At 43.8% G+C, this 140,522-nt stretch overlaps 8 protein-coding genes across 14 annotated transcripts in view; 3 read left to right on the plus strand and 5 right to left on the minus strand.

Annotated features, from left to right (window-relative positions):
- Window positions 1-1,243: 1,243 nt before the first annotated feature.
- UBE2A (ubiquitin conjugating enzyme E2 A) lies at window positions 1,244-10,026 on the minus strand. Its single transcript, XM_054289611.1, has 6 exons — window positions 9,765-10,026; window positions 9,327-9,407; window positions 9,192-9,217; window positions 4,126-4,215; window positions 3,065-3,153; window positions 1,244-2,682 (listed from the first exon to the last, which is right to left on the minus strand). Exons 1-6 carry the CDS (start codon window positions 9,806-9,808, stop codon window positions 2,554-2,556), a joined length of 459 nt encoding a protein of 152 aa, XP_054145586.1. The 5' UTR covers window positions 9,809-10,026; the 3' UTR covers window positions 1,244-2,553.
- A 997-nt stretch (window positions 10,027-11,023) lies between these two features.
- Window positions 11,024-13,746, plus strand: STEEP1 (STING1 ER exit protein 1). The gene is made up of 7 exons (XM_054289607.1): window positions 11,024-11,181; window positions 11,463-11,580; window positions 11,723-11,764; window positions 11,876-12,014; window positions 12,534-12,623; window positions 12,733-12,825; window positions 13,534-13,746. Exons 1-7 carry the CDS (start codon window positions 11,058-11,060, stop codon window positions 13,594-13,596), a joined length of 669 nt encoding a protein of 222 aa, XP_054145582.1. The 5' UTR covers window positions 11,024-11,057; the 3' UTR covers window positions 13,597-13,746.
- A 5,903-nt stretch (window positions 13,747-19,649) lies between these two features.
- On the minus strand, window positions 19,650-21,672 carry SLC25A5 (solute carrier family 25 member 5). The gene is made up of 4 exons (XM_054289606.1): window positions 21,485-21,672; window positions 20,886-21,372; window positions 20,630-20,770; window positions 19,650-20,045 (listed from the first exon to the last, which is right to left on the minus strand). The coding sequence occupies exons 1-4, from the start codon at window positions 21,593-21,595 to the stop codon at window positions 19,888-19,890; spliced, it is 897 nt and encodes a 298-aa protein (XP_054145581.1). The 5' UTR covers window positions 21,596-21,672; the 3' UTR covers window positions 19,650-19,887.
- A 2,902-nt stretch (window positions 21,673-24,574) lies between these two features.
- Window positions 24,575-39,492, minus strand: SLC25A43 (solute carrier family 25 member 43). The gene is made up of 5 exons (XM_054289601.1): window positions 39,221-39,492; window positions 36,528-36,769; window positions 35,440-35,612; window positions 25,903-26,037; window positions 24,575-24,853 (listed from the first exon to the last, which is right to left on the minus strand). The coding sequence occupies exons 1-5, from the start codon at window positions 39,490-39,492 to the stop codon at window positions 24,650-24,652; spliced, it is 1,026 nt and encodes a 341-aa protein (XP_054145576.1). The 3' UTR covers window positions 24,575-24,649.
- A 2,074-nt stretch (window positions 39,493-41,566) lies between these two features.
- Window positions 41,567-52,465, plus strand: LOC128945744 (A-kinase anchor protein 17B-like). Of its 7 annotated transcripts, none has more exons than XM_054289596.1 (5): window positions 41,576-41,631; window positions 45,535-45,771; window positions 46,591-47,579; window positions 47,915-48,079; window positions 48,577-52,465. In XM_054289596.1, exons 2-4 carry the CDS (start codon window positions 45,682-45,684, stop codon window positions 47,967-47,969), a joined length of 1,134 nt encoding a protein of 377 aa, XP_054145571.1. In that variant the 5' UTR covers window positions 41,576-41,631; window positions 45,535-45,681; the 3' UTR covers window positions 47,970-48,079; window positions 48,577-52,465. The 7 variants fall into 7 exon arrangements, 6 of the variants coding, with proteins under 6 accessions (XP_054145571.1, XP_054145566.1, XP_054145568.1 ...); XM_054289593.1 differs by adding an exon at window positions 42,952-43,042 and having other exon boundaries at window positions 41,577-41,631; window positions 46,591-48,079; XM_054289592.1 differs by lacking the exon at window positions 41,576-41,631 and adding exons at window positions 42,163-42,389; window positions 42,952-43,042 and having other exon boundaries at window positions 46,591-48,079.
- Window positions 52,466-52,564: 99 nt separating this feature from the next.
- Window positions 52,565-58,091, minus strand: PGRMC1 (progesterone receptor membrane component 1). The gene is made up of 3 exons (XM_054289609.1): window positions 57,709-58,091; window positions 55,785-55,940; window positions 52,565-54,516 (listed from the first exon to the last, which is right to left on the minus strand). Exons 1-3 carry the CDS (start codon window positions 58,025-58,027, stop codon window positions 54,416-54,418), a joined length of 576 nt encoding a protein of 191 aa, XP_054145584.1. The 5' UTR covers window positions 58,028-58,091; the 3' UTR covers window positions 52,565-54,415.
- Window positions 58,092-91,653: 33,562 nt separating this feature from the next.
- KIAA1210 (KIAA1210 ortholog) lies at window positions 91,654-114,196 on the plus strand. The gene is made up of 11 exons (XM_054289914.1): window positions 91,654-91,708; window positions 96,519-96,687; window positions 99,431-99,560; window positions 101,997-102,155; window positions 102,706-102,771; window positions 104,641-104,853; window positions 105,333-105,450; window positions 106,196-107,782; window positions 108,544-108,692; window positions 109,178-109,277; window positions 112,060-114,196. The coding sequence occupies exons 1-11, from the start codon at window positions 91,654-91,656 to the stop codon at window positions 112,230-112,232; spliced, it is 2,919 nt and encodes a 972-aa protein (XP_054145889.1). The 3' UTR covers window positions 112,233-114,196.
- Window positions 114,197-129,861: 15,665 nt separating this feature from the next.
- Window positions 129,862-140,522, minus strand: part of LONRF3 (LON peptidase N-terminal domain and ring finger 3) — a 20,173-nt gene continuing 9,512 nt past the window's right edge. The window contains exons 7-12 of the mRNA XM_054289587.1: window positions 139,499-139,613; window positions 138,971-139,092; window positions 138,121-138,279; window positions 136,926-137,088; window positions 136,003-136,152; window positions 129,862-134,899 (exon numbers count right to left, since the gene is read on the minus strand). Coding sequence (XP_054145562.1) covers window positions 134,741-134,899; window positions 136,003-136,152; window positions 136,926-137,088; window positions 138,121-138,279; window positions 138,971-139,092; window positions 139,499-139,613 — 868 coding nt within the window. The 3' untranslated portion in view covers window positions 129,862-134,740. The remainder of the gene's footprint in view (window positions 134,900-136,002; window positions 136,153-136,925; window positions 137,089-138,120; window positions 138,280-138,970; window positions 139,093-139,498; window positions 139,614-140,522) is intronic.

Here is a 140,522-nt window from a genome sequence, read left to right on the forward strand (position 1 = left end):
ATGCTCTCAGGGCTGAGGTGAGGATGCCTAACCTCTGAATGTCCTGGTGGTGAGCAGTTAGAGGGATTTTCATCCCTGCAGGGTGATGAGGAAGAGGAGAGACTGCCCTGGCAGGTGAGACTCAGGAAGCAGAGAGCAAGAGTCCTCTCCTCTCTGCCTGGCTGCAGCACAGCTTCTGCCTGCTCGGTCTGCTGGGTAACAACTTCCTGCTGCTGTGAAAAAATAATATGGCAGTAAATTCTGAAAGAAGTTTTTTTTTTTTCCCCTTTTGTATGTGGTTGGTTTTTGTGTTCTTCTCCCTGTCTGAATTCTGCTCTCATGAACACTGGACTGTAGCAGATGGTGCTGTAGGAGTGGAAGAAGCCTGGTACTTTCTAGGGAAAGAAATGAAGCTCCTCCTCCCTAGCTTGGGTCTGCACCAGGTGCTCGGAGCTTGGTGCTGCCAAGGAAGGCAGTGAGAGTTCCATTGCTATTCATGATGCAAAATGCCTCTTTTGGGAGAGCTGGGGCCTCACTGTAGTCAGGGTAGCTCAGCAGGGGCAGCTGCCCAGGCAGGCTCTGCAGGATGGTCCTGTCCTGTCCTGGCTGTGACCCCTGTGCCACACACGGGGCCCATGCAGGACCTGCTGGGGGCTCTGCAGCCGCTGTGCCCGGGGGCTGCAGAGCCTCAGCCTCGAGGAGCGGCACCACGGGGCCAGGGTGGAGCCTTGGATAAAGGCCTTGCCTGAGCAAGCCTGAAGGGGGGATTGATTTCCTTTGGCTGCTCTGTGCCGCTCACTTCTGGCTGCAGTAAGAGTCCACTCTGTTGTTTTGGGGTTTTTTTTAACTAGTGAAACAAAGAATGGTGGGAATGCTGCAAGGGCCTCTGTGGCTTTAGAGGGACTTGGCTCCTTCAGAAGGGGTTATGGCATTGCAGCTGCTCCAGGTAAGGCACAAGGCTGTTCCAGGGTACAAACTGTCACTGCAGGCACAGATCTGCATTAAGTTTTTTTTTCTTGTACAGAAACCAGCTTTTGTTATCTGCCACTCATCATAAATGCTGTTCTCCACCTGCTAAGACAGGAGGAAAGGCAATTCAATTCCTGTAATAACCGAGCCAGCCCTGTCTCCCCCTCACTGCCCCTCCCCTGCACTACCCCAGGCACGCCTCTGCCCACAGGAGGAAATATCTCAGTGCTAGAGCTTCCCCCCACACCAGCTGCTGGCAGCCCAGTTAAATAAGCACAGTTATACACTTCTTGCCTATTTATACAATAAGCACTAAGGTTACACTTTATTTACAACTTTTGAAAAATGTACAGTTTCTTACATGGGTTACTTGTGCAAAGTTATACTTTTCAACTAACAGACCAATGTGCACACAAAAGACACTGGAACAGTGGACAACACAATTGCAGGTTCCATCCCACACTGCTGCTTAAGGTTCTGTATCCAAAGGTACAAACTTGCCTTACAAAAAAAGTGACTGGACTTACAAATGTTTTTTTTCAGAATTGAAAAAATACTTCCATAAAACTGAAGGGAACGAACTCAAGCATGCAGCAGTAGCTCACACAAACCACGCCGTCATCTACGAAGAGCAGAAACTGCAGAGACTCGAGTGCCTACCCTGGACTTAATTCAAACTTCCCACAAAACAAAGTTAGATCCCAAACAACTTATCTTTCTCAGCTAAAGATAAGGGACAGGAGAAGGACACTGAAGGAGAGTAATTCCATCACTGGAACAGGTCAGGTTTTACCTCTTCCTTAATGTGGAAGGCCTTTTGCTGAGTACCACAGCTCTGCCTGGTTTTGTCCAGTAATGCCTCGGTGACAGGACTATAGAAACCTACTGACAGTTTCTGTAGGCATGTCCTTTAAAATAGTAATAAAAAAAAAAGGGCTTGTTTCTCACCCTCAGCAAAGATCCAAGTACCACAGCCGTAGTGATTTATGTAGATCTGTACATAAATCTTGCATGTGAAGTGCAGAAGTAACAAGCATTCCAGGGGCTTACTAAATCTTTGAATTGGAATCAATCGAAGTGTTGATTTTTTTAACATGAGTAAAGGAGTTGATAAACCAATACAAAAGGGAAACAAAAGATGATTTCTTCACCCAGTACTTAGAAACGCAGTGGGGTCTAAACCAATAGTAGAGGTGAGTGACCAGCCTGGACACATCAGCACTTTAGTTAATATCAGTTAAAAAATGTGTATGTACATAAACATCCCTTTTATCAAGCTACACATAAGCATCACTGTGTATAACACAATTACAATTAAAAGCTTAGTGTACACTACAGAAATGCACAATACTGCCCTAAGACTGGAGAGGGACCACAGAAAATGAATTCAGCATCAGTAACTCTTTTGCAAGTAACCCAAGTACAGAACGTTTGACTTCAAAGTGGGTGCGTTCTGATGTCCAAGGAGAAGAAGCTTCAGCAAGGGAGGGTGGCAACAGCACAACAGCTATTTTGCTTGCAAAGTAAATGCTAGGAGGAAAAAGATGACTCGGACACTTTGTTTATTTTCCTCATCAACAGAGTGTTCATTTGCATCATCCTGGGTCAACAGTCACGCCAGCTCTGTTCTACTATTGCAGAAACCCGTTTTTCATATTCCCGCTTATTCTCTTGGTATAGCTGAGCTGCCTGGCTGTTTGCTGGGCTGTTCGGATTGGGCTCATCCAATAGGGACTGTGCAAAGAGAAAAACATCCTTAGGCACTGCCAAGAACAGCTCCCCAACACACCCTCTGAACTGCCCACGCTGCTCAGATCAGGGCTGTTAGTCCAGGTGCAGCCCTGCATCCCTGCAGCTGGAAGGCTCTGGAGGCTTTGGCCACCAGTGTCACCCCTGCACAGTGCAGGTGACTTGCTGTGACAGCCAAGCATTGCTGGGGGCCCTGCAGTGACCACCTGAGTCACTGCCTGGCCAGCTTACACCTGGGAGGGATTCACACTTTGCCAATATTGTAGCTGCTACACTGGCTCTTAGGAGAGGGGAGGAAAAGTTTCCTGAGCTGTTTTTGTCAAAGCACCCTAATGTAATTCTGTCTCTTCATGCAGAGTTCTTTTACCTGTATGGATGTTAAGATGGAGGAGACATCATAAGTGGGGCTCCAGCGATTCTGAAGGATATCCAGACATATACTACCGTCTGCATAGACTGGAAAGGGTCAAAAACACAGCTTAAAACACGACTTGTACAGCCACTGGCTTTTCTCCCTAGTACTGCCCACTCCTGAAAACCTATGTACAGACACACTGCAACAGCCCATACTGCAAACAGGCCTCTAGGTAGGAAGCACTGAAGCTCCTCACCAAGAGAAACCTGAAGTATTTAAATTCAACCCCTAGTTATTATCTCACAAACTTCTCTGTGTCATTGCTGCTGTGGAAAATCATGAACAGATTTTAAGGCAAAAAAAAAATTTCAGGTGCCCAGAAGCGAACCAAACAAAGAACACCCACAAATGGTTGTTCACACTCAAGGTTTCCCCATGAAGTCTCTGCAACAGAGTCCAGTCACCTTACTCACAGCAGCTACATGAGAACCTTCCCTCCCTGCACTGTACCCACACTTGCCATGGTGGAAGGTTTCTGGTATTTCTGCACAAAGGCAAGGAACAGCTCTCCAGCCTTTAGCTACCAAGGAAGGGGTTTAATTAAACAATCTTACTGTCACTGGCTATAGCTGGACCCTAACACTACATTTCATGGTGTATCACTCTTACAGGCATTTAGGGGAAGATGACAGCTGCATTCACCGGTGCCACTATGCTATGTCTACAATCCATGCAGACAGAAGTCCAAAGCACTGCTATTTAAGTACAAAACATTCTTCTGTAAGGCTTAACAGGCAGTTCAGTGTCTCACCAGTACTGTGCTGTAACACCTGAAAGGTAAGAGGCTCCTTTTATTGCCCCTTTCTTTTCAAGCCTGAGCACTGCTCACATATCCATCCTCACCAAAACTACACAACCACTGGAACTGTGCTGCCTCATTAGTGGAAACTTTTATTATAAACAGACCTTTTGTACAGCAAGCTATAACAAAAAACATCCCAGCCCTCTCTTCCCCCCCACCAAACCTCCAAGAGAACAGCAAAACTGAACCCAAGCACTGTCTAAGTACTTACCATTTGGATGAAACATTTTAGAGACAAATCTGACAGTAGGTGGCTTATTTGGGTATTCTTCTGTGAATTCTATTGTAAGTTTGAAAGTTCCTGGAGTTGAAAGAGAAATAAAGCAAGCTTTATTCAGCATGAATTTACACAAGGGATGAGTAAGTAGCAGTTCCCCCACAATACACACTGCTCACACAGGCATGATGGACATGGAACACACATTGTGCAATTCCTTCACTCTCGTGGAGTTAATCATTAACACTCCAGTCCCAAACAGCACTGGTACAAGAGTATTTCTTGGGACTGACTTTTATTAAGCCAGTCAAAAGGTTTATGTAGGGAAATAAATCTGCCCTTGGGGTTTTCTTCCAGAGAGCCTAATCCCAGTACACTGTACAAACAACAGCAGTGGGTGTAGAACCATCTGTGTACATAACGTCACTGGGTGAGTCCTATCTATGGAATACACTGTCATAGCAAGGACCTTGTCATTTATTTCCTCTAAATTAAAAAAAGGCACATTCCTCAACAAATGTAAGGTAATCAGGTCCTGCAGAAAAGTAGTATTGAATGCAGCATCCAAATCTGACACTTTCAAATACAAACCTGACCCTTTACTTCACGCTAACTGGTCATCCTTAGTGAGAGGCTGATTGAGCAGAACCAGAAAACTGCAGCTGAGTCTCAATCCAACCATTTCAACAGCCTGCACCAAGGTAAGTTATTTTAGCCCTTCTCCTCAGGCTATGACAATCTGAGAATAAGAAGTCTGTCAAGTAAGCTGCACATATGGATTCAGGGGATCAAGGCCTACTCCTGATTCAGCTCAGTAACCAAGGAACTCTCCCTGCTCCACTGCAGACCACGGGAGCTGCTCCCAGCCACGCTCCCAGCAGGAGCAGCTGCCCCAGAGGCAGCCTGGGATGTTCCTGGTGTGCCCAGAGCTGGAGCAGCTCCACACAAACACACAGCCCTCCTGCAGAAGGACTGCACCTGACACTAAAGCTGGAACAAGCTGCTGCTGGGGTATGTTGCCTTTTTTGAAAGGGCATCTTTATGTATCAGTGATGGATGAATCAGGCTCCCCACATCCCCCCACGCTCAGTGTCCCTCAGTGTTTCCTGTTGGGAGAGAGTTTTCCAGCCCCAATAGAATGAAGTTATTCCTTTGGCTAGCAAACACGTGCCAGTAACTGGTAAGCCAGAGAACAGATTTTGGTTTTTGTTCTTTTTTTTTTTTTCTTTTTCCAGATCAGCAAGGACCTGCAAGATTTCCCAGGGACTCCTTTCTTTATAAGGAGATAAACTGTAACACTGAGTTGCAAGAAATGAAGGTCATTGCTTTGACGTTCCAGTTTGCAAATGAAGACACAGCACAGATGCTTTAGCACTTTCTCTACAGCAGTGGGAAGTCTCAACACCCTAAAAATAAGTTTATGCATGTTTGGTTTTTTTATTAGCAGCCTAACAATGTAACAGCAGAGAGCCAACACTATGCTATCTCACTGTGAAACAAACGAGCCAGAACAGCAGAGTTAGGATTGCTCAAATTGCTGGAAGTCTGCAGTGGGGTTTTCAAGTAGACTCCAGCTTAGTCCAGTGGCACAGAGCCAGCTCTGAGATCAGCCTGAAACACAGGAGTGAGGAACAACTTCTGCCAGCTGCAAACATCAGCCCCTTAGAACCAAATGCTTAGAGATTTGACTCAAGATATTCTCAGCTCTCCCTGCCCCAGTTTGGTTCTCAGGAGCCTCCCCCTGAAGGAGGAGTGACTAAGCAAGCAGTAGGCTGAAAACCAAGCACAAACCACCACACAGGCTCGACAGCAACAGGAGCAGTTTGGTCTCAGAATCTATTTAAAACCACTGAAAGAAAGGGAAGTTATTGTCCCCCAGAGACAGGACAGTGCCACTTTAACACAGATCTGAGCTCACCTGCAGCAATACCCAGCTGGAGTATCTATCTACCTGCTGGGATTTCCAAGGCAGGGCCCAGAGTGGCAATGGCTCTTTGGAAATGCTCCACAGCATGCAAACCCTCACTACTGAGCTTTACTAAAGGGCAAATCCAGAGATGTGATGCACCAAAGTCCAGGGGTCACCCACACTGAAAGCCCACAAAGGCATCACAACACAGTGCTGAGGCCTCCAGGGTCCAGTCCCTTCTGTCACTAACTTTAATGCTTTCAACTGATATTTCTCACAACTTACCCATGACAGACATTTTAAAACCATGAATTATCATATTTACTGTCATTGTTGATTTTGGGATCACCACTAATCTTAGGCAAACATTCTCTTTTCTGCCCTGTACTCACCTTGTTGATCACTCCTGCCTCAGGATTTGAGACCCTGCCACAGCCAGGAGAGGTTTCTGCCCAGCCCCAGCTACTCCAGAGAGCAGAGCCCGTGTCCCTGCAGGGCCCCTCACTGCCACCCCTCCATTCCACTGCCCTAAAAGCAGGGACAGGCTCTGTCACTCCTGCATGAGGATACAGGATCCACATTCCATGAGCAAGGCATAAACCACACACAAGACAGATGCCTTGTATTCTCTGCTCAGCCTCCTGCACAATCCCAGCAAGGAAGGGTACAATGGCTGAGCTACTTAAATCTCTCTGAGCCAGGAATCCTCACTAACCACAGCATCATCATCCAGCCTCAGAGGAACAGCACTGGGACAGCCTGGCTTCCATGGCTGTGCCAGCATCACCACTTCAGATGCCACACACAAAAATTCTTAGAAATATGGTGGAGGGAGGATAAATATCCCCAGGGTCCCACTGCAGACACCTGCAATCGAATCCTCTTGAACCAGAAGATGGAAGTTGTGCTGCTGGTCTAAATTAGTGGTTGCTCCTAAGCTGAGGCAGGCTGCACACCGAGTTGTGAAAACACCCTCCAAGTCTGGGGGTGGAGAAGGAGGGGTATCAGCTGCAGAATGCTGCACAGCAAGTAAACAAATGTGCTTCAACTTCAGGTTTGCAGCCCAGACAAACTACACCACCTCAGAAGCTGCAGGCAGAGAAGGGCCTCACCAGAAGGAGGATAAAGAACAGTAACTCTCACAATGCTGGCAACATTATACCTCTAGAATAACAAACCCCCCAAATTTCACAGGCTACTTTTACAAGAACTAAGTTATCTGAAATTTTACAGTATCACCACAGAGTGAAAGAGCCTAAAAATGAAAAAGAACACCGCCCTGCAAAGACTTACAGAGTTTCAGTGTATCTTTGAGTGACAAGGGCCTGTGCAGCTGCAAAGCCAGTCCCAACTAACATGCTGTAAAAGTAGAATTTCCTTACTCTTACCTGCATGAAGCTGAACTGCATCTGGACTGCACTGCCATGATCTGAACTGTGCTGCTTCACCCACTGAGCGGGAAAGCACAGCTGAGGCACCAGCAAGCCCTATCTGCAGGCTCCACTCAGTGCTTTGTTATCTAGCAAAGTGAGATCCATCCAGGGGGAGCAGATAAGCAGATATCCTGCTGCACAAGCCACATCTGTTTTCCTGAGCACACAGTGGGAAAACACAGCCTGTGCTAAGAAAAGAGCAATCCATCACACCTTGGGGCACACCAGCCCAAGCTGCAGGACAGCAGCAGCAGCCCCGAGCATCTGTCTGAGCCTCAGACTGCTGGGAGTGCAACACGGCCTCAGCATCCAAGATAAAGACTCACTGCTGCCTCAGGAAGCACAGAGGAAATCAATATGTCAGGGCTCTCAAAAGCAGTCCTCAACCTTCTGCAACTAAATGGAAATACATGGAAAAAAAGCCCTCGGAGCATCTGTTAACCACATGCTGAGCTGGAAGAGCCTGAGCATGGCAGGAACCTGCATTCAGCACACTGCAAGGAGACAGCTCTCTGCTCCAAACAGTGAATCACTCTATCAGCAGCACTGCTCCAAGAGCCTGAAGCAGCTCCAGCAACCCCCACAGAAGTTTCAGTGAGCCCTTCTTTAAGGGTTACCACATGAGACAGCAAAACACATTTAGTCTAGCTGCTCTATTATGCAATGCTTTAAGTCCAGGTTCTAAACATCAGCCTGCTGAAGCAGCTACTCCAGCAAATTTCTTAACTAATGAAATACATTAAAAAAAAGTGAGTCTTCAGAGTTTTCTTAGGCCTGAAATATTTGAGGTCTTCAAAACAGTCACAGAGAAATACAGTCTGCAATTCAGAGGCACATCCACAGGTGCCACCTCCACAGATAAACAAAGACAAGGGAGTGAGCCAAGAACAACATAAGAGTTAAGGAATTTTTCCTATGCTTTTGTCATGAGTCATGGAGATCTAAGATTAATTATAGCCTACACTGAAAGTACCTTCAAAAATGCATCACAGATTTCAGTTAGACAGTATTTCATGTCTAACAGGTTTTCACAAGATGCTGAAGTACTCACACAGCATCAGTAAACCTTTCAAAGTCAGTAAGGCCAGAGGGAAACTACAGGTATGTCACCAAGACCTACTCAGTCAGCTTTTAAACTTAAAAAGTCTTTTCAATCCTAAGCCCTGAATGATACCAATTGTAGCATAGCAAAAATAAATGACAAGAAAAAGCCACTCTTCTGAACTTCCTCAGTCATTCAGCCCATTTCCTACTTCAGCTGACTCACATTGGAACTTGCTCACAAAACACTTCCAGCATCAGAAAAACACAGAACTCAAACAAAAGACAACAGTTTTTTGCCAAGTTATTGATGGCTACCCAAACATGAATGTCCCTAAAAACATGATCCAAAGTTCAACAGAAAAGTTTAGGGACCTTTAAAATGACTTATAATAGATATAGGGACTACATACAAGACTGTACAAGCTAAGGGCATGTTTTTTTAAGTGAACACAGCAATCTAAATCTACAACACTTTATGAGAGTAGGATTAGAAAACTAATATTTACAAGAACCAGGCACACACGTGTGTGGTCAGGTGAACATGCACCCACATCCCCCCTCCACCCTCTCCAGGCTCACACCTGTTGCAGAGTCTACGGCAGTGACACCAAGGCCGTGTCAAACCGCAGCATTCACCCCGAAAAGCCAAACACAGCCCCGCACGCCGCACTTACCGTCCTCGAAAGGAGTCCCCTCGGGCCTGGAGAAGGGAAAGCAAAGCACAGCGTTACCCCGCTGGCAGCCCGGCTCCGACCCCCCGGCGGCGGAGCGGCCCCCGCGGCCCGCCGCCCCCTTCCCCGCCGACTCACCCGAAGATGACGGCGTTCCACACCATGATGTTGTTCTCAGAGGGGGCCCCGCTCACCCCGGCCGGGGGATCCTCCTGCAGCCTGCGGGGCACAGGGACGGTGAGCGCGGCTGCGCCCCCGCGCTGCGCAAACGGCGTAACCCGGCCCGGCAGCGGCCACTGCGCAAACGGCGTAACCCGGCCCTGGAGCCGCCGCTGCGCAAATGGCGTAACCCGGCCCTGGAGCCGCCGCTGCGCAAACGGCGTAACCCGGCCCTGGAGCCGCCGCTGCGCAAACGGCGTAACCCGCGGCAGGCAGCGCCGCCCGCGCTACGCAATCAGCGGAGCGCGCCTTGCCCCGCCGCCATGTTGTGCTGCCCCCTCCTCCCCCGGTAGCGCTCGGCCCTTCGTCCTCCTCCTGCCCGCCCGCCCCTTTCCCCTCGGCCCGCGGCCTCGGTACCTCTTGAAGTCCCGCATGAGGCGCCTACGGGCCGGAGTGGACATGGCGGGCTGAGGGTTATAGCTCAGGCATACACTGCCGGAGGGAGCGCCGGGTGCGGCTGAGGTTCGAGCTCCGACTGAGGCGGCGGCGGCGCTGACGGACAGGAGCGATCGCGGCCTCTACCACTACGGCGGGCGCGGGGGGGGAGCCTGGGCTGCACCGACTCCTGCGCCGGCAGCCCGACGGTCCCGGGATGTACCAACGGCGCGGGGAGAGGGGGGCGGAGCCGGATGTGGCTGAGCCCCCGGCCCAGCCTCTACCACCACGGCGGGGGGCGGGGCCTGGGGCGGCACCAACGGCGGCGGAGGGCGGAGTGTGACGCCAGCAGTGGCGTCACGGGGAGGCGGTGGCGCTGCGGGATCAAAACAGTTCAGTGGGGAAAGCGAAGGCCGGGCCCAGGAGCGAGCTGGAGCAGGGAGAGCATTCCCAAATCCCCGGGGCACGCAGGGCTCCCTCACACCTAACGGTGACTGGGGAAGACAAACACCATCACTACAAACATGCCCTCCCTTCCTCCTTCTGCCGCAGATTTCTGTGCTGAGGATGAGGTCCCATGGTCTGGGACATCCCTGGGCTCAGTTGGGCTCAGCTGTCCTGGCTGTGTCCCCTCCCAGCTCCTTGTGCACCCCCAGCCTCTCGCTGCTGGGTGGGCTGAGGAGCAGAGGAGGCTCAGCTCAGGGTAAACCCTGCTCAGCAGTAACAAAAACATCTCTGAGTTATCAGCGCAAATCCAAACCACAGCCCCACACCAGCTACTGCGAAGAAAAGTAACTCCATTGCTGTCAAAACCAGCACAACACTGCATTCTCTGCTTCCCCAGAGAGTGTTTTCAAGGGAAAAATAAGCTTTTTTCTACGTTTCTTTAACAGCTTTTGGAAATAAAGAATCGCTCAGCTGTTGCGTAAAGCTGGCTGAGCTGTGTTTCTCGAGTTTATCCTCACTTGCAATTTCATATAACCCAGCTGTGTGGGGAGGCGGCTGAAGAAAGAGACACGGCAGAAAACGCAGTGACAGAAAGTTAACATTGTTATCAGGCCGCACAGGACCTTCCCCGCTGCACCGGCCTGTGCGGTCAGAACCGTGTGAGCTCTGGCTCCTGGTCAAGAAGCGCTCAGTCCAGTTTTGCCCGGCCTTTAGAGGGGCAGGAGCTCCGGCAGCCGCCGGGCTCTGCGCTCCCCGGAGCCGCCCCGGCGGGCGGGGCCGGGCGCGGGGGCCGGGCCAGGCGGCTCCGGGCCCGCCGCCGCCGCCGCCATGCCCAAGGTGGTGTCGCGCTCCGTGGTGTGCTCCGACACCCGCGACCGCGAGGAGTACGACGATGGGGAGAAGCCGCTGCACGTCTACTACTGCCTGTGCGGGCAGATGGTGCTGGTGCTCGGTGAGCCGGGGACGGGCAGGGGCAGGCCGGGGGGGGCAGGCCGCGGCCCGGCGGCGCGGAGGGCCCGGGAAGGCGGCGGCGGGGTGCGGGTCCGGGGTGTGGGATACGGGTGTGGGTTTGGGATGCGGGTGCAGGTTCGGGATGTGAGGTACCGGGTGTGAGTTGGCGATGCGGGTCCGGGATGTGGGATACGGGTGTGGGTCCGGGATGCGGGGTGGGGATTGCGGTTCCCGTGCGGGTGCCCGCCGGCCCCGCCGCCAGCCCGGCCCTCGCTCCCGCAGATTGCCAGCTGGAGAAGCTGCCGATGCGGCCCCGGGACCGCGCCCGCGTGATGGACGCGGCCAAGCACGCCCACAAGTTCTGCAACGCCGAGGAGGAGGAGAGCGTGTTCCTGCGCAGGTGGGCCCGGCCTCTGCACCCCCGTCCCTCTGAGCCCGGCCCGGGAAGGCGCTGTCCCCCCGCCCGGCCGGGAGCCGCCAGCCCGGCACAGACAGACCCTGTACGGTGTCCGTGTGCTCAAGCGCTGCCTCTCTTCCCCCAGACCCGAAGGCATAGAGCGGCAGTTCAGGAAGAAGTGTGGCAAGTGAGTGACCTTTTTTAGTCTTTTGAGTGATTTTTATAATCTTTTTTATAAGGAAATCATAGGAACCCAGAATCTGGGTTTGCTCTCAGCTGTGCATATTTCTGTTTCCAGGTGTGGACTGCTGCTCTTTTATCAACACCAACAGAAGAATGCTCCTGTGACGTTCATTGTTGATGGTGCTGTGGTCAAATTTGGCCAGGGTTTTGGGAAAACAAACATATATACTCAGAAACAAGAACCTCCTAAAAAGGTGATTTGCTTTAGAGAACAAGGATATCTTTGCTTTTCTAAAGTGACAATAGTTGTGTATAAAATAACTTAATGGTGAGGGGAGAGAAAAGAAAAAGGACCTCTGAACAATAACTCAATTTGGTGTCTTGTCCATGTCTCCCTTAAGTTTCCCTTGACAGTGGTCACTGCTGCTTGAAGTCCTAGCACTAAAGGAGAGCAAAATCAACTCTAATATCTAGACTGTGCCTGATGTTTAGGCTCAGTTAACAGAAAGTTTCCAGTTGTAAGTAGATCAGCTTGGTAGTTTGCACAGTGATTCTCAAATTCTGGCTGACCTACTGTATATCAGTGAGCTTGCTTCTGGTAATGACACCTTTAAGCCCAGAAATCACTGAGCATAATTCCCCTTTACCACCCACAGAGTTCAGGTAATCTTGATGGCTTGCATAAGAAGCCTTAAAACCTTTGGAAGGAGGAAGCAATCCCTACTGGCACAGCTGTCGCCAAGGTTTAACAAAATATTCTTGTTTTTCACCAGGTGATGATGACCAAACGGACCAAAGACATGGGCAAGTTCAGCTCTGTCACAGTGTCCACAATTGATGAAGAGGAGGAGGAGATTGAAGCGGTGAGTTTTGGATGCCCTTAGTGGGCAGAGGCAGCAGTGGTGTCACTGTTTGGATGAGATGTTGTTGCTCTGGGGTTTGCTGGTGCAAGGTGACGTGTGTCTGTTTCAGAGGGAGATTGCAGACTCATATGCACAGAATGCAAAAGTGATTGAGAAGCAGCTGGAACGCAAAGGCATGAGCAAGAAAAGGCTACAAGAGTTGGTGAGTTTTTCTTTGGTGCTGAACACAAAGCTCTGAGAGGTGTTGGCTTTGTACACAAAAGCTGTCTTGCAGATCAGACTGCAAGTGTGGAGAGGTCCTGGTATAGTCACAGGCAGCTTGCAGCTTTGTGGGGATGAGATTTCCTTTACAGGTTTTATAAAGATGTTCTTGTCCCCCTGAATTTAAAATTGCATGCCACTGCCTGGAGAGCTAACTGAAGAGCAGCCAGCAGAGTGCCTGCAGGGAGGCTTCCTGTGACCTGCTGGATAAGGACCAAGGGAAGGGGACATCAGGCCATGGCTTTGCCAGCCTGTGCTCCCATGCCTGCTTGGCAGAGCAGGTCATTGCCATGAGGCTCCTGGGCAGGATCTGCACTCAGCTGCTGCTGCAAGGGGCACTCAGAGAATGAATGGCAAGGACATCACAACTGATCTTAGCTCCTGTGATAGGAGGGGAGTAGATGGAAAGGGGGAGGAAATGTGCAGCTTCCACCTGAGGATAGAAAGTATGAAATTGCCTCTTGGGCTTTTTACAATTTTAAAGATGGCCCTTGTTTTGAACACATCTGCAAAACACTTGAGCTACTCTTGCTCCTGGTTTTAGAACTGAAAAATTTGCTTGGTCAGACAAGAAGAGCAGACTTGATTGGAGCACTGAAGGGAAAATTATCCAGACATGATTTAATTCTACCTTAATTTTCCTGTTCAGGCTGAGTTGGAAGCCAAGAAAGCCAAGATGAAGGGAACCCTGATTGATAACCAGTTCAAATGAAATGCTGTGTATCTGCTGGGTGTTTGGAGACAGGAGAAAACTGCCAAGAGCTATCACAGTTCTGTCAACAAAGCAGAAGTAACAGACAACGTTCAAGAGTTGCACTGTGCTGCAGCCAGCTTGGAGGATGGGAATCTCTCTGGATCCTCTGTGTACCAGTCTTAACTCCAATGGCACTGGAGGCTTTCAAATGTGTTTCCTTGAATACATTAGGACAACAGGTACAACAAAGAAATCCTTACAAAAGGAAGCTCTATGCCTGTTGTTCATTTTAAACATATCCAAAAGGTGCAGCAGCCTGTGCCATGCCACTCCAGCATGGTCTGGAACAACAGGGATGCAAAGCTTGGGCCTGGTGCTGCTGCTCACCCTGAGCTGCCAGCACAGACTGGGCTGCTGCACTGCAGTCTCAGCTCCTGCTGAACATCACAAGGCTGCAGTTGTACAGACACACACCAGAGTGGAAAATCCAAGCCTGTTTTAAACTCTTGTAAATAAAAACTGCTACTAATGAGTTCAAATATATGTTTGGAAGTTACTGATACAGCCAGTGATCATTAAAGAATACATCTGCACATCTGAAGTAGCCCATTGGGCAAAACAGTATCAGTATTTGGAGTTGTGAAATGTGAAGGAAAAATTGTTTTGAATGTACTGACCACTAAGGCCTTGTATGGACAACATTACACACCAGTTTTTAAAGTACCTTGTTTGGGTAATGGTACTTTGTGCCTCTTGCATGATGTAATGACAGTGCTCTCTAGCCCATGTCTTCATTGCTCTACTTTGAATTAAATATCATTACAGATATATTAAATATATTACAGATTTGAACTAAAAATATCTCTCCTGAGATATTCTTGCTCTACCAAGTAAATGCACCATAAAATGCAAGCAATGAACAAGATGCTTCCATCTTCCACAATTATTATGGAAAACTTCCTATAATAACTATAATTCCTAAAGATTTTCCATCTGGCTTTATAGCCCTGACTGGCAAAACTCCAATCTGTGTACCTAAGATCTATCCTCTCTTTCTCAGGAAAACAAGGAGTAAAAGAAGGAGTGAACTCTGCCCAGAGCTAGCAGAGATGGGTTGGTAGATCCTGGGACAATTTAATGCCAGCATGGTAAGCAGGTGTTCACATTCACTCACCCAGTGCTGATCTTGTTCCCTGCTCATCACCTGCTGATCTGGAGCCTATTTCCAGAAGCCGTGGTGGTGTGCAGTACTCGGGAAGGGCAGGAGCTGTGTGGGTACACAAAGCCCTTCCCCAGTGTGGTAGCACAGTCCAGCCAGGTGAGGGCCTCAGGCTTCCTCTGGGAGCGATCCAAGCCTGGGGGAACTGCAGGTCACTCTCTCTAACAATTCACACTTTTTTTCCCAAGCAAGAGTAAAAGACTGACATCTGGAAATAGGTTTTGAACCATGTGAGAGGTGCTGGGATGCAGATGCTGAGTTTCCAGTTGTCCAAGGATGAAGTGTGGTCTTGCTTCAAGTAACACCAGAACAACAAGCTGGCTTGGGGATGGTGGCATTTATTGTCAGGGTTAAGGCTGGGAGGGACAAAAGCTGAGGATGGGCTGTGAAGGGGCTGCCAGGTGGGGATAAGACCATCTCTGAAATTTGCTGAGGCACAAAGAAAATCTGGTGAGTGCCCCAGCTCAGCACAAGTTGTCCAAAGTAGCTGTTACCAACTGCCATCAACTCCCTCAGCTGCCTCCTGCAGCCTTGTGACAGCACAGGCTTCTGGAAGGACAGTCCATGTTCAATCAGTGTTTGTCATTCTTGTCATTGGAAATCTGCCAAGTTTGGCTTAGGACTGGTGCATGGACCCAGTCAGAAATGGGAGTACCTTGCATCTTCTGAGGTGCTCTTGATACACTCTAGTTATTCAGGCCATGACTGAGACAGCTACAACACAGAGAATCTGATCTAATACATTATTATGTATTTCTTCAACTGGAGCTAGTTCACAACAGTGTAAATCAAGTTGGGTTTTTCATTTCTAGATTTAAATGAATTAAAATATATTAGCTGACTGTAGCAACAGGAAGCAGGGTCACCAAGTTGCAACAATTGATGAAGTGTCCTGTTAAAATAGATAAAACCAGCTGTCCTGCAGGGTTTCCCACAGCCTGGTAGCAAATGGCAATCTGTAGCAGAGTTCAGACCAAAGAAAAGTCAGATTTCATGTTACAGTCAGATATGTAAGTCAACATTTGTTTTTATAAGTCTGTAGATACAGGTAAGTGATAGATTTGTTTAACTGAGCATCATATTGTATGTAAGAACTTTTCTAGATGCAGAGATATCACAAAATGTGAAATAAAAGTGAAGGAGGGATTCTGTTCCAAAAGTAATGGCACACATGGACAGACTTACCTTACAGTATTTCATGACTTACTTCAGACCAGTTTCCAAGCACCTTCACAAAACTCTGGTCTGATTTACGGTGTCAGAAGAGTTCTGGATGTAACAATGCTGCCTGGCTCCCAATAACCTGTACAAAACCTCCACACAATTTGTAAACACTCAAGAGAAGTGGTAACAGTGAATCCAACCTCCTCCCTGTTATCACAGCTGTGCCTGGGGAGCAGCATTGGAGTGAGGGGAAGTTTTAGCCTCAACCCTTACAGCTCTCCCTGTGCTCCATGTTTGTGCCATTTCACTCAGTGCAGGTGGCTTGCTCTGACTCCCTGGGCTGTTGTATTGATAAATGCACATTGATAAATACACACAATGTGTATGACAAAGTGATCAGCCTGGCAGCAGCACTAACTGATCAGCCTGAATCTCAGTCTCAGCTTTTGCTGGTGCTATTATCCTAAAGAGGCCATGGGGCTTTGCCACATCCAGGCATTTTAAAAGTACAAATTTATGGGCTTGTTATAAAGGCTCCATGGCTGGGCTCCAAGGATGGAATGGAAGCCTTGTAACTCCCTGCTGAGGAATCCTTATGACCCTGGCTGGCCACAGCAGCCTGGGGTTTTGGGTAGATTTCAAGGAACAAGTGGCCAATCTCTCTTTTGTTGTCAGCCAGAAAAACTCCATCCCCACGGCAGCAGCCAGGGCTGTAACTCCTGTCAATCCCAGCAGGATCAGAAAGCAACAACCAGCAAAGCACTGGAGGGATGACACCTCCCAGAACCTCCCTGGTGCTGCCAGTCTTGCTGTGGGGTCTTGGCAGGTCCTGAGGACTCCTTGTTCCCAAAACCACCCCCAGCAGCTGGGTATGGCTGTAGGGTGTGCAGAGCTGGGGCTGTGTCCTTGCAGGCATGTGACACAGCTCTGTCCCCACAGCCAGGCCCCCATGCAGTGCTTTGGGCAGCTGATGGGGCCACCCTGCATGGCTGGGCACTGGCAGGACAATCCCACTGGGAACTGTGATTTTACCCTGCAGGACAAAGCCTCTTGCCCTGCCCCTCTGCACCAGACCCTGCCAGCCATGCAGGCAGCACATGAAGGATGCTGGGGCAAGGGTGACAAGGGTGACAATGACACAGAGGCAGGGGCACTCCTGGCTCCATCCAAAGCCCAGAGACACAGCCTGGAGTGACCCAACAATTGCTGAAGGGGACAGTGGAGTGGGTGAGCTGGCACTCTGGTCTTTTACAAGTCAAGTCCTCGGGGTGGGATGTTCTTCACTGCAAGACTCAGCACACAGGCAGGCACAGCCCAGCTGGGACAGGCTGGTGCACACTGAACCATCCCAGCCATCCCACACCAGTCACCAGCTGCCCCAGGCACTGACAAGTGTGTCACACGATCCCCTGCACAGCTCTGCTGCGTCAACACCTCCTAAGCCTGGATTTATGGCTGCTGGGCCAGGGCTGAGGCAGAGGCAGCACTACAGGCATTCACCATCCCTGTTCACCTGCAAAGGAGTTGCTGCACCAGGCTGGACACAGCTGCTGTGCAGGAAATCACAAGGTGTGGGATTGTTCAGCCCTTCCCACAGGAGAATCACACTAAAAAGGAAAATCCACCCCATCCATGTCATTCTTGGGGCAGCACAGCCCAGAGGACAAAATGCAGGGTTGGAGGGACTGCACTCAGCTTGCTGCCTTGCCACTGGTGGGCCCCAGTCCTTTTCTCATGCCTCAGTTTCCCCACAAGAACAAAGCCCTTAATCCCTGCACACTGTGCTCCTGTGGCAGGCAACAGCAGCAGCTGAACTCCCAGCCTGGTCCCCAGGAGGGGCAGTTCAAGCCCCAGAAGGCCTACCAGGCTGTAGTACCCAACAGTGGAGTGCAGGAAAACCCCTTGTGGGCTCTGCCCTGCATCTCCCACCTGCCAGAGCTAAAAAAGCTGTGAAACACATTCTTGTTTCCTGAATCCCCAAAGCACTCAATAGGGCAGGTAGCTAAAACCCATTTCACTCAGTGCCAGCCCTGCACCCCAAGTCCAGTGCACAGTCTGTAGGTCTTAGGGATGGCCCAGCTCAGCTCCTTTGCAGCCTGGCACAAGAGCCCAGCTCAGTGCCTCAGTCACCCACCACTGTGTGCAGGAAGAAATGATGCACTTACCTTACTGTGCCAATGGCCTGGCCATGCAACCCCTGTGGAGGAAAGGACAGGAAAGGATGCCCCATGCTCAGCATTTCAGAACAGCCCTCGAAATCCAGGAGAGCTTAGCAGCAGGAGGCTGAGAGCCCTTACTTAACAAGCTGGCACTTGTACAACAGGAGAGGGCTCCCTGTAAAGCTGCCCCGTGGCACGGTCCCCTGGCAGGCTGCTGCCTGTGCCCAGCACTGCCCACTGCTGTGGCATTGCTCACATCTCACCTGTACAGCCTGTTTCATTTCCACAGCAGGCACTGGGGGATCTCACTCTGCAGCAACAGGGGCAGTTGAAACCATCGGCAAGGACAGTGGCCCAGCTGTGAGGCACAGGACTGGCTCCCATCAGGAAAGCCCCTGCCCACTCACAGGGACCCTGGCAAGCCAAGCCCACCTGCAGCAGGAAGGTGCTGTGCTCTCATGCCTGGCTGCCCTGCTCAGATTCCAACAATAAAACCAACTCTCACCCTTTGCAACACAAGGTCTTGTTTAGCTGCCTTGGGCAGTGGCTGAGATTGGTTTCAGTGATTGAAATCAACTGCTTTGAGCAGGCCTGGGCAGCCAGAAAGGACCAAAGGCATGGTGGAAGTGCCTCACTTGCTGATCTGAAGGGCAGAAGACCAGGAGAGCCTCCCCTGACCACTCCAGATCCCCAGGCAGAAACCAGGCAGCTTTGCTGGAGTGACCCACAGACCTACAGAGACATCTGGGTAAAGGTCACACCACACACCTTCCCCCAACTTGCAGTTTTCCCCACACTGTCCCAGCAGCATAAAGGAATTTTCCCCTTCCCCTGGAATTTTGAGCCTTAAGTTCCAGGGGTAGGGAATGAGCTGGGAATGCACCTCCCTGCCTAGCAAGCACAGCTGGTACAGAAGCTGTCTCTGCTCAGCTGCTGCACCCCCACAGCACAGCACAGCACCCTCTGGGAGAGCAAGGCTAGCCAGGGAAGCTGCAGCAATTACCTGCCCTTGTGTCCTCTGGCTACCTCCATGCCCAGTTAGGGAGCTCAGCTCCTAAGGCAAAGAACATGATGCTCTGCTCCTCCAGGGAGCAGGAAACACCCCCTGAGACATTCCTCCAGCCTCCCAGGCATTCAGTGCCATAGGGAGTGCTGTGCTTTACAGACAGTTTAGGCACTTGGCACCATCAAAATCAGGTTTCACGAGCTCCAAGGAGCAGACAGGCCAGAGGCAGGACTGTGGCACACACTCAGTCCATCAGCTCTGGTTTGTGGAGGCTCAGGGAGGTCAGCTGGGTGAGCCCTTCAGAGCTGCCAGTCCCATTCCAGCCTGCACCACTGGCTTCCCCTGGGGAGGAAACACTACCCAGCTCCCTTGGCAGCCTGCACTGTGTTTACCTGCCAGCACTTAGCAGGTACCAAGGCTTGCAGGATGAAGGTGGCTCATCTTACTCCTTCTCTACAACTGCTGAGCCTCCCAACCCCCTCATACTTCAACTGCTGTAAGAACAAACATGAGATGAGGAAAATTGGTTTCAGATTTTTATTTCTCTGTACTTTTTAAGCAGGAGTGACTGAAATAGAAACCATCATGAGTCCCATCAGGGGGAATAGTTTGATAAAGACAGGGCAAGCAGTCACCCCTGCCCCATGCCAACCTGTACAAACATCAGCTGCCACTGTTTAGTAACTAGATGGTTTTCAAACAAGTCCATGAACAGTCATAGACTACATAGAACAACATGCCAGTTCACAACAGGAAACAACTTATGTATACTTCTTGATTTCATCATACAGGACTAAGACAAAAGCACCACCCATTCCTCGGAGAACGTTTGACCATGCACCTTTGAAAAAGGCCTTGGAGCCCTCATCCCGGGCAATCTTCCGCCAGCAGTCAACAGTGCCAGAGTACATTATGTCAGCTGCAGGAGACAGACAGCTTCAGGAACTGGGTGCCCACAACCCCCAACATCCAAGTCAGAAACAGCCTCGTGTATCTACTGGCTTTACAACCTTAAGTGCATCCCATTTCTTGGGTGACTTTCTCCAATAGCACATCAGAGAACGAGACTGCCCAGGAGAGATGGTGCTGCTGCTGCATTGTCTCTGGGAGACACTGCAAGGACCAGTTCAAGCAGAACACAGCAACTCCTTGCTTTGACAGCAACACTTCCAAACCCAAAAGCTATTGCACAGTTGGCCAGGCTGTGCCTGCTATGGAGGCTGTCTTTTCTTGTCCCAGAGACACTGGCTTGCAACATCCAAAGGTGAGTTCTGCTGTTCCTACCTACTGGCATATACCTGACTTGTGCATGCCACCTTACAGGTGTGCTGTATGACCCATTCATGCCCCTTCCTGTCACCTCCTTCTGCAGCCCTGCTTACCAGAGATGAGGATATCTACACAGGCTGATGTACGCCAAGCCATTCTGCCTTCCCTTCAGCTCCACCACCAGCTATGGACTCAGGGATGCCCAGTAACTCTTACACAGGAGGAGAAACTCACCTCCTTTCCGGCCAGACTGCATCATCATGCGACGACGAACCGTGTCAAACGGGTAGGAGACCAAACCGGCCACAGCGGTGACGGTCTGAGCAATCATCCAGCTGACAACAATGTGGGTGTTTTTTGGGTCTGGAAGCATGCCTGCAGGAGAGAGGCTTTGATGAGAACGGCAGGTAAGCCACCAGCACTACAGAAATGCACTTCAGGCCTGCCGCAGCCCAGCATCTCCGTTTTTGTGCCGTTTGGGTCAACCTACCCTTGGCGGTGTCGTAGATGCCGAAGTAGGCGGCTCTGTAGATGATGATGCCCTGGACAGAGACACTGAAGCCCTGGTACAGGCCCCGAAGGCCATCTGAGCGGAAGATTTTGACCAGGCAGTCACCGAGCCCACTGAACTCCCGGTCGGCCCCGGCTTTACCCACATCCGCTGCCAGGCGGGTTCGGGCAAAGTCAAGGGGGTACACGAAGCACAGGGAGGTGGCGCCGGCGGCACCCCCGGATGCCAGGTTACCGGCGAAGTACCGCCAGAACTGGGTTCGCTTGTCCACGCCGCCCAGGAAAATCTCCTTGTACTTATCCTTGAAAGCGAAGTTGAGGGCCTGGGTGGGGAAGTACCGGATCACATTGGCCAGGTTGCCGCGCCAAAAGGAGAGGATGCCCTGCTCGCGCGGGATGCGCACCACGCAGTCGATGATGCCCTTGTACTGCTTGTCGGCGGCGATCTGCTTGCTGGCGTGCTGCACCTGCAGGGGCCGAGACGCCGCCGTCAGCGCCGCTCCCCGCGAGCCCCCGGCCCACCGCCGCCCCCCCTCTCCTTGCGGCGACCTCGGCACGGCCCCGGCCGCCGGCGCTCACCTGCAGCAGCAGCTTGACCCTCTCGATGGGGGCGACGGCGGTCTTGGAGATGGCGGCCGCCACCCCGCCGGCGAGGAAATCCTTGGCGAAGGACACGGCCGCATCGGTCATGGCGGGAGCGGCGGGAGCGGGAGGCGATGCCGGGCGAAGGAGGCGGGAGGCGGCGCTGAGGGGGCGCCGCAATGGCCGTTAATATAGGGGCTGGGCGCGAGCGTGGGCGGGGCGCGCGTCCCGCTCGCCCATTGGCTGCGCCAGGGGGCGTGGCCGCCGCAGGGGGACGGGGCTGCCGTTGGAACTGGTCGGGGGCACATGGCCGCGGTGAGGGGAGCGGGAGCACGGGGAGCCCGGCATGGGGCACACCGGGACGGGGCACACCGGGACGGGACATCCCGGGACGGGACATCCCGGGACGGGACATCACGGGATGGAGCACGCCGCGACAGGACATCCCGGGATGGAGCACACCGGGACGAAACAGCCCGGGATGGAGCACACTGGGACGGGACATCCCCGGATGGGGCACACCGGGACGGGACATCCCGGGATGGAGGATGCCGGGATAAAGCACGCCGGGACGCGGCATCACGGCATGGAGGATCCCACCAGCACCGCGGGCAGGACACGGATGCGGCCCCGGCCCGGTCACACCGCCTGTCCCTATCCCTACCCCGGGCACAGCACAGAGCGGTGACGGGGCCATCCCAGTGCCATGGCGAGAGCAGCCGGGCTCAGCACAGCTGGAGCGGGGCGGGCTCTGGGGCTGCCTCATCCATGGACACGCTGAGGCCCCGCTGTCAGCCCTCGGGATGCTGCCACCCGCACACAGGGTGACAGTGACCGAGCTCCCTGTGCAGCCCTAGCGCCGAACTCAGCTGAGATGCTCGGCACAGCCCGGCGGTACCACCCGCCCCCAGCACACAGCGGCAGCCAAACCTCACTCCAGCACAACTTCACCTGTCCCAGAGTTTATCCCTGCTGTTGACTGGTTCTTCACGGTTATACACCATTGCACATGCTAGTGATCCACTGATGAAGGTGACAGTGACATCTTAAATGTTTTAGTGCTGCCTTTTGGGGATTTGTCACGTGTATTTGTGATTACAAAGGACAGGCTTGGCTGATAAAAGGTTAGTTAGTGCCTGATAGGTCGTAGGAGTGCACTACAATACAAAGGTGGTAGCAGCACATCAGAAACAAGTTAGAGATAACTTTTTGACTCACTTGACTCTTACAAGGTTTGAAGGGTTGATCAGACATTCATATGTACCCATTCAATATTTAAAATCTATTTAGAAATACAGTGTTAGTAAAAAACATACAGGTATGCTTGGACAAGGCAAGAAATCCTTTCCTCCCCAACATGCTTACAATTCCCACCTCCACATGCATACATGTCCAGTAAGTCTCAGTATTATTACCTGTACTGTGCCCACGGGAAAAGTGAGGCACAGGGAAATAAACATCATCACTAGGCAGGTTGATCAGAACCAAAAGCACTTACAGCCTCAGTGTGATGCATGAGCCACCAGATCTGCTCTCCACCATCCTAATGTTTTGCTTTCTATGCCTGCATTTCTTTGCTGAGAAAAAAAATCAGTATGAAGCACCAGTGCAGCAGAACAGACAAAGCCCATTAAGAGAGGCACTGCAAGACTTCAGCTGTAAGATACATCAACAATCAGTTCTAGGTGCAAGTCAGGCCTTAAGTTATCCCAAATCTTTCTGCAAGTTTCTCTCCACAGTTACAGACTGTTCCTGCATGGATTTGCCAATGCCTCATCCTGCTGTGACATGTTCTAACCAAGCACTTTCTGAGATTTATTTATTTTCACCCATCAGGGATTACAAACAGTGCAAAAACACAGCTGAGGAGCTGTGTAAAGCAGCAAAGGCTGTGCTGAGCCCAGGCTCAGTATGCACATACCTTTGGAGCTGCTGTGATTCCTGTGCTGCCAGGGGCACAGCCAGCTTCCCACATGGACACGGGGTTTGGGGTTTCTATCAGAAGGCACTGGGATGGGGCTGCTCCATAGCTGAACTTCTACACAGGAACTGGAGCAACACCATGGCTCCTCAGGTATCACACTAACATCAAAGGTGATCTTTAGTTGTCCAAAAGCTCCCAAGAGGCCCATCTGTGGCAGTGGCACTGGCAGTACCCTGGTGCTCTTGCAGAGGTTCCTAGCACAGGACCTGTGTGCAGCCCCTGGAGCACAGGGTTCAGGGGATCAGTCACAGCTGGTGTGCATGGTGCTATTCTCTGTGCAAGTTCAGGGCAGCATAGCAGGCTTAGGTCTGTGCACTGGAACTCAAAAGTGGTTTAATAAAAAAATAGAGCTTTAAAAGTAGATAAACAACATGACAGAGTTTGTGGCTCTGAAATATCTAACACATTTAAGAACTGCATTTTCAAGAAAATATTTCAGTTAGAGGACTTCAGGAAATTATTTTTCAAAGTGTGAAGTAATTCACATACATGCAGTAACAATGCACGAGAAAGGGAAGAATATTTTTGAGTATGCACTTGAGTTTGCAGGATTGTCATTCCAGTGTATTACAGTCCATTTTGCACATTACAGTTCTGTCTTAGCAAAAGCACAGTTGCAGCAGCATCTTTATGCTGGAGATTCAGACAAAAATATTATTCTCAAGTACATCTCAAAAACTAAGGAGTGGATTTGGGAGTGTGACTGAACTAATTCTGACTCTCTAGAATGCCATGTCCACACAGTATCACTAAGAAACATGGAGATTTCAGTAGAAATTCTTGCATGTTGCATGTATTTTATTCTGTTTTGTTATTTTTGGCTGACTTGGTATCTCAGATTGCTTTAAGAAAATCCATTTTCTCAATGCTTTTGGAGATAATTTATACTCCCATGTCTATTCTCTTGCCTTTCTGCACCTGGTTTAATCTCAAATGGCTATTCAGTTTTAAAAAGCACCTAAAACAATGCCATTTCAAGTTCAGTAGTACAGAGTTTTCAAACTAGTTGCATCTTTCCTCTTCAGTATGTGCTTGCCAGACATATTCTTTAAATCCATTCAGCAAATACAATACAGATTTATTTTTTCCTGTCATAGGTCCACTGAAATGTCAGTACCTGTAGCTCAGCATGTCTTTCTTGCAAAGGTGTTTCTGTATCTGCAGTGGACACTCTGATGTCAGTTTTCAAGTGCTGATTTCCTCGGCTCAAAATTTTCTCTTCGGAGGAGCTTTAATTCTCTCAGTTCTTGTGGGTGTAAGCTCTGGTCAACACCAGGTGTTAGCTTGTAATTTAAAGGAGATTGAATATAACCATTTCTGTAGAGACAAACCCGCTTGCAGAATTCAAAGGTGCTGAACATAACACCGAAGTATGGCACAATCTGAGAAAAAAACAATATAAGAAAAAAAATTAGACTCACTAGCAGCATCCATAGCTTAGATGTTTTAAAAAAAGGGAACTTCTAGTACTTCAGATCTGATCTAATAATAGACATTGTCCTCATTTATATAAAATCAGTCTCATCTCAAGCTATGCTGGCAGCTGCAATGTGCTAAAAGTAGGAGTTTATTGTTGTTACATAACTAATTATAGCAATATTGTGAGGAAGAAGGTCTATGCTACCCAAGAGATTACCAGAACTTGTCAAATATCCAAGTACATCCTAAACAATCTCAGCAAATCCTGGCAGGAAATGTGGACTTTATTCCACATACACTGGAGTGACTCCACAATTTTCTTCTTTTGCCCCATGCAGAACCAGCAGCTCCAGGGCCACTGGCTTTGTATCAGCCAAGGTAAGGCAGTCACAGGCAGGCTACCACAATCAATCCTACTGTCACTCAATTAGCACTCATTAGCTGACCTGTAGTACTCTATGTAGGTAATCCTCATCACAGCACTGTAAAACGTATTTATGTAAATTAAATTACCTACTGTTTAAGCTACCATGCTTTATTTCATGTTTTCAACTCAGCAAAGGCTGCAGTAACTGATACACATGCATTAAACAGCTGGCTGAAAGCACTGCTTTGGACTTCTGGCCAAGTGGCTTACACAAGCACACCTTTTTTACAGCTCACTACATGTCAATGACTGGAGCTCAGGTCAGAGGGAGACCTTGTTTAGCTGCCCTAAGTGGATTGCTTGCAATCCCCCATCCACTGCACACCTTGTGTGCTAGGAGCACCCCCTTCTTCAGAGATACTGAAATGAACTTTCAGGTGGTGACACCTAGAAGCCAAGCTTGGATTTGGGGAAATACAACCAAACCAAGTTCCAAAGCTGGTTTATAACCTGTCTTGTCACTGATTCTGTCATCTATAAGCTACTAAATACAAAGGTATGTCATAAGCTTTCTATCCCCAACTGCCCAAAACTGTCTTGATTCCCTCAGTATAGTATTTAACTGGGATGAAAGCAAAACCTCACCTTGAGCAGACTGGGTGTGAGTCCTCTCCAAAGTCCAAGCACACCTTTGTGCTTCACGGTCTGCCGGAAGCAGTCAGCCATGCCAGTGAAATGGACATCAACTCCTCCATAGTGGGGAAGCCAAGGGCTCTGGGCCTGTCAAGAGACACCAGAGGGGTTTAGAACAAGCAGAGAAAACCAAAGTAATTCATTATTTTCTCCATCCTGCTATATAAGGAAGAGTCAACACCAGGTTTCAACAGATAGATCTGGATTCGTCCCAAAAGTATCTAATTTGCATTAAAATTTAAATTAAAAAGGGAAAGAACTCACTCTATGATAGGTATGGAAGTGAATAGCAATTTCACACAGTGCCTCCTTTTGTACCATGTCACTACTGGAAATAAATCCCACCCTTTTGAGGACAAACCATCTGAACCAGAGGCACATATCCCATTGGCCCCATGCCAGCTGCTCAGGTCCAGGTAGAGACATTTCCCACTCCTGGCAGTGAAGCACCATGAGAGGGAAGGTTGGAGCCACACTGCCTTCCTGTAACTCAGATCAAACCAGCTGAGCTGTCTCTGGCTGCTGAGGCTGTTCTGCACTGTGACAAGCAGGAGCTACAGGCTGAGGAGCAGCAGCCCAGCAGAAATGGAATTTCTGGAGATTTCATCCAGGCTGTTTGGGCCCTCCAGGGGCTGCAGGGGAGCAGTTGGTGCCCCTGCTCCCACATCCATGTGCTCAGCTGATAAGGACTAGCTAAAGTTACCTGGGGAGAATCCCATGGGCTGGCAGCTGAACTTCCAACTGCAGTACAGTGTCTGTTCACATGGAACAAGTGTAGTTGGTCATTTTTAACAGCTAAATCCTTTCTTCATTAATCTCCTACTGCGTTAGCACAGACAGGATAACCTGACCTTGAATAATCCCATCCTCATCCATCTGTGCACATGCAGCCATGGATTTATTTTGCATTGACAAATCAGGGTTTCAATCAAGCACATGGCAAGTGACACTTAAGTGTCAGAGGCCCCAGGACACAGACTGATGCATTGCAAACTGATCATCCAAAGGTAGAAGTTTGATAAAACTGGGCTTGTACAGTTAATTGATGGATGGATATGGGCATCATGACCCCCACAATGATCTGAAACACCACATAGTGCAGGGATTTTTCACTCCTTCTCTAGACTAGCCTGTAGCTCCTAAGAGTTGCTAAGCCTATGACAAGCCTCATCAACTGACAAGTGATGGTGAGATTTTCTAGGTGCCTTAGCTATAGCATTTCAAGTACTTGGCAAGTGAGATGCTGGAAAGGCAAACAGATCAAAACTCACACTCTACACACATAAGAGAAATTGTTAATCAAATAGTTATGGTCAAATCTACTGTTAAAATTTAAAGGCTGAAAAAAACCCCTGATAATCCCCCCACAAAGGGCACGTCTTCTTTGTCTAAAAAAGCCACAGATTATAATTTTTTTCTCTTTTTTTTCCTGCCTGATTGAAATGCATGTGAAATACCTCTTATGGCAGGTAACAGGTAAAAACCTTCTGCACAAAGACTTTAATATCTGTACTGCAGAAGGTGCTGAGTGCTCAAACTGAGACTCCAGGAACCAGTTCCATAAGAATGGTGATATTAGCACCAGCAATGCTTAGAAGAAAACTGAAATGATTAAAGTACCCTAAAAATGCAACGGCAGTCATAGGAGAACTGGATTCAAAACCCTGTTCTGCTTTCTGGACTGTCAGTTTCCACAAGTTTTTTTTTTTTTTTTTTGTAAATGAAGTTATGAGCAGCCAAGCAGAAACGAAAGACAGGTTTCTAAAATGTTTCCAGAACACAAGAATGCCATTAACATGTGATTCTCTTCCTTTTTCAGTCCCTTTGTGGTAGGCAGGGCATGGCCTGCCAGAATTTAATTGTGTGAGTTTGACTTAATTCCCTTCATTACTGCAAAGGCACAGATCAAAGGGTTGATTACAGGACTCCTGCCGGCAACACCAAAAGAAGTGACAAGCACAGTGCAGGTTTCAGTAACAGTAAACACCTCCAGAAGGCAGTTTAAAAGAAACAGGTAAGTCAAGCCCCTAGATTTCCCATAGACACTGACCTTTTAAGAGATTTACTGAAATTATTTATAGTACCATTCCCCATAGATAAAGTTGTTTCTAAGATTTCAGTCTGTGGAGTAAAGTATGTGCTGCCAGCCTTTCTGCTTTACAGGAGCTGTATGCTTCTAGGACCCTACACACAGTAATTAAATAACAATTGTTCACAGAATCTCAGAATCACCTCCTGCAAGCGGAAAACTAAAAACTGTATCAGTGTTGTAGTTAAAATTTCAGTATTTTGGAACATAGCTAAATGAAGTTAAAATGCATTAATAAAAGAATAATGCGGCAAATGTGTTTCACTTGGCACTGTTGTTCATGAAAAAGAGTAGGTGAGGGTTTTGGTGGTTCATCTAAGCATGTCTGCCACACTGCAACCCTCACAGCCACCCTACGGCACCAGAGCCAGAAAGTGGAAGGAACAAAACAGACCAAACTGGTTTTTCCAACTCTTTTGCAGAAACCTAGCATGACATACAAATCAAACAGCTAATCTCATCCCCAAAAGGTCAGATTTGTGACAGAGAATTCAATGCACCTCAAAGCAGCTGGAATTCCTTGCTTTTGACACCCCTTGACACTAAGGTTTCCATACAGCAACCCATTCTCTTTTGAAGACTTCCTTCCTCCCAGCTGCAGCTGTCTCAAACTGCAGAGGGCTGGGACACAGCTCCCTGTGCTGGTAACAGGGAGCCAAGGGGTTACTCACAGTAGGAGCAGGGCTAAGTTGCTTCTCTTTTCACCTCTGATGGACAGTGGGCTCTCTAAATGATTAAATCACATCAAATGCAGAATTGCCTCCACCTGATCTCTCTCACAAACACAATATTTTTACATCCAGAGCCCACCAAGTTGATTATGTCACTGCGACACTTCCACTGTTCTACTGCAACAACCAAGAGAGACATGTACAAAACCCAAGAGAGACATGTACAAAAAATGCCCAATTACCTGCACACAATATTCTTTTAAAAGAAACAAAATATTTAAATAAGGGTGCAGTGTCATGACTGCAGGTGAATTGTTAGAGGTAATTGTTATCTGAAGACTCTTCAGACACCATCTCTCCCATTGTCTGCATTATGAGGTGACTGCCAGAATAACATAACTCCATTTTGGGAACTGATCTCACAGATCTTTTCAATGACCTCCCTCAGCCCCTCTCCAGTGCAGATAAAAACTTTTCACTTGCTTTTTGGGACATTTTGGTTTGCAATTATTTGTATTCACATGTATCAGAGTCTATGAATTCACATATTTGATTCATGTACTTCCCCCCTTTTCTTTGTTAATAAAGTTTGTTGGAATATATTTACCTTTACATATATTACTTTACATATATACATGTATTTTTATATATATATATATATATTACTATATATATATTAATATATATATATATATATACACACACCTTTACATATTTTACTTTACATATATTTGCTATTTATTTTTGAGTAGGCATTACTTTTGGCACAGAGCATGGAAGATAACTAACAGTGAATAGCTGTCATCAGTGGTGTGCTACCCTGATGGTGGATAGAGTACAACTGCTTGGTATTTACATATTTTCAGCAGATTCAGGTGTCCTACATTTCTGATTGCTTAAAAAAAGTACAGAAAGACAATTTACACACAGCTCAAGAGTTCACACTCTTAATCTGGAAGCTAAAAAAAGAAATCTTTGCAGTCTGGGTTAATAAGGGCACATGCAACAGGCAAGTGCAGCTGTAGTTCAAAGGAAACTGAAGGTCAAGGATTCAAGTTAATACCACTCCAGTCCACAGAAATTTCACTCAAGTGAAGACTGGATGCTTGAAATGTAGTGGATTTCATTCCACTACAATGAAAAAAAATAAAGTGTAAATATGTGTTAATATTTCAAGGGAAAAGGCATCCTCTTGGGCTTAATCAATTCTTCCTCCTAAAGGTCAGCCTTACTCAGCAGTCATTCCCTGTCAGTGCTTTAGTAATGCTGACTTACCCCTGCTTAAAGTCCACCCAAAGGTATTCAGGCACAGAGGAAGGTAAACCATGGCAAGCTATCAGGAAATCAGAACAGCAGAGCACAGCTGACCTCCAGTGTCCTGCACTCCAGGAACACCTTGTCCTTTCCTCTGTAACCTGAACTGGGAACAAAGCATGCCTTTCTGGGAAGAGTGGCACCCAGTCAGCAAAACAGCTTCATGCTTGCTCAAAAGCTTGACTCTTTGCTTTAACTATATATCACTAGGCCTGTTGTACCCTGAGGCTCCACAGTTTGTTGCAGAATTCCTCCTTTGCTGCTGAGCCTAAACTTCCTCTGCTTTAACACCTGCTGTGTGAAGAATTCTTTATACAGAATATATAAGTCTTGTTCCTCAAGGCAGTGCAAACCCCTTGCATGAGCAGCTTCCAAATGCCTCACGATGGTTCAGCTCAAGCCCTACAAATGGGTGCATCATTTTCATGCACATTAACACTGATTTATTTAATGGTGCAAACCCCTAGGCAGACTGGCTTGGTCCCACACTTCACACAGTGGATGGCAATGCTAGCTCCTGCATCTCCTGCTGCCCTAGGAACTGAGGAGAAAACTAATTTTTAACAGGACTGGGGCTTTTCATAGGTCATACTTTCATTTGCCTTATGTGGATGAAGTAAGGATTTACACAAAATCAAAACAAATCACCTATAAAAGAATCACAGAATGAACTAGGTTGGAAAAGACCTATTGAGATCATCAAGTCCGACCTATGATCAAACACCTCCTCATCAACTGAACCATGGCACCAAGTGCCAAGTCCAGTCTTTTTTTAAACATATCCAGGGACAGTGACTCCACCACCTCTCTGGGCAGATGATTCCATTGCCCAATCACTCTTTCAGTGATGAATTTTTTCTGACATCTAGCCTAAATTTCCCATGCAGAGGGGAAAGTTTAACTCAGTCTTAAGACTGTGTCCTGTCATTGTCAGTTGTTGCCTGTGGGAAGAGACCAACCCCCATCTGACTACAATCACTTTCAGGGAGTTGTAGAGACTGACAAGGTCACCTCAGAGTATCTTTTTTCCAGGCTGAACACCCCCAGCTCCCTTAGTTGTTCCTAATAGCTGTACCTCCAGAGACATCATTGCATTAAGGTTCTGTCTGCAATAGCTGTGTGTGAGCAGCAGCAAACCCAGCCTGTGTCAGGTCCCGTCTGCTGGGAGAGCTTATGGAGTTTCAAAAGGTGGGCTGAGTTAACCCATCTGATCTGCTCCAAGCAGATTAAAGAGCTCTCACTCACACCACACTGATGACAAAGCTGAGGCACTGTAAGGGGCTGGCAGACATGATCAGCTGGCACTATCAAACCTGTTTGGGGGCATGGTGGCCACTTTAGTGTCTGGGGAGACCATTTGGAGAGAATTGCATTCTGCCATCCCTCAGACTTCTGCACTTCAAACAGATGCAATGTGTTCTGCTTTTCTTCAGCGGGCCACTGTGCTGCAGTGCAAAGCTAATCTACCTCAAGGTATTACACAATTATCAGACCACAGCTTCTTGCATGGACAGGTTTAGTCAAGGCAGATCTCACAGTTAAAGCAGCCCAGTCCTGCTTCCAATTATTGATCTACAATTTCTTCCTCTTATCCAGTTTTCCTACTAACACTGTTCAGTGTTCCAACTTGACAGACAGTCAGTCCTCATGGTTTTCTCCTGTGGAAGTCTGGGGATCCAAGAAAAATACTTCTGAGATTCAGATTCATAAAAGCTGATCTAGGCTGTTCCAGAAGGCAAAGTCTACATTATGCTCCATAACCTTTTTCAGGCATTGTCTCAACCATTTGCCAGACCAAATACTTCCCTAAGCAGCAGAGCAGCATTCTGCAAAAACTTCAGAAAGTGGTATAAAATATCTTTGTAACAACATCAATGAAACAATTGCAGGTAGCTCAAAGTATTCAGATATAGTAAAAAAGGAAAGAAGGGATTTTGTAGAAATATTACCAGTGCTTTCTTAGACCCAGACTCATTCAAAATAAAATTTCCCTGCTAAAGGCAGAAAAAAACCCCTAAAAAACTGAAAAAGAAAAAAGTGTTCTTGTACGCAAGTCTGCAAGGTAAAAAGGGCAGTACTTGAATATGGCTTAGAAAATGGATTTAACAAATAACCCTATATTGTGAGGTAAGGAAGGAAAGCCAAGAATAACAGTCAGAATGATGTAAAGATCAGTTAGATTTTGTTCAGAAACTGAAACACCATAAAAGTAAGTCAGGAAAACACTTACTATAGAGCACAACCCTCTCTTTCATTAATCCCCTCCTACAGATGCACAACAAAAGCCACATTTCCATGCTGAAACATGCATACAGTACCTCTGAATTCTCTAACATGCCAATCAGGAGCAAAGTGAAAAAGGGAAGACAAAGGAATAAAATTAGGACAAGCACAATATAGAGGACTCAAATATTCAGTAAGACTCACTCATGTTAATTAACATTTCCTTTAAGAAAAACATTCAAGTATATATAGCAAACAGAGCATATTTTTTTAAAAAATAAACTCGATAACAGCAAAGGTGGAAGAAGCCATGGTTACAGAACAAACCTGACATCATAAAGCATCACCAAAACACAATTCCTCCTCAGAAGAGCTGAGGAAGCAGGAGCTGCTGTCAGCTCCTACTCCCACAGCTGCCAGTGACAGAAGCAGCCAACGTCAGAAGTGTAGGATTCAGATATGTAAAGTAAGAAAGGAGGAATCAAAATTATTACAATGGAGATCAAAAATAGCACTTTATCCTTATGAATTCTCCCATAGCAGAATTCATTTCCTGGTCTATGCAAACAAGTCAAGCATTGTCCAGATGAGGAGATGAATGGAGCTAACTCTCCTAAGACTGCCTAGCACATCAGGTAAAGATCTGAATGGGATGTCCTGGTCTCCTGCTTGTACTCTACCCCAGAATCAATGGAGAAAACCTTCTGTCCTAGTTTCTCAGTTTTTGAAGCTCCTGAGATTGTCTTACAACTCCCTGGCTCCCCATCACCAGCAGCTTCACTGGAAAAATCTTCTTTAGCAACATAGTCCCTCCATTTGTCAGAATGGTGGAACAAAAGGGAGGGAAAACGAATCTGACACTGACTTCCACAGTGTGCTGGGTTCCTCTTCGTACACCATAAACCCAGCATTCACTGCTTCAAAAGAAGCCCAGCACTCCTCCATGTGGACTGCAGAGTACACACAAGGCTCAGAGGTAGCTGAAGGCTTTGGCAGCCCCCTCTTCCTATCAGCCAGAAAGCTGAATCACTAAATAGAGGCTGCTCAGAATAAGATGTCTGAGAAAAACTGATCAGAAGTATCTGCTCCCCCATTTTCTACAGAACTCTGAAATGCCTTGATGTTTTTCCTTTTCTTTATTCTCTCCTTTTTAGGAGAGAATAAAAGGTCCATCCCTTTTCATGATACTTTTCCTGGTGCTGCACTAGGCATTTCTCTCTTCTGACCAGCACCCTGCAAACTGCACAGACAAGCAAGCACAAAGCAGAGCTGATCTCTGCAAAGCTGGGCCATACCCTGGTGCTAATTGGAAAACTCAAACTTCTTGGATAACCTTGCAGGAGCTCCAGTGCACTCTTGGTAACAACGTGGGTTGCAATTTCCAACAACAGGTCTCTTTTCTGGACAACCCTACATGAATTAAGTAATTTCCAGTACCCAAAAAATTACAGGATTTCACACCTAGGGAGCTTGCTCTTTTGAAATATCTTTGCCTTCTCCCATGCCTTCAGAATAAATCACAGGAGGTGTTTCTCCAAGCTCAGAAAATCACTATTCAGAGCTGCAATGTACTTATGAGGAAGAACCCTCTCTGTTGATGAGCGTTTTGTTTTCACACAAAGTATTTTTAACCTCTCCAAGTCCTACGTATTTAGGCAACAAATCCAGTTCCCCTACTGCTGGAAGTGCCGAGCAGATGATGAAGCTCCCCTCGGTGGAAGAGCACGGCCTGGTGGCAGGAAAATGAAACGCGGGCCTGTCCCACTTCTTCACATGCCTGTCACGACACAGCCCGACACAACACATTGCACCAGCTACAGCCAAAACCTACTTTTGAACTGATTACAAAAGCTGTTGCATCGACAGAAAATATTAAAAGGGAAACAGCACAGTAAATGCCTTTATTTTCTTTTATTCTTCAGGGCAACAATATTGCTGTGAGCCTAAGGATATAAAGTAAAAGAAGGCTTGTAAGGAGTATTTGCTTTTCTTAGATCCACTGGTATAGCTGGAAAAAACAAGCAAGTTTTCACGCTCAGAATATTTCTGAAATATTTTATAAGATACCTGATGAATGTGCTCAGTTTAAACTAGACTTCTGGACACATCAGCTATGAGCTGGTCTCATAAAAGCCTGCTACAGGATGGAGAGAGGGCAGTGAAGGTTTCTGTGACAGCATCTGCACCTTGAAAAGGGGAACTCGGGCAGCAGGAGAGGGAAATGCAGAGTTTCACTGACTTTTTGCTACCTTGTGACTTGCCAACCAGGCTACCACATGATGAAGGGGGCAAGCACCTACATAAGGCTGCCACAGTTAGTGACTGTTTTTCTAATAAGATCACAAAAGCCTCCCATAAATCTGCATTCCCAGGAATTAGGCTGAAAACCCAAACTTTTATGCCCCTGCCAGAGAATGACCATATGATGAAAGCTATTCACCGTCTCTCTACTGGTGAAGTTCTAATGAAAAGTCAACATCAGCAACTGAATTATATCAGTGAGATGGAAGCTGTGGGATAATGGTAGTTTTGTGGGGTTTTCTTATATCACTATTGTTAAAGTTCAGAAGAAAAGATCAGGAAGATATAGTAACTGTTGTTTTGCTGATGCTCCAGGAAAACAGCAGCACCTGCAGCCGGTAAGTCACTTGTTAACCAGAAGAGCCAGAAATAAGAACAAGGATAATGATCCTTCAGACTTTATACTGAGCAAGTTTGTTTTGTGGTGAGGCATAAATGGCAGACACACATGCTCTGAAAATCACATGGACCTCATTCATCCTGCCTACCACCAAGGGGACTGAATTTCTCCAGCTGGCAAACTTTCACCTTGTATTTCACTGAAGGTTTGCCAATTCTGAATTTTGAGAATTTGATGGAACTGCTATGGAAAAGGAAAGAAATAAAGCTACAGAGATGGAGTCTGAGAGCATACACATATCCCATGATAATACCTGAACTCCCATTAAAGGTATAACAGCCCATTTGTAGCAATGATTTCCAGAGCTTAAAAACAAAACAACAAACAAAAACTCACTAATGAGCAAAAAACCCAACAAAACCCAAACCAAAGTCTCTGTAGCCTACTGGTAAGGGAAATAAAGTGGCACCCATGATCACCTGGCTAGTCTTGTCCCAAGCTCTTGCACCAAGCACCTACAACAAAGAACTGGTAATGTGAATGTTCTGTACCTGCATCTTCCTCTTGACCGTTTCAAAGGGGAAAGAAAGTGTCTGTGCCACAGCAGCTGCCACACAGCCATTTACAAAGTTCTGAAGAGGAGTGAAACGAACTATGGGCTCTTGCCAGATTGTGTCCAGATTGATGTAAACAAAGAATGAGCCTGCAGAAAATGGAACAGCACCTAGGAAGCAAACCAGACAGGATTATATCAACACACTGTACACTAAGAGAGGAGAGCTGCCCATCACATAACTAGAAAGATGGGAGGAGCTGCTGCCAGTTTACAGCTCACATTCCACAAACCCAATCCAGATTTTGATGAACTTTACTCTTTAGTCCCTGGTTTACCACCAAACACCCATATTGTACCATCTCATGACAGGTCAGGTGTTTCTCCAGGTCCTCTCCTGTGACAAGCTCTTTTCCAGTCCAACCCAACCCTAGTATTTGCACAGGTAAACAGAGTTATGTCTTCAGTCAGGCTGATGAGGGATACTTCTGGCCTCTTTGGCTTGTTTCATGCTCTCATCAGTTTTATAGTGGGATTATACATTTATTATTATTGTTATTACACATTTTATATAATGTCGTATTGTGAAAACGAGGACTCAGTTAAATGGCATTTTTAAAGGCTATGCAGAGTAAATAGATAATTAAAAATTAATTTCAAGTAAAGAGAGAATATAATTAATCTTCATCATTCACACCTACTATACACTACAGCTCCCACTGGTTTCACTGAACAGCTCAGGAGACACTCTCACACTCAACAGGAATTACAAGCACTCTGTGTGTGTGTGTGCGTATAAAAGTGTTTTAAGAGTTTAATGGTGAAAATTGTGCATCCAAACACAATGAGATAACCTATAAAAGAAGGAAAAGAGTACTTTGCTGAGCACTTAGCCATATATAAAACGCTACACACTTGGTCCTAATTTGAAATAATAAAGCTGCTGCAAAGGTCATCAGTGTTGCAGTGCCTTGCAAATCTCCACATCTTCTAAAAGAAAACATTCCTATCTGCTTTTGAAATCAAGTGAGCAAGTGAACACACTGCACAGCTGCAGTGAGGTATTTCACCCCAGGGTTGTTTTACCTAATATTGCTGGTGAGACACCCCGGTAGAGTGCACGGAGCCCCTCCTGGTGATAGATCTGGTAGAAGGCGTGGAGAATCCCTTGGTAGGACGGCTCCAGGCGGTTCTGCACGATGAGCCGCGTTTTCACCACGTCGCTGGGGTGCGTCACGGTGGTGGCCACCATCCCAGCCAGGCTGCCTGCCATGATGGCTCTCCAGTGGGAAATGTGACCCAGCTCATCCATGGAAAGGGTAACAAGTCTAAAGCAAACACATAAAGGAAGTACTGTTAATGACACTATGAAGAAAACACATGAAAAATTAAGGCAGATGGTTCTTGATGCAAATGTTCCTCTGTCCACAAGCCACTTCAGCAGCAGGAATTGAAATTTTGGCCTGTGATTCATCCAAGATCTTATTACATGTAACACCACACAAGCATCCACCTACAGGCTGAAAATCTTTCATTTGTATTTCCACATACAGGATGAAAATTACCATGATTCAAAACACATCTGCAAGAAATTATCTGATCATCAGTTAAAGACATTGGTCCAACCTGTCAGTTAAGGTTATCATGTAAGAGGAAATACATAGATAATGACATCACAGGCCTTCTGAGAGCAACTGAACCTTCTTCTGTTACTTATCTTGGGACAGGGAGGTTCCCAGGGACACACCTCTAGAGAAGACTTTTGTCCAGGCACTATTATGCTCAGGAGTTTAAGTCTCAATTTGAAAATTTGAAATTGAAGCACAGTTTTAAAAGCTACATACAAGTCATACATTTGTGGTGCATTGAAGGACTTTTCTAGGACAGGAAACTCCTACATCAGGGAGTAATGTCCTGGAGGCAGCAAGAAGCAAGTAAAAACACTTCAGAGTTTTAGCTGGAGGTAAAGAAATGCATTATTCTATTTTGGTAGCATTAACTGAAACATCTAAACATCTACATTTAACCTGCATGGTGTAAAACAAAATAATGTACAAATATTTACAAGTCACTGCTCGCTCAGTCAATGTTTTTTCATTTGAATGTGCATTTTCTACTGCATGACAAATCCCTGCATCTACTTGTCTCGAGCCCTGGGAGTGCCCAGGGCAGAAAGCCCAGCCAAGCAGAAGTAAATGGGCATAAACCTTTCTTCCTGTGTGTCTTATGCAGTTCCTAAACCCACACGGCCTAATTTTCCTGCGTGTGGACAAACGCTTGGGGAAGGTGGTGGGGTGTCTCCAGGCACATTTTATATATGTATTTTATCACATACCTGATAACATTTACAACTGCCATGGAAAGACAAGAGTGTGTGCAGAGTAATTGCTGAGGGAGCTGGCTGTGCTCAGTCCTGCTCCTCCTGGGACTGTTCACCTAAGCTGCCCTCTAACATTTCTCTTTCTGTGTTACTTGCCTTTATGTACACCATTCTCCCAGTAGAAAAGACTTTCCCAAGCCCCCAAATGGTGTATCAAGGACTAAGCATAGGCACCTTGTATTTAATTTCCTGACAGCCTACTTCCACCCTTAATTCAGAACACCCTGTACAAACTAGACACAAACTTTAGCCTTGCTAAAGGAATACACTGTTTCAAGCTGAACAATGAAGTTATTTTGCTCAAAATCAACTGCTGTATGTTGGTGCAACACACTGCCTTTTCTGTGACCTTAAAATTACATTTAAATTACTGTTTGTACCTTCCCACTCATATTATCTTGCTCTTTGTTTGACCACTGCATCTATTATGGCACAAAAAAGCTGCCCAGTTTTAGGGTCACTTCATTTGTGGTCTCCTGAAGGGCTTAGGCAGTCATGGGCAGATGACTTGCTGGGACAGATGAGTGACAAACCCAGCAGGTTGGCAGCACCAGCTGGGCTGTGCTGCTGCCCAGAACAGAACAACTCAGCACCCAGCTGGGTGCAAATGTCATGTGCTACCATGAACAGCTGACTGCAATAAAAAAAAAAAAAATTAAAAAAAAAAAGAAGCCCAGCCCCCAGAGTGGCAAAACATTCTGGTGTGTGCAAACAGTCAGGCACTCCCTGCAAGGCTGAGAGATACTGGCAGTGGAAGAGAATCCTAGGAAACAGCACGGCTGGCACAACTCCATCAGCACTGCTCCATGTTCATCTGCTACAGTCCTATCAGCACTCAGTTTAATATCTGTGTATTATCAAAAACAAGGTCTTAAAGCAAACAATGTCACATATCAACGTCAAAACCAATCAAATTTGCTTAACAACTCCTGCGTGATAGGGTAAAAATATCTGACTTGTGATGTTGTTATTTTCTTTGATACAGACAACATAAATACTTGAGAGTGTACAAATTAATTAAACAAATTGGTTGCAAAGAACAGATGTGACAGCCACACCTGCAGGCTGCACTGTAACTTTATTTCTAAATGAACCGGAGCAAAAGAATTTTAAGAGACCATCAACCCTTCCTCATGTGAAGAATACCTATGATTATAGAGGCAATTGCTGGCATATCACCAGGCCCTAACAATCGCTAGGCGTTGAACAAATTAGATAAATAAAATTCCAAGCGAGGGTCCGGATCTTTGGGCAGAAGGGGCGCACACCCGGCAGAGGCACACATCAGACTAAACCCGGCACTCTCCATCCCTCCCTCCCCCGCTGTTCCGAAGTCCGGCGGGGAGCGCAGGTCCCGGAGCCCCCGGATCCCCGAGCCCCGCGCGGGCCGGTCGCTTACCGGCGGGAGGCGGCGAGCTGCAGGGCGCTGTAGGGGCAGAGGCGCAGGCAGGCCGTCAGATTCCCCTTCCAGAGGGCCCGCACGCCCTCGGTGCGGCACAGGCTGCGCCCGGCGTCGCGCAGCCCCCGCCGGCAGTGCCAGGTGCCCACCTGCGCCAGCACCGTCAGCAGCTCCAGCGGCGCCGTCAGGCTGAGGCTGAGCGCGCCCGCCAGCCCGGCGCAGCCCAGGCGCTGCAGGGCGGTGAGGCGGCCGTCCCGGCGCAGGGTGGCCATGGCCCCGCCGGAGCGGAGCCGAGCGGAGCCAAGCGGAGCGGAGCGCACGGAGCGGCCCGGCCCGGCCCGGCCCGGCGCGGCCCCAGCGGCCACAGCCACAGCGGGGCGGCGCCGCCCGCCTCCGCCGCCGGGGGGCGCTGTGGCGCGGGGCTCCGCGCGGCCCGGGCCGCGCTGCGGAGGCGGAGGGAAAACCCGGAGCGGAACGGAACGGCCGGAGCGGAGCGGCGCTGGCCGCGGGTGAGCCCGGACGGTGCCCCTGGCCCTGCTCGCACCTGAATTCAGGGATTATTACATTATTGACATTTATGTCGCTGGAAAAAAGCGCCCTCGCAACAGTGACCCAGCTACACTCAGGACACACCCCTTTCTCCTTACAATTATTGTTTCCACAGGGAGCGAATGCATACATTTCTCTTTACAATTAAATGTGTTTCCAAGGGAGCGAATGAGGCAACGGCACGACTACACAAAAACACCGAGTTCTCCTCCTGAAGCACTCTGTGTTGATGCTGGAACTGAGTGACTGAGTGATCATCATTAATAAGATTTACGAGGTCAATTAGTTCAGGTTTTCTTGACGTGTTGCCTGAGGAAAAAAAAGGTACAGGGAGGGGAGAGACCAAAGTGGAAAGGAGAAACAAGCTGAGACCAGAGTCTGTGGGGGAGGAGATAACAGCCAGGACAGAGGTGTAGCAGAGATTTGCTCTGAAACAGGATGTTCTGTTTCTTGTAGCAAAAATCCCCAAACAAACAAAACAAAATAAAAACCCTCCCTTCCCCCCCAAAAAACCCCAAAAAACCTCAAACCAACAAAAACAACCAACTGAAAAATTCCAGCCAAACTGAAAGCTATGTTCAGTATCTTCTTACAGTGCAGCCAACAGAACAGTGTCAGATGACTCAGTCTGCATTCTCTGGCAAGAATGCTCTGCTGCTGATCCAATGGACTATTCCTAGATCAATAAAAGAGCTAAAAGAGAGCTCTCTAGAATTGCATCTCTTTCCAGGAACTCAGCTACTTATGGTATTTTATTTTCTTGGTGAGAAGAAAGCATTTAACCATTAAGGAGGAGAAAATCAACAATAAATGGGTATAACTTCCTATACATGATTAGAGCTTGGAAACAGAAGATTTCAAACATTACTTCAAGACTTCAAAGAAAAGTGTGATATTTCTTCCAGGGTTTTTCTTTTGTTGCTCATCTGCACAAGACAAACCTCAACTTAAGATTCTTACTGAGCACCGGTATTTTCCATACAGTCTTCCCATTTCCATTACTCATTTTGGGGCAAGTTTTTCCATACTTGTTCTGGCTGCTAAAATGAGTCACCAGTTGACCTCAGCCTCCTGCAGCAATCCTTGGAGAAGGAGGTGATTGGTGTGAGTCTGTTGGGTTTTTTTCTCCTTAGTAAAGGGACCTGCCAAAATAAAACCAGTCATATACTAAAAAATTGGGTATGTTCAAGGTCAGGTTGGATAGATCCTGGCTGCTGTGGCGCTCTGGCCGGGGCTGGGTCCACACTTGCCCGGGGTCCAGAATGACCAAGGAAGCGGGGACGGTGCCATCAGCAGCACATTGGGAGCGCTGCACCATTGGGAGCCGATAGCCGCACCATGCAGAGACAGGACAGCGCTTTCCCACCGGGAAAACACCAACAAGCCAGTGTAAACCAGGGAAAGGCTGGCATAAACCCTCACAGATCTACTATTGGTGAGCAGTGGTGGATGAACTATCTTTGCTCCAGGACAAAGGAAAACACGGCGTCGCACCACAACCAAGCCTTTGCTCTGCCTGAGCGAGGCAGCTCCGAGGAGTAACTTCTGTTTGGCTTAATTTGAATACAATGCACACACACGATGCCCACAGGCCGAAGATGCCGGCAGCAGGCGGCTGCAGCCGGGGCCGGGAGGTCAGGGGCGAGGGGCCGGGCAGGAGAAGCAGCCCCTGGCACCTCCTGGGCCTCGCTTCGTGAAGATCACCCTGAAACCGCCCGGAGCGCCCGGCGGGCGGGCAGGGGCCGCGCTGCGGAGCGGGCGGAGCGGAGCGGAGGAGCCGCGCCCCGGGGCGGGCCCGTGGGCGAGCCGCGCTCCGCCCCGGGTGGCGGCCGCAGGGCTGGCGGTGCCGCGGCGGCCGGAGGGTAAGGGCGGCCGGCCCGGGGAGCGGGAGCGGGGCGCTGCCGGCGGAGGGCGCTCCGGGCCCGGGTGGGGCGAGCCGGGCCGCGGGGCTCGCTCCGCCAGGGAAAGTTGTCGCGGCTGCTGGGGCGGTTCCCGGCGGCTCCGCTGGGGCTGCCCGGAGCCCGCGGGCCTGCTGGGACGGGCGGGCCGAGCCCCGCTCCGCTCCGCTCCGCTCCGCTCCGGTGCTGGGGGGGAGGCGGCGAGCTGAGCCGGGAGAGCCCGGCCCGTGCGGAGGGCGCGGCGGGCCTGGGCCAGGGGGTTCCTGGGGCGGGGGCTGCACGGCCCGGCACAGCACGGCCCGGCACAGCACGGCCCGGCCCGGCCCGACTCGGCTGCTGCGGCGCTCGGGCAGCCCGAGCTGGCTCCGCACCTGCCCGGGGCTCGCAGCCGGGGCGGGGCAGCGGGACTCCCGGGCCGCGGCTGCCGCTGAAGCCGCCGAGGGCTGGGCCCTGCCCGCCGGGTGCTGTCGGCCGGCGCTGCCGGAGCTCGGGGACCGCGGCCTTCAGTGGCTCCATGCATTGGGCTGGGGGTTTGTGTTATCGTCGCCTCAGCGGCGCTGGGAGGGTTCGCTTCAAAACGCTCCTTTATTGCAATGTTCGTGAGAGCAGCGGCACTTCTGATCATCGCTCCTTTTCACTTAATTTTGCATAGAGCGGGCTGGATAAACTCATTTGTTAAAAATCAATTTCAAGCTCTTTAGACTTCTCCAAGAGAGTTTCTGGTAAGTGCTTGTCATAGAATCACTAGGGTTGGAAAAGCCCTCTAAGATCACAGAGTCTAACCAGTAACACTCACTGTGTTTACTGCTAAAGGATACCCCCAAGTGCCATAGCCGCAAGCCATTTGTAGGCTTCCAGGGATGGTGTTGACAGCCTCTTCCAGTGCCCGATCACCATTTCAGTGGAAAAGTTTTTCCTAATATCCAATCTAAACCTCCTCTGATGTAATGTGAGGCCATTTCCTCTCACATTACTTGAGAGAGGTGACCAACCCCCACCTGGATCCAGCCTCCTTTCAGGTGGTTGTACAGAGCCATAAGGTCCCCCTGAGCCTCTTTTTCTCCAGGCTAAACAACTCCAGCTTTTTTTCTCTGCATGATGAACTCTGCTGCTGGGGATCAATGTATACAGATGCTACATTGCATTAGCTTATAGTGCTCCTACATACTCACCTCTGCAGAATTAAAATATTACCTCTGCTGGTGAGACTGCTCAGGGCCTACACTGTCTGCGAGAACATGAAAAGTAACCTAGGAAAATATGATTTTTTTTTTTCTCTTTAAGATAACCCTTTATCCTGACCTGGTTGATGGTATGGTCTCTGTTGTGGTGGCCCAGGGCCTGGCATGAGTGACCAGCTGGGAAACTGGGGATGGTAAGAGCTGTTTGAGCTAGCAGTACAGTGAGCAAATGTGAGGGGTGTCTTTGGAACAATTATTCCCATTACTTGCATGTTGCTCATATGGACTACGTGAGTGTTTCAGGTTAGATATTGCCAGGTTGTTAATTTCTCCCAGAAGTGTAAGTTTGTTTTAAAGTATGAACTTAGATTACACAATTTAGGGTGTTGTAAGATAAGGACAGTTCAACCTTCAGTTATTGTAGTAAATCCTAGTGCAAGGGCAGATGTGTTCCAAAAGTTTTTACCATGGCAGAGTGGCCAAAGGGAAATAATAATCTGATAAAGGAGTTGAAAGTCAAAATCCTTGCGATTTATCAGTTGCAGCAGTTTAGGTAGTGGCTTATTGATATGTCAGGGTTGATTCCAAAAGGCCATTCTGCTGAACAGCAGTTCAGTGGATCAGCCAGTACATAATTCAGTGCCTTGTTCACAGTTATGTAGAGAGAAATTTCTGATGCTTGAAGAGCTCTTGGCTATGAGCACAAGTGAGGAAGAGCAGGGGTAATGGTGTGCACTAGCAAACCACTGTAGCTTACTCAGCTATATGAAGAGAGTTTAGTGCTTTTAGGTGATTTATTGCAGTATGGTTGCAGCTATGCTGGTGTAAGGATATAAGTGAAAGAAGACTTGCAAGGGCAGGATAATATATCAGGATAATATATTGCTTTAATAGAAGATCTGCTTGTAAAACAGAACAAGATTTTGTGTACACCTAGTGGTCTGCAGGCTTGACATTCACATCTCTGCAGGTTGTAACAACAGAGTCCTGGAGGTTTTAGCCTGCTGCTCCACAAATCTTAGTGGGGTGGCAGAAGTTTGGTTGGCACTAACTTGGTGGAAAGCTTTTTATCTTAGTGCACAGTGGGCAGAAGGGACTTTAGAGATCACTCACTGCTTCAGTTTTGTAGAAAGTGCTTTGTGTATCTGCTTTGCTTATATGAGACACTGGAGGTGTGTCTGTGTACATACACAGCTGTGTGCAGAGATTAATCCTGAGAGATTCAGCCTTGCCTGACAAACTTACAGTTAATTCTGAGTGCATTTGGCTGCAGTTCCCTAAGAGGAGTGATTCAGTGCTCAGTCTGTGCTGTATCTGCTGCTGCCAGAGATTCCTGGTTATTTTATGTTAATTTTAATTGCACTTGCTTTTTCTCCAGTACATATGTGGGTTTTTTCTTTGTCATTCTCAATAAAGTGTAGTCACTCTCTTTTATCAAACAGTTTCTGTGCTTGTCTTCCCTTGTACATTCCCATGCTGAAAGCAAACAGGCATTTTTCAAGTAATAACAGTAGAGTTTATAACCTGTGAAAGCCATCTACAAACTTTTTTGTTGTGTTTCTTCAGTGGAAGCTTTTATGTGGCACTCTTGTAGTTGTCTTTGTATATGTATCTTTTTTTTCTCCATTTGATTTAGCCTATATTTATGTTAAAATAGTGTCTACAAAATAAAGAAAAATACAGCATATGGACAGCATTGAAATACACTAAGCCTTACTTGTAACTAGGTGCTAAGCCTTTGTGGAAGAAACTGGCACGGATGGTGGTTTGCCAACTTCTGTTTCTTTTTCCTTGAATTTAGGCCTGAAAAGTCCTTGATAACCAGTGGAAGCCTCTCTGTAAGCTTTTTGTACAATTAACCATGTGAGGAGCAAAAAAACCTAGTGTGACTATTCTGTCTGTACTAGATGTGGGTATACTGATATGGAGCTCAGGTATCTGAACTTAACTGCTTTAATCAAAACCCAGCATTATACTGTTTAGATTTCCTGAAAAATTTCTCTGGTAAGCTAAAGGTTGTCAACATTTTCAGTGTAGTTGGTGCTGAAACTGGGAGATTACCTCAGGAGCTGATGAGAGTCTGAAAGATACTTAGTTTCTTATTGTTAAATAAAGGAGGTGTAGCAGCTGCCTGGTGATTACTGGATAGAAAAAGGTCAGTTGGGATCAGCTGTCCTGGCTGGGTCTCCTTCCATTTCCTTGCTCACCCTCAGCCTCCTCACTGGTGGGGTGGGTGAGGAGCAGAAAAGGCCTTGGCTCTGGGTAAGCCTTGCTCAGTGATAACCCCTGAATTACTGCTGTAATACCTCTTAAATGGGACCCTCCTGCTAATCTGTAGGGGAGATTTGTTAAATTATGAATTAGATCCAAATGATTAGTCTGTAGTTGTGTCCTTGGGGACAAACAATCATGTGATGCTGTTGTCTTGGTAGTGCTTATAAAGAAAACCCAAGAGTACAGACCATTTGAAGAGACAACTTTCTAACTGTGGGGAACAGTTGGGTGCGTGTAATTTATGGTTTTTTAAAACATGTTATTTAAGCAAAGGACATTCCCTGTTAGTCACATGTGATTCTTGATGACTGTTTGCTTATTATTAGCACTTCAAAAACTTCCATCCAATTCCCCAGGATGCACAATGTAAAACAAGTGTCATCTAAATTGTCCCATATTGATAATTACCTAGAAAAAGACGTGGTGATGAAAAGAAGTTCAAGAGAGAAAAAGGAAAGCTAAGCACGAGAGGAGAGAAGAGAGGCAGATAGATGGAGATGAGGAACACCCCCCAAAGCAGCAGAAGGAACCAGCTGAAGAACAGCACTGGCCAGAGAATATGCCTGAATGGGAAGAAAGGAAATCCCTGCTAGCTCAGAGAAGAGTGGAGTCTGTCAGACTGCTTACAGTGCTGTTAAATCGTGTGAAAGTAAGACTATTTTAAAACGTATTTTAAACTTTTAAGGATATCTATTCGAGCTTGAATAATTCACTAGACATTTGATATCTTGATGCTGTTCAGGAGACTGCTTTGGGGCTGACTGGACACTGAGAAGGCCTGAGGTCCATGTCTTGTGACAGTCTGCTCTCAGTCTTGCCCTGAGAGCAAGCATAGTGCATTTTCACCCAGAAACTTTGCCTTTGGTGCTTTTTCAAGACCTTGTCTTTACTGAGTAAAAAACAGGGCTGGAAAAGCTGTTTTGGCTCTATTAGACTTGACCCAGTGTTGCAAGCAAGGAATTTAGGAGTGGAGACATAAGTGATACTCTCTTTGCTTGTTTTGGTCTCAGGTCTACAAGTGACTGAACTAAATTGGCACAGATTATACCCTTTGGATTTCTAATAGCCTCTTCTTTTTTCTTGGCCAGCACTCATTACCAGGCTTATTTGATTCAGATAATGTCTTGAGAAAGTCAGCAGTGAAGTACTAAAAATTTGAGTGTTTTGCACACAGATTAATGTTTGCAAGTTTAATTTAGTGCTTTGGGTAGAAAAGGTTTCAAATGAAAACAGGGGGTTTAATTTCTAATATGGCTTTGTCTCCACTATTTGCAAAGAAAAAATTGCAGCTTTTAACAAGTGTGTAATATAAACGATTTCTAAAGGACTGTAATTTACTATGAGTTGAAGTCAGAGGCTACCCTTGCCGTTCTGTGTGTGAATTTTAGGGCCCCATTACATCTGACATTTGCCTTCTTAATTACGAATCTGATGTGTTAAATAAATTTCTATTTTCTTGGTTTCACAGTTGGCAAGTCAAAAAGTGGATCCTTCACTGGGTGTAAAGAAGGACAATTCATTTCCTGAAACAGCATTTAAAGACATACAGCAGGAGCTGATTCACTCCCTTTACCGTACGCACAAAGAGCTGAAACGTGTGGAGTTTAAGTGCCCGCTAACTCAAAGAGGTAGTGCTTTATGCTGTGAGGAAGGAGATGTGAGTACCTTCCATGCACCTGCTTGTCACATAGTCAGGACAATTTTAAATGATGCCTCTGCAGCCCCGAGCTCTGATGGACTGCCTGGCAGAGATGTGTGCAACTCCCTGCTGATCACGGTCACCCAGCATGGCAGGGTCATCCAGCCTCTCCCTGCAAGGCACCACCCTGCACTGGACGTAGGTCACACCCACACAGTGTCTGAGCAAGATGATTGCAGAAAGCAAAAGGTTTATGAGACTGATGAATTCATCCATTATTTACTGAACTACTATCAGACACCACACTATGCACGTGTTTGCTTAGAGCCAAAAACCACTGTGAACAAGTCCCAGTGGAAACGAGTGGTGTCTGATGATGGTGGTGGGTTTGACAGCAGCTTGAGTAACAAACATGGTCAGCACTTCAGAGAATTGAGTCCTGTACAAAACCTCCACAAGAGAAATTGTAGCAGTGATAGTAATTACAGGCTGGTGATCACTCTTGGAGAATTTGAGTCAGCAGACAAAGTGTTAGAAAGCAAGGTCCGTGGGGGCAAGCTTGCAAAAAAGCTGCAGGTGCAGAGGAATGACTCACTCACTGTTGATACTGTACCACATGCTGGACTGAATCATTCTTTGGAGTGCACTACTGTTACTCATAATGAGGAATTCAAACAAGAAGATGGTAAAGATGAAGGCACTGTACCATATGGAACACGTAGATCTGCTTGCAGATTAAAGGATTTGCTGGAAGAGATCAGTGATTCTGAGTGCTTTAGAGAGGCATGTGGCGGCTCAGTGAAGAGAGCAGAAAGAAGGTATGAAGAAATTTACAGCAGTTGTAATAAAGGGTGCTTGTCTGCAAGAGCTGGGGAAAGAGAATTACTGGTTTGCCATAAAAATGTAGCTCTAGAAGGTCAAGAGAAGGAAATCAGCCAATGTAACTCCTGTTCTAATTCTGTCCATGAGGGCTTGGCAAGGCAGTGTGAACGTAAACTTAAAAAGTCATGCAAGAGGTCTAGTAGTAAATTAAGATATGAAGGAAAGAAAAGTGAGAGACAATCCAGGGAAAAGGAGAAAAATGCTCATAAAATGAAGAAAAAGCGAAAAAAGCTTTCTTCTAATCTTTTATCTGATGAATGTGGCTTTTCAGAGACGGACAGTTGCATGCAGCTGGAGTCGCTCAGAAAGATACGGAGAAAATGTAAGAAAATGTTGCACAAAAAGGTGAAATTCAAGACACATCACACCTCTATGGCTGCACCAGATGTTACCCCTCATGATGGCTCAGCCCTTCAGGAGACCCTCCAGAGGAGAGGTGAGAGAGGGGACACCACAGCTAAGGGGACTCAATTTGACAGCTCTGTGGCAGGTGAGGTTGCCACAGTTCTTACAGTGATGAATGGTTTTTGGTTTTAAGAGGTATAAGCAAGGCATAGAAAAACAGTGCAACTTCCCTGCAATTAAGGGTTTGTTCAGTTTAGCTCTGAAAGACACAGCTGCAGCTCAAGAGTAATATTTGTCTAATTAACTTAGCACAGTATTTGTCCTGGGCATTAGCAGGTATTGGTTATTCTGGTAACAACATGCTTTAGACAACTAAAACAGTGATAGACAATTCAATGTGTGGCACAGCTGTGTAGGAAGTACTGTCTCAGGTGAGTAGATTTTTACACAGCTAAAATACATCTGATTTTCATACAGGATTGCTACTGGCTGTTCTTACAGCCTTTTTTACAATTTGCTGTGCTTCCAGTTGGTTGGTGGATACCCTTACAACCTGACAAACTCATTTCAACTTTTTCTTATCTACAGGAGATGAGAGGAAATTAATGTTGAGAAGAGAGATGGATGCAGATGTCAGAGGATGCCCTCTATTTCCTCTTGAGATAATTCAGACAAACCCCTTCTCAGATACTTTCTGTGGAGGAGAGCCCAGAAGAGGATGTTGAACAGCTACTGTATTATAGCTCTGAAGTTTTTATTAACAAGTGGGAGAAGAAAGCCCTTTGATCATTAAACGAAATATGAACTGCTGGGTTGGTTTTTGATTTTTTTTTTCTTACATCATTCCTTTGGTTAGAATATCTAACTGGTGTAGTGAGCCACAGAAGCAGAATTTGTGTTTGCCTTTTGGATAACTTCTGGACCAAAACTTTCCCCAGAGCCAGAACAAACTTTCATGGACTAGTGGCTAAAGAACTTGAAAGGACACAGACTGAGATCTTGGAGCATTACACTTTGATGGAATGCAGAGAATCATGTAAATTACAGTATTTATTAATAATGAGTCATTGGGAAAAAACCTAATTTTCAATCCTAGAGCAAGCATATGAAGTGCCTCCTCTATCAGATTGTTATATTGGTGGGACTGGAAGGTGTGGGGGACATTTATACTCAATTTTGAGAAGTAATAGATTTCCAAATGTGAAAAAGGTCCCATCTTCTGTAAAACCCACACTAGAAGAATCCTTGTTTTCTATTCACAATTCTAGAGGTGTTTCTGAAAACTTGCTGCCTTTTGGGAGGATTTCACTGAACTTATGCTCAGTGTAGTGCTCCCAGGAATCTGAATGGCTGTCTAAGCAAAGCTCTGGGTGTTAGATAATGAAATGGCAGTGCATCTCAGCCTGCTGACAGTCCCCATGTAAATGCAGTTGACAGTTCACAAGATTTTGAAGGCACATATAGTGAGGTAGCTGTTTAGTATGAGTTTGCCTACAAATGCTTTCCAGAGGAATTGTGAAATGTTGTCAGAGTTGTGCTGCATGTAGATAAAAATGGGAAAATGCAGTATAGGAGCTTGAATTATATCCATATTTATTCATCTGGCTATATCTAGAAGACAGCCACAATTGCTTTTGGACAAAGTCCCTTAGCAAGGTACAGAGTTTGAAGTTCAATACACTGATTATTACAGCTTTCTTTTTATTATGCTTTATTTATTACATGTCAGTAGATGAAGTTCATGTGAAAATGTTGCCTTCATTACGTAAGATCTTACCCATGTTTGTAAATTCTGCTCTAATAAATAGTAATAAAAATGAATAATTGTAATTGTTTGTGGTAGATAGGTTTTCTCCCAGTCTTCAATACTGGTGATTCCTACAGGCTTCTAAGCCAGGTTTTATCAGTCTTTCTGTTCATATGTTCAGATGTCGAGTGCCTTTTCAGGGTCATAAATGACAAATGGTTGCTACTCAAAGTACTGTTAATCTATTCCTTTTATCTAAAAGAATGTTATTTTCTTGACAGAAATATTTTCTATTTTGGAGAACCTTTATGCCCCTCTTAAGTCCCCCCCTTTAGTATTTTATACAGTTATAGTGAAGAGGGACTATTGTAACACGTTACAAGCGACCATGTAAAATGTTTTCAGTTGCACTGATGTGACATACCAAGGGTGTTTTTTCTCTATGCAATATTTGCAGATTAAAGATAACAAAACTTCCCCCCTGTCAATCTATAGACAGTTTTGTGTCCATGAGTACCCATTTCCCATAAGACAGGCTTTTGGTGACAGGTGAGAAAGTATTTCTTTTTGTTAATCTAGGGGAGAAGGAACTAAAGATTTCCTTCAGTGTAAATTTCTAGTGTTTTATCAACATGCTGTCACAATAACCAATAACAAATAAATACTCAATTCCTGTAATTGCTTCAGGGATTCACCTGTACTGACTGAAACTGACAGAGGATTTGCTTTGTCTCCCAAGTCCTCATTCCATGTAAAGCATTGTAAGTTAATAAAATATGCATGCACTTTAAAATGTGAGACATCATTGTAATCTTCATACCCAAAGAGAACTTCTGTGTTTCCTATTTGACATTTTTTAGAACCTGACTTCAGGTGTTTAAATAATAATTTAACTTTTCACAAAATCATAGAATGGTTTGGATCAGGACCTTAAAAACCATCTTGTTCCAACCCCCATGCCAAGGGCACGGGCACCTTCCACCTGCTCCAAGCAGTGTCCAGCCTAGTCTTGAACACTTCCAGGGATGGGGCACCCAGTTTCCTCTGGCAGCCTCTGCCACAGCCTCACCACACTCACAGGGAAGAATTTCTTTTTCCTGTCAGCACATTTAATATGAGCCCCACCTTTTCATACACTGGTCTGCTTAATATGATTTTATTATCCTGAAGGCTAATCTTTAAAGATATATGTAACAGCTTGCTTTAAAACTTTTAAAATGCATGGCTTTGTAGATTGGATTTTAGTTGTTATAAATGCCACATCCCACATATGAAAGTTACAGAATGTTTTGGCAATGAAAACAATTATTAGATGAAAAGATGCATTAAAAACAGCATTTATATAGTTCAGCAATGGAAATGTAGAACATTTCTGGTATACTTTCACATCTTTCTGTTTGAACCTGATGTGTGCTGTTGTGCCCAGCTGCTGTTTCAAGAGGCTGGATGCTTTTTATGGAAATGCTGTTTACTCTGACATGTATGAAGTTGGGCCTGAGACTGCAGATCTTGCCATCAAATCTAATTTTCTGTACAGACCTAGCGAAAATGCCTCTTCATAGAGCTGGTATGAAGAGAAGTGGGCTGAACACTGCTTTGTTACTGAAAGTTTGTGACCTGTGGGTTGTACCTTGTGCTGAATGCTGAAGCCAAAATCCTACATGCTGGTTTGAAAGCAGAATTACACAAGGCCCATTATTAAATCAGTCCATCTGCTTGAAATACAATACAGCAATTATGATATAAAGCTTTTTCTTGTTAATCCAGGGATTCCAGGCAATGCATAGAAATGCCTCACCTTTCATAAAACCCCTTACGTAATTTTCAACAGAAGCATTCAGTACTGAACTTCTTTTTGTTTAACTGAAACAGCAGGAAGTAAGAACTAATAAAGGTGAGTACAGGCAGGTGAAGCCCAGGTGAAAGAATATCTGAATTTTACAAAGCAGTTAAGAGTATGGTTGAAAATCAGATATGACTCAATTGTTTTGATTTGTGCTGGCAAAGATCTTTGTGACAGGTGTTGGACACGTCAGAGGAGGGAGATTAGTGATATTGTCTGCCTTGAATTGGTCATCCTGTCCTGCCTGGTTAATGTACAGCCTGATGAGCTGCCTGGCATGGCTCTTTTTGCATAGTCATTGCTGCCAGTCACTGTTGAAGGAAGGGTTCAAATTGTAATGAACAGACTAAAAAAGAAGTGAAACCCATCCATTTTCTTCAGCACTTTGGAAAGAAGTAAAACCTGTGCCTGCTGCTTTATGAGCAGCTTTTGTGACACACTTCTTCTCCTTTCACAAGAAATTCTCTGCTTTCCTTGAAAAAGTAACAATCCTACCATCGTTTCATACCTCCTCCCCAAGAAGTATTAACAATGAAAAGAATGAGCTTTTCTTGTGTTACTGCATGTTTTCTGCATCATTTTTGTTGCTATTTCTCTTTGTGATGCATAACGTTCTGATGTACAGATTAATCCTTAAAATAGTTTTTAGTTCCTCAGAAGATGTTACAGAGTAACTTTAGAGTCAGGTGGTTGGGTCCACTTAAGGGAGGTTACAGACTTCCAAAGCTCCAGCTTTTGCTCAGTATTAACAATTACGTGGGGGTTTTTTCTGCAATAGAGCACATTCTCTATTTAATATTCTGTCAAAATTTTACTAGCAAACAGCATTTACAAGCATTCCATTAGAACATATTTTACTCAATCTATGCATTGGATAATGTGACAGATCAGAGAAAGACAATATAATACTTGAAACGTTAGGGGAGTATTAAATATAATAATAAAATATAACATTTGGTTGCAGTAAATAAAAACAAACTCCACCATTATGCAAGAGTATTTTATTTTCTGCCTTAAACAAATAAAAGCACATTTCCAATTTGAGGTAAACCATTAGTAGTAGTTTGCAAAGAGTATAAATGTCTCTAAAAATAAAACAGCAACACAAAGGTCATGACAAGGCCTATGTGTGTCTCCAGACCTTTGTCAGGTAGTTCATACAGTACCACTTTAGACAACTCTGGCTCAAACAACCTTGCTCTTCATTGGAAGGCCCAGTGCAACCAAAAGAAAATCCCAGGACGGTGTTGGGACTGAGGGAGAGTCAGTTGTTCTCACCACAGATGGTCTCAGGCACTTTAACATGTTGTGTCAACTCGTTTGTGAAAGCTGCTGTTGTGCAACACACTCTACTTCTGAACACTTCTGCCTAGTTTGCACCTACACCCAGGACTCAGTTCCTCATTTTGGGCATGTTGCCAAATTGAAACAACCAGACAGTCGAGTCAGAGAAATGAAACAGAGGGAACTACACCAGACAGGCACCCTGGAGATTCTGCACTTGCAGAATCAGCAGGACAAGAAACAAGTTCACATGTGATCAGAAAATCATTAGTTATCTTGGAATTTATAAGTTTTATGGAAGTACTTTGGATGATGAACATTCACATTTTTCCTTGGTCATATCCATTTATCCAGCCCTCTCTGGTAGGAGGGAGGTAATTTAGAAAAAAACCTAACAATTAAGCATAGAGGTAAGCCAAGAGAGCAAATAAGTAAAAAGCAACTTAGAGGTCAGGTCCACAGGTATAGCACTGCTGGTTATGCATGAGATTGTGTCATTTCTTTGAATGGCAACATTCCAAACCAACAAAGGCCTCAATGCAGAAACAGCTTACACTGTTTTATTTTGTACAGGAAACTCATGTAAGTTACATTGACCAGTAATGTTTTTCTGCTAGGTAAAGGTGCATGTACAAGAACACTTGCTAATCATGCCATACCAGCAACTTCTTGTTTTTTAGGCCTAGGAATCAAGAGCAGCTGATCTTCCATGTTTAATATAATTCCATTAACATTCATAGGAGCACTTTTTGCTGAGAAGAAAATCAAATGAACAATAGTCAAGTCACACTCCATGGTGTACCTTTAGGGATGCCTAGTTCCACTCATTATCTAAACTTTTGTAACACTATAGATGTGCTTTAAAAGTGAACAGACAATATTAGTCTATGCAGAATTATGCATGTTGAATACATCAAGCATTCATCAGTCTTTATTAAATACTTAAAAGTGATTTAACCTCACAAAAATTCTTAATCTTTTTTAAAAGCAGTTAGTGTTTCATCTGTAAGTCACTAATGCAATGACTCAAAAGCCAAATTATCTCACATAATAATGAATTACACTGCACAACAAATGAGTATGATGCTTTGTGAACAAAATATAGTCCCTTTTCTAAAGGAATTACAACCCAGGTAAGATCTGCCAGATCCTGCAGAAGCTAACACAAAAGAAGATTTAGTGGTGTTTGTGTTGCATATGTGAAGTGAGTCATGTGCTTGTCTCCACAGTGATAGGTTGGTAATGAAAAACTTGATTCCAACCTCCTTTGCATTAAATGGTGATAGCAGGAAAACAGTCCTTTATTGCCAAAACTGCAGTTTACTTTTGCACAGACATTTGCCATGCATACTTATTATGTGGGTTTAAAGGAAGACAGATCATAGACCTTCAGAAGCTTCCCACTGAATTTGAAAAAGAAATCTTTGAAAAACCATTCACTGTACCTCTGGACCTTTTGTAAACCTTGCTGCTGCTGCACCTTGTGAAACAGAAGTGGAATGTTACAAATGATCCATTGTGGTTCAAAAACAGATTGTTCCACACTGCAGTATCTACTCTTTCTTTGCATCCTGGGCATCTTTCTCGTCTTCATCAGAGTACACGGTGGGTTCCTCCCCCTCCTTCAGCAGCTTACCAACATGATGGTACTTAACTGGGGAAAAAAAAATCCAAGTAATTTTCTGCCCTGAAGAGACACGTTTATAAACTCCTCCAACTGTTTCCTGAATGAACAGGATGACTATATTTCAATAAAACAGCTCTGAGCAACTTGTTCCAAACACTGGGGGAAAGGAGAAAAGCTAAAATCAACTACTACCTGAACTACTATTACTGCTGTCATAAGAATCACGTGAAGTAAATGTAACTCTCATTTTATTGCCTAAACCAAAGATGAATAAACATAAACTGAGGGAGTCACCTAGCCAAGGAAACAGAATCCTGGATTAGATTATTTCTCTTGCCAATGTTAAAACCAAAGGCATTGTTAGAATACTTACATTATTAAACATGCACATATGTATGTGCACACATATACACAACCTGGAAGGGGTTTTATTTTTTGTAATGTGTATTACAAATATTCAATAGGACAGAAGGGAGATAATTTCTCCCAAAGATAGAGATGGGTCTGTTATCCGATTATGTGATTAAGCCTCTGATTTATTTTATATCTCCTTTTGAGCATGTAAAAATGCCAAGACATGTAAGGACTGAGAGCTATATTATGTTGCCTGTCTGTCAACTTCAACAAAGCAAAAGAACCCCCTGATTTCAGGTATTTCAGACTAGCAACGTTGTTATAAATACTTAAAACAACTATTTGCCATATTTAATAGGAACACAGTAATAAAAAGAGTGGACTTCACTGTCAGTCCTGATGCTCAACACTTGTAAAGGTAGATTTTAACACTAGCTCAAGTCATATATTTGATAGCACAGTTCTGGTTTCTGCAACAAGCTTGTTAGCATAATAAACCAGCCATTCAGTGTGGTGTGATTAACAGTCTTAATTAAAACAGGAAGAAGGCCAAAATAGTAGGGGCACATCAGGTCAGGATGGAGATTTCTAATGACATCATGTGGAGAAAACTCCATTGCAGCTGGTTATAGTAAATCTTTCAACACTAGATTTAAAAGGAAAACACATTTTATTTACACTATACTGGTAACTGGTGGACTGGTGTATGCAATTTCCATCACACACATATATATATATATATATATATATATACATACATATATACACATATATTTTATATATATATTATATATATATGCATATATATACACATATATATTATATATATATATTATATATATGTATATATATGATGCTTCCAGCTGGTTACAGCCTTTTAACTATTGCTTCCCCTATTACCAGTTAATTCCTTCTTTGTAAATAGGTTTAAAATTGCTTACAAGTGAACTGTGACTCCCAGTCCCTCAAGGTCTCTTGCTGTGTAGCATTGAGGTCAGAGAGGTCATCATAGGTGTCCCTCAGTGCTTCCTTGTCCAGGCAGAAGGTGGCAAGGCCTCGGGATGCATCTCTTCCAGCAAAAATCCCATATGGGCCCTCTTTGAAATAAAAACATAAGCAGCATTATTGCAGAGGCAATGGAAGCTATGTTATCTTCATGGATCAGAGTCCCCAGACTAAAACAGATGATGAGCTTCTACCCTGAGCCATGCATCACGTGCCTCAAGCTTCTGAAATGCTTTAAGGTTTTATTCTAATTGGTAATAAGAGAAAACAGAGGAAGAGGACAAGAAACAAAATAACGGAGAAGGATACCACTGAGGTTTGCTGAAACATCAGGACAATGAACCACACAGTGGTGCACAGCACATATAAACAGGGTAAGGATAAGCATACAGACTGGGACACACATTCTTAGAATAAGGAACGGAGGAAGGATGTCTATGGGGTGAAATCAAAGTTTCTAATGGATACTCCTGACTGGAGATGAAAGGATGGCTTGACAGAAAATATAGTGGAGCTTCGAGAAATTACCAGGTTGGAGGAAACATCTATTAAAACAAAATGCAAGATGAACTCAAATGACCAAAACATTTAACTCACAGCAGATAAGAGAAATCAAGATAAACTCTTGCTAAACTTCATTAATGATTGACTTGCTTGCATGACAAGCCAAAAATTGAGATACTGCATGTTCAACTAGACATTCAAAGTTCTTCTAAAGGGAGCTTAAAGAAGTTAGATATGAACTCTGGTTATTGTAGAGCACATGCCAACTTCCAGAGTGTGCTTTTTCCTAAATTAATCAAAAGAATCTTACTTTTCCATTAAAATGAAAATCAAACTAGCCAGACATTATGGTGAGCCATTCAGCAATTACCAAATCAGATGCAACAGACAGCTTTTACTGTCATCAAAGAAGGCAGCATCTAAAGCTCGGACCTTACGTCAACTGGATTTTAGGTTGCACAAACACAGAACTGCACATCTAACTCACTGTGCATATCATCCTGACTGCTGCAGAATGCAAAGTTACAGCCTGGCATCATTCAGTGGCAGTCTCGTCTATGTTTGGCCCAAAAGCTGTAACTGATAACACTTCCAAAAACGTGGTGTCTCCTGCATTTTTTTCCTTGTCTCTTAAGTAGCACTGGCAGCTCACTACTGCAGCTACCAGGCTGTCTGGACAGCTCGAGAGTGGTTATGCCAGGCAGAACCTGGTACAAATCAGCAAGCCTCAGTGAGCAGTTTTAACAGGCAGCCTCTGATAAAAATAAAACCCCATGGCCTCGTGGAGGTGATAAAACTCCTTCATCTGGGTGCACGTAGTCCCACCCACCTCATCATTGGCTGCTCTACGAGCATAGGTTATTCAATCTTTGCACGTTTGAACTATGCTCCTGGTAGAAAGCTGGTTTAATCTAAATTGCCAACTATTTAGTACAAATATTATGCAATAGAGCGATACACACTAAAAGTTGGGAATGGAATGTCAACACCGAGAGAATACTTCACTTCTGCTGCCTGCATTTAGGCAAAGGCGACCCAGCCCCACAAAGCCACCCAACCTCTCATGGTACGTGTAGATCGCCATGGGAGAACACCGAGAATAATGAAACTACGTAAAGTAGCAAAGCCGGAGTTTCTACAACACCGGGCCCGACTGGACCCGGGCGGCAGCAGTCACCGTGCCCGCCAAACACCGGCCGAGCCTTCCCAAAGCTCTGCATGGAGACCGGGATGGGCTCAGCGCCGATCCCCGCCGAGGGAAGGCGCTCCCGGCCAGCACCGGCCCTGACCCGCCTGCGCTTCCCCGGAGCGTGCGGAGCGCCCGGGCCGGGCCCGTCCCGCAGCCCCCGCCCTCACCGGGCCCGTAGAACTTCCTGGCGCGGGTCACGTCGAAGACTTTGCCGTTGACGGCCATGAGGATGCGCGGGTCGCTCACGCCGTCGAAGGGCCGCAGCTGCTCCAGGGTGAAGTCGCGCCGCTTCATCTTGGGCAGCGGCGGCGGGTCCGCCTCGCCCGCGGGCGCCGCGGGCCGCTCGCCCCGCAGGATCTGGTAGAGCAGGAAGAGGCAGAGGCCCAGCAGGCTCAGGTTGAGCGGGGAGCCCACGATCTCCAGCAGCAGCCCGCCGCTCTCGCCCGCCGCCTCCTCGCCGGCCACCGCCACCTCCTCGCGGGCCATGGTGCTGCTCTGTGCGGCGGCTCCGCGGGCTCGGAGCGCGCAGCGCGGCACGGGGCACGGAGCACAGAGCACGGAGCTCACCCGGCCGGGCGGGGCGGACCCAGGGGCGGGCGGTGGGCGCGGCGGGGCTGACGCGCGGGCGCGGGGCCGCCCCCAGGCTGGGCCGGGCGGGCTCTGCTGGGCGGGCCGGGCAGGCCGGGCGAGTTCGGCTCGGCGGCTCGGCGGCTCCGCGCCCGCCGCCGGCGCTAGGTGGTGGTGCGGGATCGGCCGTGGCCGCGGCTCCCCAGATTGGGTCAGGCCAGGCCGCTGTGGCGGCACTCGGTTCCACAGAAATTCCGTAAAAAATAACCTCGGGGTGGCGTTAGAGCCGTGTCGGGGCTGCCGCGATGCGCTGTGCGAACCGCGCTGCTGGATGGAGGATGGAGCCCGGCTCCGCTCCGCGCTGCCAGAGTGAGACAGGGGACAGCGGGCAGAAGCTGATGCACTGGAAGTTCCACCTGAATACGAGGAAAACTTCTTTACTGTGCAGTGATTGCACAATGGAACTGATTGTCCTGAGAGTTCGTGGAGTGTCTCTCATTGTAGAAATTCAAGAACTGTCTGGACGCAATCCTGTGCCCCCGGGCTGACCCTGCCTGAGCAGGGAGGTTGGACCAGCTGACCCGCTGTGCTCCCTTCCAGCCTGACCCGTTCTGTCACTCCCTGCACTCTCTCCACCTGTGCACATCTTCGCTTTCTTGACAAGGCAGTGACTTTTCTGAATACTCCAGAAATGTCAAACTTAACATAGAAGAAAAGGGAAGAAGTAACCAAACTTCTGGGTTTTTCTCATTCAGATATTACCTCCAGACCTCACAAAACTACAGAAGCAGCAACCATGATGTACTAATATAGCATGAAAAATAAAATTATCCTGTCACAGAGTTCTGTATTAATGTTTCTTCTCAGTGGAGGTTTTGGTGAATTAAAACTTAAGCTGAAGGAAATACTAACTTGGATGTATCTACTTGGTATGATGTTCATATGGTGGAGCAAATGGAGCCCCAAATACAGGTACAATATGACTGGTGACATCTGCTCCTCGGTATCAAGTGTGAGAAAGCACAAAGTGATGCCTTGGGTCTGAGTAGTCGCCTCTGCAATATGTGTCCTTCAAAAAGATCACAAACCAATGCCCTGCCAGAGTATCGTCATTCTTTCTACACGAGTCAGTACCTCAGGGTACACCTAGAGAAGAAATGCAGTGTACCAGCCTTGATCACAGAATCGTTGAGGTTGGAAAGAGATCACCAAGTGCCAACCTGATCTCCCATTATAGCTTGGCAGATGGTTCATATCCCTGCTTCAGGGGAAGCAGGCAGCTTTTACTGAACCTGGCCCTGGGACACATAGTCACAGCAAACTAAAGAAGTGCATTTAGTTTACTTTCTAATTCTCAGAAGGAATATTTTTAATAATAATAATTCTCAATAATTGTAACAATAATAATAACAATAATAATGATATTATTCTCAGGAATATTTTAAACTCTGTGGGTCACTGCAGATATGGATAATATTTTGTGATACACGCAAGGACTTGTGTACTAAGATGTTTAGACACGTTGGCTCTTGGTGTTTGGTTCCACCTGCTGTCTCCTTTGGGAAGCTCCTTGTTTTATAGATCAGCTCCTGAACTTAGATCTGTCCTGTCGTGGTATGCACTGACTTTTGCTTCCACCTGCTGTGTAACTTGAACAACTCCTTGTTTCATTGATCTGACAGCTGGGATTTGTACTTGTTAATAAAGTAGCTCTGCATTTTGACTCTATTTCAGATGCTAGAGAAATCTCTGAAACTTCAGAATTATTCAAATTCTGAAGCTGTATTACCTAGTTAATTCTGCTCAGTGTAGACCTGACACTGTTACACTTCATTGTGCTGCTATTATGTTGTGGAGGAATAGATGTAGAAAAAAGGAAGAAATTTGGAGGGATATTTTACATTTTTTTTCAACAGCGAGGAAAAACCCCAAGACTCCAAAACAATGCCAACCCTGAATCTGACCTTGAACTAGACACTAATCTGGGAAAAGAAGCTTTGTTTATGCCTAATATCCAAGAGAAACGATTCAAGAACAGTTCATTCTTAGATTAAGAAGGGCCAGGAAACATTGCCAAGATTGATAGAATCTCAAGTTATTTGCCATGCGAGTGCTGGTACTGGAAGTGGCCCAACTTTTCAGCTCTTTATAAAAAAACTCATATGCCTTAGAATGTATCTTAAGCAAAAAATAAGAACAGATATTTAGAGATAAAAGGGTATGAATAAAAGGTAATACATTGGTTGGAAATACCTAAATTCATGAACATTTTGTTATGCATTTCCCTCTAGCAAGCCTACTTGGAAATTCCTTTAAGGAGAACTGAGGTTCCAGCCAGAGAGGAGTTTGCCGCAGCTCTAGTTAAACACCACTGGCATTAATTGTGCTCCCACACAGGTTTCCCTCTCCATTCTATAAACAACAATAGCTTTCTCCTTGAAACTATTCTGCTTACATCTCTGAGATGGGTTGATAGCCTCCAGCAGTGTTCTAGCATAATGCTCTCTTCTTATTAATTGAAGAAAACACTGGAACTCAGACAGGTTTCATATCCTTGCAAGTCAGGATAGTTCAAACAGTTTTAAAATACTCCTACTTGTATTTTTTAAGAAGTAGTGTTGATGTGTAAGAGATGAAGAGAAATTAGTTCTGCTACACCTCATCATTCTTCCTACTGTGCTATTTCCACTTTGTATCTTGTCTGGTAGATTAAATGCATCTTTTAGAGCAAATTTAATTATTCTAATCAAAATGTGCTTTACCTGGGTTCCCCATGATTCTATAGTTGTCAAGCTGGTTTTGGGCTTCATATTCTCTCATTGTTCCTGTGGAAGCCCTTCACAGGAATTCCTTCCTCTGACTTACCTGATTGATCATTTTAATTTAAGCTGAGGCTGCAACTTTGTATAGATGTAATGCCTTATTTTTATTACTTGTGATTCCCAGAAGTGCTGGTCACCTGGAGCTGTTGCTGGTTTTATTTGACCTGCAAGGACCCAGGGTTTCCAAAGCAGAGAGAAGGTATCTCAGTCTTTTAAATTACTGAGAACTGGTGATGAATAAAACCACTGGCAAGTTAGATCTTTGCTGCCCAGACTGAAGTCTGATTTGTAACTCCTATTTGAGAATTTGAGACTTCAGGAACATGTTGTAGGACTGCATTACAAACACTTTGAGATACCATGTAGCCAAAGAGAGCAGATTTTTGCCCTCTTTGGGCAAAATGGCCTCCTTACGTGGGATGGGTCTGTTCCAGGTGTGGAACAGGCACCTGACCCAACAATGCCCTGAATTACACCTAGTCCTCACATCAAAAGCACAGACCATCTTGTTGCTGGACTTGCTTTATTTATTAGTTTTTATTTCCATCTCCATCACATTTCTGTTTCTTTTTTCAGTTGCATCTTCTGACTTTCTAGCTATGCTCTCCATCCAGTAATGTGCAAGGAGGAAGGGCTGTGGAATGTGAAGAAGACACTGCTGAAGGCTATCAAAGTCCTGTCATTCCTGGAGATAAATGTGTAAACACCTGCAGCATAAAACAGCTCCAGATGGGACTTTCTACCAAGTTTCAGAAAATGTGTCAGAGAGGGGTATTGGAAAGAGACTGTTTGTGTTGGGGAATTGCTTTCCTCAGAAATACCCTGCTGTGAACTTGCAGCTAAAATCTTTCCCTCACTGGCTTCATCTTCCCCCCTTCTAGGACTGTAGGTTTCAGTTCAATCATGTCAAACAGGACTGACAGTCACTGTGACAAGAAAGCTTGATTGATCAGTATGTACAGCAACCACACTAGGAATTTTGGAGTTGTATTTTAACTACAGATGAAAATCCAAGTGTGAATTCTCTGTATTGGCTCCTTTTTCTAAAAGGCAGCAGATGTCAAAACCAATCTGCACAAGCTGCCGATGCTTCTGGAAGAGATGAAGAAAAAAAAAAAAACATAAATCCACATGTGATTCTTGCAATGTAAGAGTCTTAGTATGCCTAGGAATCACACTCATAGACCCTGAAAGAGTAAATTAAATCCCTGACTTCCTGAAAACAACAACTTGGATTTCCTTCCAGGTCTAATGAGCCAGAAGGATTTTATATATCACAAGTAATTGGATGATGTGAAGGAAAATTGGTGCATGCCCAGATCAAGTCAAACCAGTGGCACAATTAGAGGGATTAGGAAATGTTGTCTCTGCTCCATTAGTGTTGGATATGGAAATGCTGTTCATGGCATGTACACGTTGTTCACAAACACCTATTTTTATTTACACTGGAGACATTTACTTTGCATTTTGGAGCACATGAGCTGTCTTCACTCATGTCACTGCATCCCTGAAGGAGGGCTTGTTACTTCTGTGCCAATTCTGCAACAGAGCAGGTGGGTCTGTTTCAATGGGAATTGGTAACCAACTTCAGCATTAATAGATTCAAAGGTTAGAAGGTAGGAGTAATCAATAAACTCTGCATTTTCCCAGGTGTAACCTTGCAGCATTTTAGTTGCAGAAAGGCAACAAGATGGATGGATTCTCATCCCAGTTTATTTAGCTGAGATCAGTTCAGTCACTGGACTTGACACAAACTGAGACACTACACAGCAATCCAGTAGAATCCAGTTTTCAACAGGCTAGGGAAGCACTTCATTGATTTCCCAGCCTGATGCATTTCTAGTTATACAATGCCCTCAATGGGAAAATTTTTCAGACTCTCAAAGCCATCCCACAGCCTGAACAATGTTACCTGAACCATGTTGCTGAGAGGAAGCTTCTCACTGTGCCTTGAGCCCTCCAGGTAATGTGCTGGGTGCTGACTTAGGTCAGGCTGAATGTTTTCCCCAAGACATTGTGTCTCAGGAGCTGAGCTCCAAAAACTGTCACTGCCATCACATGGAGCTGAGTCAGGGAAGGTTTAGGTTAGATACCAGGAAAATGTCTTCCAGCCAGAGAGTGGCTGGGCACTAGAACAGGCTCTCCAAGGCAGTGGTTACAGGACCAAGCCTCTGTGAGCTAAGGGAGTGTTTGGACAGTGCTCTCAGGCACATGATGTGATTCTTGGGGTGTCTTGTGCAGGACCAGGAGTTGGACCCGATGATCTTGATGGGTCCCTTCCAACTCAGCACATTCTGTGATTCCGTGGTCACGCCATGGTTGTGCCTTCACAGCTGGGTTGTTGCAGGTGTCTCAGGCTGCAGCCTGTACGATTCCATGGACAACAACAAACCAGTAGGAAACCTTGGAGGCAGCAGGGACTTCCCAGGGCACAACGGCTTGAGAAAGAGCCAAAATTCCTTCAGTGTCACAGGCGGCGTTTTGTGTAAGGCGCTCTCGCAGGCCAGCGCAGCCTTCGGGCGGAGGCAGCGGGCTGAGCCGCTCTCAGCGGGGCTCGGACCGGCCCGGGGTGGGTGTGCTCCGGCGGGAGGTGGGGCCGGTGCCCGGTGCCCGGTGGGAGGAGGCGGGCGGGGTCAGTGTCCGGTGCCCGCTGGGCGACGGCGGGAGGCGCGGCCGGTGCCCGGTGCCCGGTGCCCGCTGGGCGGCGGCGGGAGGCGCGGCCGGTGCCCGGTGCCCGGTGGGCGGGGTCGGTGCCCGGTGCCCGCTGGGCGGCGGCGGGAGGTGGTGCCGGTGCCCAGGGCGGCGGGCGCGGCGGGGCGCGGGCGCGGCCGGTGAGTGGCGGCGGGGCCGGGGCCGGGCGGGCACCGGGACGGGCACGGGCCCGGCTCCCGGCACCGGAAAGGCTCCAGCCCGGTCGGTCCCCGGGCAGCCGCCGTGCCGGGGCCGCTCTCGGGGCCGGCGGCGGCGCTGGGATAACGCCGGTGAGCGCTCCCGGCGGAGCTTCCCGTGGGACGCTCGGTTCCAGTGCTGTAGTCTCGGCTCCCTACGGCTGCGAACGCAGAGGCTGGCGGCTGCATAGGCATCCTCATCCTGAACTTACAGGCTTGCAGTCTTCCAGTGTCGGACCTGACGTTTTATGCTCCAAATCAGGTTTTTACCTATGTTAGGTAGCTGGAGTTCGGTGGCTGGTTGTTAATATAAGCTGGAGTTTATTTGTCTCTTATGTCGTTGGTAGAATTGCTGGAATTGGTGGCTGTCTCCCAGGTGTGAGCCCTTAGCACTGGTGTGGGGGACTGGGAGAATCCCTGTGATCTCAGAGCTTCTGTGAGGAGTGAATGGAGAGAAGCAGCAGGGTCTTGTAAAGGGTCAGATCCATAAAGTGTTGTAGAATGAAAAGACATTGTGTCGTTTCTTTCATGATTATTTTCCTGATACACTTAATGGCTTGATCTTAACAAAGAGCAGGAATAAAGCCTTAATCGCATAACAACTTTGATGAATTTTCTGTGATAACTGCCCTTGTACAAGTCAGAGTGTCTGAGGTAAGGGCAGGTGCTTTCACCCAGGTGATGAGCTGCAGACAGGCTACAAGCACAAAATATCCAAAACCCTCAGCAAACCACCTGCAGTCTTTTCCACTTTCTAGTTCAGCTCCTCTTTTGGAAATGCCATTCAAAGTGACCCTTTTCCCTTCCAGCCCTTGTGCTGTCCTTACACCACATCCTGCAGAGAGCTGAGTGGATTTCTCTGCCTAGAGCTGTGCACTGAGCAGAGCTCGTCTGATGCATGTTTGGATGGGGTCTTACTAATTTCAGAGCTAGTGTAGCAGACTGGAGAAATTAAGAGTTAGCCTAGTACACAGACATTCTGATCCACTTGGGATTACAGACACTGTGGATCTTTTACACTTCATGCTGTCTTTCTGGTATTTGACAGAAACGGACTTTTTGAAACCTTTAAAACAGAAAGACAAGCTTGGTGGCCTTATCTTTTATTAACAGCTCCATGAATGTGAGTTTTCTATTTCTTTTTTTTCTCTCTCACAATATAATATGTTATAATTAGGACTCCAATACCTTTGCAGATCCATTTTTAGACAGGAAATGCATATATATATATATATATATATATATATATATATCCGGTTGCTATACAACAAATATAATGAAAACTTTATCCAGCATGGCATAAATTTTTCCACTGCTTTCTCAATTGGTTTATAGTTTGGATCTCTAGTTCTATAATACATGGACCAGTATATTGCTAATGCCTTAGGCCAATTCCTGAAGAATATTGTACCAGAAAAATTATGTTTATCTAGTGTAATTGCTCATCTGTTTCCAAAGGACGTCAGTAGATGACTTATGATAAGTAGATAACTTATCAAGATGAGCACTCTACATAAAAGAAGCTACACTTCTCCAGACTGAGCTCCTATTTAGTCACAAGGAAACACAGTCCTATCACACAGGCAGTGTGAGGCTTGCAAGGATTCCAGAACTGTCCAGTCCAATGTAGAATTTTCGTCCATATCTGCAAAATTAAAAGTTGACTTGGTTCTCACTATAGTATAAGAAAGTGCAAAGCACTTCTTACCTTGGACTTGACCTGACTTGACTCAAGTTCAGAATATATTTGGATATTTAGGGGATTTATTTATGTAAATAAATGCTTTTTCTAATGTGCAAACCCAAATTACTTGGATGTTATATGAACAAAAAATAAATCCCTCTGTTTTTTCAGATCACTGTGAGATGGAAGACTTTTCCACATAAGCTGTTTCCTTATGATTCTGTCAAAGATTTGATGGAAGTTTTCAGAAAATGAGATGTCAGATTCCTGTGACCACAGAGATGGAGACATGCCTAATGCAGATTTGATGATTCAAAACTCTTTGTCCTTTGGAACACACAGTACAGGGCTTTTGACTGTATTCAGACATTTGGGAAGTAGATCCCCTTTTAGACTTCTTTTTAGTTTTTCTGGGAGCAATTAAGTGCAGACAACTATCAAAAGTTAAATTTTATCACTTAAGAAATTTTACTGGCACTGGTTTCTGCTTCAAAATTAATATTTTTTCCACTGGTAATGATTCTTAATTTGTGGGTCAGGGAATTTCCTTCAGACAGATTCACAGCTCTGTTTTCTTTCTCTAGAAGATGATGTATGGCAGAGAAGAAACAAGAAGTTGTACTTAGTCCAAAGACTTGCTCAATGCAGGCCCATTTATTTAAATTCTAAACACATTTATTTAGAGATCAGTGGGTACTTAGAATATTTCACAAGAAAGCAGTAGCTGCAAGTGCAAATACTGGAATCTTGCATAAGCATTAAGAAAAGGGCTAAGATGTTACCCAGTTTTGAACAGCTGTGAAAATGGGTACTCAGGGAGCAATAATTTGTGTGTGTGAATATGATACATTTGATACAAACAAACACATCTTTAGTTGTTCCTGCTTAATATCTGCTAAAATCCTCTACAACTCTGACTGGGATGTTTCCTGTATCTGATACTGTTGAAGTGTGTTAGGCATTCACTCATAGGTATTTATTGATTTGTATGAAGTCTCTCTATATATAAATGAAAAGGAAGTATACATGGTATATATTAAACTGGGGAGCTGATTTTTTTTTTCTGCTGAGGATTTTCAGTAATCCTTATGTTTGTGATGTGGACAGTGTGTGTGGGGTGGTTGGTCTCAATATCTTTAGTTATGTAACATAAACATCAAGCTGTGCTGTGAGTCAAACAGGGGACAAAGCATTGTGACTGCAGCCTCTGGTACATCAGTCTGCAAGCTGACTGCTGAGATGTGAGGAGTTGAATTTAGTGGAAAGGGTGTCACTGGTTTTAATGAGTCTGGATATGGCCCAAACTCAGGAATCAGTGGTTTGGTTTTATTGGAGTGGCACCAGCATCATGTTGAGTCATGTGTGCACAGGTACACAGACATCCTCTTAAAGTTTAAAAGGAGTGCCAATGCCACAAGCACAGATGCCATTGGCATTTCATCATTTTCTCCTAAATGAATTCAAGCACATTGCATGAGATTTTGGTACTTGACACTGGGTTTAGTGGAAATGGCGGTTCTCATCATTCCCTCAGATGAGTTTCTATGCCAGTTCCTCTGTCTAAGTTCAATCTATTGTGTAGTTTAAACATAAACAAATTTCTCTCCATTTGGAGAGGTTTATCTCCGTGTCTTCAGCTGAGCTGAGCTGTGTGCAATGGGAAGGAGTGCTACAGGTTAGAACTTGAAACCACCTCTTTGGTGAGCAGCAGACACTCACTGATGTTATTAACAAGGATTGTTTCAACTGCTGCTCATCCCTGACTCCTGCTGACTATTGCAGTTCTCCCCCAAACTCTCGTAAGACCTCATCAGGTCATAGCTCACACAGCCAAGTGATCATGCAGGGCTCTGAACATTATTCTGAGTAACCAAAACTGCAGCAAAACTGCCAAATACACACTCAGTCACAAAGCTTGAAAGCAGGATCTTTAATGATTCAGAAACTCAAAATGAAGAGAGCACAAAATATTATTTCAAATATACCCACTTGTTTAAGCTGTCTCCTAGTTTAGCTGCCTCAGGAATGCTGAATTTGGGGTGGCTGCACTATTCTAAGCTCTTGAAACTGTAGGAAGTAATGAGGATCTTACTTCTTGAAATTGCTGCTTAAAAACCTGTGAGGGGAAATGGAGTTTAGTGTGCACACTCATTTTGCTTACAACTTTGGCACCCTCTGTAGGGCTAACCTCAGCAAATTGGCATGTCAAGGAATCACACACCATCCTGTCATTTCACTGCCATTCTTTTCATCTGCTGTTCCACTCGTTTTTCTTTCTGCTGAACAGGCATTTCTTAGAATTTACTGATATTTGTCCCTAAAAAAGGCTGCCATCATTTTTAGGAGTCTGTTAAATATTATTGGTACAATTTGCAGCAAATCACATTATAGTGCCTTGTGGTTAAATGTGTCCTTTCTTTTTTCCCAGTTAATGCTTCATGAGATCATTTTTGTACACCACCAGGTTAAGTGGGAAGGGTATTTGCCAGCACACAGAGGGTTAATGCTGCTGGATTTGGCTGGTTCTTTGCCAGACTTTGCTCTTTTGAGTGCCAAGACTTTTTTTTGTGACTTTTTTTTTCTTTTTAAAAGATGTATAGCTTGGTAGAGTTGAGCTGCATCCCTTACCAGGCAATATGGGGACATTTGTGTCTCCCAAACTGACCTTTTTTCCCAATTCTGTCACTCACTGCACGTGGCTGCAGCCAGGTAACAGATCTAAGGCTCTTCCTCACAATGTCAGGATAAATTTTATCCTATTGTTCAAGAAGCTATTTGTATTTTCCTAAGCACTGGTAATGACAGGAGGGGGAAGTTTTGGAGAGGATGCATTCTCTGGTCCTGTTGTCTCTCCAAGACTGTCAGGATTTCTGAGCTCTGCTGAATTTATCCTGTTTTTTAATATGATAATGATTTCATTATCTCAGGAGGAGGAATTGAAAGGAAACAGTAGAGGTAGGCTGTGTGGTTTGCTTGACTTTTGAGAAATGATCCAAGAGTTTCTCTATAAATTTAAACTCTAGACCCATAGTATAACTTCCCAGAAACCTGTTAGGAGCAGGCAGGGTTTATCTCCAGGCAATGTACAGAGTTCCTTGAGGACTCAGTCAGAACCATTCCAGGAAGGATCAGTTCTATTGGCCTCTGTGTATGTCCAAAGCAGCTGTTTCATGAGAGGGGCTGAGTTTGTGTTCTTGGGTGGGGGTTGATAAAATCTGCAGAAGGGGTGGGCGACTTTTCAGCTCCATGGTGGATGGTGACAGCTGCTCCCCTTTCTGTTTGGACCTGCAGTGTTGGCTGGCATTTCCCTCTATGAATACCTGGGTGGAAAGATCCACTCAGTAGCCAGCATGATTTAACACCTGATGCCAATACCAGTGGATCTCAAGTATGTTCCGTTTAAAGATTAGCTATAGGGGCTGGAGTGGTGAGGCTGAGAGTGGCATTTATCCTAGGAAAGCTGTAGGTTTCCCCTAAACACCGTGGTAAAGCAGAGAGATACCGCAACAGTGAACTTAACTTTGCCATGTCTCTTAGCTGCAGGTGTTTTGGCCACCACTGATGCTGGGATGATCACACATCAGACACACCCATCAGCTCAGCAAATAGCTAAAGTGTGTGCCAGGCTCTGTGGCTGGGAGAGACCAAGCAAAGATTCAGTTTAAACCTGTGATGATGTGACTTAGTGACACAGAACTGTGGTTTTTTCAACACTTTAAGGTAAAGTTCTTCTTCAATTAGCTTATTTCCTGCCTCTGGGTACATATTAGATATTTTCCCTTCCCACTACTGTGAGGACAGTGCCAGCATATTTAAGAGACAATTGGGAGCACAATGGGATATTTAAAGATTGCTAGAACTTGTCTGAGCAATATGTTAGGCTGCTGTGTAAGAACTCTGATGTGCTATGTTGTCTACTCTGGTGAAATTGGCTCAGTATGAGGTATTTTTTTATTATGTGATGATTTTAAAACTCTCAACATGCAGGGCCAAATCATGTTGTGCAGTCACTGATTTCTAATTGAACTCAGCATTTTGATGCCAGTATTCCTGTATGAGTTCCCATGGCTGAAGGCTGGCTAGTGAACTCAAAGTTATCTTGGATATTTATAGGGTGGCTATTCTTGTAGGGTCTTTCTGGCTGTCCTTACTGAGCAAAGACTCATGGGGAAAGGCTCTAAAATACAGTTTCAGTCACCAGGAACTTTTGAGTTCTGTTGCAGTTTATGGATTCTGGAGCAGTCACTGAATTACTCGTCCTCAGCCCCCCCACTCTATCTGCAATATGGAATAATACATTCTGTGCAGAGGGGCACAGGTCTGATATCTTACAGATATCAAATGGTAGGAATGAATTTATTGTTACTCAATATTTTCACTTGTTTTGCTGATTGAGGGATGAACCAGGTACTGTATTCATGCCTTTATACAGAGGAAAGGTAACAGAGAAAACACCCTGTTACCATTGCATACTCATTTGAGTTAAATGTCAGGAGTATGCAGTTCTGAGTTTTATTTTTCTGTTTATTTCCCCTTGGAGAAATAAAGCCAGCAGGCAGGACATTGTGGGACTTCCCTGCCTTTCTCTGAAGGTTAATGGTCACCTTATCTTTAGCCTTGTGTTTTCAGGCCCTGGAGCCAGCCAGCCTTTTCCCCAGAGCTGTGCTTCCGTGCTTTCCTGTATTATTGCTGAGATGGTATCAGGGATGACCTCCACTTTCAAAGTTTGATTTCAGCTGTAGCTGGAATCCAGGATGTTGATGATTTTAGGAATATTATTCCAGATGTGTGAATCCCTGGTTCTCCTCTTGCTTGTACCTGTACAAACAAATCAGAAGTCAGTCTGCTGGGGAGGTGGGCCTACATTAGTGTTAAACTAATATACATGGGAAGTCATTAAGCTTGATTTCTGCTCACAGCACAGGCATTAGAGGCAGCCTTGGTCTGATCAGTCTCCAAGGCAGCTTGGCAAGAGTGTTTGGAGGACATTAACTGGATCTATCCCTAGAGGGGAATTTGGGAAGAATGGTGTGTAGAAAACTCAATTCATTATTCACATCATCTCAGGATATTTGTTTAGACTCAGTAACTGTTACCTCTGATGTTTGACACTCAGAGCAGGCTCTGCTCCGTGTGCCTGTAGCTACACACTGTGTTCTCACATTTCTTTCCAGATGGTCTCGTGTGTTGGTGCCTGCCTGGACACTGAGAAGGAAAAGTTGTGTTGTTGGAACTTAATATTCTCTAATATGGTATTTTTTTAAAGTCAGAATGTACAGAAATAGAGCTTCTTTGTTCAACTTCTGCACCAACCCCACCAGGACAAAAGAACCACAGTTTCCCAGTATATAAAATATTGACCATGCTAGTATTTTCACAGGAAATACCAGCTCTTCCACTGTGTCAAAAATAATCTGTTTTTCATTCAGATTATTTAAAATCTTAGATTTTAGATTTATGGTTCTGGATAAAAAAAGCAGAGATGTGAGAGGTCTGGTCTGTGTATACAGGGACGCTTTTACTTATCTAAAAATAAATTACATATTTATATGCAAATAAATCCTTGTAGATTGTAAAATGTCAAACAAACAATTCTATTTCTGCATCTGTATTATTTGTTAGGCAATTGATATTTTCTGTCACTGAAGTCTGAGGTTATATCCATGATCCTGTTGCAAATCCAGGGGAAATTACCTTTTGAATGACACATGGCCTGACCTTCATCTCCAGTTAATCCAGGAAGAACTCGCATTTGGCTGGGGGGACACAAAGGATAGATTTAGAGTGCCGGTATTTTTCTGGCTGTATTTTAGAATTCAGTAATGCACTGGATAGCCCATAACAAAGTTTTTCTTCACTTCTTTCTCAGAAGAGAAGACAGTGTGTTTGTGACAAACTGCAAGAAACAATGAAGACTCAAAATTGCCAAACGCTGGAATCAAAGAGATTATATTATTGCTGCAGTCTTTGAAATATTCTTATTATTGAAGGAGATTGCAGGAAGTCCCTCTAACAGGGAATGACAACAACAAAAATCCCCCAAATCCCACATGTTATACACAAAGTGTGAAAACACACATAATTAGAGCAGCAGAGAGTAATTAGACTCCAGAGCAAGTATCATGGCAGATTCTTCTGGCATGAAGAATTTATTCATCCATAGATAAATAAATGCATGAATGAAAAGCTGAAATAGTGTATATTTGGATGCCTCTGACTGCACTCTCGACTGTCAGTTTCACAGATAGGCTTTGACCCTCATTTTCCTCATAATATTAATCACAGATGGATGTACAAACTCTGCAAGGCAGAAATCCTCTTATATCTACTGTCTTGTTCCCAACCCTGTATGTCTAAAGCTCTGATAGTGCAGCTTTTAACAGTGATGCTCTTTAGTTGTTTCTTTAGAATTGGAGAATTTTCACAGAAAATTCCCAAGCCTGGCCAATTTGCCAGCCTGTAAATTTCACTTGTAGGAAAGCTGAATCCCTTTCTTTTTCAGCAAAGTGTTTCTTGAAAGCCACATTTGTGTTGGCACGTTGCTGCAAAGTGTTGCTAGGAGTACAAATGCAACATGCTTGTAAGGAACACCCAGAGTCTTCATGCCACAAACCACAAGTGGCTCAAGGATCAGTATATGATGGCTCACCCTATCACAATGTGACATTTACCTTGCTAAGAAGTCAGTTCAGAGACATCAAAATGTACTGGAAATCTGAAATGCTATGGTCATCACTTTGGTGTAGGATTTTTACTCCTACCTCTAAATCTGTGTTGTGAAATTCTCAAATGAAACTTTTGTCCCTTTCTGAAAATAAATTTTAAAAAATGTAAACCAGAGACCCCTGTTTAAACACAGTTTGTGAAAGGTGTGATTTCCTTACTGTGTGACCTCTGGTCCCTTGCTGCTGCTGTGTGTCCTGCTGCCATGCAAGCTTTGGATGAGCACTTTGCAAATGTGGACTGTTTGCAGTCAGGGAGCTGGGGAGGGGTTTGCCCTTAGGGATCCAGTGGCAAGAGGCTGCAAGAACCACAGTAGCTCTGTTGGACATGAAATGTATTCAGGATTGCTGGTTGTGTGTGTAGCTCCTTACACCTCAGCTCTCAGGCTGTTGGCATGTACCCTGGCTGTTTGTAATATTTGTATATTTGAGTTTCCTCCGCTGGATTAGTGATTGCTGTTGGTTACTTCAGTTGAAGAGGCCTTTTCACAATGACTCAAGTGCATGTGGAACAAAGATCTTGATGATTTTAGGAGCTGTATTTTGGTGCAGGGATTTCTCAGTGGTGGGCTGGCTGGACCTTGCTCAGTCTTGTTCCCTTTGGAGAAATTAAGAAACATGTTGGGAAGTTTACCAGGCTCTGGGAGCTTGCTGCTGGTACCACTGTGGGAGGGCAGGTTGGCCCTGGGACTGCTTGTTCTCCCTGCAGGGGAAGTGAGGCAGATTTGGATGGGCAGTGATGTGGATGGGGCAGTGATGTGGATCTGCAGTGATTTGGATGGGGAATGATTTGGACATGCAGTGATTTGGATGGGGAATGATTTGGACATGCAGTGATTTGGATGGGGAATGATTTGGATCTGCAGTGATTTGGATGGGCAGTGATTTGGACGGGCAGTGATTTGGACGGGCAGTGATTTGGACGGGCAGTGATTTGGACATGCAGTGATTTGGATGTGCAAGGGGCTGGTGCAATGTTGGGCTCTTAAGGGAAAGCCATGACAGTGAGTTTGAAGAAAGCCGTGATTTTCAAATGAAAGTGGGCCTAGACTGGGCTATTTCAATCAAGCCAAGCCACAGACTTTAGAGGAAATCCATGTCTGATTGAAATTTCAGGTGTTCAAACTTGCTCTCTTCCCTATCTTTGAAGAGCCATCTTTACTCTGCCGAAGTCTGTGGTTATTTGGTGTTCCTCTGCCCCCCAGCTGAAAAGAGTTTAAATAATTAACTGGCAGCAGAGCAGCCCATTCACTTCAGCCCTTGACAAGTGGGGAGCAAATGTCAGTGCAGGGATGTCTGGCTCTCAGGGCAGGTACAGCTCATACCTGCTTGCTTGCACTGATTTGCCTGTGGGCACAGAGCTGTAATGTTTATCAACATCTAAGATTTCAGGGCTGTACCAAAACTCTCAGTGTGGAGCCATTTGAAGCTGTGCTGGTGATAAAGAGGCAGAGGAGTGAATAATAAATCTAGCATGATGTGCCTTGGAGGGTGATATGAAGATAGAGAATCAAAAAGTATTAAATCCTGAGATGGGATAATTATTTTTAATGACTGTTTACTAGTCTGTGCTTCTTAGAAAGTAAGGGGGTTTTGAGATGGTGCAATGTGTATTGCTAGGTGCTGGTTGCTGAGAACAGGACTATGTTTGACCTAAATGGAAGACAACAGATGAAGTTTTGCATGTTCAGGTAAGTAACTTCAAGACAAAAATGCATGAAAGGAAAAACAATATTGAAAGGAAGCAAAGACAAACCATCTGAGGAGGTTTGGAGACAGGAAATCTGCTTTATGTTAGCAAATATGCTGATTTTTAAGCTTCCAGGCTGTGTTCTATGCCAGTTAAAGTGATGAAATTCTTCCAAAGTCATCAGGATTACACCCTTCCATGAGCTTTAGGAACTGTGCCTTCCCACTGGAAGGCCATTTGATCTTTCCTGATTTTAAAAATAAATGTGAATTTCTCACGAGGTCTCCTTCATTTCTCACTGTAGTACAAATGTTTCTATTGGCACCATTTTTCTGAACAAAATGCCAGGCAGATTTCAGATGCAGTCCTATGTCCAAGGTTTTGTGCTTTAAGCCAGTCAGAATGTTTCTCCAGTAATCTCCAGGAATTCCTTCCTGGTGGTGGTTGCCCAATAACTGAAGCCTTGATTTTGCTTTTTTTTTTTCTTCTGTGGGCTTTGTCTGATGGATGGAGATTAATTTAATGCTCTCTAGTGATCCTTTTTCTGCTGGGATTAAGGGTTCAGTGTGAAGTCATCGTGACACGTGCAGTAATTCCCAACAGTGAAACTCGTTCCAGTCAAACTTCCTCTAGTGCTGCTGTATTTTTACTGCTTTGTCTTTTCCCAAGAGACAGAAAATGTGTTATATCTGCTTGAAGTCAGCTTTGATCTGCAGATGCAAATGTACTCTGATGATGGCACTGAAGCTGCCTGCTTGTGGAGGCTTTTGCTTTCCAGCTAAGTGGGAAACTAGAGTAGAATATGATTTGTTTCCTGTTTGTGATGGCTCTTGCACTTGTTGTCTTCTGATATTTGTGTGACAGCTTTCCTTTGTCTAGGGGCCTTTATAGAAAATTGAGAAATGGGGTTGTCCATTCACAGATGTCAGACTTGTGCACTGTGAGAAAACTGCTGTGGCTGAGCCACTGATGAGACTCCTCACCAGAGGTCCATTTCTCACACTACATGTGTCTCTCATCAGAAAGGCATTAAAATATTTTTTCCAAGTGTTCAAAAAGGACTTCTCCACTGTAGATCTGGTATTCCTACTAAATGTCTTTAAGAAACTCATATAAAAATACTTAATAATACTCCCTCCTACTGGCTTGAAAGACCCAAGTATTTGAACACTCTGTACCAGCTGAGAAATACAAATAAATGTGGTTTTCTTCTGATCTTCTAGGAATGATTGTAAATCTTTGCTTTGCTATTATGAGAACTATGAACCTCCTACTTTGAAATAGCCATGCAATTTTTAATGAGGAGCTGATATTCTTAGCAGCCCGTGTGACTGCAGGAGCAGACTCAGGCGGTGGCACTGAGCTCCCTCCCTGTGTGCAGGCAGCCCCAGCAATGTTTTGCCTCCTCTCTGCTTTTACCTCAGCAGACGCCATGGATAGCCATGATGAAAATTCATTTCCATATCAATTTAATGCAATGTAATGCCAGAAATGTGTAGTACAGCTGTATTGTCCCCAGGATTTGGGTCATCCCTGTGAATGAGGCTCTTGAGGTTTGTGTTCCCCAGCATTTACCTGTTCCTCCCAGTGAGTGCCTCCTCAGCTGTGACAGTGAGTGACAACTGCTGGTAAATTGGCAGAGGTCATCACCAGGCAGTAACTCTGCCATATGAGTGTGCTGGCTAATTTAAACTCTTAAGTGTTTTTCCTGACCTTGCAATATTGCAGGGATGCAGTTGTTTGGGGTTTTTTCCTGTTAATGTACAGAATGGCTGGTTAGAGTAGATTGTGATTTACAGTGAACTGGGATAATGCCTGTTTTGAAAGATCCTGTGCACCCCTTTTGTGCTGGAGAACAACTACAGCTTTTAGTCGTTATTTCAATGTTGCAAGTATTTTCTGTAGCTTTCCTCTGTCTAAAAAGTAACAATAACAATTAATCTCCTCGGGGCTTCTTCACACTGTAATTATAAGCAAGCCCCTCATCAGTCCCACAGGGGGACGGAATCCAGTGCCATATGGTATTTTACACTTGGGATGCTGTGCGTACCAAGAGCTGGAAGGAGACAGGAAAAGGGGGAGTTAACAATTCACATCCATTTATGGAGCAGGCACAGCCCTCCTTGGAGCCAGTTCAGCAGAGTCTGAGCGCCTCAGATCAGGAACTTTATCTGGCCAGGGCTGCTGCAGCACGCCGGGGCTCTGGGGAGCTCTGCACAGAGTCGCTGGGCTGGCAATCCCGCCCTGGAATGAATTAAATGCACACACACCTCCCTGGGAGCACCATGGCTGGCTTCTACGGGTGCCTGAAAAGTGACAAGTAAGTGCCAAGCTGAGCCCTCCCCTGCACCTTCCCAAAGGGACCTGGGTCTGGTGGGTGCTTTGAAATTCCGTCTTTGTTGTGTTGCAGCTGCAGACTTGAACAAAGTGGGTTTGCCTTGGGTCTGAAGTGCCAGCCTGAGCACAAAAGTGCAAAAAAAAACGTCCTGGCTAAAATATTTGTTTGGTCGTGGTTTTTCTCCTTCAGAGGTATCAACATGAAATATTGGAAAAGGCATTAAGAACCTTTTCCTGTTTAATTATAGCAAGAGGGAAAATTTCCTCTTCCCCAGTGATTAGCTGTATTGTTTCTATATTAACACATAAAAAGGAGAAATACAGAAATTCACAGTGGCTTTTAAAGAATGTTCAGCTAGAAGTCTGGCAGTAAATGCTCTTTAAGAACTTGATGAGCTCAGTTTTTCTATAAGCAATTTGAGGTTTGTTTCTGTAATTGCTCCCTGTTGAGAGATTTGGTTGTATTTAAAAAAAAAAAAATTTTTATTGCTTTGCTGGCATGTTCTGTTGGAGTAGGCTATCAAGGGAAAATAGAATGAGAGAATCATGTTTGTGCTTTAAACCACCATGAAGATGTATTCTGTTTTTCCTTTGACATTCTCCCTGCTGTGAATTGAACAAAATTTCCTGCCACCAAACCTGAGGAGTGGTTTGATCTTGTTTTGCACCAGCAGACTGCAGAGGGCTCTATTCTTGCACCCAGTGAGAGATTACAGACAGGGAACATGCACAGTGGAGGGCAAATGAAATTGTGTCTTGAGGCTTAAGATGTGAATACTGATAGTTAAATGTGTGGGTAAACCCTGGATAGCAGAGGGAGGAAAACAGCTCAGAAATGGAGCTGGCAACTCCTTTTCCTTCTCCCAAAGGTTTATCCCTCACACCAGCAGTTTGTCTCACGTTACTCTGGTGGAAATGTGCATTTTCAAAGACACACAACTCCTACTGCATTTCTCTTGGCTTCTCCATCCCATATTGACTCCTTTCCTCCTCTGGAGTTTGTGAAAGGCAATTAATATTTGGCAGAGAAGTTTGATTGGGGTAAAGGGGGAGTGTGCCATCAGAACTGGCAAAAGGGCTGTGAGTCCTGATCAAGGTAGGTGGATTGGCACTTGAATTGACAAAAAGTAGTAAATTTACATTGTTTGATTTTCCCCCCAAGTCCTTCAGAATCTAATGCACTTAAAACAAATTTGTAATTCAGAGAGAGGCTTTATAAAGGCTAGACAGATGAAGCTTTTTTACATTTTTTAAACCATCTCTTCTTTTCTGGTCAATCTCCACCTGACTTATGAGGAACAGTGGTTTTTGTTTTTTATTCAACAGATTCTTCTTTTTTGATAATTTTCAGTTAGGTCTCTACCCTTCATATATGTGCACAGATTATATTCTCAGCCTGTTATTTCAGCCCTGTGATGTGTTCCCAGGTGAATTAATGCAACTACTAACCCTCTACAGTCTTCACAGATTTTATGTGCTGATTTGGCTGTGGTTTTAGGCACTTAAAATGAGTTCAAGACACCAGTTGCAGAAATAGTGATGTTTTTACCCTGAGATTAATTTTCAATGAAATTTGTTTGCAGTTTAACATTGAGTATTTGTCTTTCTGGACAAAAGTGTCCTTGGAACAACTTCCCCAAATTGTCCCGTGGTCGTTTGACCCGTAGAAGTTAATTTGCTTTCTGAATGAAAGCTCTTTTGGAATGAAATTACTTTTATGCTTTAAGCAATTGGTTTGGATACCAGCAGGAATTTGGCCGAAGCGCCTGCCAGGAAAGCTGCCATGGGCTTTGGGGAAGGGTTTCCCAGGGCTGGGTCCAGCCAAAGCACCTGGGGTGTTTCAAAAGCTGCTTCAGGGAGTGCTCTCCTGTGCTGCTGGCACATTGACCCCACTGCCCCACATCTTACAGGAGGAAGCCAAGGCTCTGCCTTGTACACTGTAATAATGTGAGGCTGGATCTGATTTTGTAGGCCGAGTCTTGTCCCTGTGCTTTGTTAATGTCCTCTTGTGAAATGAAAATAAAAGAACCCAAAGCCTAATCCAGGTAATTCTTCATCACAGTCCCAATCTTGGCTGCTATTTCGCTGAAATAAAACTTCTAAATTGATTTCATATTTCTCTTTAACCAGCATAGGCAACCTGAGTAATCTTGAATTGTTCTGCTGAGTTTATCATCACCCTTGTTGCAGACTTCTGTTCCTTTCTTGCTCCAAGCATGGTGCCAGAAAAAAATATTAAACCTGAACAAATATGATAAAGTTTCCTAAAGCCTGGGGAGGAATCTTTTCATGTGCTCCTCAGTTTTTGGGACTAGCCAAGTATGTTGTTATGAGCTGAAAATGTGGTTGCTTGAATAGCAAGGTTCACTGATGGTCAATGCAAACTGCCAATTTCCAAAGATAAATATAGTGTGTTAGAAGCTATATAAAATATTTGGCTGAAGGCTTTATGTGCCAGCTCAGTCTGGTTTCTATAGGAGGCTATAAGAAATTGTATTTAACTGTATTTAATGTGGTCACTCAGGATTTCACAAACAATCCCAAATTATGGACATTTCAGCTTGAGTGTCTTTTGCTTTGCCAAGCTTTGCACTTCCAGTGGGGTATTGTATTCTTTTCTTATATCCCATAATTGTCAAAAAATGCTGATGTGCACGTTTACCCTCCAAAGAAGTTCAGCACTTGGGTAAAGCAAGTTGATCAAGGAATGCATCAGTAGAATTTTCAATATATTTCTAGATTGTTTGAGATGAAAGCAATTGCCCATCTAAAATGATGTTATGACCATGAAATTGAGTAAAATATGTTCTCTGGGTTAGGTGCTGCTGCTGTATTTTGTGTTTTTGCCTGTTCAGATAATTGTCAGGAGGAGATTGTGGTGATTGCTGGGTTTGTTCTGAAGATGGCACAGAGCTGTCCACCTGATGGACAGGCTGTCTGTTCACTGCCCTGCACCTTCACCCAGCCTTCTTGTTGAAGAGCCTCATAGGGGATGGTGAAAATCCCCAAAATCCCTTTGTCCTTGCAGCCAGTTACACTTTTTACAACTTTGACATGTTTGTGTGGTCCTTTGAGCCTTTGGCTCCCCATGCACAGCCAGCAGCTGCTGCTTTAGCTGGGACAGTGATGAGTGGATGGGAAGTGCTTTAAAGCTCCTCCAACTGCTACTGCAGGAGCAGCTTGGGCCAGGCTGAGCCTGATGGCTCCTCTCTGTCAGCAGCTCCTCAGCCTCCCCTGCCTCCCTCCCTCCTGCTGGAGGCTGCATTGCTGCAGGGCTGAGGAGAGGCACTGCTGACTGCAGGGAGGGATGCATTGCTGCTGCTGGCTGCAGGGAGGGATGCATTGCTGCTGACTGCAGGGAGGGATGGCTGGCTGCAGGGAGGGATGCTTTTCTCTTTGGCACTGTTTTAGACATGAAGCATCTCTCCAAGACTCCAGGGCTGTTTAAAGTGAGACACTGAGTTCCCTGGCCATCCCTGCCTGTGGCATCCCCCAGCATCATCTCAGCTCAGCCGTGGTCCATGGGCTCAGCTGGCAGCTCTGGAATCAGTGCAGGCTTCCTGGCAGCTGTGGCAGAGCCACTGCCCTGTGATGATCTGGGATCTATCTGTCTGTGTGGCTGGTGAATTCAGGAGAGGTGAAATGCTTCCCATAAACACTTTGGTATTCCTAAATATGTCTGTTTACATGTCTTTTTATTCTACATCACTTTAGCATATTATTTCACAACACGAGCAAGAATCCCTCATTAACAGCTTTTCAGTGTTGGGGGATTTTGAGATGAAACTATCTGAGAATGACAGGTGGTTTCTGCCCAGCAAAGCAAGTTCACCTGTGCAGAGACAATCCTTGGATGCGTTTCAAGAAACAGCTTTTATGGAAGGTGGAGAGCTCTCCCCACTAAGCCAAATCAGAGAGTGTGAGCTGAGGTACAAAGACTCCTCAGGGGCTGTGAGTCTCTTGGAGGAATCTTTCCATGCACTGCCTATGAGCATGTTCCTGTATTAGGCCATTGTACAGTGTTTGGATACTTGTGAGCATTTTGTCTTCAGCCCACAGGAGTCATTCAGTGCTCTGTCTGGTACTAAATGTATAGAGATTTAAGTCCTGTTTTCTTATTCAAAAACAGCAGAGAGGGTGAACAAGAGCAGTTAGGAGGTGTTAGAGCCATGGCACTCCAGGCAGTTGGGCACTGTCAGTACAATGGTGCTGTATTATTAACCAAAAAATCAACTACTTCTCTTTGTGATTCACTCTGTTTGACTCATCTTTGTGCAAGAAGTTTCAATTCTGCTTTAATCCACCAGTGAGTCACTCCCATCTCCTCATTCTGCTCGTGCTTCTCTCTGGATGTGTTTGTTTTTGCAGCCACAGTGGTACAGTGTGTTTGCTGGCTGTAGGCAGAGGAATTCCAAGCAGTCCTGTTTGTTTGGTTTCAGTAGAACAGCCCTTTTGCTATCACCAAGGTTTTGAGTATTTGGCTGATATGCTGTCAGATTGACCTCCATTGCTGCTTGTCCTGCATCCCTTGCAGAGGAGCAGAGGCTTGGGCTGGGACAATCTGCTAAATGTGATTTCCACTCTTCTGCATCCTTTGACCATCAGGTTTTTTGTCTTCATGATTTTGCCAGGCTGAGCCATGAAAACATCTTGTCATAATTTCCCCTTTTGTTCTCTTAGACAGAAACTTCTGCTGCTCCAAGTATCTGGCTTTGTATGCCTAGAGCCAATTGGAGAGATTAATTTGTCATTTCCTCCTTGTGCAGAGTTCTACAGAGTTTTAGGCTTTCATATCTACTGTGATGTGAAGGCCTAGAATTGGATATAAAAGCTGAAATCTGATGATATATGGGACAAAAATGCAGTGGGTTCAAGTTGTGCTTCCAGCAGATAACCTACCTGGGCTGGTGTAGGGCAGCTGGAGCTGATTACCAGCCAGATTTGAGGAAATCTGAGATAAGTCTGTCCATGGAGAAACAGGAAAAAGCCCAAGGTAATTCCAAGGTTGATTCCCTTCCACCCCCCATATTTCTCCTGCTGTAAGAAAACAGCTGAGCACAAGGCGCTCTACACTAATGTGATTCAAGCTTATAGCTCTGCATTACATCTGTTATAGTTTCAGGGTTGGTAAAACCATTATGGATTAAGTAGTTTTAAATATTATTTTGAATACAGCATATACTAAATGCAAACTCTCATATTTTATTTTGTTCATCGTATTATTTTATTCTTAATTATTTTTGTCAAGTTCACAGGTGGACTCCCACTCCATCGGGGGAGTCACTGTGTAAAGAAAGAGAAAACCCCAGGCAGTTGATATCCTGCCTGATTTTGCTTGCAGATGCTGAGCTGTCACTGCTCATCACCGTGCCAAAAGTCAAGGTTGTGCCAACAGCCCAATGTTTCCAACACAGTGTATGTGAAAAAGGCCACACACACCATTATTCATTTCTTTAGCTGTTACATCTGTGTGTGCTGCTGCATTTGGAGAGGTGTCCAGGTGCCTGGACATTCTGTGCTCTGTTGTGTCCCATCTCCATGATACAGCATGTTGGTGTCTTTGTGACTGCTGTGCTTCAACCCCAGAAATTCAGCCCCACAACAGCCACTCCCTCCCTCTCCCCTGCTGGGCCTGGGGAGAGAATTATTAATTAATTGGAGAGGGTAAATGTGAGAAAAATCATGGGTCGAAATCAAGACAATTTAATAGGTAAAGTGATGTCATGCACACAAGCAAAGCAAAACAAGGAATTTATTCCCCAGGGCTGGCAGGTGTTCAGCATCCCCAGAACAACAGGGCTCTGTCACATGTAATGGTGACAAGAGGACAAACACCATCACTCCAAATGCCCCCCTTTCCTCCTTCCCCAGTTTTCATATGGTCTGGGACATCCCTGGGGTCAGTGGGGCTCAGCTGTCCTGGCTGTGTCCCCTCCCAGCTCCTTGTGCACCCCCAGCCTCTCGCTGCTGGGTGGGTGAGGAGCCGGGAAGGCTCTGGGTAAGACCTGCTTAGTGCTAAAGGAAGCATCTCTGAGTTATCAGCACTGTTTCAAACACAAATCCAAACCACAGCTCTATACCAGCTGCTAGGAAGAAAATTAACTCTATCTCAGCCCTAAGGATGCTCTTAGAGGGAATTGTGGCACTCAGAGCAGGGAAACTTGGCTGTGCAGGCAAAGCTGCCTGATCTTGCTTTCTAACCATCCATCCACAGCCAGGGTGGCATTCCAGCTTCAAAATTTTGTGGTGGTTGTTCCTTTTGGCCTCTGAGATCCTAGGATCTGGTGTTAATTAGTGAGCTAAATGTTTGATTTGTATTCATGATGAATTCATTTATACTTAAACATTCTCAGGAATACGTAACTGTGCACTTCTGCTGGGGCTTCCAGATATCACTCATCTAACAAGGCACTTGTGATCCACACAGTATCTCTGATGGAAATGAGATGTATTTGAGTGGTCTAGCTCAGAGTTAGGACAGAGACACAAGGTAACCATCAAACTATCTCTGTACATGGGAAAATACAGACCTGACAGAGGTGTGGAGGAATTGTTTGTTGGTTCACTCCAGCAGCCACACTGCTTTCCATCATTTCAGTTCAGTGAAAAGAATGTTTCAAAAGCTTAAATTAAAAAGATGCCAAGAGTCTCATTGTTTCCTTTCTTGCAGCCTTGGCCTATGAAGATCTTACAGAATGTCTGTCCCCCATCTGATTCTCTCCCCCACGTGCCTGCTTGTCACTGCCCATGCTGCAGTTCTTGTTGTCTTTGGTGCCAGTTTCTGCTGTCATGTGCCATCTCTGCCCCCTGATGCTGCTGTACCGCTGCCTTCAAATACAGTGGAATTCAGCCTGATACTCCATTGGTGCAAAACAGCATTAGCTCAGATAATCTTATTTTAGATGATCCTGTTTTAGAGCGGTATTTGTGTCTGGAATCCCAGAGAAGTAGGATCCCTTTTTAGTAGTTGCTCATGCTAGAGCAAAAGGTCAGGAGCTGCCCTTGGGACAGAAATGGCTCAGGAACTGCCCTGAGCACATGGATGATCTCCAAGAGTTCTTTCTCCATGTGCTTCAAGGCCATTGAACTTCAGGAACTGTCTAACTTGAGGCTCCAGAGGTGGCAGAGCAGGGACAGCAGGAGGTTTTCTTTAGGATAGAAGAAGGGAGGGGAATCAAACCATCAAACTTCCCCCAGAGCTCCCTCTGCAAGCACAGAGGCTGCCTCTGCCCTTCCCTGGTCAGGAGCCAGGCTGGGCTCTGAAATGCAGAAGTGCCCAGGGCAGTGGGAACTCGGGCTGAGCCAGCCACACACTGTGTTCCAACTGGAGAGGAGCTGGCCTTGTTTTCATTTGTTGTGTGTACAGGCAGCAGATACTGACAAATAGATTTTGGGACTTCACATGAAGAGAGATTTCCTGAGCTTCCTGCCAAAGGCAGCTTCTGAGACCACAAAGCCTGTGTTTTATTTGCTTCTTTATAGCCAAAAGATGGCTGGCTGGTTTTATGGCATTTTGATCTTCAGAGAAAAATTGTAACAGTTTCTCCCAGCATTTTCTGTCCCTCCCTTTTTTAAAAAAAAATTTTTTTAAGCGCACTTTGAATTCTAGGTCGTTAAATGTCTTTATTATCTCTTGTCCTGAGAATGTATCTGAAGATTTTTTTTCCCTCCATCTTTAACTAAAAGTTGAGGGATAAGTGACTGTTTTGGAAAAACCTTTAAAAAGGAGAAAGCTTTAGATATAGCCTGAAGTTCCATGTTTCAGTTCTGGTGTTCAGTTCTCTATTGTTTCAGCCTCGCTTTTCCTGCAATAGTCAGACAGCTTAATTTGGTGAAAATGCCTCCAGACTCTTTTCTTTCAGGCCCAGGGTGTAATGATCCTTCCCAGTTTCTGAGACTGGAAATCACTGTGACTCAGATATGGGGGCAAATATGCAGATTGCTCCTGTGAAATTTTATGGGGTTTTTTGTGATTTACCTTCTATGTGTTTCTAGCGCTTGTGTCAGTCCATACAGCCCCAGCATGCTGCTCTCCTGCAGCAGAGGTGATATTTAACTCTCCCACAGGGCTCATGAAGCTTTGCAGGAGTTCAGTGTGACCATGGTGATTCCACTGGTAAAGAAGCTCATGGCTGAGTGATAAATAACCTGGCTCTTGTTAGAAATTGAGTAATTTCCTGATAGAGCCAGGAAAACCAGTGAATTTACCCACATCCCAGCCCAATAGTCTCCATCAGCTAGAATATGTTTAAAAGACAAGCTCTGTCTCATAGATTTTGCTGTCTAATACTTGTCACCTTCAGAATTTGGAGATATTTGCCATTTCCATGAAGTTTTCTTAGGCTCACAGACTTTCAGCCCCTGTGGAGCATGTTGAGGCCAGCTGATGGCAAACCTCTTTCCTTTGCCACCTTCTGCTGATCCCTACAAAGCAGCCCATGGGCTCCCAGGGCTCTGCACACCCCAGATCAGACCCCAGTCATCTAAATTGATGCTTGAAGGCTCCAGGGAAAACAAAATTAATTAGGAACTTGGAGAGGGAGTAAAAAGCACATACACAAGCTAGAAAACAGTGGCTAAATATGCCCACCTCCAAATCTGCGATGGAAGATTACACTTACTTGTGGAATTTACCACTTGGAGAGGCAGAGACAGTGAGCTTGACTTTTATTCCCATACTTGACTCTCTGACACCTTGACTCTGCTTGTCTGCTGCTCAGTGATAGTGGTTGACATTTCCTGCTGCTTTGCCTTGAGACCATTTCCAGAGGCAGTGATGCTCTCTGGGGGCAGCTCCCAGCTGGCAAAGGCAGCCTCGGTTACATCCCTGATGATTTTTAAATGCATGTTCCTCCTCCTCCTCCACAGCGACTTCAAATCTATCCCTGTCAACTGGATCTGAGGGTGTCTCCTGCTGCTGGCAAATGGTTCCTTTAGTGTGGTTGCTGGAAGGCTTTGCTATTCCTTTTCTTCTTTTTAGGAAGAGTGGGAGAAGATCCTCATTCCAGCTGTTTCCTGAAATTTCCCCAGTGTGTTGGTGTGAAGATAAAAATTACTACATGAGAAAATCTTACTCCTATGCTATTGCCAAGTGGTGGAATTTAACTGGGTCATTCAATGGCCATTCCTTTAAAATGGAGACAGTCTGGGGCCAAAGTCTTGCTGTGGCTTGGATCATGCCTATGTTAGAGCCAGTCTTGATTTGGGCAAATTTCTGTCACATTTCTCAGCAAATGCACTGTAAAATCTGTGATAAATTATTATTAGGGATGGGCTATCATAACCTATTTTCCTTGGCTTTTGGCTAGCAGGTAGATATTTGCTGTATTGTCTGAGCTGATGCAAACTTGCAGCAGAGACCTTCCACAGACAGCAGCTACCCAAGATCATGCTAATAAGCACAGCAGAGTAATTAGGGGCATGAGGAGAGCTTGAGGTGGCACCAAACCAAGTTAATCTGTCTGGCATTGGTGCCAAGTGTTGCAAAGCTCTGGGACTTCCCTTTGGCCTCCTGAGCTGAGTACAAACCCTGCTGCTGGTACCTGCTCAGGTATAAGGCACCAGGGCTGTGCTGCAGTCAGTCCCCACATGCAGGGACACAATTCCCTAAACCAACAAATGGCAGGAGTGCAGGGACTCTGGGGAGATGGGGCAGCAGGGAACAGAGGAATTGACTCTCAGTTTCTGGACTGGTAACAGAGTGCTTATGAATTTTTCCCATTTACCCTTCCCCCTTCTTATCCTCTTGGCTTCTCACACAATTACAGAATGAGTCTGTGCGACTGTATGAAAGGCATTTCCTCCTCTTACTTTTTTTTTTTAAAGTCTGCTTCAGCCCACCAGCTGCTTTCCATTAGTGTTGCACACACACTCACTAGGAGGGCAGGACATAATGCTTCAGGCACTGGTGAACAGCAGAAATCCTTCAGAGTGCTGTCAGGCAGAGGCTTCCCAAGGCAGATTGTAGCAAACAGGAGTTCAGCACTTTGGGACCTGTCTGCTGGAGAGTCTTCACAGAGGAGCCAAGGTGTGGGGACACAGGGGTTGGGGCAGTGTCTGAGTGCAAGGTGTGGGAGCTGGGAACAGATCTCTCCATGTGCATGGTTGCTGCTTTGGATATTTTCTCAAGGTTAGGAGCTGAATGTTGTCTGTTGCTATGGAGAATTATGACCCCCTGCTTGATTCTGGGAGGATATTTTATTGATATTAAATATTATCTAGATGCTTATCCAGACTTCCTGGTGGGTACTGCTGCTGTATTTATTATTTGTGATCCTTGCACAAGGACCTTAAACCTTCTTGAACTATCCCTCCTTCAGTGAAAATTACAAGATTGATATTCTATAACTTTATAAACTCCTCCCCTCCCCATTACCAGTGGAGAGAGTAGCAAGAATCCTGGTGTGAAATGCTGTTTGTGCTGTTCTTTTATCCCTACATTAAACAGCATGGGAGGGACCCCATGGGAGACACCAGCCAGGGGTGGCAGAAACCCTGGGAATTCCTTCCTAGGAACACTCCACTGTAGAAGGGCACAGTGGGATCAGCTGTACAAGGTCAGATCCTGGTTCCCCCTCTCCTGTTGGATTGCAACCTGTTTCAACAAAGCTGTTTTGTTGAATCCCACACTGTTCAGCATTTTCTGTGCTGTGGGCCTTGAGTGCAGGTCACTCATCTCATGGACAGCAAAGGGAGCTTTGGTTGCTGAGTTTCTGATATGCTCTAGGGATGTGAAAATTGAATAGAAATCTGTCTGGCTTCGCTATTGCTATGATTGACTCTGAAATCCTGTTCAGTGAAGTTGCAGAGGGTAAACTTTACTTCTTTAGCTGTTATTGGATTAATGAGTTCATTGATAGCTTGTTGGGCTCCCTGAGAGAAAAGTCATCAACCACATTTTGTCAGAACAAAGTCCTCTAATGCGCTTTAATAAGAGAGAAGAAAATTTAACCTCTCATTCACCTTTTGCAGCAGGATGTAATCTGAATATGAAACCATCCTGCATTCTGTGTTTTTTTGAACCTCGGTTTTCAGGAGAAGTAGAAAGGCTTTCTCTGAGCTTCTGCAATAGCTTGAAGAGTGTTCTGGGGGAGGCTGGCTGCAGGGTGGTGACCTGGAGGACCAGATGGGGTCCACAGGCTCCATTTTCCTGTGCTGATGCATCTTGCTGTGGAAAGTGTGTGCCCTGAAATCTGGAGCATAAGCTTGATTTCAAACAATTTTTGTAGCATGGAGGCAACTGGTCTTTAAAAGCCCCAGGCAAAAATTTCACCTCTTTCTCTTGGCTGCTTTCCACTGTCTGTGTTCTATAGGCCATGAAGATGCTAACTGAATGCAGTGCCTTGCATTCTGGAGGCTTTATTTCCTCAAGCATTTATTTGATAAGAAAGAGGCTGTTCAAGGTTCAGCATCTCCTTTGATCACTGTCATAAGGCCTTGTAGGATGCTGATGCATAACCATGACTGAAGCTGAGGAAGCTCTGAAGGTGGGCTGGGGGCTGGGAGCTGTGCACTTTCCAAGTCTTCTGCTCCACTGGAGAGCCAGCAAGGAGCCTGTGTCCCTTTTCTGAGGCTGTGTCCCTTTTCTGAGGCTGAGCAGAGAGCATTTCTCTTGGACCTTTGTTGTTTGCAGGAAACTTGAGTGCTGTACAAAGCAAACTTCCCAGGAGTCCTTAAATACACAAACCAAGCAGTGAAAGGGAATTATCTTTTATTCATTTGGTGAGATTCTCTCACCCCTCTACCCCCCATGTACATATTAAGTCATGTGCTCAGCTCAGCAAAGTCAATGGTCAGAGCACCATCCTGGAACTTTATTTCTTTTTTCTATCACTGCCCTCCCATAGAGAACTCCAAATATTTGTCCAGTTGGTTCAGTTTGCAAAGGGGAGACAAGGACATTTCTCCTGTTCCTGGAGATTTCTTATTACTTTTCAGACTCATTAGTTCCTGTAATGAGTCGAAGAGCTCTGAGTGAATGCAGCACAGTGGGGTTATCAATGAGAATGTTATGTGGGATAGCAGGGATAACTTGGATCTAAGCATCAAACCAAATGGGGGTAGTGAGACTGCTAAGTTCCATTCTCTGTTTTAAAGGTAAAGCAAACCCCGCAACTTTCTAGGGGTTTAATTGCTTTAAAGCAACCCTAGCAATGAGAATAGGGTCTAATAATGTCAGTATTATTTGTGTGATTGCAGCTACATAGGAGCCACTCTTTGCAAGTAATTAATTAATTCACATTTGTGGTAATCCATGCTGTGGAGGGAGAGGCAAACACTGCTTTTGGTAAACTTTCAGTCTTTCCCATGGCCCCACACAGGAATTGATGCAGTGGATTTACTGGCCATGGCTGAGTCTGGATTTGAGGAGTGTGGCAGATTCAACATCTTGTGTGCCCTGTATTTCTGCAGCAGGAGGGCTGCACGTGTAGGGATTGCAAATACTGTTTGAGAGAGGATTAAGAACATTAGGAAGGTGTAGACTGGGGAAATGCACCCACTGTTCCACACTGAGGAGAATTCTCCTGCATCCCTGTGCAAGCATCTCCTCCCAGCTGTCCTGTGGCACTCAGGAGTATCAGAAATATGCTCTAAAGGCCATTTATTTAACCTGGTATTTTTATCACTGCAAATCAATACACAGACAGAATTTGTTGAAAACTTTGTCTCTAATGGTGTAATGCTCTGGGGGAGCTCCCAGGGGGTCAGCACAGCTGATTGCACTGGATGTGCAGGGTATTGATACATCCTGGCCCTGTGTCTGTCTGCAGTGGTGAATGTCTGGGAGTTTGATTGGTTAATGCCTGTGCACTCATGTGTATTTGTATTGATGGGGTTTTGTCCTTTTTTTCTCCATTACTCTGACCTCCAGGCTAGGGCTTGTGGCTCAGAACATTTGCTAACTGTTCTCTGTAAAGTACAACTCTCTGCCACCAGAATTTGAAGTCTAAATGCCACCAAATTGCTAACTTTCCTCCAGGTTTGTCATCAGGTTTTCAATGATGGAACCTCCACTTTGCTGGTGGAATATATAGACCATATATTATATGGGTTTTTTTCCCTGTAATTCAGCTACTTCAACTGACTCAAAGCTTGAGAAAATTTGTGATGTTCAGTTCACTGGAAAAAGATGATGAGGTCCTAAATGGGGCACCCTTGTAGTTGACATTTGAGCTCCATGTGCCCCAGAGAACTCAACTATAAAATTGAGTTAATGCTGGAGCTGATTTGACTGTGAAGAAGCTGCCTCAGAGCCGAACTGCTTTTCATTGAAGCTCTACTTGTATAAAAGATGTACCAGTTGGAAATATGTGCTTGCAGTTACAATAAACACTGCGGTCAAAATATCTTCAAGGGCTGGAAAGATTCTGAGTGAGCAGCTGAGATGATTGAGTTAAATAAACGTTGAGCTGATGCAGACAAATCTGGATCTGAAAGCATCAATTTTAACTTGTTTTGGTTTAACTGAAGGTGGAGAAGCAGAAGTTAGAGGTCTAGATAAGCCAAATTCCAGGTCCACTCACATTCTGTGAAAATAAACTCAAGTCTGGAGACTTGTCAGTTTGTCCTTGTAAATTTGTTGAATGCTTTCTCAATATTTTATTTCAAATGCATTTACCTTTACCTCAGAAAAATCGAATACAGTGTGCATAGTGTATAAAGCTGAGAGGAAAAATTGGAACCAAATTTCTTTTTAATATAAAGAAAGAGTCTATAAGAACATCTACTGATGACTGCTTTAAAGAAAGTATGCAGGAAATGCAAACATTTTCATAGATAATTGATGAGACAAGGGGAAAAAAGGATAAAAGTTGAATGGTTATGATCATTCTGAAGGAAACTTAGAAATCTTATTTTTTATTGTCAATATTGTCTGACAATATTATTGTTTCAAGAACAACCTCAGTGCATCTCAGTTAGGAAAAATGTAATCAGTCCTGGTTGTTGCAATATTTTCATTGGTTTATAACAAGTTGAAGTGAGATTATTTGTAACTAGATTGTGCTGATGCTGTCCTGTGCCCAGTGCTCCCATGGGATCTGTTTGACTGCACTTTGCTTCTCTTCTGTACCTCCCCAATTCCTCCCCAGGGTTCAGCAGCTTTACATTTTCCATGTCTGTGTGGTGAGTGCAGGGAATGCTTTACTCCATGGCCTCTTTTGTCACAGGAGCCCTCCTGTTTTACCTCCATGAGCTGCTCCTTTCTTTTCTCTGACACACACCTCTGCCCCTGAGTTTGTGCACTTTATCTTTCAAGGCTGTCTGAGGATGTGGACTCATAGAAAGGTCCCAGTGCTTTTGGGCATGGCAGATTTTAGAGCATGTGGGTGATGCAGAAGAAATGAAAGAGTTTAGTGATTGGCCAAACTGGTACAGAATCACAGTCTGGTTTGCTGTGGAGAGACTTGACTTGGCTGTACTGTTACAGCACTTAATTGTGGCAAATTGTTAGATGTGCTCTATGCAGAAAAGAGAGCAGGATTTGATTATAAAGATTCTTGGAGTCCTTACAGCATGTGGGAGCCTCTACTTTTATATAAGTACCACTGAGGTACCTTCCATGGCAAAGGACAGTGTTTGTCAGCTGCCCTGCTAAACTGTCACATTCCCATTGTTGCCTGACATTTGTACCTCCTGTGGTGTGCTGCTTCATTCCTTTGTCTGTGACAGACACCCCTTTGGAAAACACAAAGTGGAGCCAGTTACCACTGAATGATGTTAAAACTAGGCTGGACTTCTGTTTTCATCAGGGAGGAAGATGATGCCATCAGCTAATTTGGTTGATCAATAGCCCTGCTGGCGATAAGGTTTCAGAGCTTGTGGTTAAAAGCTGATTGCACTGCATCCAAAATAAATTTGATCTATTGGTTTCCACAAATGTAGCATAGCCTGGAATGATGTTTCAGTGCTGATGCTTAACTGGTTTTAATAATGATGACAGACTAGACTGGTGCCTGCTGTGAGCACACTGTGATGCATGAACCCTGGGCAGCTGGGCACTTACTTCTGTTTTTAACAGTGGTGTGGAGCTGTCACTCTCTAGCAAAGGTTCATCATTCTAAGGCTGGGAAGCATTACAGTGTTTGCTGAGCAAGTGTAATGACATCTTTCCTGAAAGCAACTCTGATTCTGGTCTCTTAGCAAGACAGAGGTGCTGGCAATGATTAGACTGGATTTTTAGTTGTGGCTGGAGAAGTAAGTGTCACTGAAAAATGACAAGTTCTGCGGCCAAAGTGCACAAAAGTGTGCAAGGTGTGGTTCTGATAGCCATTTGGACATGTAGTTTTAGAAAAGATTGAGCTGTGTTCTTTCTTCATGCTGGGTGGGACCATGTTCTGCTGGGGAGATGGACTAAAATTAAACTGATGCTTTAATCTCTGTTTCAGTGACTATATAATGGCCATGAGGCCCACAGAGGTCACACAGTCACCTGGAGACACAGTGGAAGAGTGCACAGGTAAGCAGCTGTTCTCTGAATGTACACCTGATTTGGAAGATTTGTTTTCTTCAGTTACTCAGGTCTGTAGTGACCTGTTTTGCAGTGCTGTTTTTTGGAGTTTCTTTTGTAGTGTAAAGAAAATTCTGCGTGTCTCTGTCAGCTGTCAGTATTATGGAAAAGATGATTTAATGTGCAATACTGGAGTGGCATATCCTGTTGGAGGATATTCCTTTTGATTCTGAGCTGGATTTTAAAAGCAGGATGTCAGAGCTCTAAGGGCTGATTGTTGTGCCTGCACTGATGGATCCTGCAGAGGTGGGAGCTGAGCCTGTTAAAAATCCTCTGTCTGTGGGAGCTGTGTCAGACCCCTGGCTGCCTTTCTGCCTCTGGCCACAGGCAAGCATTTGTTACTTATTCTTTAATCTGTGGCATGGTCTGATGCAAACAATGTGAGGAGTTTGAATGACAGGCAAGAAAGTAAAATATCTTACTTATGCCAGACTTGTTTACCTTAAAGGATATCCCCTTTGCCAGTTTGAATATGAGGGATAGCATCATGTCTGAAGCATCTCTGGAGAAGTGACTGTCACACCATTTGATTTTTCTCTCTTTTCTTTGGCTAATGTTTTGCAATAATCTTAAATGTTTGTGTTTTAAAGGTCATCTTGCTTTATTCTTTAGAAATATATTCACCACTATCAAAATATTGTTAGAAGAGATAAGCAAATGGCAGAGAGACTGTTAGTTGAACTCTGCTTGGCAGATGGATAGAGGTGAAGAAAGTGCAATGATAGATGCTCAGCACTCTCTGGTTTCTTAGATTTACAATCTAGTTTGTCACACAGTCTGGTGCTATCCCAGCAATCTGGTAAGCTTGTGTGGAGCCCATGCAGGAAAATTTTGTATTCAGGTTTACTAGAAGATTCAGAAAAGAGATCAAATTCTGGCCTGGGTGATAGGAAAAGCAGGGCATGGCTCATGATCTGAAGTGTTGGCTCTAAATCCACCAGGAGTATTTCTGACCCTAAATGAACATTTTAAATAGTTAAAGGCTGCTGTGCTGTTGCCAAGGAGTTCAGGAGACACTTGGCTGGACCTGGACAAAGCCAGTTTAAATCTTCTGTTTACTTCCAAAGGTAATGAAGGATTGCCTCACCTCTCCCTCTCCATAATCAGTTCATGATGTAAAGGCTCTGGGAGTGTGAAATCCCCACCTTCACAGTCCAGTCAGCTACACTGATTTATTGAGGTTTGCCTTGCCTGTAGTGCAAGGCTCCCAGTGCATGCTGCTCCTTCTCTGCGGCAGGAACCAAAACCTGGCACCCAATGTTGGTGGTGCTGAATTCCATGATTTCATTGCCTGTCTGCCAATATCTGGTGTTTGTATGAAGAATCATGACACTTTCTGAGAATCTTGTCTATGGGTTGGGATTTTTTTTGCAGGTGTTTTTAATGTTGAAACTATCTAGTCCTTGGATTTGAGGGAAACAAAAGATGGAAAATACTTCCTGACTGCGCCCTAAGAAGTCAGAGACCATAGGAGATCCCCAAATGAATGGTTTAATTTGAATATGATCACTGACCTCCCAAATCAGATGTTCCTTATGCTTTTTGCAGTTTCAATTTTTGCACTAGAAGAAGCAACCTTTTCTATCTTCTTATAGGGAAGAACTATTCAAAGAGCAGGAAGTCCTGAGTTAATTCTCTCTGCACAGGAGGCACAATGAAATAGGCAATACACATACAGACAGTAAAAAACATAGTATTCACAAACTTTACAGAGTAAGGAAAATGTTTATTCCTGCTTCTTTTCTGTTATAGTTGGCTAAAACATACCATAAGCAACTAATTTTTGGGCTTTTCCTTTTTAGGGCAGTAACCTAGAAATTTAGTATTTTATTTTTAATGCCATAAAACTGAAGATAAGCAACAATAACATATCAAAAATCACCAGTGGATGAAGGGGGAATAGGCATGGTTGTTTGAGCTTGGATTTTTATGCAATGATTTTTTTTCCATTTTAAGCATTAAAGTCCTCTTTTACTAGTCCAAGTATCATTGAGCATTCTACCAATTCATTGTTATGTTGGGCTGTTTCACAGTGCACTGAGGTGTAGGCACGTTTAGTTTAAAGGTGGCATCCTTTTATTGGTGTGCAAAACCAGAGCACAGCTGTTCCCAGCAGGGAGCAAACAAGAGCATTGTATTTCTGTGCCATGTCCTTTTTGCCGAGTTCTCTCTCACAGAACAGTCCCACAGCTTCCATCTGCACCCAGCACTAAGTGTCTAGCAGTGATTTGATCTTTTTTTACATAATAATATGGCAAGTGCCAGTCTCTGGAACTGCAGGGAAACTTGCTGTCTTCTCATTCATCTGAGGCAGCTGAATGTTTGCAGCTGAGCAGAGCATGGTTGAAGAGGAGTTATTGCTGGAAGGGATGTACCCCACACACCAGTAACAAATTAGACTCTAGAGGAGGCACAGAAGTGCCTGATGTGTCTGCATCAGATCCTCTCTGTTGCGCAATGGTACAAGAGCTGTCCCATGCCAGCTGGGGATTGCTCCCTGGCAGTGTTTGGAAATCCTTTCTGCAGCCTCCGTTCTACAGTCAGCACCACTTCTGATTAGACAAGTATTTGGAGCAGTACCTTGGCAATGTTTGCTTTTGTGGCAAGACTCATGTCTGTTTCTCTCAAATATCCTTAGGATCACTTGCTGCTGTGTGGGTTTTTTGGTGTGGGTTTTTGGTTTGGTTTGGTTTTTTTTAACACTCTCCTGGTTCTCTGGAAATGCCTGCATCTAATGAAGCTCATCAATAGTGCCTGCACTAGAATCCAGCTTGCTTTCTGTCTGTACAGCTGACAGTTCACCAGTGTACATGACCAATGTCCATGTCCTTGTTTCTCATTTAGATGAGAGCTTTTGAGCTGCAGAGCTCTTTGCCTGTCTCAAAGTTTGTCATTTCATCCTTGGAGTCATTGACTGTGTTAGCAGACGTTGCAGAATTGATAATTTTGGGGAACTGCTTTCATTAAACTCGTTAAACTTTTGTTTTGCCTATCTAAGAAAAACCAGATCAGCTTTGACAAGTTTCCTGGAAGAATACCACACACATTGTCTAGTTGTGGATAGGGAAGACAGGAATGGTCAGGATGTTTTCTAAAGGCTCTGAGGCACACTTGGCAATGCTTGTTTAACTGGAGAGGCTCTGTGTCCTGCTGTGTGACCTGTCCTCTCCTGCCAGTTCTTGCTCCAGCTGCAGCATGAGGCTCATTGAGCCCTCTGGGAGTTTTAACAAACCCCAAACCCTTGGGATCAGCTCTGGGCCACAGCAATACAATCTGTGTGTTTTCTGTGGCTGTCTCATTCATTTATTGCCTGATAAGCAGCAGTGGAAGATAACAAGGCCTTCCGCTGATAAACCCTCCCCAAGAGCAGCCACATCCCATTGTTATTGAGGGACTGCAGTGAGAGCTCCCTTTCCGTGGTTTGAAAGCTGCTTTGGCCTCAGGAGCAGCCCAGGTCACTTGGGCAGCAGCTGCAGGTCTCTGGGGGCTCTGCACAGGGGTGGCAGTGTCACCAGGCATGGGGACACTGTGGCAATGTCCTCATGTGTCCTGACACGTGGTGCTGGCACTGGGCTGAGGAGCAGGGAGGAGACTGGGGGAGTGGATGTCAGTATCATTGTTTGTCTCTCAAAGTGGCCACTGTCTGCTGCAGCTGTGTGGTGGCACTTTCAGCACAGATAAGGCCCATTGGCACAGATCCCTGCACGTACAGGGCACACGTTGAGACAGAGCACCACCAACTAAATCATTGCTGGGAGAGAAAATAATTGTCTTGAAATAATGCCCTGCTTATGAAGGAATCCTCCAGCTGTGGGCATGTGTTATGCCAACTGCTGTGAAGTATTATTTGAACAATGAAGCTGGCTCAGATAAGCAATGATGTTATTGCTCTGAGTATGTATTTAAGTCAATCACAGGGGTCTCAGTACAATAGTTTGGCCCAAACCACTCAAAGTGACCCCTCAGTGTCAGGGTCAGGGACAAAATGCAGGACTTGTGTGCTGAAAGAAAATATACATAAGAATGTTGAATTATCTTCGATCCTATTAATAATGAAAGATCAGTGATGTTTCATGGTGGGGTTTTAAAATTCTTTTTGTATTTTCATTTGGACTATGGAAAATCTGACACTGAATTAACACTTTTCCAATTGTGTTCTTAGGGCTGCTCTGTTTGGGGCTCTCATGACCTGCAAGACAATGTCTTAATTTAAGTTTGCTTCTTTGTCCCTGGAGGAGTTGTTGATTTTATTTTGGGACAGTTGTTTAATATGTTTATTTAATGTGGAAACAGATATTTTGGTTTTGGAGTTTATAAATTCTTTTTCCAGTTTCAATCTTTTTGCCAATGTTGAATGTCCTTTAGGTGCTGTCTCCTTAGAGCACTGAATAAAGAGTAAGCAGAACTAAACCAAATTAAGAACATTAATACTTAAAGACATTGACAGCAATTTTTATTGAAAATACACCAGACATGGTCACTGTTCAGTTGTAGATAGATACATTCTCTATATAAAGTATATTTTTGCATAGACTGGAACCCTGGTAGGCACCACTATTGTCAGCTTAATGCCAGTGTTGCTCTAGAGGAACCAAATGTAAGAATTGAAGCTTCACCTTTCACTGGACTCCAGCACTGAATTATTTACAGAGGAGCTGACTGACACTGAATGGGCTGCTCTGGCTTTGAGAGATAACATTACCCAAGTTAAGCAATACCGCCTACTTTCCTAAATTATCTTTTTTTTTTCATGTTGCAGGAAAGAAAAAGTCCAAATTTCAGACTTTCAAGAACTTCTTTGCCAAGAAGAAAAGGAAAGAACCTCCAGCTCCCAGGGGAGAGAGTAATTTAAAACCTTGCCAGTCCAGCAGCGATGTCAGCATCGCTGTGCTCAACACTGCTGCACTTCATTCACCGGGGGAGGCTGGGTAAGCTGCCAGGGAAGGAAAATAAATAAAAGTGGACCTATCACAGCAGTCGGATGAAAGCATGAGTTGGCCCCTTAGGAGCAGCCTCTGTCCAAATTTGTGCAAAACAAGCCCTAATGCTGATGAAGGAATTCCAGGAATTTCCTCTTTCTTTGCTAGAGCTCAAGGAGTCAGCCTGGAAAGGAGGGGGAGGGCAGGGGACAGGGTGATCCAACTCTTAGCCCAAGAGTGCAGATAGCCCAGATTGCTCTGATTGTTTTTAGTGTTTGAAATCTGTCCGGGAGGGTCTGACCAGCAGCACCTTTACAAGAAGAGGATGGTGAATGAGTACTGCCAGTACAGAGGAGACGTGTGGAGCTGTGTGGGTGATTTTCAGCATCAGTGATGCCCTCTGTCACAGCTGCAGTAAAGAGAAAAGTATTTCTGGTATATTATCAGTGTGTGATTGCTTCTTTAACTTTCTTACCTAGCCCTCTAGGCACAGATAACAACTGAAGGGCCCCGGTTTTGTGTCAGCCACCCCTGCAGCATGTAAGGAGGTTTGCAAGCCTAGAGTCCCATCATTTCCTCTGGCTTGGTGGGAAGCTTGAATGTTGATACACAGGAATGAATTGAGCATTTGTAGAGGGAAATCAGTGTGGACAAGCAATGGCTGAAACATCTGGGCTTTAGTTAGTGCATCTTTAGCTTCAGCAGAAAGATAAATATACATATACATATACATATACATATACATATACATATGCATATGCATATACATGTACAGCCTGGAATTACAGAGGAATGTGGATTTGCACATAAGAGTGCACTAAAGCTGCAGTTAATTCTATATTTAATCCTATGGTTTTGGTTTTTTTTTTTTAATGCTGGTGACTGCCAGAAGAAAATACAGTAATTCTCTTGCCAACACATCTGATACATATGCAGAGAGAGAGAAAAAGACAGAGGTCTTGTACTGACTGTTTCAAGAACAAGGAGACCTCAGCCCTTATGGGTAAAGAATTCCCCAGATGGAAAGGCAAATACATCCTAATGCACATGCTTTCTTTGCAATAAATGAAATATGCCAGCTAATAGTGAACATCCATCGCAGTAAATAAAAGCTGCATGACTGTTTTTCTTAATGCAGTAAAATTATGTCTTGCCCATATGGAGTACCTCTCATGCTGAAAAGGACTATAAAATCAGACACAAAAGGATGGGATGGCTTCAGTAATGATGAAATAAGGCAAGTGCCTTGTGTGTAGAGCTGCTGTCCTGCAGACTTACACAGACATTAACCATGTGTGTAATGGGAGGAAGCACAAACTCTGACCTGTGCTGTGAGAGAAACAGCTCTGATTGCCTTCAACACAACATAAACTTGCAGCAAATTTATTTTGCCCTGCTGTGAGGCTGTGTACAACTGCAGACTGACTGACCACACCTTTGGGGCAGCAGAAGGGTTAGTCCAGCAGCTATAGGAGGTGTCTGGAGATGTGAAGAAGGGGGATGCAGGAGGAAAAAGAGTAATTTGTTTGGGGTTTTTTAATGTAGTGCATTTGCTTAATGAATGTTCACAGTCTTTCTCAGCTTCTAAATAAAGAGAGAATCTATGGTTAGGCAAATAGCAGAGACTTCTTCTATTTGATTTCCTTGCAGAAGAACTTTGGCATACTGAACTTCTCATGTCAGAATTGTGTTCCTAATCATCCTCTGTTCCCCAGAGTCAAACTTTCAGAGGAAAGCATTGCCTGTGCAGCATCTGAGCCAAGGAATCCTTGTAATTTGTATTTGTTAATAGTTTCATGGCCAACAATGAGAAAATATTCTATGAAGCTTTCCAGTTCAAGACTGGGATGAAATCCTGGTAGAGGCTATCCTTGTTGTCTTTTGGACAAAGTAATGTACAAACAGTACCTGCCTATGCTGGTGGAACTTGGTTAATAAATGATTTGGAGCTTTCCTTGTTGTGCCACTCAAGTGCAAAAAAAATTTGCTCTGCATAACTTAATAGCCCAAGCCCAATCAATCTCAGTTAATTACAACTCAGTTAACAGCTGCTGTGGGAACTCATCATTGCTTCACTGGGCTGAACAGCCTATGAGCACAGAAACAGAGCAGGAATGTCTCACCCTGCACTTGAACGTGGCCATTGATGGGTCTGTAACTGTAGCCATGGACATTGTCCCATCTACCTTTTTTAATACACTTAAATAATATTTAGGATACGGGTGAATGCAACTGGTTTTATTGCTGGACATGAGAGGACTCAAGTCAAGTTTGTTAATATATCAAAGTTAAATTTTCTGCCCACATTTACAAGAAGGAAAAAGACCAATCCACCATCTTTGGCAGGTATGACACACACCAGGCTGCAAAGCTGTGTCCTGAATGTCTCATGTTAGCCACACTGCCACCTAAGGAGGACAGGGGACTCCTGTTGTCCCTTTCTGCTCTGTAGACCTTTCTTTGCATCCACCTCACTCCTAACACAGGATCTAATCTCACTGGACTCCCTCTCTAGTCAGCAAACTGAGCTGTGTGTTCAATGCAGATGCTGAGTGCATTGCAAAGGGACATCTGCATTTGATCAAAGGTGTTCCTCCTCCCTTCTGAGTATAAAAGAAGCAAACAGTGACTGTCTTAACCATGCACAAATCTGAAGTGAAGCATGATGTATGCCACTCTGGCCTCTTTATCCTCCCTCTGTCCTGGTGTGGGGATGTGCCCAGTGCATGACCACTCATTCCTTCCTTTCCAGGCTCAAGGGTAGCATGGGGAACAAAGCCTTGTCCCACGACAGTGTCTTCATTTTGGAGTCTGCACCAGGAAATGTGACAGGTGATGTCTTGTCTCAGGAAAACAGACCTGGGAGAGTGAGAACTTTGCAGGTGAGAACATCATCCCCTCGTCAGCAGTGCTGCTGTTTGTCAGTTGTCTCCCAGGAAAGTCTGTTGCTTGATTCCTTTTGCTGTGTGCCTTAGGATTTTGCTGACTGAAGTGTCTAAAACCAAATTTGCTACTTTTGGGTCTACTCTGCCTCTTGGAAGCTGAGTTTTTGAGCAGTCCTGGTGCTTTCAGCCTTGCCCAGGTCTCATAGTGTATGATGTGAATCCAGTTCATGAACTCTTAGAAACTTTCTTTACTAAGTGTGTCCTCTTCCAATGGGATTTATGTTCTTTACTTCACAGCTACTGCCTTTGGGTTAAGGCCATTTATTTATACTGCAGTGTGTCCCTTACACTGTTATTCTTTAAATATTATTTGTGTTACTCTTTTTGGCAGTTCTGGCTCAGATGTTTTCACTATTCATGGTAGTGCCAGTGGCTGTGTGAGTGTGTGGGATGATGGATATGTCAGGATGCTCTGACAGCTTTATTTATGTATTTATTCTCTTGGTCTCTGCTAGCAAAAGATACTGTATTCTGCTGGGTCATTTCCTTCTTCCAAGGCAACACTGAACCCTCCTTGACAGCTCCCTTATGAACTGTTGATTATATTAATTATATTTCACTAACTGCACTCACTAAAGCTTGGAACACTCAGATAAAAGTTTAAGGTTTTTCCAGAGACTGAATACAAATGCTTGATAAAGGAGCCAAAGGTCACTGAAATTCCTCCTTTGCTCAGTGTGAACTTCATGTTGCAAAAGACAATTGAGTCACATGTTAAGTAATAGAAGATGCAGAGAGGGACTTGTTCCTCTCTAAGGCTGCAAAACAGGCAAAGCTATTTTTTGTATAACTAAAGGAGTAGCAGAAGAAAACATGTTTGTATATTACAGAACATTGTTAGGGGGAAAAAGCTCTTTTCATGCTGTTTGCAGTCCACTGTGCCCTCTCCCCATCCATCACACTGCACAGTAATGTAATAATGCCAGCACTATTTTGGTAGCTCTGACAGACAGGTTTTTTCTGTGAGCTTGACTCTTGTCAGAATAAAAGCCAAGCACTAATAAAAGCAGATACTTTCTTAGCAATGTAAATTAACTTCTACCACTAGAAGACAGAATGCAAATTCAGTTTCCCCCACACACTTCGCTGTCTGCATGTAATAAATTTAATAAATCTAAGACAGGAAGTTGTGAAAAGAGACCAAAGCAAAATTGACTTTGTTTTTTCCTTCCCATTAAGTGCACACTTATGTTGTATGCCTTGTGTTGCCCATATATCACAGTATTGCAATATATTGCCCATAAATTGCAAAAGGAAGCTGTTTGAAAGGGGGATTGGTGTTCTAGACATTTGCTACCCTGTGTGGCAGCTAGATCTATAGGAATTGCATTGTAAAATGAACCTTGCTGAATAAGAATTGCAGCTTTTTATGTCTATTTTACAGAGATGTAAATGACTGCATAGATTGCAGGAAAACACAAAACTAGGCTTAAAACTACCCAATATGGTTTAATAAGCAAAGAAACAGAAAAATTAAGTCTGCATGTTTATCTTGGGAATATTCTGCTGAGATGTTTTCAGTGGAAGGATAAAGTTTGTGTTCAGACCTTGTTTTTATTCCAGCTTTGTCACAGCTGACAGACTTAGGCCAAGAATTTTAGTGATGGTGTTTCCTGAGATCTGAACATTTTCAGTTTGAGGGAACATCTGCCTGCTCCTGAGTTTGCAGACTTTGTTGTATTTTTCTAGGGTCAGGGCCAGCCAGAGCATTCTTTTGTGAATCCTGGAAAAGAATCCCCGCTCTCCTTTACAAACAAAGTTGCTCCTGGCTGCTGTTACCATTCCTGCTGTAGACCAGGATGTGATGGTGGGGGAAACTAACAAGTAATTAATTAGGGTGGATCAGAAATTAAATTAATTTGGTATTGTATAAAAATTGTGACTCAGCTACTTGTGTGGGAGAAGGTTGTAACAAGCTCTCAGATTTGGAAGGGCTTTGTGAGGGAAAGGTGACTACATAAACCTGGGATAGGGAATGTTGACTGGCAATACTTTGTTATATTTAGTCACATAAATACCTAAATTAATGTGACTAAATAAGTAAATCTGGAATTTGAAAGTTTTTAATTTAAATGGAGTTAATCTGTAGTAAATTTTCTGGAATGGTGAAATTCCTGTCTCCTTTTGCTAAATTACTGAATAAAACTGATTTTACTTTTAATTTTATGCCAACACCAGTTTTAATGATGGGTCCTTGATGAATGTAGCTGGATAAAATTTTATTAATGGCTCTTTTCTATAAATGGTCTGTTTCTTCAAGTTTTTCTGTTAACTAAAAGATTCTGCATATCTAATAGGAGCATCTGGCTTACAATGTCCAGAACATCTTTAAATTACATCATTGAAAGTTTATATTCTGTATTTCAACCACAGCTTCAGCTTCAGCAGAATGTCAAACTTGGATCACCTCCTCTTGTTATAACTGGGAAAAAACTGGAAGATGCAGGTGCTGTTTCTGAAGATGATGGTTTACCTAGGAGCCCTCCTGAAATTTCAACCCTTCATGGAGTCCTGACAGATTCGCCAAACAAGGTACAATTGACCATCCATACAGAAAAGAGAGTGTCTGCCTAGGGGAGGGGAAAACCATTTTGTTTGTTTGTACATGATGGTATAGATCAGTTGGAGCCAGAAGAAATATCCACATGGATTGTGGGCTTTTTGCTCTGAGGTGTACCTAGAAATTGACCCTACAAAACCTTTTCTGTGCACAATTTTCCATGCTTTTATATAGACCAGAACTCTGACCTCTATCATTAGCAAATGTGCGATTTCAGACTTCAGTGAACTTGTGAGAATTTGTAAATCTGATGATTTTAAAACAATAACCCAAAATAACTTTATGAAAGGTACTGCCTCCTGTGGTCAGCCTTCCTGGTGTATCTCAATGCAGCAGAAATCTCCCCTGCTTTATGTTTGATGCCAATGAAGAAATTAAACCCACTGTGTAAGGCAGGGACCCAGTGACCCTTCCATTGTTTTTCCCCTTGTGTTTTCTCATAATTAGCACTGGATATCCAGCTCAAGATGATTCAGTGTGACACTTCCCCTGACTTACCCTCTTCCTCCTTTTATCCCACAGTCCTCCAACCCTGTTCAGCGTCATAGCTCTTTGAGTTTAGGAGGGACAGACAGTGAAGATGAACAGGTAAATAGTTCCTTTTCCTGATAACAAACTTCCCTGAGGTGGCATATGTGGAGTCTCTAAGGAGCCAGTACCGACTTTTTATTTTTTAAAATTTATTCTGAGTACAGTGTATCCTAGGAAACAATTCTTTAAGAGTCCAGAGCAAGGGAAATGATATTTAAAATGTACCTCTCAGGGTTTTCAATAAGAAATAAAGACAGGCAGAAATCTATTGGTAAGTGGGTTGTGTGAACAGCACAGAGGCAGCTCTGTGGCTGTACAAATCTATAAAGTTACACAAAACATTGGACCAGACAAAGCTCTTCAATTCTGCTCCCGTATCCCAGGGCCCCCATATCAAATAATCACATCTTCCCATCAGCAGTGGCTTGTGAGCAATGCCCTTCATCTCTCTTATCATGGGAAATGATTGCAGGACCACCCTTTCCTGATGGCAGGTATTCCACAGGAAAGGGTGGGTTTTAATTTGAAATTTTTTTTGGATCATAAATGACCATGAGAAGCAGCAGGTTCTGCTTTCAGAACAACACAGTCCTTGACCAGATTGGAAAAATTTGCAGAGGTCATATATTTTTGATGTACCTTGACAGTTTTTGTCGATGAGATGTGAAGGTGTTTTCATGATCTTTAAAACTCCATCAGCACATGTGTTTGAAATGCTGTGTTACATCCTAAGCTTAAATAAATCTAAACTGCAAATGCCAGGCACAGTGCAATGGCTGAGTGTCACCCAGCTTTGTGAATGAAGCTTCTTTGGCATTTTGCAAGTGTTCCAGAAAGTTTGGTCCTTCAAAACAGTAGCAAAACCACTCAAACTTCACTTTTAAGGGTTTTTAGTACAAACATTTCTGTAAACCCTTTATTTTGATTGCACAATCCTAGGTTACTGCTGTGCAGCTCCCCAGAGCAGCATTGCTGTGAGGATGAGATTCACAGCACTGGATCTGGAGGATGGTTCTGATATTCTGAAAAGCATTTGATTTTCCTGAAAGTTGATATTGAAAGACAAAAGTGGCTATGGCAGCTTTCTTAGAGATAATGAGGAGCAGGCATCCGTGCTATTTCTGTGGCTTTTAAATAATGGATTTGTGCGGCGGGTCGCGTTACTGGGATGAAGAGGCAGCTGTACAAACGGCAGCAGTGTCTCCTGCTGGTGTGTGCACAAACTGCAAAGGTTTTTGCAGATGGGACCTGGGCTGGGGACGGGCTGGGGCTCTCCCTGTGGCAGAGACAGCGATTTCTCCTTCTGTGTTATGTGCTGTGTGTTCAGCTGAACTCACAGAACCCAGCGATCTCTCTGCACGGATGACTTTGGGCATGCATTTTAAAATGAGGATTTATGCCCGAAACTATGGCCATTTCAAGCTTCTGAAATGGAATGAGCTAACAAACGAAATGTTCCAGAGATGTGGGGAAGTAAAGCAAAATATACAGAGCATTGTATTGCAAATCAAAGGCGACTCCGACAAAGGGGAGAGAATGATGAGGAGGACTCCAAAGATATCAGAAGGATAATTAATTACTTTATTATACTATATTATTCTATACATCTAAAACTGAATCTGCCAAGCACTCAGCCCTGCATACACTGCACAGAATCTGGTGACTGTCAGTGACAGTCCTGACACACACACACCCACACACACACACACCTGGCCCTGATACCAAACACCATCACTGTGGATGAACAATTTCCATGTTGCATTCTACTTTGGCACAAACACAGGCACAGCAAATGAAATAAGAATTGTCTTTTCTTTCTTTGATGTTGCGAGAATGTGAATCTCAGAAATCCTTGGGAAGAATTGCGCCTTGCTTTTCTCTGTGAAGGGAAATGTGGCAACAGCACTGTATTTCTGTGTGTTACAGATCCCTTCTGGAGCTTCCTCCAGGCCCATCAGTCCTTCATCCTCTGGCACCCAGGGCACCCCCGTGTCAGGAGGCAGCAGCTCCCTCCCTGTGGATTTCACCACCCCTGCCAGTCCCCTGGGCTGCCTGGACACCTCCGCAGCCAGGCACAGGATTGCCATCAACCCGCGCAGGCAGAGGGGCTTCACCAGCAAGCACCTGCTGCCCCTCCAGGTGGGTGTTTGCTGCCAAAGAATCACTGGGCAGAAGGAAATGAGTGTGAGTTTTTAGTCAATATTTTAATTTCTTTTTTCTTTCCTATCCACGTTCGTTTACTTCTTCCATTGGAAGAAGGGAAAACACCTCTTTTGCACCAGCCAATCAACCAACCAAAAAGGACTCTGAAAATTTAAATATCTTGGAAACTGAAAAAACCCACAATTTTTGGTTTTCATTATTTAGCCAAAAATTGTGGGTTAAGCTTCATTTGTAAAAAGACTTCTGGTGTTTGAAAAGCTGAATGTCAGTTTTATAGGGGCCTAAGTCTAGTTTTACAAATCTACTTCTTAAGTAGAATAGTTTATTAGCCACAGTGTTGGTAAATTACAGGAGGGAGGCTTTGTTTCTGTGATTTGAGTATTCATAGAAATGCATGTGTATAAACTGCCATTTTTGTGCATGATTCTTTAATTACAGCATCTTCACTTCTTTAGGTGAAACAGCTGGAAAATGAAACTTGTCTTCCTGCAACTCCAGAAAGGAAGGGAAATTCAACAGAATTACTTGAGAGTGGCAAATATAAAAGTGATGGGGAAGGTAATGAAGACACAGGTATTGCTGCTTTGGGTGCTTGAACTCTTCTGTATAGCACTGACAGGACCTGTTTGAATTGTTAGTCCTTCCAAACTGGCGTCTTTTGGTTCTTTAACATAAAACCAATCCTGGCTGCTGAATTGTTGTAATGGAAAATGTCAAGTACACTCAACAAAGTGATGCTGAAGTGGTGAACTTTGAGGGCAGCACTAAAAAAAGAGCTGAAAGCATCATGTCCAAAAGCACATGTCCTACACAGCTGGTTGGACCTCAATGTGTGAAACTGAGTTCCTTGACACTCAGAAAAACCTTAACCACAGCATTATATGTTGTGTGTGTCAGGTGACTTTGATTGGCTTCTGTTTACTGGAACTTCCTTTGCCACTCACCCAGAGAGAATTCTCCCAGTCATTGTAGGTGGCTTTTCTAGGCACACACATGCAGAAATGTCTAGAGAAATCTGGTTAGTGGTCTTGCAGCTAAGGGTATGCACAGGAAACAGCTAAACAGCAACTAATGTGTACACCTGAAACAGACAGCAGCTTTCAGTCGCTCCCTGGATTAGGTGTGTTCAAACTGAAATTTTATTAATCCCTCATTTGGACAGTCCATTTCTGAACAGGCTCTGAACAAGCTTGTTTATCAGTCAGCAGTGCCCAGAGATGGGGCATTCCTGTTAAAGGACTGCACTATCTGCAACGCATACAGATGGTGTCTGGATTGTCACCTTTAAGTGCACACTCTTTTCCTCTGTTTAACGCAGGATTACCAGCCAAGGTGGGACCCTGTGCAAAGGGAGGTGGTTTTAAGGAGACACCAGGTGTAAAATCCTCCTCTGATGTTGCCCCTGAGTCTTGTGGTCCCACACCTGTGGCAGAAGACCCCTGTGCTTTGCAGCAGGAAGACGGGAGCCTTCCTGGTGTGCGCCATCCCTACAAAGGAGCCACGCTCCTCCTGAGGCCTGAGCCTTCTCCAGTGAACCTGCAAGGACACCACGGTGCAGGAGTGATGTGCTCTGCAGATGGGTCTGCTCATGAATCAAAAATGCATCCTCAAAGTACCAGTGCTGAAGCACCTGCACTTCCAGAGCTGCAGCAGCTTGAAGGAGAAGCTGCTGTGTCTCCAGACATACCCACAGCTGACTTGTTCAGCAGTGGTGTGGAAACATCTGGCATGGATATATTGCCAGATGTTGCACCAAGTTCCTCAGTAAATTCTGTGGATTCAAACATTAAAGCCCAGGAAAAGGGGGATCCCCTGTTCAGTGGCAAAGAAGAACTCTGCTTTGGTACTGCTGGGAATCATTCCAGCCATGCTGTCTCAGATGCTCCACAAGCTGCAGTAGCTGATGTAGAGTCTTGCTCTGACATCAAGACAGGGGCTGATTTGAGGTCTGAAAAGAGTTCAGTAGCAAAAAATGACAAAGAAGCTTGTGAAATTATGGAATTTCAGTTATCCAAGGACAGTGTAGAAAAAAAAAAAGACCCTGCTGCATCTGTCTCAGAAGCAGTTTGTGTGGTACCTTGCAGTAAATTGGAAGTATGTTCTAAAGCAGAAATGGTTCCTGTTTCAAAGGGCAACCAAGGCAGTCAACAGGGCAACACATCTTGCATTTCTGGAAAACTTTCCATTGGGTGTCTTGCCTCTTCAAGTTTGGCTGGCTTGAAGAGTAATATATCTTCTGATGCTGTGAGTAAGGAGCACCAGGTAAGCACTGCAGCTTCTCACAGAAAAGCAGCAGAAGGCAGCCAATCATCAGATGAAAATGTAAAAACTCCACTGAAGACTGCTTCTGCTAGACCAGTCAGATTCACCATTGCACCAGCATGGCAAAGGTCTCTCTCAGGGGGCTCAAACTCAAAGGAAGATTCCTATTCCAGAAGTTCTCCAACATCCCCTATAAGACCAGAGTTCTTTGAAGGAATGACAAAAGAGCCCTCAGGTTTTGATGCAGCTCTGCAGGAATCAGCAAAAACCAACTCAGAGAGATTTGATCGAGATTGTAAGGACAGAGATCTGCACTTGAATTCTTTCATGGAGTGGGCTGACCATGAAACACAAAACTTTGAGAGCCCATTTGGGGTCAGACTAAGAAGAACATCATCTTTACTGAAATACCAGAACGAAAGCTGTGTCAAGCCCCTGAAGCTGCTCCCCCCAGCTGCTCCAGCTGCTGCTTCTGCTTCAGTCAAGGAAGATCAGAAATTAATGGGCACTGGGAAGCCTCCTGCAAGCCTTCCTGTCCACACAAAATCAGTTGTTAAAAAACCAGATCTCCTAGAAGACAAAAATCCTGCCAAGGCAAGATCAGAAGAAGTGGCAAAGAAGCAAAATGGTTATAAACCTTCAGGTATTTATGCTGTATTTGTATCCAAACATTGTAGAAAACAGTGGTCATATAAAGAGCCTTGGCAGAGCAGCACAAAAAAAATTTTAAAAATCTTCTTGGCTAAGAACCAAATTCAGCCTTGAGTTCATCACCACTATAATTTAATTGGCTTGATGATTTGGCCAGTCAAGAGAATTCTTGGCTTATCTTAATGAAGGGTGTGTTCCAGCAAGAAGAACAACAGAATAATGGCTTAAATGCCTCTAAAACATTTCTGGTATGAGGTATTTGTACATATAGTTAGAGTTTCAACATAGATTTTTAAAACTTGTTGCAGTTTTAGTTAAAAATTCAGACTGCAGCTGCTCAAACCTTAACTAGGAGTTGCATTAGGTGAGATTATTTTTTAAACAATTATTTAATTTAAAATATTTAAAAAGTGACAAGGAAGCCTGTATTTTACTGCCTACATAAAAAAATCATTACTGTAGTACTCATTTAATCTACAATGGAAGGATGTAGTTTCAAAGGCAAACTCCAGTTCACAGTGATCTCAGTGGGACATCTGCCATTGACTTAGACAGAAGCACAGTTGAGTCCAACACTGGAGAATAAACAGAAAAAACAGGTATTGCCAAGAACAAAATCATCAGGGAAGGTAATTTTATCTCCACCATGTTCAAAGGGTGTTACAGATGCTGAAGGATTTAAAATGTGAAGCACTAACTTTAGACTGACTTGACCTAAATCCCTTCTTTACTTCAAAAATGCTTCTTTTGTAGAAAAAGTCTCTCCGTATTTGGAAACTGCTTCCTCTGAACCAGCTTGGGTCTCCATGGCAAAGCTGAAACGAAAGGGTTTCCAGGGCCACCCTCTTGCCAAAGAACGCAAAGATGAAGACAAAGCTTTGGCCAAAGTGGATCAAGGGCAGGTAGGGTACCAAGTAATGCAGCATGGGTGTGAATCCTGCCCCAGGTCACCTGGGTACTTCTGCAAACTGTTCAGTATTGTCTCCATGGGAGGTGTGTTGTGAGCATTACCCAAAGAGAGCTTGGCAGGCCTGGCCTCTAAATCCTGAGACAGACAAGTGATGCAAGGGAGGAAATCCTGAGACAGCACTGTCATAGGGATTCATTTCACAGCTGGATTTTCCTATATAATGTTCCTTTGCACTGCTCAAACCTGAACATTTCAGAGCTTTCTGATTGCCCAGAGCATGTTTATGTAGCTGCTCTGAGTTGCATTTACTTCCTCACTGCCTTCTCCCTCCCTCCTCCAGGATGTTCCCAGCCATCCTTTCCTGGCCTTTGCTGCATTTCCACAGGCAGGTTTGAGGGTTGCCAGGGTGAGCTTTAGGAGTGCCCATGGCTGGCAGTCAGCTGCATTCTTTTCTTTTCTTCTCTCCTCACTCTGCAGCCAGGGCTCCGTGCTGGTGAGAACACTCTGAAGAAGAGGATGCCTCCCAGCTCTCAGGACAAGAAAACACAAAGAAAGACTGGTGTGTCTGCAGCAGCAGGTATTCTCTTTCTTTATGTAGGGCTACAGTTTGCACCAGTGAATGGTGTGGGTGGCAGGGATGGGGGAAGAGAGACACCATTTTTATAATCAGCACACTTTATGTACGGCCTATTCAGACCATGGTTTTTGTGTAAGTCAACATAATGGCTTGTTTGCTCAGCAGAGAGAGCAAGTGAGGAACTCTTATCTGCACTGCCAGTTCATGAAATGGCACATAAACAGTCTGGTGATTTATTACTGGCCAAGATCAGTACTAAAGAATAGAAGTTGAAGTTGGAGATTGTCCAGAAGAGAGGAGCAAAAAAGGTCAGGTCTTCTAGATCTCCAGTCAGTCAGGAAATGCTGATAGGAGTGGAGTTGTTTAGTCTAGAAAAGACAACTAAATTTTCTGCAGAGGACAAGACTGGTTTTTATGGACAACATGAACTTAAAATGCACCAGGGGATGTTTAGCTTAGATGTTAGGAAATACTTTCTAACATTAAGAGCTGTGAGGTGCAGAAGAGCGAGGCTTGCATATGGAGAGTGTGCAGTTTCCAAGACAGGATGTGTTGGATAGATAAACATGTATCAAGAATAATTTGATAAACATGTATCAAGGATAATTTAAGTAGAGTGAGCTTCACCCTCAGGTGAGCACAGAGGCTGCAGGGCCCCTCTCCTGAGCACTTAGCTCTGTTTCTCTGCATTAAAGATGCAGGGGGGAGAGTGTGACTCACTTGGTGACTCACATTGCCTCTTCCAAGGCTCTGCTGGGCTGCAGCTTCTCCCTCGCTGCTCACCAGGGTGGTGCCAAGCCTCAGCAGCACGCTCCAGCTAGACACAGAGAAGCCAATCCTTCGGCTCTAAAAGCACATTGTGCTAGCTGAGAGCTATTGATTGCAGATACTGCCTGAGTAGGGAATAAATGCACCCCTGTGCCAGAGCTGTGGCTTCTCCATTGGAGATTTCATCATCAGATTGCAGCTGACACAGTGAGAGATGCTGTCTGGAAAGAGCCCATGCGCTGCCCCCTTTCTTTCCCTGTGTAACCCAGCAGCACCCACAGCTGGAGATATTTGGCAGCCCCTCTGTGCTACTACCTGTAGTAGTTATTGCTAGAGCTGTTAGCCATTTCTGAACCTGCAGGCTCTACAAAATTAGCTTTCTCCCTTACCACAGCAGGTGACTGGCTCAGGGTGTGTGCATCAACAGAGAAGCTCTGATGTTGGTTGCAGCTAATTTTGTGAGTGTGTATGTGTGATTAAAATACCACACCTTCTAAAAAGGGTTCTGCTTGTCTTATGGCTTTAGGTGTAAACTGAGGGAACATAAACAGACTGATTTTTGCTCAGATGAGGTTTTCCTTTGAAAGGCTGACTGGATTTCTGTATATTGCATCATCCTAACCTTGGAAGCCCAGCAGCCTTTGGTGAAAATTCAGAACTTTGCAAATTTCTCTGCTACTTGTTGACTAGAACTTGCAGTCTTTGTTGTGCTTACAGCAGAATTAGAAATGCTCTGATTTGGTTCCCATTAGCCCAACCAGGAGTTTGAAAGTGCTGGTGGTGGAAATGATGTAGAGTTAATATCCAGAGGAGTTATTTATTTGGATTGTTGTGTTTATTACAAAGAAAGTTCTCTTCCAAAATGGGAAAATTAATTTTCAAAATCAAAATTTCAGTAACACTTGAATTCTTACCTCGTCTTAGATAAATCTGAAAAATTCTTGTGTATGTAGAGCTGCAGCCTGTTTAATGGACCTCCAGTATTAAGTATAATTTGCCTCCTGCAAGAACTATCAACCAGCCAGAACTTTTAAAAACCAGAGACCTCCTGAGTGAAAATGGGAACTACTCATGGAGTGTGACTAATGAAGCTGATGGATGCTTTCCAATGATTTCAATGCAAGCAAGATCAAGCTTCTTTTACTTAACATGGATTTGACATTAATTTTGAAAAATTTCAGACAAGGTGAATGGAGCAGGACTTTTCTAGATAGGAACTCAAAGCCATCAAAGGAGCATTATCTGTGTTCCTTCATCCTTTGTGAGGATGACAGGCTTCTGTTAGGCTGCATCAAGAGGGACACATAGTACCATCAAAATCCTACCACCACCACAAGTGAAAGTACATAAAGCAGTGGTTTGATTCCTACCTGGTATTCAATAATATTGCTGGAGCAATATTGGTGTTGGCAGTGAAGACTAAAAAAAATCTTTAAGAAGTCTTCTCAGTATTGGAAAACATAAACTTTTAACTCCACAGCAAGCCTGGGGTAATTCTTATCCTGTAGCTATTTTGTTTCTGTTTTCCTGCATACTCAGAAGTCTTATTCCTAGATTTTCCTGCTCTCAAGAGCATAATTAGCCTGTGGAACTCCTTGCTGTGCACTTTATTAGAAATCAAGGGTTTGAAAAATTAGGAGATTAATTAACCAAGAATCTGAGTTAGACAAATAACTGGGGCTATAGTCTTCACATGCTTGAAGATTTTTGAAAAAAGTCCTTCATTTATCTGGGTTTAGACACTTGCTGTTTGGACTGAGGAGATGATTTTTTTATGGACACATTACTCACTGTTTAGTATCAATTTTCCTGTTGCAAGAGCTGGTCCTCACCATTGCTGTAGCTGAACCAGAAACTCCCAGCAATAGTCAATTAATAATTCCTTTGCCTTCTTGGTGAGTCACAAGCATTTTGGGCTGTAAAACAGTTTTGAGAGAAGCAAATATTATTGGCAGAAATTGAATTTTTAACTCTCAAGATTTCTGATGAGTGATGTGTGTCTTCTCATGGGCAGGTAAAGCTGGACCAATGTCTCAGGAAGCTTCTGTGGTTCCTGCTGTTGGAAATGAAGCCAGGCACTCCCCTAACCTGCCAATGACACCCTGCAGTCCTGCGGAACCTCCCTGGCTGTCCCTGGCCAAGAAGAAAGCCAAAGCTTGGAGTGAAATGCCCCAGATTGTTCAATAGCAAATGACAGGACCATCCTTTGCATTGCCAATAGCTGTGTTAACTCCACTTAATCCCTTCTCTACTGTGACCATTTTTTTTTCTTTTGAGAAATAAGAGCCTTAAGACTTTTGATCAGACTGTTGTATATAAAGACATAATGAAGAAATGCCACTGTGGGCTTAATCTGATGTATTAGGAAGCTGAGCATTTCCTACTACCAGACACTAGGAAAATTTGATTCATTTTTATATGCTTGCACATCTGATGGTGATGTTCTGAAAAGACACGCTTCAGGCTTTTGGAACATTTCTCTAGCACAATATGTTTTTAAAGTTTCTTTTAAAGAAACTTGTTCTTTTAAAAAGACTGTACAGTGTTTTGTAGGGTTTGGCTCTGAGCTAAGAAATTAAGGTATGCTTTAAAATATTCCCAGTGCTGGGCACTGACGCACTGTGAGTCATGGACACTGATGTCATCACAGCTCCTTCTCTGGGGCTCTATGCTGGGCAGCCTGACTCTGCTTCAGGTTGTTAATGATCTCGTTTGTGATAGCTGTGAGGTCTAAACACATCTAAGTTGGGGTGGTTCTGGTTTTTGTGTGATTTGAAGTCTCAGTGCTGTTGGTCCTGTGCTTGCTCACAGACACCCCCTGGAATGGCCCAGAGCTGCACACTCCATTCTCTGCCATGCACTGAAAAACCACCACACTGTAGCATGTGTGTGCTTTTAGTTGTACCTTTAGAAATCTGGGCAAATTAAACATTCTACTAAAAAAAAATCCCTTCTTTCTTTAATTATGGCAAATAGTGATTTTTTGGTGAGATTCCTCAGCCAATTTTCTCTCTTAAAGAGTGTATTAGGGGGAGAATTTGCTCCTTAGAAAGTGGCATCTTTTCAAGAAATGCCCCCCTCCACATCAATAAGGATGTATATTTAGTCAATTGTATGTGATGTCATAAAAGGGGCATCTGCTTTCCTTGTCTCATCAGCCTTTACCATTAACTCAGCATCAGTCTGAGAATGTGCAGCTGGAACAGGATTATCCTCTCAGGGCCTGGCCTTGCAGTCACTCAAACTCACAAAAGTTTTGCTTTTGACTTTGAAGGATGCAGACATCTGAAAAATAAGCTTTGTGAAATGATGTTGGTGGCATAAGAGACAGTGGCACTTACTGGTGCTTCCAGTTCTTGCAGAATTGCACGTTTATGTAGTTTTTGTTTAGAGTCAGTGCAAACTTTGAAAGCTATTGACTGTTTTTAGCTGGAAAGTTGGTCAGAATTTTTAAAGGAAAATATTATCTATTGATAGGATTAACTGCAAACCAAAGAAAATTGGTTTCAGATCAGCTCAAGCAAGACTTTAATCTTCCATTTTGGGCCTGAATTTAATATGTAGTTTTTGCAATTTGAAAACAGTATTAACTAGGAGCTAGACTGTGATTTTTTTTTTTTTTTATAAAGGTGAAAACTTACTTGCCCAGGAAGGCTCAGAATCCATAGATACTATTTATTCTGGACTAACACCAGAAAGAATAGGAGTTTCACTTGATAAGGAAACAAGGAGTGGCTTGGTAATTAATGCCTGTTTTGTAACTTCTTTCTCTCTGCTTTAGGAAGCAAATATTTCCTTACAAAGAACTGAAACTTTTGTATTGCTCTGAAACTTTTGAGTGTAATGTAAAATAATTTACTCAGCTTTGATTCCTGGAGTTTTGTACAGTTGTCATCCCACCACAAGCTTACTGACCCTGTGTAAAACACAGGCCTTTCTATATTTAGGGAACTGTCTTCTCATTCTGTTAATGTGGATTGTGATTCTTCACCCAAAGCACTGCAATGGATTCTATAATCTCTCTTTCCCTGTGTTTCCTTTTGATCTTAATATTATTCCTGTCTTTTATGTTTGGTATGTATATATGTTTTTGTAATCCTTGAAGGAACCCCTTTTTTATTCCATCCCCCTGTTTGGTTTACTATTAAATGCTGTTGCCAGTGATGATGATATCATTTCTGGGAAGAGGGATGGATGGCCCTCGTTCATTCAGGAAGAAATAAAACCAGGTCTTTGGTCAGTATTGACTCTGTACATGATAAACTGCATAGACTTTGTTTTGGGGTCATTTTGTGTGCCTTAAGACTGATCAGCACAGCTGGTCAGACTAAAGAACTTTTCTAAATCTAAGTTCACAGCATCATGAGAATGCTGATGGCTCTCCTGTTGCTCTGGAGTTACTGCTCCTTTGGGAAGGGCTGGTTTGAGGGTTGGTCATAGGAAGCCTTGAAAATACTTGTTTGTGTGTGTTCAAAGAAGCTGCTCTAGGAGATTTTTGGAGTGTTTTAACAAAGAAAGAAAACACTAGAGAATCATGTGATGTATATTTGAAATTCACTTTCATTCTGCATTTCTGCAGTTAATGTTTTCAAGTCTCTCTGCAGCTAAGAGAACAAAAAGTATGTAGAGAAAGCATCAAAACTGAGTCTCATATAATCACAGGAGGTTAGAAAATGGGAATAGTAGATAAATGTTGAAAGATCAGTGATTTATTGTTGCATTTGCAGAAGTTGGTAACTGTATTAGCATGGTTTTGATTTCTTGTTCTAGTGTAGTTTTTAGGTGTTCAGTGAGTAAAAATAACTAATATAATAAGCTCATTTTGGGTGATTTTTTTCTAGACACAGTCACTGTGTTTGAAAATAAGCTGTGTTGAAGTGCAGAGTTGCAGAATGTCACAGTGAGGTTCTGTGGCTCGGGGTCTGTAGTGCAGGGTGCAGGAAGCTGTCTCTGCATCCCCTGTGCCTGTGACCTGGCTCTGTGTGACAGCAGAGGGTGCTGGTGCCATCCCTGAGCAGCGCAGGGGAATTTCAGGGGATGTTTGCACTCTCACAATGAGAGGAAAGCACAAACACCAACTTTCTCATGTAGGAATTTGGATAGAGAGAGCTCCCATATGTATTATGTTATGTCTTAAGGGCTCTTGTCTAAAATAAAAGATGTAATTTGTTTTGAAGTATTACAGTGAAACTCTCAGCTCAGAAAAGCTGCAGTTCCTGAGTGGTGCCACCTGCTCTCCTAAGTGCTTTCCAGATCAATACAGGAAGGATTTTAGCCAGGCTAATATCTGTGAGGGTGCCCTGTCCTTTAGAGCTGTTCCTGGAAGAGGACAGATCTGAAGGGTGCAGGTAATGAGAGCTGGGATTAGCAGCCTAATAAAAAAGGCAAACCTTTCTCTTTGTCTTTTCCTCCAATGTTTGATATTTTACCTACAATTTTCTTAGAGATTTATGCTGGTTGTAAGATTTGACAAATTTGTCCCATCAATCATCACCAAAATATTAGTAATGATGAGGTGGAACCTCTTGGGGAATCTGAGCATCTGTTTGAGATTCTGACCTTGATTTGCTTGCTGTACTATAGAATTCTGTGTCCTCTATGTTGTCAGGAAATATTGCGCCCAAAGTATCAATATTTGTTACAGGCTACAGCCTGAGATTGTTCTTGGGGCAGGAGTTCACCGAAACCTCTGTTTGTCATTGAAACCAGCTTTTTATGTCTTTTATGGAGGTAGGCAGATGAAATAAACTGTAATTCTGGTTTAGGAGCACAAACCCATTCATCTGCCCAGAACACAAAGGTTACTCAGGTATTTCCAGCTGGGTAGTTGAAGGGGCATGGCTCGATGGGGAGTGAAACGTCAGCTGGAGAAATGAAAGACTGAGAGTGGGAAGCTGCAATTGAAATTACCCTTCCATTGTGGGATTGATCTCAGGCCAAGGAAGGGCACTGAGAGGAATCTTTAAATAATGATTTTTCCTGCATTTCTCCCTGCATGTAAGGGATACCAGAGCTCATTGCTTTGAACCACATTAAGCAGGTGAGCACCATGACTGCACTGCAAATCAAAACCTGTTGTGAGCTGCTGATCAAGTCCACACAGAGCAGCATTTTAAAGGGAATTGCTGTATGATCTGTGCATTAAAAATGCAACTTCTCAGGAGTGAGCTAAGCCAAACATTAGCAGCTTCCTCTGACTTGAGGGGCAGATTATTGACTATGGAAAATATGAGATGCTATTTTTATTCTCATTGTGCTGGGATTGATTTAAAAAGAAGCTATTTTAATAGCTGTTTATTTTTTAGAGGCAGTTCAAAGAAGAAGAATCTAGAGGCAGATTATCTAAACAGGATTATTAACTGTCAAGTCTTGGACTGATCTGTAAGCCAAGTTAGTCACTAAACAAGAAACAGGTATGGAAATGGGTGAAGCATGGAGTATTTAATTTATATAATTTTGTGTGATGTAGAAATAGAAAGACAGAGGAAGAGATTGATTGGTGTAATAACCTACATGGAAAAGGTTGTTTGGTACCTGGAAGCCTCATTCCAGCCTTTCTTCTCTCTGCCTCAGAATATATTTCTTCCCTCTCTAAGCATTCTTACTTTTCATTTGGGGGATCAATTTTTAACCTCTTTTGTAGTCAGTCCAATTTTTACTTAACCTGTTTTGTAGTCAGTTTATGGAATTTTATTTTATGGAATTTTATTTTTTGGAATTTGGATGAAAAGCTGACAAATGCAGGATCACCTATCAACACTGGCAACCCTTGTTCAAAGTTCACCCTAATCTGTGTGGTTAAACCAATACTTCCTTACATTTTCTCTATTATACCATTCTGACTCCAAATTAGTTTTGATTTACAGGTATTTTTCCAACACAGAAACGTGGGATTAACTGCCTTAAAATTAGAGCCTTTCCACATTACTTAGGAATATGTTTCTGTGGGACTGAGGTAACTTCCCCCAAGTTACACAACGAGTTCCCTGCAGCCACTGCAGCAATGGATGGGAAAAGGTCGAAGTCCTGGGGCTGTGTTGTGTTTCCATAGAGCTGAAATTCCACGAGCAGCCTCCCCTGATGTGTCCCTGGCAGTGCTGGGAGCTGACAGGGCAGAGGGGACGCTGCTGCCGGCTCCTCCAGGGCTCTGCTGAATGTCCTTGTCCCACCGGTGACGTGGGCAGGGGGGACAGTGACAGTCCCTGAGCAGCAGTGCAGGGGTGACTGCACCCCAAAGGTGCAAATTTACCAGCTCTGCCTGTGGGTGAAATAACTCCCCTGGACTTTGTGAGCTGTAGGAATATGTTTTATTCATACAGGAGTAAATAAAGTGACATTTCTGTCACGGCTAGATGTACAAATTAGGATATATCTACATTAAACTAGAGCTGTGTTTTAAACATAAGAGGCATTTTGGACTCAGTTTGGATCCTGAGTCATGCATATTTCAAAGAGGAGGAATAAATATATGTTTTAGTACAGCATTCAATTTGTAAAGGGAGTTCTGCCCAAAGATGTGTGACCTCATCTGTAACTGCATGAAAAGAAATCAGAGCAGAGCCTCATTTTGTGGGGGTTTTTCTTCCACTTTGACAGAATAATTTATTATATAAGCATCCTTAGTGTTATGATCCCTATAAAAAAAATGGTCTCCTTACTTTGCATTGTTTATAAAATAAGAGCTTTGGCTGTGAGATATACTTCATACTGTGGTAGAATAATCACAAAATAATTGCATTGTAAAATGCTAGAAAAATCAATATCAGTTCTTATTTGCTATTTATTTAATAATTTCAGAGCATTACTTTCTACTAAAGCCCAATTCTGCAAGGTGCTCCATCATGGTTCAGTGTGGGCTGGGACTTGGACTGACCCCATGGGGCCTGTCCAAAGGCAGATTGTGGTTCAGATCCTGCTCTTCACTGGACAAATTGGATTAGGCCCCTTTTTGGAGATGTTTAAGCAAAGGGGAACAAAAGTTTTCAGGAAAGTGTGTTATTTTTTTAATACCAAACCACGTCATGCAAATTCAAACAATATAACTCAAGGCTTGATATGGCACGGGCTGATGTGACAAAGTGTAATGTTGCAATCTAGAGTCCAAGCATACTTGGATGGGAGAAAAGTTGAGTTTTAGCACTTACTCCTGGGAACCCAAGCCTGGCAACCAGGCTGGGGGTGCTCTGGGCTGTGCTCAGTCTAACGCCTCTGGGATGTGTGCTTGTCTCAGACTTGCTGGGTGTGAAGGTCTTCACTTTTTCCTAGGTAATGCACCCCAAAATGGGATCTGAAGTGCACTGAAGTTCCAAGCAATCTTCTCTAAAGCCACAATCTCAGCCCTGAGAGTCCTTTAATCCCCATGAGCAGCAGCTGCTCTGTGCAGTGAGTTTGCCCCGTGCCCAGAGGGCCATGTGCGTTTGGCTTTGCATTGACAGCAGCTCCCTCCAGCCACACAGCAGCAGAGGTGTTGGTGCAGCTTCAGTTTAGGGCTCTCTGGAGAGAGCTGTGGCCAGTCAGGTGTGTTTCATGGTGTGTTTGATTAACCTGGCTCAGTGGGTTTCCTGCAGTACAGCTGGCTTTATGGTTTGGCCTGGTGTGCTCAAGTCACATGCAGCAACTTCACCAAAGTCATTGGAAGTGACAGGAATTGAGTGAATGGAATTTGTTTATGTTGGTTTTTTATCTTATTCAATCTTTTTCTTATGGATTTCACCTGTGAAGGCAATAGTGAGAGTACACAGACACACTGCTCTGACTAACTGATTTTTAGAGCACGCCACTCCTTTGGAAGGGCAGTTCGTGTCTCTGAAAGCTCATGACACAGCAGAGGGAGCCGGGGTGGCACGGTGGGATGCCCGGACCCCTCTGTGGAGACTCACGGTGTGGCAGAGCCGATTCCCATCCCTGCTGGACCCTCCGTGCCCGGGTCAGCAGCCTGAGCCCCGGCTGGTGTTGGAGATGAGCTGTTTCTCAACTGGGGCTAGGGATGAGCTGTTTGTCACACTGGGGTTAGGGATGGGCTGTTTGTCACACTGGGGCTAGGGATGGGCTGTTTGTCACACTGGAGTTAAGGATGGGCTGCTTGTCACCCCGAGGAGCAGCAGGGCGGAGCAGGGGCGGGAGCGTTGGGCCGGGTCTCTCTGGGGCTGGCAGCCTCAGCCGGGTTTGGCCCGGGGCCGTTCTGCCCCTCTCTGCCCGTCTCTGCCCCGTTCTGTCCCGCCCTGTCCCTCCCTGTCCCGTTCTGCCCCTCTCTGCCCCGTTCTGTCCCGTTTTGCCCCGCTCTCTCCGTTCTGCCCCTCTCTGCCCCGTTCTGCTCCTCTCTGTCCCGTTTTTCCCCTCTCTGCCCCGTTCTGTCCCGTTTTTCCCCGTTCTGTCCCGTTTTTCCCCTCTCTGCCCCGTTCTGTCCCGTTTTTCCCCGTTCTGTCCCGTTTTTCCCCGCTCTCCGCAGGCAGTCTCGGCTCTCGGGCTCTCCCATCCCCGCGTTTATTTTATTGACTCTCCCGCAGCGTTTCCCTCGCCGTGCTGATGTAACCGGGGCCGTTGCATAATAACCCAGCCCTCAAAGTTACTTTCTCTTGGCTTTTGCCGTGTGAGAGCTGCTGGAACAGCTGATTCCCCTGCTCGGACCAGCTGCTTGTCAGCCTTGCCACTCTGTTTAATAATGGGAGTTTCAGAAGTGCGTGCACACACTTTTGTATTGGCTGAGCAGAAAAAAAATGACAATTTTCCAGACAGAACTCATACTTTTCCTAGACTTTTGCATCTGTTTTTATTAACAGTGTGGGCCTGTAACCACAGTACTGCAGTAAAGGTTTTTTATTTTAGGGAGTGACCTAAACAGCAACACTCTTTATGCAATTTTCCAAAGAAATGTAAAATAACAACAAGGATTCCAGTGTTAAGTGGCACTTGGGGCTTTCTTTCAGATCCGAGGAACAACTCTGTCAGACAGGAACAAATCTGCTAAAGCCAATGTAATTAGTTTGGTCTAAATAAGATTATAATTGGGCCTTTCTGTTTCTGCATTGCTCAAAAATAAATCCCAGTAAACAACTTGAGGTCAAGTCTGCTCTTAGCTATGCCAGAACTATGTTGAAACTGGGGGAAATTGCCCCAAATTAAGACTGCCTGATAGCCTACAGCATAAAAATGGTTGAATATATATCTGTGTTTCCTAGGTAGCCCTGTCAGAACTTGACTTGTAATTACCAGTTCTAGTCTTTTACTGGAAATACTGTTTTGTTGGCTTCTTTGGCTTCCTCAAATTTACATGCAGCAACAACCTCCTTTGCAACTTCACCAAAGTCACTGGAATTGACAGGAATTGGGTGAATGTCATTTGTTTAAGTTGTCTGTCACTGCCCAAGGTGGGAGATTTCACAGCCTGACCACAGCTGAGTTGAGGTTTTGGTTCTGTGTGTTGTGGAACTGTAATGCAGAGATGCTGCTCTGGTCTGAGTTTGAATCTGAATTCTCTCAAAGTGTGGAGATATTTGGAGGATTGTTTTTGTTTTTAAACCCATAGAATTTTCTTGTTCTTATAAACAATGTTAATTTTGGAGTCACTCTATTAATATACAGCCTAATAGCAGAATAGCTGCTACTATCAACACATAATCATAAATATTTCTACTAATAGTCCAAGCCTGATGTTCTGATTCTAATTAATCTGATTATGCCTAATAATAAATTATATTAATGCTTTGGACATATTTTTTAACTGGTGAGGCTGCTAATCAGTTTTGCTAAAATGGCATTCTTTGGGCTAGGGATTTACCTTGCTTGAAGGCAGTATTAATCCCTGGCTAAAAAGATGACTGTCTTTGTATTTCTGGAATCATCAAACCAACCTTTTTTTACCCCTTTATTCTTTGTAGAGCAGTGATGTGCACTGAAAGAAATCAGTTTATGGGAAACAGTCTGTCTACAGCATGAAAAATGGTTTTGTGGTGGGTCTCAGTTTATTTTTGCTCTCTGAAGTCTTTGATGAGTTAACAGCTGTGTGCTTAAAGCACAGAAATGAGAGCAAAACTGAATGACCTGTGACCATTTATTGTCACAGAAGCAGTGAAGTGCCTGTGTCTAATGCAGGTCTGTGTTTGGAGGCAAATTTTCTCTAGCTAGGAAGGGCTGAAAATAGGAAGCAGATTTCCATTCTGGTTTCCCAGAAGAGTGTGTGTGTTTTGGCTGCAAAGGAGGCAGGGAGCAGACATGGAGCTTTTGCCTGTTTTCTACAGGATATCCCACTTCACTCTTGCCTGATACCTAACTAATGGAATATGTTCTGCAAATTTGCCTTCTAGCACTGGCTTGCTATGGAAACTTGTCCAGCATCTTTTATGTTCTGGTGACACAGGGCTTTGAGAGACCTGCAGGACTTGTGGGTGGTTGGCTTTGACCAATGTGAAATGGTGGTTTCACCTTCCACTGATGCAAACTGCCTCCACAGAATAAACCCAGTGTAAACTTTTCTTAAAGGATTGAGGGGAAAAAGTTGGTCTCTGGCAATGAAATGCTGTTTTTATTTTAGGCATCTCAATGTATGAGTGAGGAAGTAATCTGATTAGCACATTTGCTAGAGAAATGAACCAATGGGAAGGTGAAAATATTAATAAAAGATAGAGTTGATTTATACTCAAACTGGCCTTTAAATTTGCAATATATGCTGTAAGAACATGCTTATATAACCTCTATTTCTATTCATAAAGGTTTATGTGGGTCTATATTGAATTATGCATTTAAAATTAATCCACTGAGGCAGCCCACTGAGATGCCACTTCTCATTTAGTAACTGCATTAAGGACTTTGTGCTTCATTTAGAAACTGTGAGAAGCTTGCTTTGTGCTGTGGAGAGGAACTGGCCTGCCAGAGTCTGACTGGCTATTATAGGGTCTTTAAAACAACCATCTCTCTGTCTGTCTCTCTCCAAGTTACCAGTAAAACTCTCTTCTTGACTCAGGCAGCTTGGCTGAACCTGACAGACCCAACCGACTCGTGTCAGATTCCTAGAAAAGATTCATGAAGGTTTTCTTCAGGGCTTGGGAACAGCTGATTCTGCCTCTGCAATGCTCTTGGGACCCAGAATGAGCAGGCACACATATTAGGGCTTTTTACCAGCAGCTGTAATTCAGATTTATTGAGTGTTTTGTTTGTGTAGCTTTCCAGTTCTTCAGACATTGCAAAAGGGTCAAGAGCTCTTCTAGATGTTTACATGGATCTTATTCTAAGAAATCTTAAGACTCTTAGTTTGTCTTATTTGCATTCTTCAGAGTGCAATTATGCTGCAAAAATGGCATTGTGAGGCTCTGGGTTGTGTCTGAACTGAACTTCTTTGGCTTAAAAATAAAAGCTTACTAGTTCTGCATATGCACACTAGTGAAAAATACAGATTGACATATCTACAAAGCCTATCTTGTTGGTTACAAAACATGACTTGTTGTGGGAATGAGTGCCCAGGTTTGCCTGGGCAAACCTTTTGTCTCCCTGTTCTGCTTTTGGTTGTTATTATCATTAAGACAGTGCTTTGTGGCCTTAGTTAAAAATCTTGTGAAATACCTGGCAAGGCTCAGCTTGCATTTCTCATTCTGGGAACTGTGCTAATACTGCTAAAATATTCAAGTGTCTTCTGAATAATTAAGAAGTTAATTCTCTTAATAGTGACACTGAAGAAGTTTTCTCTCATACAGGGTTGTGTATCTTCTCTTCCATATTTCCACCACATTGTTCCCTGTCCCTTGTATTCTCCATCCACCTTGCAGACAGTCCAGAGCCACCTGGAAGTTCACCACGTTCTCTCTGTGTGCACCTGCATGTTGGGGGGTTAGCTGGCAGGCTGAAATTTGGAAAGAGATGGTAGAAATATTTTTTAAAAATTGGTTTAAATTCTTGTTCAAAACTTCTCAGAGATGATGGACATGCAGGACCATATTGTAAGTGAAGTTCTGTAGAAAGCCAGGCTAAAAGTATAAGTATTTGTAAGAAGAACATTCTCTCATTTTTACATTGTCTCCACTTACCAAACATGTTTTGTTTGCTGCTTTATTTCTGTGTGAGAGAAATAATATGTGTGATTTACTAGAGGGAAGCTAAGTTGGAAAAAGGGATTTTTATGTAAGTACAGAAAGTGCTTATTCCCCTGATCATTTTTATCTGCTAAAGGATTAAATTCCATAGTCTAGATTCAGCTGCTATAAAAAATTTGTCTCTTGCATGTGTGACTGTGCTCTACTAGATGAAGGTTTCACTGCTGCAGGGTGTCACGCAGCCAGTCCCAGAGAGGACTTTAATATCAGGGTAGATACTTGAAGTAAAATGCAGAAGGTGAGCTAAATAGCATCTATATATAAGAGACAACATTTTAAAACAGTCTAGTCTTTGGCAGAGAAGTGACAAAATTAAGACTGAAATCCTCAAAGTTATTTAGGTGTCTCATTAATGCAATGGAGAACTGGATGTCTGAATATTTAGGGACCTGAAGTTAAATCAGAAAATAATGAACATCTTGAGGAAATTATTATCAAAGATTAAAATAGATCAGAAATATCTTCCTTTAAGTCTCACCATTTCAAGGACTCCTTACAGGTTTTTTTTTGTGTTTAGATTAAGGGTAAATAAGATGATAAAATTAAATGCTCATTTTGATATGTGAAAAGCAACTGGTTGCATAACTGCTGAGTTATGAAACCTATATTTTTGTCCTCTGCATTCTGAACATCTGTGGCCTATATTTAATTGTAGTTTTCATCTTCAGTTTGAAGAAACAATGTTTAGCCTGAAGACAAAAGTGATCGGTGTAGTGAAATCAGCTAAATGGTGTGGCTGAGTCTCACTTGCTAATGGAAAAGGCATTTTTATACATGTTCTAACTTAAAAATGTTATTCATTTGATAGCTTAAATAGAGTTAAGACTATTCTGCTATTCTGAACAATCTGAAGAATTAAGGTATTAAGACATGGAGGGATTGTACCTCAAGGGGAACAGGTGCATAAGGAGAGAAATATGGGGCCATATTGCACCATCAATTTTTAAGCAGAAATCTGTACTGATTCCAGTAGGAAGTAATTCTGGTAAAATATTGATGAAATGATGTGATATGACCCACAGGCAGGAAATAAGGAAATGTGCAAAGTACAACAAACCAGTAGAAGTAGGGAAAATAATATGAAATGAAGAAACAAAAGGAATGAGCAACTTCAGAAGAAATACTCCTGAAAAGTCTGGAGAATGATACAGAAAGAAGGTTTTACATAGGGTGGCAGCATGATAATGTCATCACCTTTCCCTCAGCAGTCCACATAGCCAGAGAGCTTCAGCCCAGATCTGCAGCTGTGATCTGTGTTTTGCAGTTGGTCCATATCATGGACTGCATGAGGTTTCTGTTTCACTCAGCTTCCTTTTTTGACATGTAATTCAAATCCAAATTCTAATCTGCATTTGTGACTCAGAAATCTCTAAGTGACATCCTTACCAAAGAAAGAAAAGATGGAGCCTTCATGTAGAAATAGAAAGGTGATGTTTGAAGGATGTTTTTAAATTTTTAAAATGCAGGTAGTCAAGAACTTCTGAGATGTTTGTGTTCAATTTGCTTGCACATTATTGTAGCTGTTAAATTCAAGGTCTCCATAGGCTTCTTAGCCCATGTCTGAGTTGCAAACCAAACTGTCTGCAAGTATACACTGCTGAAATCAAAGCAGGTTAGGAAGTTTTAATTTTAAAACAAATTTTGTTGTTAGATGTAAATCTTGGGTTTCCCAGGTGCAATCTTCAGGAGAGATCTTGAGGTAAAACTACGGTTTTCTCCCAACACAGTACGATTTATTTCCACAGAGGTAAGGAATTCTAAACTCCAGTTTCTGACTGCACATCTCAGGAAATAGAGTGTTGGTTTGTCTGGCTGGGGATGTTCTGCTCAGTAATGAGGTCTTGCTCATAGCCATGGCATTAAAGAGCCCTACCAACAAGGTGTCCCAGTTAGCTGAATTGAAGGTGGAAATATTACCCTCTGCTATTAAAATGTAACTTCTCATATTCTGCCAGAGACATAGGAAGCATTTTGAGAGTTTTCTAACACATTGCCATTCATTTCCCCACATTGGATCTGTACATTGAAAAGAACACAAAAAAGGAGCCCTCGAACATACGTTGATAACACATGCATATTTATGCAGCCAGCAGTTCCCTTGTTTAAGAAGAATACTCAAAGAATTAAATTTCATAATTTTCTGAAATAGCAAGGACATTTAAAGAGCATCTGTGGATTAGTCTGAGTAAGTTTGTTCTGTGAATTGCTTGAAAAGAAAACAGACTCTTCCTAGGTATTGCAACAAATTGTTCCCAGCACTTCAGCTTAACACAGTAAATGAAAATTCAGAGGAAGCAGCACAATATTGGATGAACCTGCTTCAGAACATTGGCTCAGGCCACAAAGCAAGTAATTAACAAGCTGAATGAAGCATTTAAGCCCACGCCTTATCATTTATGTAACTAACCTTTGAGTTTTGGACGCACTGGTATGCTGCAGTGAAGCCTACACAGTGTTTCTTTTATGTGTGTGTATTGAGCAAATGGGAAATGCATACCCTGCCATTTGTTTTTCACATTTTCAGCACTTATCAGAGTTCTCTGGCTGAGTGATCTTATATTGCAAAAATGTACGCCTCTTGGTCCTTTTTTCTGTAGTGCAGCATGAATCTAGACAAGCCTCAGCCTTGTTGTGTGTGGGGGGATATATTCTACTTTTAAGGGTGCTTCTGAGCTCGTTTAAAGCATCATTAGCAGCAGTAGAAAAGAATTAATTGAATGTCACTTTTCACTAAAGAAGTGAGCAACAAAAAGAATGATGGGGATTCTGCAAAATCCTTGTTTATGGAGGCAGCATTCAAAAACAGCTTTGAAAACAAATCAGGAACGCTGTGAACCAATGAGGTCCCAAAAGATGTAGTGTCCATCCTTGTCACACATCTGTTTTTCCCATCCTGAGAAATACTGGGCATGCTAGGAATGCTGAGACTGCTGATGACAACATTAGTTTCCTACAGAGTCGTGAGATAGAAGTGGAGTGTAACATCACCTCTGCACTTGGGAAATGAGTCACTTTGCTTATTAATGCTCTCACTTTTGCCTCTCTCTCCTGTTCTTTTCTCCATCACTTTATAACCAGACTTATTTGGAACTCTTGTGAGACAAATACCATTTCTCCTTGGCAGGAGGAAAATAAAATAGCATACTTAACATGGTTATATAACACACTGCTACGCATGCCTAAAATGAGGTCATTTTGATTAATATATTTATCTGGTGTGCAGCTGGAACAGGACATATAATTGTGATTAAAAGACCACCGTTTTCATTAGTCTCTTTGCAATGGCCTTCGGTTTTGTAACTAATATCCCTGAACCTGATGGGAGTTAGCTGCTGGTTATGTCATAATTTGTGCCCTTGGGCTATGGTCCTAACTTTCCAAACCTCAGAAAATCGTAGTGTGGAAACACAATTTCCTTCCTCTCTTTTTTTTCGCTGTCAGAAGTTAGGTAAGAATTCTGCACTAATTATGTTTATTAGAAGTAATCCAGCAACATATGCATAGAAGGAGGAAAGAGAACGGAGCAAACTGTGGAATTCCTTAAAGTAGGAAACGTTGCTGGATGATGGAGAAAGTGAAAAGATGAGTGATAAAGCCAGTGACAGTGAGCCAGGAGAAAAAGTGGAGCAGCATGCTGCAAATGTCTCTAGTATCATCTGTGGGAAAGAGAGAACCGGTAGAATCTGCTTTTGGAACACAAGCAGATGTATTTTTCTTTTGGGATGTTGAGCTGCCATTCTTCAAAGTTCTGACGCATCCGGTTCTATTTCGGTGTGATGACTCCTAACGAGACACGTTAGGCGGCTGCTGCTCAGAAGCCAGCATTTAAAAACACTGTTTTTCTGTTCCACTCTTTCTGGCAAAAAGCTCGTTATTCAAGTACTTGCTCTAACCTTTAGTTACCCTGGTTGCATAACTGGAAAGCAGCATCCCACCATGCACTTCTGTGACCCAGTTGTGCCTTTCCAGTAGTGACTTTATGAGTTATGAAAGGTGTGTCTGCCACATTGCTACAGAAGCATTTACTCTACTGACCCTGATTTCCTAAATGTTATATAGTCATTGTTCACTAAGGAGTAAAAACAATGTAAAAGCACGTGAAAAAAACCTTAATTCTGCTATGTTGAAAATCCCTGTGTTATGCTCTTTAGCCTTGATAGTGTTTGGACTTCTCATTGATAAAAAAAATACTTGTAGAACCAATTTTAAAATCATTAATGCTTCAGTAATCTTTCAAAATGAATTTTAGATGGTACATTCAGTACTAATAGTCACAGTACAAATCATTGACTCATCCAAGGAAGAGCCTGAATAACAATTGCTTTGTTGAACTGATTTGCAGTCTAAATTGTGATGTGCAGCTTTCACATTTTCTAGACTGTCTGCAGACTTGCTAAAATCCTTCCACATTGTCGTATCATCTATCACCCTGTATTCTACTCATGATAAAACCTCCCTGTGGATGAGAATGAATTTCTAATGTCTCATAGAGAAAACTGTTTATTGCTAGCATTACTTTCACAAAATCTTTCTGTAGCTCATAGAAAACACAAAAGAGACATGTGCTTGGTTTTTTTGCCATCACATAATACAGCATAAGTCAGTTATATAAAGTCCCTTACATAAATAGCTTAATTCTACTTTCATTTATATGGAATTATAAATCAAGAGCAGATCTAGTGAAACAAAAGATGTTACACCAGCATAAAACAAGCATTGACAGCATGTGCATACTTTCATTATATAGATTCTTCCAGCCAGTGATTTTTGGGCTTTAGCAACTTGAAAATCATCCTGTCCTGAGAAGTAAAGTATTTAGTATGTGTCAGCTGAAGGCTGGTCTCCACAGCAAAGCTTGTCCTTTCCATCAGTTTTCTAGTAGCCTCTGCATATTAATTTTTGGTATCAATATACAATTTATCTGTGTAGTTAAAATACAACATTACTCTTGTCTAGTAAGCATGATGTAACCAGTTCTTCTGTTGTGTAAGTTTTAGAAGCTTGATATTAGTGACTGATGATAAAAACCTGTTTGAAACTCAGGAAAACCTTTAAAAACCCATCCTAGCTTTACAATAGTTTAGTAAAGCAATTTCTAGTCTTCTTTCATCTGTACATGTGGCCAAGAGGCTGAGAGATGGCATTCCTTACCTTATCCTTGGCTGTGAGTAGTATGGAGCAAAGACCAGGCAACCTATGGCTCCTACAGTAGAGGCTAAAGAATTGTTGAAATTAAGAAGTCAGCGCCTCTTTTGAAGATAAAACTGTAGCCATCATACCTTTCACCCAGTCACACAGAGAACCATGGCACATTAAGAGAAGTTCCAGGATTTTGTGGCATCTTTTAGAGTAAAAACGTGTTACTGACAGCATTTTGAAGCTGGGGCAGGTCACAGCCAGGAGCTGTCCCATGTCCCTTTGTCCAGCATGGCACAGGGTCCTGATCCCATGCACAGCAAAGTCAGCACAGGGTCCAGTGCCAGGGAACTGGGGAGCAAAGGCTGACTGGAGACAGTGGCTCTCCTTTAACTGCTTCACAGGATAGAAATGATCCAAAATTGCTAATGATCATTTTAATATGAAGCATTACGTAAGTGTGGATGACTTTAGCATATTTCAAATACCAATTGAATCAATCTGTGTAGGTACAGTTATAAAACGAGGACACAGTGAGAAAGTAGTTGGGAAATATTTTGCTATCCTATATTTGGGTTAAATTCTGTTTCATATTGCATCTAAACCCCTCTTTTTTATAACCACTCTTAAAGCTTTCAAAATTAAAGTTATGACTTAAAAACAATAGTTTAAATCAACATGTTCCCAAGAAAAGGTCCAGTTTTGACTATTTACTATTTCCTGATGAAAATGCACTTCAACCAAAACTTCCTCTGATCAGACACAAGTATGTTTTGTTACAGTTAATAGAGACCTTGACATACTGAGTTGTAGGCTCACCACAGGCCTTTGCCTGTGCCCTGGATTCTAAAGCAGATGCAGAGCCTGAACAAGCTTACATAAGAGGCCAGCAAGGCAACCTCTGCCCCCAGCAGTGGCTGGGGCTTAGGCAGCAAGTCACAAGCATGCTACAACTAGATTAAATGACAAGGCAAAGGAAGCAGCCCATACATATGTAACTTGCAAAAAAATTTTAAATCTTCATATTTTTTATGGAATAAACTCTTAGTATTAGGTTTATGAATAAAGGTGTTCTTTAGCTTTCTCTGGGGAGTTTGATGGAACTTTAGAAGTGGTCATCACTGACAATAGTCCTTTCATCACCCCACAGACACAGCTAAAATGTGGCTGGGATGCACTCCTGCCTCACACAGTACATGAAAGGGTACCCTGGTCACACGTTTAAATCACAGCAAGCTGTAAAGCAAAGAGTAATGCAGCAGATGAACCAAAGCCCACAGAAGTGCAGGGTAATGCAGTAAGCCAGGCCTTCTTCAGCTCCCATCCTTTTTACTCTACCACAGCAACAAAGGAAGAGAGGCAGGGAAATAAAACCAAGCCCAAAACCCCCCAAAACACCAGCAGCACCTGCTGTCATCTTTTACAACATTTGAGGTTTGAACAACTTAATTTCTATGGTTTGGCTTCTTGACTTCAAGTGTTGTTGTGTGACTGCAGGATATAGGAGTTGTTCTTTGCTCCTTTACCTAAAAGACCTGCAAAAAGCAGCTCCCCTATAATATTTGTTTGCCTCTGTAGTTGTTATGCAAGCCAAAGAGTAAAGAAGACAAAAATTTTAATTAGGAAACAACTCTCCACACAGACTTTGTTGGTACAACATAGTTATAAGTACATCTACAAACACATACAGGTTCTTTGGACTATGATTTTTTAAAATATATTTTATATGACAATGCAAACAAGTCTGGAAAAAAATTACTTCAAACTTATGTAGAGGTAGCTGAACAGTATTCTGTCCAGTGATATGAGAGTATAACTTAAGTTTCATTTCAAGTTCATTACAGTGCACAAAAGGATGTTTTACAAACAAATGGAATATACAAGTCCACAAAACATTTTATTTAAAATGGCTTGATAGATATATTTCTGGCACTCTTGTAACCACATAGCTTGATGGAATTAAATTGGACAAGTATATGGTTCCAAATTAAGACATCTTACACAGATAGTCTTTTGCTCCTCATTTTTGTACTTCACCTGTTCCTTATCAGGGAATTATAGAAGCTATAACATTGTTTTTGCTACACTTCTGCTCTGTAAACCTTTGTTCTGCAAACTGAATGTAAAGATTAAAAGCTGCATATGTTTTATATTTATAAAATATATGGCTATGACTATTAAAAAGCTCAAGAATGGCAATAACAGAATACAGGCACTTCTATGTGAGGGTTACTTTAGACCTTATGAAAATCCAACATCAGTAAGCACTTCACATGATACCTGGATGAGTAAGTCAATGTAATAGTTCAGGTTTTTATTATCCACCATTTTAATCCTGTCTAAGCAGATTAGTTTCTTTCTTCTTTCAGACAATATTTATTTAGCAAAGTGTTTCAAGAGAGTGACTTTGCTCAAACTACCATTTTGCTATTGCCATAAGACTTCCAGTGATTTGCTGGGCTTTGGAAATAAAGCCCAGCTCCTAAGCTACATGCTGCACTAGTTACAGTTTCAGTTGTGAATTAAATGAGAACTAAGCAGGGGCTGAAAAGAGGGATTGTGTTCATCTGATGTAGGACTTGGGGGAAATGGGGACCACTACCCTAAGTGCATATACGTCCATGGGGTTTTTATGCACAAAACCCCAATAGATAATTTTAACTTTCTTTTTTAAATAAGTGTTTGTGAACATGTTCTCCATTCCTAAACACTGAATTTAAATACAAGTCCTGTCATTGATTTAAACACCAGTAAAACTTCAGCACCAAGTAGAAATCATTAAAGAGAAAAATTTTCACAATGATAACAATCAGCCATTGGAGTAATCTTCCCAGAGAAGTGTTGGATTTCCCAGCACTGGACACCTGTAAGATTTGGCTGGATTGCCTGCTGGACCATCTTGTCTAGACCATGCTTTTGCCACGAAAAGTTGGACCAGCTGATCCTTGAGGTCCCTTCCAACCTGGGATTCTGATTCTGTGAAAAGACCATCTAAACCAGAACTCAACTCTATGAAGCTCTTTCTCTACAGCACAGATTAACACAGACCTGCTACATCCAAATCCACTTTTTTTTTAAGATTAAAACAATCTTTGGATTAATAAATCCATGGTTGAGGTGTTCTGTCAGTGAGCAGTGGTGCAGGACAGAAGGACGGCGAGCCACATCTGACAGCTGGTATCTCTTATTGCTACATTGTCATGGAAGATAGCAGCACTTAAAGTAATGACAGAAAAGAAGCAAGAGGAACTTCTACAGCTAACACCAGAATGTCACTCAAGACTTAGCATAAAGACCTATCACACCATTTTATCATTTATTATTAAAACTACTGAACTACTGTCTAAGCAGCCTATGCATTACCTATGCCCACACAACAATTAATCAATACTTCTGACCACACAGGAAATGCAAGTTTGAATCATGATTTGGTTTGTTGGGTTTTTTGTTTTTAGCAGATGAGCAAGACTGGTTATAAAACTGGGTTTGGTGTCTAGAAAAATGTGAGCAGCTTAAATAAAATATTCCCCCAATTAGTATTTTATCTGATCAATGCTATTTCTATAATTAAACTGAAGGTATTTTTAAATCTGTTCAGCTGTTTATTCATGCCTGTGATAAATGTTGCATTTACATCCTTGTACTTATTTATGCAACTGAAAAAATCAGTGGTAGTGTGGCAAACCTAGATTTTTTATTTTAAACATCATTACTGGAACTTTACCATCTCAACATTATGAAGGCTAAGGGTACTCCTTGTCCAGTTTTTCCTGGACAGGTTTGTGTTCATTAGCATAAATCTTTCTCAGTATTGGTTTTCATTTCTGATGGAATTTTCAGACTTAAGCCATTAACCTAGGATGTGTGGCCATGGAGCAGCCCCAGCAAGAATGCTACTGTACCTGTACAGATGGAATTTTGGTTTGTTGTGGATGCAGATCACCTGTTTGCATTACATGCAGTAGGTCCAGTGTTTCCAGGCTGCAACAAATGCACTGGGTGCTCACGATGCAGGGCATGGACACAAGTCTCTGCTTGGAAATTCTGGCTGCTTTACTCAAGGCTAACAGAAAAGACAATATTCATCTTTAAAATCAAGGATTCTTTCCATGACATCTTTTCTAAAACAACAAAATAGGCAGAATGAGTATGCAGAAGACACAGCGTGCAGGATAAAAAAATAATTACATCAGTGAGAAAACAGTTTAAATTAGGTATTTAAGCTCCTTTTCTCACAGATAAGAGTAACAAAAGTGGAAGCTTTTTTTCCTGTGGGAGCAATATGAGACACTTATATTCTGCAAATGCAATGGTTTGTGGAAGAATTGCATTTAATGCAGCTTCACTTCCAAACAAATAGAAATCACTTTGCTGACTTATGAACACAAAATGCCATAGCAGGTGTCAGCCACCATCACTTGGTACTGTTCAGAAGATGTAGATGCTTTTATACATTTTTTCAGCACGCCAAATACCACTCATGGAGGGAGTGCAGCAATCCAGCAGTATGGAAGGAAGTTACAGCATTTCCAAAGTAGCTCAATGCAAACAGGACACAGATTCCATGTGCACCACAAGGGTGAAACATGTTTGTCTTCCATTTGTTTCTTTGGTACCCTTATAAAAAAGTTCTACAGAATTTAACAAAAGGGGAACAAAGGTAGCTTTATGAAAACTACTTTTAACTAACAAATATTACTGATGAGATAATGGAAAAACATGCAGAAAAGTTACATTAAATCCTACTGCATTTTTTTCATAAAGGCATGAAATGGCAGTGCTATCCTGCATAAAAAAAACCCAAAGAAATTTATAGCATTCCATAACATTCGCACTTCATTCTAGTTTTTGCCACTGAAAGGGAAAACAGTAGCTTAGAATAAAGGCCCAGTTTTGCTCACATTGAAATTAGTCAAAGTTAAAATCAGATGGAGGTAAGAGCAGTCTCAGAAAGTGGTACACTGTAAGCAATAGAAGCAGCAAAACAAGTATATGAACTGTTGATTAAAAAAAAAAATCAAAACCAAGATACTTCCTGTTCTCATTTCTGCCCTATTTTTACCTGCTTTATAGCTAGAAGTAATCATGCTAAAATTCACTTGCCTTCCTTGGGAGATAACTATTATTAGCAACACTACCCAATCTCTTAAGAGAAAAGCAATGGCTGGGTAGAGATTTGAAGCTAACAGAAACCTGAAGATTGGGGTGAAATAAATAGCATTTATTACAACATAATCCTTCTTATGTGACACAAACTACCCTCTGAGTCCTACAATTCAAAATAACTCCCCCCCTCCCCCTCCCATACACACACTCCAAAGCCAAACCCCACCAAACAGTTAAAAGAAATAAAACTCATCTTAACAGCAACAGGAGTTGATGAAAAAAAATAAATCTATGTATTAGCCTACAATGAAATGACACCAGTACTTCCAGTTTTCTCTAGAATAAGCCACTTTGCAAATATTGCAGCTCTTTCTTCGCAGTTGTTTGTAGCCATCGTCCATTTTTGCAAGAAAGAGTTCAGACATAAATTCAACTTCAAGTTATTCTGTTCTGTGAAATATTAGGGGTTAGATCCTTCTGTCACCACTATGGTCAATTCCCACTGACATCAACCATCAGTACTTGAATTTACCCAAGCACATAAACACATGCTTAAGCAGGTGCTTGACTGTTTGGTTGTATCAGGAACCTCTCCACAAGCATAGGATGAACCTTCAACAGCTGTGCTTGAATTAACTCAGACAATCTGTGTAATCAAAGACTTCAAGGCAGGATGTTCTGGGGGCATTCTTAAGCTACAGCAGAACTGGGGATGAGTAGAAAAACATTCAAAGTATTTGAACACAAATAACTGAAAAATTATCAAAGCAGTTGCTTGTGCACTGCAAGAATCATCATTTTTGTCCCCAGTCATAAATACAGGGTAAAAACACTATAAATAGAGCAGCTCACTTTCCTTTAGTGAATGAACACATAAATAATATACATTTTGAAACAAAAAAATCATAGTGCAAAAATAAATTATCAAACAGAAGTTGTGAACATTATTTTACACAATGCTATATAAAACCTGAACCATTTGAATAAAAGACTTTGCAGTTCACTGAAATAACGCATCAACCTTATTATTTCTGCTTCACATTAAACTGCACAGTTTATCCTTTATCCACTAAAAAATAAAAATAAAATAAATTAAAAAAACCCTTAAGATTTTTAAAAGGTTTATGGCAAACAAGATCACTTTTTGTTCTATCACATTTGTTATGAATTTAGCAGTGCAGCGATTGAATACTCGTCTCAGTTCCGAACGGAAACTATTGAAGTATCCATAAACATCCCCTGCTCTTTATAAGTCATTCTCTTTGAAACTCAGGCCTTGAAGCATCCTGACACACTCAGATCTCTAAGACATTATTGCAGTTAGCTGGAGTGACAGGGGCAGTGGGAGCTGCCCGGCTCTGGTGCTGGCTGTCACCGCGCCCGGGCGCGCGCCATGAAGGTCAGCACGCGGCGGATGCCGCTCAGGCGCTCCCGCAGCGACTGCATGGCCAGGAAGGGCAGCTGGGCTCTGTTCTCAAGGGGCAGCACAGCCAGGACCCACCAGCACCAGGCTGGCCCGTTGGGGTTTGCCTGCAGGCAGGGGGAAAAACAGAAATTAGAAGTCAGGGGCTGGTATTGAGGATTTAACTCTGAAAAGCAGTTGTCGATAGCAATGTAGCAAGTGGGTTATTTCATTGCCAGCCTAATGGCTTGGCCTGAAACAGGTTACAAACCAGTGGCACCTTTCCTAAAAACAGTATGAAAAAATAGAATGTGTTTCTATTACTAGCAACAATTTATGGGGTGGATCTTCTGGATTTTTTTTAAATCTTTTTTTTTTAATTATTTTTTTTTCCCTGAGTGACTGCATGGCCAGGAAGGGCAGCTGGGCTCTGCTCTCCAGGGGAAGCACAGCCAGGACCCACCAGCACCAGGCTGGCCCGTTGGGGTTTGCCTGCAGTCAGGGGGGCAAAATTATAAATTAGAAGTCAGGATTCATACAGCTGGTAAGGGGCTGGTTTTGAGGATTTAACTCTGAAAATTCAGTTTTTGATAGCAATGTAACAAGTGGATTATTTCATTGCCTGACTAATGGCTTGTGATTACCGGTTGGCCTGAAACACATTACAAACAAGTGGCACCTTTCCTAAAAATAGAATGTTGAAATAGGATGCATTTCCTATTACTAGCAACAATTTATAAGCTAGGCCTTCTGGATTTTTAAAAATTTGTTTTCTTCCCATGTTATTACTGACCCAGATCTTTAGGATTCCTTCTCCATACTTTATGACACTACCTCATATTTAGCCCTTGTTATATTCTGTTATTTTAGGACCCCACCATTTGCAGTTCCCCACTGTTTGCAGTCCTTTATCAAAAGTAAAAGTGTGCAGTTGCCTATTTACTCTCAGTCATTTAACTGGGGAAGTAGAGCAGGCAAAAAAGGCAGTTCAGTCTCCTGGGATTAATGCAGTGAGATAAATAGTCTCAGAAAGTTATCAACATTAAATACAAACTTTTTCTTTGCAACTGTGCTACCACTGGTGTGTGGCAATAGAATTTAGAGGCTCAGCTTATGTGAGGTAAATGCAGAGTATTCATATTTTCATCTTAAAACACAATGCCTGCCAGCTTATCGGATATCCCTGCTATTTCTGTCCCTAAAAGTTACATAAGCCACTGATTGTGGATACCTGTGGGTCAGGATCCTTAGCTGGCATTGGACCAAAATGACTGAGAATTCGACTTTTGAGTGCTTGCTTGAGGGAGTTAAACCATGTATAGGCCTGATCATAGACAGAGTCATGGAGAACAAGTAATGCAGCATACTCCTGTCCTTGCACCTGGAATGAGAAAAGAGAGGGGAAGGTTACTGTTACTTCAGGCTGCATGTTGAGGAAGGCATAGGATTTTCAGGATTGGGTAAGGGAAAGGAAAAGAAAAAAAACATGCCAAAAGAGTTTTGGAATAAATAGTGAGAGCTCATTTAGTGTTTCCTCTTCTGATGATCCTCCACTAACCAAATTCTTCACTTTGCCTGTATTCTAAACCAAAAATATCTATTTGTAGAATTTGCAGTTTCTGGATTTTCATATGAAAAAATCTTTACACAAATAGCGCACAAAAACAGGAAAAAGATTGTGCAAAGCTTTAAAAAAAAAAAAGTAGAGTCAGAGTAGACATTTTACCTTCCCATTACATACCAAAAGCTCTTAAGAATTAATGCAAGCAATTTTGAAGGTTATGGTGCACTCAATCCTGCTGCTTCTTACCTGAATAGGGATTTTTAAATTGGCTTCCATACAAATAGTGTAAGGCTCCCCCTCCACCCTCTTATAAACTGCAGTTATTCTGTCTAGAAGAGCAGTAAGATCTCATCCTGGATACACTTAGTCTGGTCCTCTGATAAATACCTCCAGGAAACACTCTTCAGTACTTGGGCAGTGTGTGTGCATGCTTGTGCTGACTAGTATGTGTCCCACCTTAACCATGAGCAGCTATTAAATACCACAAATTTGTTGTATTAGATACATCTACAAATATAAAACCCACTAAAACCATACATGCTTAGAATTTCGTATGTTATACAGTTTAAATGAAATATTTCTGAATCTACCTTTTGATCCTCAATGTACTCAATATCTGCTGTATTATATCCATCACGCTGGCTGTGCTGAATCACCTTAAATCTCCTCTTGCCAATGCTGTCTACAACAGAGCGACCATCAGCAAAGAATTCAACATTTCTTATCTCCAGAATGCAGCCATAATCTGCAAACCTATTGAAATCAGAACAAAAGCAAGTAAACAAATCTTATTCTCTCCACCCTGAGTTCCACAGAGCTGCCATGCAGCCAGTCCCTGCCACAAAGTTATTTACCAATGTCAGCTCATTTCTATTGTTCATAGCACTGACCTGCTCTAGTTCAAATTATTCCACAATTGTTTGCAAAACTATCAGGAAGATTCAGACTGTCTAATCTGATTAATGCTAGCTGGATGTTTTGGAATACAGGAAACATCTTATGAAACAGAAAGATACACAGATCAGAAGCAAACTTTCTTCATAATCCTAATGTGTTCAGTCAGTTTGTAGAGAAGGACAAGTGCAATTCAGAATATTACCATTATGGAAGGACAAGGAAATCTATGAAGAAAAAAGTTTTTGCACAATTTCAGCACATTTCACTTTGCAGGTGAGTATTTTCTGCAAATCATACTTTTCACAGAGTATACATACCCAGTAAGTTTACAGCATAAAAAGAAGGAAGGAAAGGTAAATAGAGAGTCAAACATTGAAGTCAAATTACCTAAGACTGACTGTAAATGGCTCAATGTAAATGCTCAGCCAGTCCTTATGAAGGTCCTGTTATACCTCTACAGCCTCCACTATAAATATATAAAGGATATAAAAACACATCCTATAATTTAAGGAAATTTAGCCCAAGAACACACCTTACTACCATTTTGAATTCTTGTGCCAAAACAGTCAGCAGATTTAAAAGCAGAAGAAAAATACATTTTTTTCATGTACTACAGGAGGTCTGCAGCTCAGTCACATAATGACACACATTCAGTTCTGAGTGTTTTGAGAGAACAGACCATCATATTAGTCAGAATCCAAGTCCTCACGGGAAAAACTTCTGTCTCCTCAACCTGCATGATTAGGAGGAAACTTTAACCTGCCCGATTAGGAAGAAAATTTCTCTACTGGAAAGCTACCCCAGATATTACAGCCATGGACCTTTCTGCACCTCTCCACTGGCTCCAGACTAAGAGGGTGCCTCAGATGGTCCAGGCTGTTCACTCACCCCTTGACAGGGTCGCTGATGCACATCCCAAACTGCCTGGTGCCCGTCTCCATGCACCTGCGGATCATCAGCCGGTAGCAGGGCTCGAAGATGTGCAAAGGACAGGGCACTGTGGGATAGGCCATGGTGCACACAAATATGGGAACATTCTTATTTAGGCTGTAAGAAGGAAAGGAAAAATCAGGTATGACGTTTTACCAAACTACTGACACATAAGGCTCATATTCTTTAAGATTATGACATATTTAAATAGAAATTATAGCATCTTTAGAATAGAATTCTTAATGGAATAAACAAAGATAAAATTATTGGTAAAAGCTTAATTTCATTCTTAATGGAATGGTAAAAGCTAAAATTATTTTCCCTTTAACTGACTAAATACTCTAGAAAATAATATACCACTTAACAGACAATTTTTTCATTAAGCTTTCTGGATTTGTTTGTGAAAGCATTACTGGATCTCTAGTATTGCTTTTATTTATTTTATTTCCCTTAATCCCATTTCTTCCCTATCCAGTATATTCCAAACCCCATCCTGTCAGACTGCTTCTCACTCTGTGCCTTTTATAGAGGTCCACTGAAAGCAGACACATTGCTTTGTACTTTGTTTATAAAGATACTTCTACTTCTCTTTATTCTCTTTCTTTTACTTCTCTTTATTCTTTAGCACAGTGTCTAGTTTTTATGCTCACCCAAGCACAGTTTCCCCTGGACCCTGTTCTCTGAAATCACATGGTACAGAGAAAGAAGCTCCATCAGCATCTCAGCTCATGTTCCACAGCAGCCAGAGCCACTCCCAGCCAACAGCAGCAGAATTAGAGATGGGATTTTACATAAATGGATTACGTACTTGGAAAGCTCTGCTATTTCCTCTTCATAAATCTTTCTCCTTTCAGTGAGTTCTTCTGGAAGATATCTGGCTATTAGCTCCTCCATTAGCACTGTTTTACAATATTTCCTCATAGCCAAACACTGCAGTAAGAACACACACAAAGCAGTTGGAGAGAAAATCCAGCACTTCACAGAGTATGGTGCCTGTGCAAAGGACATCCCCCATTACACCCCCATTTTCTGATGTCTGTGAGTCTATAATCTGTCAAACTTGCCACTGAAGAGTTGATTTTTTTTAACTATTCCCTGTGTTACAGACATTCACTTAGGAAATCTGGAAAGCAAAAATCACCTACAAATTTTCCAACTACAGGCCTGGTCCTAAGGTTTGAATAGAGACTAGCCATGCTTGGCAACTCACAAGAGCGTTTTAAAATTCACATTCTTCCTGAGTTATGTAATATTTCATGTTGGGAAATATCAAGGCTGTCTGAAGGTGAAGTGGTTCCTATCACTTGAACTTATGCTGAAAAAATCCAAGTGTTACCTCTGAGAGCCCTTCCTTGCACAGGGGACATTTTGGGTTGTGATCCAGGCATCTCTCCAGACATTTGAGACAGAAGGTGTGTCCACAAGGTGTAGTGACAGGTTCATAGAAGAGCCTGGATTGGAAAATCCAAGAGCAAAAAGACAACAATATCGTGTACTAAAGTAAAAGAAAAAAGTTGCTACCAAAAAAAGCTGAACTTATTCACTAACTTAACTACTGACTACTACAGGGACAAAGTCTCTTCTTGATTTTAATTTCTTCAACCAACTTTTGTATTTATTCAGCCTACAGACTTTGTTATTGCCATCCAACATGAAAGGCAGCCCATGAACTCTGACTTCAGTGAATGTGAGGGACAATATTATCATGAACTTCCAACAAGCCAGCTTTTAATTTTCCTCTGTGTGAGCAATAAACAGACCCAGAAGTTGGACCATCTGACTTCACTAATGAAATTGAGCAATACTTCCACAACTATTACTGAAATTTTGTGATTACTTGTATGTGTGGAGCTAAGCACAAAATACCTATTTGCAGTAATAGCCCACATGAGTAATTACAATAAACTGGGACTTGGCATGATTCTATTATTGCCAGCTTTAATGGGTATATTTCTTTAATAGAGTTTTTAACCTTCAAGGGACTGCTCTTCTGGAAAATGAGTGACAGGAGGTTCATATTTTATATTTAGAAAAACATTTAAATATATAAGGCCAGGTATTCAAAGTATCATGGTACCTATTCTTTACCCATTTCAAAGACCACTGTGACACTTAATTTCATGTAAAGATTTTTTCCTTATTATGATTATGCAACACTGCAAAGTCATATTTCCTTGTCAATAAAGACCTTAAGGGGATGTAAGAAAGACAGAAGTTTTTTTAAAAATAGAAAAAATTCAAATCTAGCAACTAAATTGTCTGGAATATACTGTATTTGATAACATACTGTCTGAACATTTGAATACTAAATATTTAAATACTAGTCTCATTATAATTTAAGTGAATTCATAATTTTTCTT

The sequence above is a fragment of the Melozone crissalis genome, unplaced genomic scaffold, assembly GCF_028551555.1.
Source record: "Melozone crissalis strain CALT ecotype California unplaced genomic scaffold, PUWL_Pcris_2 ptg000068l_1, whole genome shotgun sequence".
In the NCBI taxonomy this organism is placed as follows: Eukaryota; Metazoa; Chordata; class Aves; order Passeriformes; family Passerellidae; genus Melozone; species Melozone crissalis.

What these genes read in the sequence shown, in the direction of transcription:
- SLC25A5 (XM_054289606.1), bottom strand. Translation starts at nt 21,595, where the DNA reads ATGACCGATGCGGCCGTGTCCTTCGCCAAGGATTTCCTCGCCGGCGGG. An exon ending in GGGTCAAGCTGCTGCTGCAG is followed by an intron (nt 21,373 to 21,484) that starts GTGAGCGCCGGC and finishes CGGCCCCTGCAG; the next exon opens with GTGCAGCACGCCAGCAAGCA. An exon ending in GCAGTCTGGCCGGAAAGGAG is followed by an intron (nt 20,046 to 20,629) that starts GTGAGTTTCTCC and finishes TGTCTCCTGCAG; the next exon opens with CTGACATAATGTACTCTGGC.
- PGRMC1 (XM_054289609.1), bottom strand. Translation starts at nt 58,027, where the DNA reads ATGGCCCGCGAGGAGGTGGCGGTGGCCGGCGAGGAGGCGGCGGGCGAG. An exon ending in CAGGAAGTTCTACGGGCCCG is followed by an intron (nt 55,941 to 57,708) that starts GTGAGGGCGGGG and finishes TTTATTTCAAAG; the next exon opens with AGGGCCCATATGGGATTTTT. An exon ending in CTGGGAGTCACAGTTCACTT is followed by an intron (nt 54,517 to 55,784) that starts GTAAGCAATTTT and finishes TTTTTTCCCCAG; the next exon opens with TTAAGTACCATCATGTTGGT.
- SLC25A43 (XM_054289601.1), bottom strand. Translation starts at nt 39,492, where the DNA reads ATGGCCACCCTGCGCCGGGACGGCCGCCTCACCGCCCTGCAGCGCCTG. An exon ending in CAGCTCGCCGCCTCCCGCCG is followed by an intron (nt 36,770 to 39,220) that starts GTAAGCGACCGG and finishes TGTTTGCTTTAG; the next exon opens with ACTTGTTACCCTTTCCATGG. An exon ending in TCACACCCAGTCTGCTCAAG is followed by an intron (nt 24,854 to 25,902) that starts GTGAGGTTTTGC and finishes TTTTTTTCTCAG; the next exon opens with ATTGTGCCATACTTCGGTGT.
- UBE2A (XM_054289611.1), bottom strand. Translation starts at nt 9,808, where the DNA reads ATGTCCACTCCGGCCCGTAGGCGCCTCATGCGGGACTTCAAGAG. An exon ending in CTCATGCGGGACTTCAAGAG is followed by an intron (nt 9,408 to 9,764) that starts GTACCGAGGCCG and finishes TGTGCCCCGCAG; the next exon opens with GCTGCAGGAGGATCCCCCGG. An exon ending in GGGGACTCCTTTCGAGGACG is followed by an intron (nt 4,216 to 9,191) that starts GTAAGTGCGGCG and finishes TTTCAACTCCAG; the next exon opens with GAACTTTCAAACTTACAATA.
- KIAA1210 (XM_054289914.1), top strand. Translation starts at nt 91,654, where the DNA reads ATGAGGCCCACAGAGGTCACACAGTCACCTGGAGACACAGTGGAAGAG. An exon ending in CAGACAGTGAAGATGAACAG is followed by an intron (nt 102,772 to 104,640) that starts GTAAATAGTTCC and finishes TGTGTGTTACAG; the next exon opens with ATCCCTTCTGGAGCTTCCTC. An exon ending in TGGTGTGTCTGCAGCAGCAG is followed by an intron (nt 109,278 to 112,059) that starts GTATTCTCTTTC and finishes TCTCATGGGCAG; the next exon opens with GTAAAGCTGGACCAATGTCT.
- LOC128945744 (XM_054289591.1), top strand. Translation starts at nt 45,682, where the DNA reads ATGCCTGAATGGGAAGAAAGGAAATCCCTGCTAGCTCAGAGAAGAGTG. An exon ending in TGCTGTTAAATCGTGTGAAA is followed by an intron (nt 45,772 to 46,590) that starts GTAAGACTATTT and finishes TTGGTTTCACAG; the next exon opens with TTGGCAAGTCAAAAAGTGGA. An exon ending in GGAGACCCTCCAGAGGAGAG is followed by an intron (nt 48,080 to 48,576) that starts GTGAGAGAGGGG and finishes TCTTATCTACAG; the next exon opens with GAGATGAGAGGAAATTAATG.
- STEEP1 (XM_054289607.1), top strand. Translation starts at nt 11,058, where the DNA reads ATGCCCAAGGTGGTGTCGCGCTCCGTGGTGTGCTCCGACACCCGCGAC. An exon ending in GCAGATGGTGCTGGTGCTCG is followed by an intron (nt 11,182 to 11,462) that starts GTGAGCCGGGGA and finishes TCGCTCCCGCAG; the next exon opens with ATTGCCAGCTGGAGAAGCTG. An exon ending in GAGAGCGTGTTCCTGCGCAG is followed by an intron (nt 11,581 to 11,722) that starts GTGGGCCCGGCC and finishes CTCTTCCCCCAG; the next exon opens with ACCCGAAGGCATAGAGCGGC.